This window comes from Pagrus major, chromosome 13, assembly GCF_040436345.1.
Source record: "Pagrus major chromosome 13, Pma_NU_1.0".
NCBI classification, from domain to species: domain Eukaryota; kingdom Metazoa; phylum Chordata; class Actinopteri; order Spariformes; family Sparidae; genus Pagrus; species Pagrus major.
Genome location: NC_133227.1, coordinates 2,990,007 through 3,103,033, shown reverse-complemented (window position 1 = coordinate 3,103,033; position 113,027 = coordinate 2,990,007). Strand labels below are relative to the sequence as shown.

Here is a 113,027-nt window from a genome sequence, read left to right as displayed (position 1 = left end):
ATGTACAGGGTCCAGAATTTTGTGTTGTGCCCCTGAACACAAACATTGTTCCTTATATACCGTAGATAAGAACGTAAGTGGACAATCTAAGTGCTGAAACTGTCAGAGTAGTTCTGTCTCACAGAAGAATGGGACGTGTCAGTAAATGGGAGGGTTATTATGGCTGATTGTGGCGCTAAAGCCTGTTGCCTCTCCACCTGCTAACCTCTAATGGCAGTTTACACAACGTTTACCCACAAGTGTCATAATTTGCTCTAACAACTACAATTATGTCATTTCTTTTTTTAGACAGTGTATTAAATGGGAACATCTCTCATCATAACTTGTATTAGTTGTTGAAGAAAGGATGTAGCTGAATTGTCGCCCAACAAGCATTAAATATCACCCTTAAAGCATAACGCTTCTCCGATTTTGTGTGTGTAAACCGAAAGTAGGGCGAGTGTTTTATCGCTGACAAAAGCAGTAGACATGCGGTTGAATAAAAGCCAGCAACAGGAAAATGGATTTTTGGAAGAACGTTGTCAATGGTCTTGAAAAAGGTCACTTGTGGGTTGAAGTGTCAGCCACTTGTTTGGAAAAGGGTCAGTTTGTAAAATAAAATAAATGTTTAAATAAAAGGAAATAATCTTGAGCACTCAAGTTCTCATGAAATGAAGTCAAGCAAGGCAGCTGCCAATAAAATTCCTTCATAATCACCTCAATTTTGTCTATGTTAACAATTCATCACCACCAAAAGTAAATTCACAGTAGTATACTGTAATAATTTTACAGTGATTGATTAAAATCATAGTAATGTATTGCGTTTTTACTGTAGCAGACACAATTTTACTGTGACAATAAGTTATTTTTCTATGTAAACTTACATTATGATACTGTAATAAACATGATGGAGTTATTGTAAATATATAAATTTACTCTAAATTTAGAATAATATTACCGCAAGGCTTGTTATCCCGCTAGCCTGTTGTTGGCATGTTAGCCTGTTAGCATGTTATCAGCCTTTTAGTATGTTAGCCTGTGTACCTTGTAGAAAAACTACAATATCGTATTGCTAAGTATGGGACTGTACTTTAATAACAGCATTTCTTCTTAATGTACCATTTTATTTTATTTTTTACACTAGCTTCATAATACTTCAATTCAAATTCCCAGAAACTTACTGTAATATTCCAAATAACTATTCGTCATGCTTTGCTAAAATATAATTAAAAAGGAGTCTAGTTTGAGAATTTACTGTGAAAACCTGGTGTTTGGTAACAGTGCACACTTTACTTCTTATTGTTTGGCCATTTCCATCCGGACCGATAATAAAAGAATGGTTTAAAGTCATTTGTCTGCCCTTGTGTGGCTCATACAGCGCCTGAGCCTGCCCTGTTTCTTATTCACAGGATGGAAGCTCTCTGCCTCTAATAATGGATAAACAAACAAGCGCGGCAAGCCCGATGTGTATCACCTCATAATTTAATTACATTTTGATGGAGAGCTCTGCAGGCGTAAGAATAACCAAGCGGGCACGTTGCTGTCAATGTCATGCACTGTTTGGTATATTAGGATGGTGCAGATATTGAGCTGGATTCCATTTCACAAATAATCTAGTGTTTGGTTTGCATTTCAGTACCATCCACATGAACTGTACTTGCTCTTCTAACACTAGTGGAATTTTAATTTTTACTTTTGTGGTTCAGAAATGTCAGACGTGAACAAGAGGACCTGAGAAGTGACGTCCTAAATTGTTCTTTTAAAAAAGAACAAACATTTGGTATGTTAATGATGTCCTCTTGTCATTATTAACAATACGATAGTAGACATTTATGCATAACAACAATAGGCAGCAACAATCTGAATTGCTTTTTATGTATGCGACTCTGTTTGACCTTTGGGCTGTGAATATGACTCCCGCACTGTGCACTGCTGTGAATGGACAATACTGAGCTGCTCTGGCAGGCATGTTTCTGATAAACCAGTGATCTCCCAAAGGCACTTGAAATGAGCCTGACTTCATTTACATGATAGTATTGCCACAGTGTCTCTGTGAGCATGCCGGGGTCAGACGGTGGCATTAGATGGAGGCACGTTGATGTTTGGGAGGGTGGGGGTGAGGGGTGAGGGGCAGGTGCACACCCTGAAGAATACAAATGTAACAGTCCTGTTACCCAGCTCTCTTATCTGAGAAGAGAAGACATGATGAACAGTGCTGTGCAGGGCTCTGGTTTTTGGACAATGCTGCATCACACTGACACACAGGGAGAAGGGAGCTATATGTTCAATTACTGATACACAGTTTTGAATGTAGATTCTTGGTAATTTTTCAGCATGATTGAGTATTTGAGTAATTTCTGTTGCTGAAAATGTCAAAATTATATATTTTTGTTGATGTACCTGCATCTATCACACAGATAATCATAGACCCTTCACATGCATGATGTTGATAGAGTTGTACACACCTGTCATATACCTGAACGTTCGACCAAATATTGTAAATATTGATAAGACAATACGGATAAGCACCATGAATAGAGGCCCATCATTACCATAAACCCCTTCAGCACCTGCAAAGTTGGGGATCTGGATGTTCTTTTGCCATCCAATAGAAAATTTAATTCTGCTTATTTTAGTAAAAAATAATTCTTGCTATGGAGGGGTGTGACATTTTCTGCCAGTGTTTTTTTTTCTCTCCGTACAGATTTGGTGTTTTTCCTCACACAAGTATGACTGATCGAAAAGGTGATGTCATGTACTTCCATTCATAAAGTGGCTATCTTTCCAGGCCAGTGGCAATCAAATCTTGTCAAACTACACACCCACACAGTCCTTGTGAAACAGGCTCTTGAAATAATTCTTTATAAAAATAATAACTAATATGTTTCTTCCCAAATTGTTACTTTTAACTTCAAATCATTTTGACTTTTGTAGTTTAAGACAAATAACAGTCCATAAACTTTGTATGTGAAAAAGGAATAGACCATTTGAAACATGAAAATGACTATTAGTGGTAGGTTTTGGAACAGTTTGACACTGTCTTTGACTAATGACACACTTGTCTTGAGTGCTGACAATGTGGAAATAGGTTAAGAATTTAATAAACATTTTCCAAGATCAAGTTTTAAGGCTATTCTCTTTATCCGACAAGCTTGAAGTTGTGTTCTCACAGTTCTCGGAAAGAGTTTTAAAAAACATCTTTGGGATCATAGTATCTTGTTCAGGTTTGGCTAGACTAAGACTTTTTGCTATTTTTGTAATCAATTGCATTCCATTGCATGCAAGTGGATCAGTGTCACTGGATCTTGAGATGGGAACCAACGCATTACTTCCAGCCTTGCATTGTCTCTATACAAATTGCAGACACAGTCACAGATGAGCAGAAACTTTCACTGACTCCAGAAATTCACAAAAGACACTGTGGCGATACTGGCTGTAAATTCTTTACAGGCCGTCCCCACCTACATAAAAATATAAACAAAAAAACATGTAAAACTAGGGGAATGCCCAATGTGCGCTACTAGGACAATAAACCAATGAATAAATGCCTCTTCTACAAGTCCCAGGGAAATAAAATGGTCAACTGAAGGAGTAGAGGGCTTGGGTTTTAAGGGGTTCCCAAATAAACAAAGTTCCCTCAAGAAAGATGTGGGCAGCCAAGAAAACAAAATAGGGCCTTAGTCATAAGGGAATCAGCCCAAACAAAGAAAAATAGCAAGTCTCCAGCAATTGGACTGCTACAACACATTGTGTAGTTGTGCAAAAGCACACCTCTTGAATCTTATTCTATTCTGTTCTTTAAAATACATGCATTGGATCTTTTTCTTTTGAGAACAGTTGGCATTCTTGGTGAAACATTTATGCCCTCTTTCACCTTCTAATCAAAAATCATTAGACATGCCAACAAGTTTTTTCTCACTTTCCACTCAGGGTTAATTGCATCTTTTGTCAATGTTGTGCTCCATGAGTAATGGCATAAGGGTCTGTGTAAGTGAAATAAAGCTTCCTTTCATCAGCGGTGCTGATGGACTGACGGGGCCCTGTGCTGGGCAGAGGGCGGACAGACACGATCTTGATTAATGAGCCGCACACAAAAGTATCCAGTAATTCTGTCAAAACACTCCAAGCATCTACAACATGCTGATGCATATAAACTGTGATGATGGTTGAGCTAGCTCATTAAACAAAACTTTTGCTATGAACTGGAATCTTAACATTTAAATGGAGTGGACTGCCACGTCATGTTTCCATGGTGTTGATCTCTGCTGAGAGACCGAGAAACAGGTCAGAGAAATCAGCAGGGGGTGTTCCGCAATGACCAGTGTTTTGGTTGAAAAGCCCGTCTTAAACAAACAAAAAGTAGCTGATTCCCACATACACTCCTTGAATCAGTGGGAGCAGCCTGATCTGTTCAGACAGGGCCTCAAATCAATGGTTTTGATGAAAGAAATATGTGTTTTGCTGATGTTCCAGTGCCACTTGCTGGGTTTCCTTAATATTCCTCCATGCAATTTGCAGGTTTGTGTGTGTGAAGACATATGTGATATACCTCCTGTGCACATGCTGGGAGCGAGTGCCGCTGCTCTGCACGTCGTACTTAACGACATAGAGGAGGATCAGAGCTCAGCCAGACTGGGTAACACCCATAAAGAGCAGGGGGCCTTTATGCACTTTCCTGATCCTTCACTCTCTTCCCATTTGCTGTCCCCTCCCCCTGCCATGACAGCATGATTAACCATCAGACGCACAATAGGGGCACATGTCCCCGTAGCCTCGACCAGCTCCCTCAGACCTGTACATCCTAATAAGGATTAGGCAAGAAGTTAACAATGAATGAAGAAGTCCTTCAGGAGCCGCTAATTCTATTCTGCTCTGTGTCACTTTTCATTCCAGGCTATTCACAACCCTGTGTTTGAACATAAGGTATAATCCTCTTATATATCAAAGGTGGACAAATCATATTAATTTAGACATTGCCTCCCCAGGCCCAGGGGCACATTATGTACTCGACACAGAGCCCCAACCTCACCATCTGCTCTGCCCTCCAACCTGCCTCTGACTGACACCCCAATGAACCTTCACTCAGCTCAGTTTTCTCTTTATGTACTTTTCTTCCTTTATATTTGATGTTTTCAGGATTAGAAAAAATTGAAAATAGAATAAATAGAGAAACTCAAAAGTAGACGGTTTCTGAAAACCTGATATTTCACAGAAGTACATTTAACTTTAATTTGCTTCCTTCTCCAATAAATTAATCATTGAATCAATTTTGTTTGTTGTGGTTATACTATCTAGTTAAAAAAAACAACAACTCTATTTTTGGTCTCATAATTTTTATTCCATGCATTGTTCTTCCTTCTCAAAATCTGGCATCTATTTTACCCACAATGCACCTGAGCAGACCATAGAAATTCAGCCGTGTATTGCTATTGGCGGGTAAAGCAGCCTGGAGCTGCTAGCCTTGGATGAGGAGCAAGTTACAGAAATCTGCTAAGCTCACTTCTTTTAAAAACTCCGTACACAGATTTTCAGACTTGTAGTCTTCAGCCCGAACCGACACGTGAAGCTACAGAAAGCGCCATCGTCGTTTTAGCTAACTACCTGTACGTGACGCCGTTAGCAATCCCCTCCCTCCCTACGTCATCACATGTACTCGTAGCAGTGATCGTCAGACACGGCAGCAAACAGGAGGATTCTGCTCTCTGCACGTTCACGAGCAGACAGGACTGCCTCTTTATGGAGTACTCTGTCCTGATTGGATAAGGTGGGCAGGGATACCAGGAACAGTATTTTCTCTTCTACTGAGTTACTGACCAAACTGTGATTACTGTTGGAATAAAGAGCTATGTAACACTTATTTTCATAAAGATATATCTCTTACAGCAGCTTTAACTTACATTCACCTCAAATATAAAATGGTTTTAAAATTTGTTTATTATTCTTTGCGTACACTTTATAATATCCAACATTAATACATAATACAAAAAGTATTACATTGTTAACAGTCAGTTAACTAGAAATCTTCCATACACATTTACAGCCAGTGGGTTCTTCCAAAGAAGTTAGGAAGATAAGAATATGGTCCAAGATCAGAGGAGTGTTAATCATAGAAAGGGAATCAGCCTCTTTGTCCTGTTCTCTTTACTGGCCTTATATCTGCCCACTTGTGCAACCAACTTCATTTCCACTTGAATTTTATCAACCTTCTGCTGCCCTCTCAAGGAGATAGCAGACACACTCTGACATGAATTAGCCCCAGATTGAGTGATACTGCTTCACCCCTGGGAATTCATGTTCAAAGGAGTCCCTGACTTTTCCTCTGTCCTCTTTCCTTTCGCACCGCTGCCTCTGGTTGGTTTTCTCTCCAAGCTTTGCCGATGTCACTCATCTGTCTGGGAGACATCAGCCTCCCCCTTTGTCTGACAGACAGGTGCTCGCAGCGTCTGATGGAGTAATTTGCCACAAATGTGCAAAACATGACTGATCGGAGAAATGTCATCCGAGGTGGTGGAGAATAGTGCAGCTCTGAGGATAGAGAAGAGAGCCCCATTTCCATTCATCACAAGTACTGACAGATGGTCCCAGTTCTCATTTTCCATCTTTCTATACTACGTCCCTCAGCTCGTTTATGTTCTACATCCTCTACCGGTTGATTTATCCTCCACTTGAAGTCAGTGCTTACCGCCACTTGAGAAAACAACTGAAAGTGTTGGACCAATCTTAATTGAGCAATTAGAGATGCAGCTAGATGTAAACAATGAATGTGTGTTGAAAGTGCATTAGCCCTTTTCTCTGCACTTGAGAGATCTTCGTTAAAAAATACTTACATGTGGAATAGACAGCTAAGTGCTGAGTTTCATTGTGACAGTGAGTGGATATTCATTCGCCAGAATAAGATTTTGGCATTGTACATTTCTGCAAACCATGCACACATTCAATTTCTACGTTTCATACCTACATTTATATAACACCTGTTATGTCACGTTAAGATTAAATGTATATGAGCTGTCTTTTATGTCCAAAAGGAGGATGGAATGGCAGTGGCCAAGCTCGAGTCCACTGTTCGAGATGGACTTTCAACATTGTAAGCATGAAACTGAATAATTTCAAGAAGCTGTCAGGACATTTTCCAGCCATTTTAGAGGCAACAAGACCGGATATTTTTGATAAGACAGCAGGACAATTTCCAGACGATTTTATGGAGAGAAAACCAGGTAAGCTATAAAATGATCTTTTCCTTTACCTAACCAGACCATAAGCACAGTGTTATAACAACATAAAATTTAACATTTTAAAGAATAAAGAAGTGTAAAGTTACGATACTGAACAAGTAAAATGCACATTTATGTATGGTGAAGGTTGTTTCACATGTGATGTAATGATCTTCAGTACAAAAGCAGCGGCAATAGTCGAACATCAACTGGAAGGGACAACCAGATGAAATTTTCTCAGGAGCAACTCTGTCACCCTGCCAGCTAAGGAAAACTACATTGCTACCTTTGCTACTGCAAACACTGGTTAATGTTACTGTGGCCCGCAAGCAGATTTAAGCTAACCATTGGCTAACATAAAGAGTTTGGTGTGATTCAGTGCAGAGGGAATGAAGAATGTGTTTATTGTATTCAGTGGGAGAAGTATAGAAATGCCTAAAATGCCACTGCTGAGGGCTATATGGGACTTAAGTGCTTTTATTGCATGTTATTCACATTATTGAAATTACTTAGATGTGTTTACAGTGATTTATGGGGGGGGGGGACTATTCTTGAATGTCCGCCAATGTGCAAAAAAGGGATCTGCTGGTTTGACGGAAGAGTATGCCATTATCAAAATCATGAAAAAAATCTCATTAATATAGAAAATTGATTTTCCCTTCAAATGACTTTTCATTTGTGCCGTCATATCTGATTCTGGACGAGTTGTAGCCACATGTCTCATAGTAGCCAACGGTCTTTGACATGGAGTCAAAGGTCATGAGACACTAACCTGTCTGAAGCAAAGCTCATTGTGATATGATACATCACCTGTCAATGCATTCACACCACCCTGGGAAATTTGACTGTAGCCAACATCAATAGTATTACTGAATGCACGGCAACAAAGATGCAATTTACATGAAGAATAAGTACAATCTCCACAGAGACAATCTTTTTGATGCTTTGTTCACATGATGTAACACTTTGGAGGATCATACCATGCCAATCATGGATTATCTGGGGTTCAAAAAGGAAGAAATTAAATGATGGGTGGTGACAGTATTTGGTTGCAGGCAGGCAGAGGTGTGTGAAATCACAGGACGTACCCAACAGATGTGATGGAATAAAGCAGCCTAATCCTCTAGAGAGGAATCAAATTAAGAAATATTTTAGGGGATTAATAGAAATTAAAATGGAAAGCTTAATCATTCAAACTCCACCGAGGTGAATATGTTGTTTTTGTTCTGTGTTAGTAAGGGAAAGGTTTATGCTTGCTGAATACTATGCTTTAGTATTTTCCTTAATGTAAATATTATTATTATTATTATTATGCAAATATGTTTATGTGGGTGGGTTTTTTTGTACAGTGCACTCTAGATATATGGAGGACTGAAAAAGCCAAAATCAAAAACAAACAAACAAATTAATTTAAAAGAAACAAATAAATATATTGCTTAATAAAATAAATAATATGTAATTATATACACCAAAGAAAAATATGATTAGTTTATAAAAAGTGACATAGATTTTTGTTTTTTCACGTTTTATTTATTATTTTAATTTTATTTTTGATATTTTGTATGTATTATTATTATTGTTGTTGTTGTTGTTGTTGTTGTTGTTGCTGCATATTGATTTATTTGATGAGCCATTTATTTATTTACTTATTTATTTTTGATTGAGACTGTTTCAGTCCTCCGTACAGATATACCCATTAAGGTATTCTCATTTACTCTTAAATGAAGAATACTGTAGGATATTACATGTGATCAAATTACCACAATTATAATACAAACCTTCAGCTCAATCTGATGGGAAACTTACTGGTTTATTCATTCTATTCTTTTATGATTTTTTTTTTTGAATTGTAAAGTATAAAATTAATAAATTCCGTGGTGCCATCATTGGCTTCAAGATCCTTTCAGATTGAGCTCTTCAGAATCACAGAATATGTGTTTATACTTGTGTCAGTAACATTGACAAAAAACAGAACATACAGCAGGTTGAGGTCTCCTCAGAGTACCTGGAGAGACGGAGAGTTAAGCAGCCATGAAGAGGTGATTTGCCTCCTCTCTGTGTGAAGTTGCCCAGGTTCTTGAAGAGAGGATGAAAGAAATCAATACACAACACAACGCTCAGGATCCAACACAAACACCTCCACCTAAGGCCATCTCCCCAAGTCTGCTGTGACCCTGAAATGACCATATTCTGGTATTGTTCCCTCATCTCCATTGAGAGGATAAGACCCACACAGAATTGATTGTGTGTCCACAAACTGGAGATAACCATTGATTTTTTCCTCTTCTTTTCAAAAAACAGGAACACTTTGGCACTGGCAGATATGTCTTCCTTGTCTCCTGAGGTGGGGGTACCCAAAAGCATTCTGGGTAGTGAGGAATGCAGTGATTCGCTTGATCGCCTACCTCATGCTTGAGCAGGAACAGAAAAAGGCATGAATGCCAAAGAGTGGATCAGGCCTGCTCTCAGCCCTGCAATATTCAGAGACCAGCCTCTCTACAGAGACCCATACTTCTCCCCAGGGTTTTGATGCTGATCTTTGACAACTCCTGATGGGACAGTACAGTGTCATGGCTTCTCTTATCTCTCACTATCTCTAGAGAGAGGAGCCAGTAGGTATGCTGCAGATAGGAGAGCTGATCACAGGTCCTGTGATATTATCTGGGGTCAGATGTGAAGAATCAGCGATTCGCACTCCTTCCACTGGTCTCTCCCTTTTCAATTCTCACTCGCCTCTCATGGGGACTGGGAGGTTGCATCTGATCAATGGCTTGCAAATAGCTTTATTGACATGACAAATGAAACATCTGCATTGACGAGAATGTCTGGACAATTAGTTGGCATGGCAATGTAACCGTCGTTGTGCTGTGGAGTAGTGCCACATACAGCCATGACCAACCGGGACTGGAAATCAGTTTCATATGAGATCATGTATTTATTCTATTGTCGCTGGCCAGAGAAAACCTTGTATCTTTAAATTCAATATTTTTAAAATGTTCAGATAAACTGAAAAAGATCTAAAGTTAAAGGAATAGTTTGACATTTTTTGGAAATGGGCTAATTGATTTGCTTTCTTGCTGAGAGTCAGATGAGAAGATTAATACCAATCTCACATCTGTACAATAAAAAATAAACAGCAGCTGGTTAGCTTAGCTTAGCATACGGACTGGAAACTGGGGAAGGAGCTATAGCTCGGCTCTGTCCGCCTATACATGCACCTTTAAAGCTCAACAAAAAGCATCATATCTTGTTTATCCATAAAAATACAAATGAAAATTTGCCGATGCCAATTTGCCATCACAAATGAGTCAAGTACAGCCAAGCTACACCATGCAATGGAAACACGTAAAACATATTGATTAATTTGTTAAATTAAAATGTTTTGACATGTCGGCTGCCTCTGATAATATGTGTGGGTTGTCTTGGCTAAAAAACTGATGTTGTGTTATGCCAAGCTGTTGTAGCCTGCGAGGGCGTATCAGCTCCCAGTTTTGCCCTGTGCCATCTCTTGTAAGTGTTGTATTGGCAGGGAAAAGTGTACACTGGGTGTGGGGTGGGAGTGTGCCAGAAGACTGTATGAGGTTTGAATAAAGAGCAGCAAGGGTGCCAGAGCTGTGTTTGAGATGTGTTTTGTTATGAGCATATGTCTTAGTCAAGAGGCATGAAGCATTGTGCTTGGCAGACACTCAGAGCTGTGATCAGCTCTTCTACTGTGTCAATCCATTAGCACTTCCTCTCCTGTGTGCGCTCCCCTGGCTCTCAACACCCACTGCCCCGCTGATGCTGGCTCTCGAAAGGGTGACCAAATGCGATATGAATATATTATGATGCATATTAGTTCAGATTTGCAAAGCGTACCTGGGCTTTTTGGCCTTCTGCAGTCGACTTTTTCCACACGAGATAATGTTTCACAGCAGATAGTGACGGTTACAAGGTGTGAAGCATACAAGCAGCATATAAAAGTACACTACTTCTTTGATATTATAATGAATGTAGTTTGAAATGTATGTTTCCTCATCTCTGCCTCTCCCTATAGTGTGACCAATTAACTAATTTGAGGAAAAGACTATTTTGTGGCCATAATGCTGTCTAAAGCCCTGGGGCATGCTGGAAGAAAACAGATTAGCTTATTAGCGTTGTCGGGGCTGAATGAAGACTTCTGGCTCTGCCTCAGGCCCTGCTGGCTGTTAAAGCAAATGCAACTCACTGACATCAGCACACAATTATCCAGCTCTTTTTTTTAAATAGAAAGCGTCTAATACCCTCTCCACTTTGGTTTTAATGGATCTATGCACAGGATCCACTAAGATCTGGCTTTCTGGACCGTATTTGTAGAAAGCACTGGAAATGTAAGCACGCACCATCCATCTTAGCTGCAGTACACACCTTGCTGTATACTGTCTCGTTCCAGGGTTGTAAGAATTAGCAGAGAGCTCAGTTAGTTGTCCTCCGGGCCTATATGTGGCCACAAATGAGAACACACAAATACACTACATCCCCTCTTTCTCCCTCTCCCTCTCCGGGGATATTGACCCTGCCGGTTAAGTTCTGCTCGGCTGCGCTCTGCAGAGATGTTGGGACTGTCAGAGGAAATATACGGTCCTTGTCTGGAACCCAGGTGTGCTGAGGAAAAGTGTTAAATTTGGTCATTACTCTTGCAATAGTGCTTTTATGTTTCATTCACAAGGGTCATGTGGGCAGCAGCCACAGCGGGGCTTTGTCGAAGGGGCTGCAGACAGAGACATAGGCGCCGGTTGTCAGGAGGATCATATTAAAACAGCTTCCAATGTCCACGAAGAATGCTGAATGTCAGGCAGATATCTATAGAACCTGCTGCAGGAGTGAAAGACTTGATGAAAATTAAGAACAACAATTAACGCTGGATGTGAAAATATGGTGATAAGATATACATCGAGGCTTTTGAGGCATGTCGGGCAAATCATCTGCTCATGCATTTTGTCTGTGTGTGTTTGCTCGCATGCAGCAACATATGCATGCATGTGTTGATCCATACGTGCCGACTGGGCTGGAGGCAGGGCCGGGGGGGAGGAGACGGCGATTCTAACGGCTTTTTGATGTAGATAAATGGCTTACAGATGGCTCACTCAATATATTCAAATGAGATATAAAAATAGAGGAGGGGCTATCAATACAGGGATGGTTCCAATTGTAGCATCATGTGACTTGAATGCATTGATCAATTTAACCAGAGACATTTTAGGTGACACATATTCAGAACTTATCTTTAAATTCAACTTTACTGTTCTAAAATTCCAACAACCTTATTTTGATTAGAGGTGCAACAAATAATTGATTAAGCAATGAGTTGCAAAACAACTATTGAATTAACCGCCAACTATTGTGATAAATGATTAATCAGTTTGACAATTTTTTTAAGAAGAAAGTCAAAATTATCTGCTTCCAGCTTCTTAAATGTGAATATTTTCTGGTTTCATGACAGTAAACTGAATTCTTTGGGTTGTGGATAAAACAAGACATGTGAGGATGTCATTTTGGGCCTTTTTCACCATTTTCTGACATTTTATGGTTCAAACTACGGAAGAGGATTAGGGCCACCGTAAAAAAAAAAAAAAAAAAGACTTTCAACTTTCTTTCTTTTTTTTAGAACCAGAATTCTATCTGAGATAAAAGTGAGAATTCTGAGGGGGGAAAAAGTCAGAACTTGGCCTTAATCCTCTTTTGTACCAAACAAATAATCAATTAGAAAATGATTGACAGATTAATCGACAATGAAAATAATAATTATTTATGGCCTTAATTCTGATACTTTTGTCAGATCTGATTTCTAAATGGCTGTGATAACATGAGGAAGAGGAAAAACAGTGAATCTGAACATTGGTATCTGTGTTGGTCCTCAGTCTGCTTATTAAATGGAGGAGTGCAGAATCTCTTATTTTGTGCAAATTGTAGCTTCTTAGAAAGTTAGAATTAAATATTTAAAACAGATTAAAGGAGTTGTGTTCATGGTAAAGCTTGTAAAGCTCTTGGTGACTGCAAAAACACAAAGTAAACAACAAAGCTTAATTCCTGCTGTAATTAGGTATTTTGTATTGACAGTTACAATGTAGGAGATCAATACAAAAACATAAACATTCAAATGAATGTAAAACCATCAAACAACAAAGGATAATGCTCGGATATCCACCACTGAAAACAGCCTCTGGTGGTGGTATTACAACTCTCTAAGATCCAGCAGTCTGGACAGTTTATGTCTGAAGAGATAATCCTCTTCATTCAGCCATCTCAGTCTGCAGACAATATCCTGGAGGTACGAGCTGCCAACACATTCCGTACTATAATGTTCGAGCGATATAAATTATATTTACCCACGTCTCACCTTTAACACTGGGCTGGAAGAGAAGCCAGAACGCGATTATGCACATGAAGAATTAATCCGGAGATGAGCACAGGGTAATGTATGGTAATTATCCAACAGGATATTCTTACATAGCGATTAGCATATCTGGGAGGCCAGACAGGGATGGGAGGGCAGTCTGAGAGGAAGGAAAGGACACAGCTGCTGATAAGAAGCCCAGTTTGTTGGTTTGTTTTTTTATGCTGATTGAAAATGGGGATAGTCTGGCTACAGGCATGTGCGCACTCTCCTCTGTCTGTTTCTCTCTATCTTATGTGAACATACACAGCCTCAGATGAGAACGGACACGTGGAGGTACCTGAAAAACACATACACACACTCGCCGTGGAAAGACTCCAATCAGGGAGAAGGGGGATACAATTAAGAAGGGAAACACTGGATTTGAGAAATAAACACTGCTCAGAGCACACAACGGAAGAGGCACTTGTGCACCGAAGCTTTACACATCACAATATAGTAACAAATTATTGGCCGACAGGTGTATGCAAAATAAATTATTTAGTGAAAGACGTCAGTTAATTCACCTCGATGCATAGATTCTTATTCAATCCATGCAATTATGTTTGAACTTGAATTCATACTCCCAACAAATAGGGGGAGTATATAACCTGATTAACTGCTAACCACTGCTGACCATATTCTGTGTATACATCCACGACAGTAGCCACTGTTAGCTTGTTAGCTCAGTAAGCAGTGCAGCTAGCGGGGTTTTCAGGCCCAGGCCTAGCTAGTAATGTCAAGTCAAAACTGCTGTTTCTTCACATTCTGTTGAAAATGTGAGTTAATTTCTGAATTTTTTTCTTACATATTGCACTTTTAAGGATAACAGAGAGGTGGAGTGGCTTTAGCGTGAAGCCGTGCCTCTTCTGGTGTGCCCCATGGTACCTTATTTCAAAAACCTAAGAAAAAAAATTGTACAGTAGTCAGTGTTAGAGACAAATAAATATGTTATCCTGTTTGCATCATGAAGATACTAAAATGCCATTTAGTTTTGTGTGAAACTGCTCAGTGAACCACAGCGAGGTATACAGCACCAACACCAATATGGTCAGGGGGAGCTACTGTAGCTCAGAAATAAAGATTTTCAAAAAGAGTACTCTCCGTTAACATAAAATAAAATAATCTTGAAGCAAATTAAATAACATTGTTTTTAACATTAACGTTATTTGTTGCTGTTTATGCACGCTGTATTCTTCTTTGCAAATTCTGTGATATATTCTGTGCCTTCCAGCAGCTCCTAAATCCCTCTTTTCTAGGTTAGCAGTAGCAGTGTTTATGAATTTTAGTTGACAAAACAAACAGGTTTCAGCTTACATCATCTTCTGTTTTTTTCTGTCTGCCCTGTAACCCCATTGCACAACGTGACCATGAGCCACTGTATCAATTCTGGGTTTGGTATTTAGGTGTAATCAGCCATGTAGGACACCAGCTTGCCAAGAAGCACAGCCCTTTGTGAGACGCCCATCTGTTTAGTGCATTGGGACGAGGCCGGTCCCAGAGAGCTGCTGGAATGAAAGGAAGAGTATGAGAAGGCCCAGCTGAAAAGACAAGGGTGGGCGGCAGCATCAGGACACAGTCTGTCTGCGGCACTCCTGCAGTCCACTCTTATTCTAATGCAGCGTGTATGACTCCCCTGCTTGCATACAACTCAGAGATCAGAGACTGACAGATGCACGAGGGGAAGCAGAATAGGATGTCTGACACCATCTATCCTTTCATGCATGCAGTGTCTGCATCCCCCTCGCTCCCTCTCTGTTAAGCTGTTCGGCTAATATTTTCCCATTGACTCGCCAGTGTACATATTACCCAGCCTTGGTGACCTCTTAGCGGGACATATCTGTGTGAGCGCAGATCGATTCATACAGTGGGCTCCCCCTCCTTTGCTGTCAGCATTCAGTGGATGGGCCGGGCAGAGTGGGAGCAAGTGATAAGCTGCTATAGGCCAGTCAAACCATTCCAGCAAGAGTCGTGACCCTACTGCAATAGGGCTGATTATAGCTCACCCGGGGCTGCCGGCTCTGAGAATCAAGCCTCCACACTCCAGCCTGAAATATATCACCCCTGACTGAGAGCGCAGCAGCCACAAAGGAGATGATAATAACCAGATAGCAAACAATGGGAATGAAAATATTGTGGTTTATCAAATGTGTCTTCTGTTTGAAATAATCTAATTTTGTTTATTTTTTTCTCTCAATTCATTTTCTTCTCATCGTCATAACAATAATGTTACTGTATTATTGTTATCAGGTAACACTTTAGAATAAATATCATAAATGGTACATTTGCAGTTAAATATGCACTTCACAACTTTTTTACAGGCCTATAAACAAACAAAGATAGAGCCCTTGATACATTTTAGATGCATTTAAAGCCAAATGTTTACATTTGTATTTGTGAACATTAGAGCAAAACATTCTTGTATTTTGAGATAAGACGCTAAAACAGACATCTAGATGTCCTACAGTTTGACAACATAAGACTATATATTCAAAACTGTTACTAAAAAAAGTCACCTAATGCACCTTTAATGAAACTTAATTTACGTAATGTACATTAAAAGGTTTCTTGGCTGAACACAAATGCTTTGTGAACCATTTATTAAGCAATTGTAAAGGTTTATAAACATCAGTTACAACTTTGTAATGGCCAGATGTGTCTTTTAGATTAACTTTGTGTAGTTTTACTATTTCTTTATTTTTATTCTAAATAAGTCACTTACATGTCAGAAACTGACAGCTATTGACCATCCTGTGAATTTCAAGCTTTTATTTTAAATGTAGAAATAAAAAAAACACCTGACCACATTTAGAGCCATTTCAGATGTCTTCTGAGCAGCCAAGAGATGTGAGGCAGGTGACCTGCTTGTGAGAGACTTGGCATGTGTTGCGTGGAAATGAGCCCTTTTCCTCTTCTAGTAGGACCATATGCCCCAGAGCTCCAACCACCCCCCGGACCAGCCCCCCCAAACTTGCACACGAGCACGCTCCTTTCTATCAACACAGCCTGCTGTGGCTCCCCCACCCCCGGCCCACTGTGCCTCCCCTCGCAAACACTCTTGATAACTGACAGCAGCTGCGCTGATGAGCACAATGCGTGGGCCAAGGCAGCTCAGCTGGCCTCACTCCCCACTTGACACTGGTTTGACCTCTGGCATGTGAGTTGTCCTCCCCGAAGGCTGCTCTGCCTTTAGCCTGACACTGTGTGTCTCTCTCTCTATCTCCTCTTGCCACACACATCACTCCTGGGGGCAGGACACACACACCCAGGAAAGGGTGCATCCTCGGGTCACGTCGGGTCAATTAAATTCAAATTGAGGATAAATGATTTGTAAATGATGTACAGATGCAGAGCTAATGCACGGAAGAGAGAGGAAACTGTTGAGAATTTAGAAAATATTAATACCAAGTTCCCCATGGAAGCTTCATCAATATTTACTTGTTGACTTTCATCTACTGACTCATAGATAGCCTTGCGCATGAATCCATATTTACCCTCCGTCCACACACTCCCATATGTGCACAAGCAGCAGCGGTGTATCCAGTATGAGAGAGTGAAAGGCTTGTAATAGCTCTCCTCCCCGAGGGACTGATGACACCGAGGAAACCAAACAGAAGCTGATGGTGTGACAGAGCAGAGGATTCGAGTGGGGGGGGCTCATCACTCCCCTTTGCCATTCTGCTCCTTTACAACTTTACAAAATAGCCTTTTAATTTGCTGTAGCGTCTGGGGTGTCTGAATTGTGCCTGCATCAATCACCATCATCACCAGGGCCGCGGGCGCCCGGTCCCTCGGGCCCTCTCACCGAACGGCCCCTCAGGCAGATCACCCTCTGTTGCCTCATACAGGGTAGGTTTTCCCCTTCTGTGTGTCTCCTATTCTTCGTCACACCCAAACAATGTGATGCTGCTTGAACCCTGGCGCCAACTGCAGTTGACGCTATCATTTTACTAGCTCTCGATAATCAAGTATTGTGCATGAAAGTACTAATCGACAGTGATTTTTAATGGTGTTCTGTATCCTAAAAGAAAAGCCCCATGATCAGCAGGATTGATTTCTAGATTGATTTCCACAATAGCTTCCTGATTATACACAAGGGAGTTTTTACATTAGCTTAATATAGACATCTCTCTTATGGCAGACTATAGGATATGCTTTGGGAGAATAGAGTATAATGATGACAGTGCCAGTGGAAACCATCACTGATATCAATTTAGAGGTGTTAAACTGATGAAGATCTGTGCATGTGTGAATGAGACAAATCCCTGATGTGTTTTGGCAGGTCAGTGTAGAGGTGGTCAGTGTGGATTCAAACCTTCAATCTGTGGCTGTCAGCCCTGCATTGATTGTTTTTTACTGCTTTCATAATGTGTGCTTAGACGAGCTACCTCTCTGCTACAGTGTACATTTTGTAACCTCCAAACTTGACGACAATACCTTTTGCTGCTTATGTCAAATCGGTTATAACAACTAATTAAAATTGATGTGATTGATTGAATTGTTTTCCCCAAGCCTTGACTGTATGACTGTTGTCGCTGCTCTTATCCCTGCCAGCTTGGATCCTCACCAGTGTGCTTTCAAGAACCAACAGCTCCAAAGATGATGCCATATCCACTGCCCTCCGCTCAGTCTCCACTCACCTGGAGAATGTTATCTTTAATGTGCTGGAGTCCCAGTTTGTCAAAGCACATCACAAACTGGCACGGTTGGTCCACGACCCAGGACAGGAAGGCTCTGCAGCGGGTAGTTAAAACTGCCCAGAACATCATTGGTGCCCATCTACCAAGCATCACAGACATCCGTAAAGTCAATCAATTACACACACACACACACTCCAATTCACTCCACAAAACGGTCCATGTTGCACAAATGAGCTTAAACTAAATTCCGTTTTGCAACCAGTTTTGTCAAATGACAAACCTTCTATTACCCTTGCAGTTACCTGTGCTATGGCATTTCAGGCTGTTCAAAGACACTAGCTGGATGTTATATGCTAAGCACTGCAAATGTCACGGCACGCTGTTCCACTTCTCAGCTCTAAAAAACATATAAAGCCAAGAAGTCAATTAGGTTCGGGCAGAAAAGGTGCAGGTGGCCATACTTTGGCCAAAGATGGATATTAAATTGTGCTTAACAACAATTACAGATACTAGTCCTTCATCACACATATATCAGTCGGCAATTTAGTCTGATACAAAAGCCCTGCAATAACTTCTACTTCAGAGAGGCATTAAGTCAACTTTCAATTTGAAAGGTGTGGTTTGTTAACAAGGGTAAAATATTAGAAACACCTCTCAGTATTATACAATACAAGAAGTATGAAAGTTTAGGCTTTATGTGTTAGATTAATCCTTTAATTGCTCCCACAAAGAAAATAAAATGCAAATTAATTAGGGGGGGGTATTTCCAAGACTCTTTGGACCCTAACAAAAAACGTAATGAAAAGTAGGAGCCAATTCCTTCTTTCACTGAAACTAAAAGAAAGAGTGAGGCTGAACTTGCGTCAAGTATAATCCTCAGTCTAGTCTTTAGACAGTTATCATGTTTTCACTTTCCTCAGGTGAGACTGGAGACTTCTGTTAGCTGAATTCAGCATGTAGGGACTGTTTGGGTAAAGGCCTTACTGTTTCACAGCAGGGAGCTCTATGAGCTTCCAGATGTATTTGTCATGTCACACTGTGTGTCGCCAGGTATTTTCCTCCTCTCTATAACTTTCTCATTCCGACACTCTCTAATCAGCTTTAATTGGCTTTAATTAGCATCTAGTAATTAATTTTGTTTTCTGCAAATTATTTGTATGAATGGTCCCAGTGGGTGGCCTGTTCATCTCGTTAGGGCCAATTAGCTGCAATTAACAAACACTAATGACATGCTTTTTTCATTCCAAAACAAACAGCGTGCACCCTGCCAGATTCCAGTGCTGCAGAGAGACCTCTTGTGTGTTGGAGTGGTGCAGGGGGGCAGCTCACAGGGCTAGGCTGCTATAATCAACACCTCTAATGAAGAAACACAAACCCAGAAGGAGACACTTATCCACACAGCTCACACTTGGGATACCTCGGAAATCCTTATTTTTCCTCTCTGGTGTGTTCATAGTCACCCAATGTTACATTTGGGTGAATTTGATCTGGTCTTAAGCATTTACTCCTATTTATTCTCAGTAGTCTCACATTTATTGCTTGGCCTCTTAAGAATGTGATATCTATTTATGTTTCTGTGGTTTAATAACTTTGCCCTCATCCAAACACACTTTCCAAACAATAAAAAACGAAAAGATAAATAATTTCCCTCAATATTCAATTGTAGTTCAGAATATGCCTGTTTGTGTGTTTCCATTCCAGAGAAAGGAAACCAGTTAAAGGCAGGTTAAGATTTCTCAAGATAAAGAAAAAATATTACATTAATAAAACTGAATTTGAGTAAACTGTGAAGAAACAGGAGGATTTTCCTTGGGCTGAGTTGTGTTCTACTTTACAGAGCTGTCAGTATTGTTTAATCAAGGCCGTCATTTTGTGTTTAAAAGGGGTGGGGACATAAGGGCTGAGATAATGTCGGGTTGTTGCTCTTTTGAAATGATGCAATTCAAGGACTCTTTATGCACTTTTCAAGGTCAAATTATTTCCAAATAAAGGGTCAATAATTCACAGCTTGATTCTTCTTTTTTGTTTTGTTTTTTAGCAAAGAGTGCTTCAATTACGTACAAATAAGAGTCAGAATTTTTGATTACACATTGCTTATCTCAGGACAGACACTGTAACAGGAGACATTCTCATTTGTCACCATGTTTTTCTATTCTATTCATTTATATACTGTTAGTATCCAAGAGTGCATTGAGATGCTGTCCATGATGCTAAAAAGTGTTCATGACACTCCCTCACCCCACTAAGACAGCTACCTGACCCAGTGCCGTAACTGTCTTCTGTGCAATAACCTTTAATGTTTTTAATCACTTTTTAGGGACACAATTTTAGGGGCTATTTATTTATTATGGACTATTTATTATATACATAATTTTTATATGTGAAGTTATATAAGTTAAGTTTTGTTGTATTTTATTATGCAATGACAATATTGTATCTATCCATCTATCTATCTATCTATCTATCTATCTATCTATCTATCTATCTATCTATCTATCTATCTATCTATCTGTACATCTGTGGTGCATTATGAAAGTTTTTTTTATAATACATGTAAATGAGCCCACTGGTAATTTTGATTGGTATTCAGTAAAAATATCTAAAAGTGTAAATTAAGTTATATTGTCCACTAATTTTGGTCAGTAAGACAATTATTATTGATATTTATATTAATAAGAGAAGTTTAAATGTTTAGTAAAACAATATCTTATCCACCTGTTCTATTTTTGTTTGTTTTATTGATGGACTGATCACTTTTCATTCACGAGTCACAGTTTCAAGAGTAAAATAAAAAAATGGAATGGTTTTCTTTTCTCCACTCTAGAAATCAGCTGTCAAACAAAACAACTAATGGCACTGAATAAAACTTACAGACGTCCAGGTGGTGTGCATTTTGCATGAATGTAAGCTTGTGATGTGGCCTGTCAAAAAAAAAAAAAAAACGTACAATTTTATATTGTGGGGAGTTTGGATATCAGGGACTAGCAGAGCTGGGAGCCTGTATGGGAAAATGCGCTATCTCCTTCCTCAGTGCGCCAACACGGTGCGATAGCATCTATAAGGGACAGCCTATCGCCACAGATTATAACCATTAGTGATTCTTGTCCTTTCAAACCAAATGAGGAATAATGCCGGTGCACAACATTAATCTATGTGAAAAGCTGGTGTTCGGCATGTTCATCTGTCCTCTCCGCATACTGCAGGGACAGGCCTGCTGATAATTTGTCATCTGCCACTGATGCAGTCTTATTCTCCCACACAAGCACGGGAATAATTTATTCATGTGATATCATCATTGACCCACAGCGGGCTTTCCTGGGGAGAGATGTCGGCTGAGAAAAAATAAAAATAAACATTGGGTTAGGTTTGAGGTATTCCTTTGTTTTTTTTATTATTTCTTATTTTTAAGTATAGTATATTCAGGATGACTCTCTCATATCATGATAAATATTGGTTCAGTCCATTTTATTTTCCAATCATCTTTAACTACAATCTGATTTTACATGATGTATTTCTGGCTAAATAAATGTATTTAAAGTTCAGGTGCGTCTTTCCTTGCTCTCTTCTTACTGCGCTCTTCCCAGACTTGCACGCACAAATAGGTATTTTATTTTGAAATGCAGAGGTTTTAAACTATAAGCGAGTCCTGCGCTCACTTTTGCATCTTTTGACACTCATTTTAATTGTTATTGTATTTACCTTTTATTGTATCTACTTTTCTTTACATGATGCTCAAGTCCATGTGTTGGAGTGAAATGAACGAGGCTGCTCATAGGCTTCTCCTGGAGCTGACGTCACGGGTTTCTTAATAGGCAATAGGCTGAGCTTTAAGAGGTGCGCTCATTACAGCGTTTCTCTCAGACTGAGAGCTCATCAGAGGAAAAATGGGACACAAATGACAAGGCTGAGCGCGCTGATAGCATTTCATGGTTATTTTTCTCTACTTTAGACACCACTCAGGATATATCGTACAGCAGTGAGTTGATGTAATAGCCCCTGAAGGGTAGGCTATTTTTTTTCCTCCCCTGTGCTTACCCATAAAATCGCGCACTTCGGATCATCTTGATGGGCCCGCTGTGATCTCCAGTCTGTAATTTTGTTTCAGAAAATGCTGTTTTTTTCCACCTGCCGTTTGGAGCCCTTGTCCAGATGTGGATTGTTGCCCTGTGGAGCGCACGAGCTACATGTAACCTCACGGATGGTGATGTGATTGTTCTGATTCATTTGGATACGTTGGGATTTCCTGGATCATACCCAAGCAAGTCAAACCCCGAGGAGAGAGAAACAAACAGAGCATCTATCCCACCACACACACACACACACACACTCCAGGCTGGGAATAACTCCAGACGATGCTGCACTGTGCCGGCTGTGAGAAGCCTATTCTTGATAGGTTCCTGCTCAAAGTTTTGGACAGACCGTGGCACATCAAATGTGTCCAGTGCTGCGAATGCAAATGCACTTTGACTGAGAAGTGTTTCTCTCGAGAAGGGAAACTCTATTGTAAGAATGACTTCTTTAGGTAAGCATTAAAAAAAAGAAGAAACGTTTGTTGTTCATGACATTTTTTTTAAACGTATAAAATACATGGAATTTGTCAGTTAAAGGTAAGTTTCACAACGAAATGCGAATGCAAAAAAATTAAAATGTTGGGACCTATTTTAGAGCTACTGGATCGTTTTCTGCAGGGGTTCAGTAGTTTTTTGTTTTTGTTTGTGCTTTTTGTTTTCGAGATCCAAATATAAATATGAAAGCTGTGGAAAACTTTATTATGAATTTGTTGAAAACAACAACAACAAACGCCATTTATATATATATGTGTGTGTATAAATATATGTATATATATATATAAGTATCAAAGCTAGAATATAACAACTATAGTATACTAACCCTTATTGCACCTGTGATTCTTTTTTCATATACCATGCTATTATTCTTTACTTTAGGCGAGGTTATATATGTTATTAGAAATCAAGTCTATACAGTCCAAATAATTGTTTGATTTGGTTTACAGTAAACAGCTGCTCCTGATTTCTTTAACCTGTGGTACAAAATAAATAAATAAATAAAATAAAATAAGTGAACCCAACAATCATAGACTTCCCTCTGACTATCTCTCGCTCTCTCTCTCGAACAGGAGGTTTGGGACCAAGTGTGACGGTTGCGCCCAGGGGATTTTACCCAGCGATCTGGTCCGCAGGGCCAAGAGCAAAGTGTTTCACCTGAACTGTTTCACCTGTGTGATGTGCAACAAACAGCTGTCCACCGGAGAGGAGCTGTACATCCTGGACGAGTTCAAGTTCGTCTGTAAAGAGGACTATCAGAACAACAATGGCAAAGACACAATCCTCCTCTCAGGTGATTATTGACAAGTGTTTATTGTTATTATTATTGTTATTGTTATTATTATTATTATTATTATTATTATTATTATTATTATTATTATTATTATTATTATTATTAACATAAGACACATATAACCCTTCTATTTCACAGCCTAGTTCAAATTGGCTTTTAAATTAATATTTACATTGATCCTGTATCCTCAAAGTAGGCTAAGTTATTCAATATATTAATAGTTTATTTCGGACATAAATGCACTTTATTAGAAGGAAAAAAATGCCGCTATTTTTCTCTGTAATTCTGCAGGCATGATTTAGATCCCCAGATCCTCTAAATAATAAGCATTATGTGCTGATATATGTTTTATTCTCTTGGCAGTCACGACGTGCAGCGACCCAAGTCTGTCTCCAGACTCCCAGGACCCGCAGGACGACGGGAAGGACTCAGAAACGGGACATTTATCCGATAAGGACGTGTGCAGCAACGAGAACGACGAGCAGAGCGCCGTCGGGAAGCGACGCGGGCCTCGGACCACCATTAAAGCCAAACAGCTGGAGACCCTGAAGGCGGCGTTCGCGGCCACGCCGAAACCCACCAGACACATCAGGGAGCAGCTGTCACGGGAGACCGGCCTCAGCATGAGAGTCATCCAGGTAAAAAAGGTGGTGGGGGACAAAGGGAAGAATTAAAGGAGGAGTTGACACAGAGAATGTATTTACATCGGACACCCCAGTCCAAAATCTGGGAACAGGTAGGCTAAGACAAGCGCCACGCAAACGTCTTAAATGGCTTTTATGGATGCAGAAAAAAAGCAACTTGTGGCTGAGGGCATTTTCGGACACCCCTTGGGGCTCCTACAGGATGCTGTCCTTAATGTTTTTTTTTTCTTTTTTCTTTTTGTTCAGATAGGATTTCCAAACCAAATGTTCCCATAATCTTTACTCCCATCGCGCTCCTAAAACCTTTAAAAGCAGGAGTCACTTAGCGCTCATGTCCATGGACAGTTTAAAAAAAAAAAAAAAAAAAAAGCTCCCTCGGTGAAATTTCCTGTTGGATTTGACATTGAAATGCATTAAAAGTCTTTTGTGTTTAAGAGGGATGAATATTCTTCAGCTCACATGGCCAACATTTGCTTTTTACGCATTTACAAAATCCTCATTCCAACATCCCAAACACCTATTTAACAGTTAGATAAATATAAATAAATATATACAAATAATTCCAGGCCTCTAGCTCATCTAATTTCAATCTTTAGGATATCGAAATATTACATTTTCCCTCAACCTGGAATTAAGGAATGCTGTGATGGCCCTGCGAGGCACCAGCAGGTGTATGATGGCGTCTTCCTTTGTGGCGTCTGTGCCCTGATTTCCTGCTCGTGTCGTCCATTCTGCTCATCTTGCCGAAATGTCACTTTGTCCTGAAGGTTTGGTTCCAAAATCGGAGGTCCAAAGAGAGACGCATGAAGCAGCTGAGCACTCTGAACGGCCGGAGACATGTGTTCTTCCGCGGCCAGAGGAGGATGAGAGCGCTGGGGGAGAGACTGGAAGCGGAGGAGCTCGGGCACTTCTCTTATTATGGAGGTGAGCTGTGTTGTGGAGATGTGGGATTGATGATTGCCTTGATAGTCAAAAAGCTGATAGTCTTACTGATGAATGAAACCTCCTCAGGTTGATGTGTCATCTGGCTGAGTCTGTTTCTGTCTGTTGATTTGTAGAAAAAAAAGAGGCAAGAACAGACAAATAAATAAACAAATAAATAAATACATTCTCATTGTTTAGATGTTTTCTTTACTTCTGTGCACTAATCCAGATATTTACGTACATACAGACTATCCTGCTGAATACTATGGCTCAGGAGGGAATTACGAGTACTTCCAAGGCCCACCATCATCCCAGGCTCAGACTCCAGCAGACCTGGGCTTCGTGCCCTCCTCCATCCCTGCCGGTACCCCATTAGGAGTCATAGACCACCACCACCCAGGGCACCACTGTCCTGGAGAGATGCAGTGTTTCTCTGACACGGTGTCCCACCACCCTGCGGACTCACCCAGTCCAGAGCCCCATATACCGGGCTCAATGCACAGTGAGATGTGTGGCCCGGGCACACCCTACACCACTGTGTCTCTCAGTGACAACGGATACACCAACCAACTGTCACAACCCTCCTCAGAAATGAGCGAAGGCACTGTCTGGTAATCCAGCCCACACCCAACTACAAGGCACACTTGGATTTTGAAGGCAAATCAATGCTTTTTTTGTTCCTTATTTATTTATTTATTCATTCATATATTTATTTATTTATTTATTTATTTGCTTACACTTCTGTTAAGCTCTATTTAACTATTTATAAATCTCTATATTTGTATGTTGGTATAATTGTTTATTGACTAGCCAATCAATAGATTGTTTTAAATAGTCCATGTGCGTTTGACTCATTAATACATTCACAGTGCTGGGCCTCATTGATCAAGCAATAAACAAACACATTTATATGCTGCAGAAAGTGTTTTTTTCTAGCGTTTACAAAACCTTTTCTGCCACATATTGGACATACGTGTTCAGAAAATGTTAATGTGAAGGTGCATGATGACATTTCAGTGTTTTTTCGCAGCACCCTCCATCCATGAGTTCACGTGTAACACAAGATTTTATCATTCAGTAGCAGATTATGATTGTGATGTTCAATACAGTTGACCAAAAACCTCTCTCAGGACTGTGGAAACATTGTTTTTGTTGATTTTTTTATTTGGGTTTTTATGATTTCATTGCCAACACGTTTGCCTTCAAAAGGATATCTTTATAAATCTGAAAATTTTATATGTAAAATGATTTGAGTTTAACATGACATGAGTCCAGCGGTATATATAGAATAATGGACACCTGTACAGAGCAGTCGACTGTTTACTTAAAGCTCCAGTATTCAGGGGTTTGGATATCAGCATTGTATAAAAACCTCTTGATTCAGATGGACAGACCGTATATCGCAAACAAACCAAACTTTTGTAGCTGTTCTATTCATGTGGTCGCTCACTGTGCTAGTTTGTACTATGTCCTCATTAAAAATACAGAAAATACTAATAAACTGTTGCCAAATGAATGCACAGCAGAACCTTGCACCTTTGGTTGTGAGACGCAGCATTTTTTTTAAGTGTTCACTTCCTTTTCTAATTATCTGAGAGTGTCTCACAAAAAAAAAAAACAAACAGAGTGATTTGCAGCTCAGTCAGCCAGAAAGCCACAAACAGGTTTTGTCTTTATGGGTCAAAATGTCCAATTGGTAGCACTGATGGTCTCATACACTGTCAGCAGCAGCAGCAGCAGCAGCAACAGCAATGTTTATTCATGAGATATACCTGATTGTTTCCGTGAAGTTCATGAGACTGGTGTTTACGACCGTTCACTGTATAATAAAACACAAAGCGATCATTGTTATTTCTTAATCACTTTGGGGAAACATATAACACTAGTCTTTTCAGCATGAGTCATTTCTGATTCTGTACAAGCATAATGAACAGGGGTTTTTTTGTTTTTTTTTAAGGAAAAATACATCTTTTGAAATCATTTTTCACATACCAAAATGAAGTAACACTTGATTAAACATTAGTTATTTTTTATTAGTAAAGTTATTTCACTGGTACCAAACAATGAAATACTTTACAATCCATTTATCAAGCAATTCTTTATTGTTAAGTTGCAACTGATGTTTAACATACTTGTAAATGTACTGTGTAGTTCATGACTGATGCAACTGATAAACCTTTAAAATTGCCTAATAAATGGTTTATAAAGCATTTCATTGCTTGTTAACAGTAAAATACCTATTAACTGAAGTTTTATTAACTATAAAGTTATGATTTATTAATGATGGTTATTATAAAGTGTTACCCAAAATGATTCTGTTAGGGGATCCGTCAAGGAATCAAATATATATATTTACAGAGCAGAGTCATAACTTTCATAAATACTCTCATATGTTACCCTCGTCATGAATTTGGTAAAATCAGTGAGAATACCTAGTTGTCTAAATAAATAAATGCTGACTTACACGTATTTACACCAGATTTACTCCCCAAACAACCTTAGACCAAAAATTACCCTTAGTTTAATTTTACATTTTTACCCTTTTTGGCCCTCTAGCCTTTATACAACAGTTTTGACAACGTGCCTTGTATCTGTGTGTCCAGGGCACTTTGAATGAGAAAGGCACTGCAACTGCATGATGGAGCTATAACTACATGTCATTACAATGACAACTGGCTGTTGTTTAATTTAGCTGACTGTGATTGGTTGTCTCATTGAAAGGAAGATAATTTCATACCTCTCTGTCTTTTTAAAAGATATATTTTGAAACCTCTCTCAGGTTTTACATAGCAAACATAACTGACCTACATAATTACAACTTTTTTTCTTTTCTTTTTTAAATTTTCTTTTTTTTACATATGCTTAATTGCTGTATCATTCAAATATTTTCTATTGTTGCAGATTGCTTTTGATGACGTTTAAATACAATTTCAAGGAGAGGTTTGCAGGCTGTCTGTAAAAAGAGCTGGCTATCTGTCTGCTGCTGCAGCACAGTCGACAGAACTGGAGCTGCTCATTGTGGCGTTACTGACAGCGTTGGCTAATCCAGGCAAAACATCCAGCTGGCAATCAATGAACTCTCAAATCAAGGAGCAATCAGTCAGCATTCTTTTCAGATCACGTTGCAAATGTTAGTGAGCTGTTGACTTTATAAAGTGGCTGATGTCTGCTGAGTACTGTGAGGGAAGAGCACACGACACCAATGAAGTTTAAACTCAGATGTTGCTTGTACACCTGGCAGTCACGCCTGGATTTATTTACCTGTTTTCCTTTTGACTTTCTTCGAAATTAGTTTAGCAAAACATAGCAAACAAAAACAAGACATTTGAGAGATAATGTACTGTATAGGTGTGTGTCTGTGTGCATGTGTGTTTAGGTAATGCAAAGGGCCCTCGTAACCTATTCAGGAATTGTCCATTTGCGGGAAGTTTATTTGCTGGAAGTATTTTAGGAGGTGCAGGTGCAGGGACATATTCGCATATGCAAATAATCCAAATAAGTCAATCTTGTAAAAAACTGAAGTGTTAATTGTAAAGAAGAGGTTGATGACTGGGTGGATATTTAAGTCAGGCCAGGGAAAGGTGAGAGCATTACAAAGGAGGGCAGGACAGACTGAATATCGAACCACTGAGCAGTGAAGCAGGAGGCTGGAGGAGCAGGTCGGAGGAGCTGTTTGGGGGAGGGGCAGGGGAAACAAGGAGGGTCTCAACCCATAAACTACAAGGAAATATAGATGTGATTCTGCAATTCATCCCATAGGTTTCAGTGGGGATATCTTAATGATGCCAACATACATACATATATATATTTGGGACAGTTGGGCATTGTTGTTTTTAGCAAGCATCACTCAAACTCATTTTTGGGGACTATTTTAAACTGTAGATAAGGTGCCTTAGTGAGTATTCAGGCAGTAGTGGCAGAAGAAATAGTCAGATCTTTTAATTAAGTAAAAGAAGCAATACCATGTAAAAATATTATGCTACAAGTAAAAGTCCCAATTTTAAAATTAAAAAAGTAAAAATACGTAGCGTCAGAGTAAATGACCAAAAGTAAAATGACTCATTATCCAGAATGGCCCATTTCAGAATAATATATATCAGTGGATTATAATTAATGCCTCATTAATATGTAAGTATCACTAATGTTGTTGCTGGTAAAGGTGCAGCTAATTTTAACTACTTTAATTCATCATAATTTATTGAATATTAGTTATATTTTGTATCAATCTTAATCTGTAAAAAGTAACCAAATAAAAGTAAAAGGTATAATATTTCTCTCTGTAATGTAGTGTAGAAGAAAAGCATATAACATAAAATGGAGTAAAGCAGAAGTACATCAAAAATGTACTTAAGTACAGTATTTACTTTTGTAAATGTACTTGATTACATTCCACACCTGAGCAGGACAGTGTATCTGGGATCAACTATATTAACTACAGTGGCTGCAATGTTCGAGATGAATGAAAAAGACAACAAGAAAAATATTGATATCATCATTCTGGAAATAAAATGACTTTGTTGAGGGATACATTTGGACTTTCTTAATATAATTTAGTCAGATACAGATTTCTGGGGCCAGCTTCCAGTGGAGGAAAGCTTGAGGCACCTCTACAGATGTTGCTTACTCTAGAGTAAGTCCACATGCCACCATTTCACATACGTTTCATCGACGTTTATCAAAAGCAGATTTTTATTTATTTTTTAACATCCGTGGTTATTTGCACTGTATTCCATTTACTTTCTAACTACTATTTTGGTACCTGCTTCTCGTAATTTTACTGTAAAACGCAGAGGCCATATGATAATCAAACAGAGATGCATAAGATTATTAAATAACTATAGCTCCCATTGGGGGTTTTGAGATCCCATGGCAAAGACTCATGGGAGCTGTAGTCGTTAGATTTAAGGCAGCATTGCAGAAAATGTTACTGTCACAAGTGAAAGTGAGAATGTGACACTGACAAAAAGACATATAATATAAAGGACAGCCACAACTTGAATATATAGCTTCTGTGCTCAAGTTTAATTTACTGTACACAGCTAAAATCTTAGTTACCTTCACTGCTTATCATGACTACTCCTATTTAAATCAACCAGCAACTAACCCCTGATGCATGCATGGTTGGAAAAAGTGCTATTAATTTTTTGTCCTGCATACATTGTTTTAATCTTCTGTTTTAAGTTGTTGTTCAATGAGGATTTTTTTTTTCCCACTGAAGAAAATCCTTGAAAGGTGAAAGGTGCACGAAAATAAGAAAATGACAGAAATAGTCAAATGAGTGATAAAATACATTACATGCAATGACATCAAATGTGTTATTCAAAGTGTGTTGATGGATTAACAAGTATAACAATGGCTAAAATGTACTTAAAAAGGATTTCAAATAAGATATTTACACAAATACAAATATATGTTTAATGTTTCACACTGTGACATATTCTGTTAATTAAAGCGTATGTCTAAAGCCTACAGTGTTTCAATGTTTGGGGATAATGTTATGCTGTTAATCAAACTAATCCTTGTTTATCTGAACAAAATGCTGTGATTAAGGGGGAGATTTGCAAGTCAAACACGAAGCCAGCAAATCAATTTAAATGTAGCTGACAGTCATTATGGCGACTATTGGATAAACCATGCCCAATGATGGTTATTCGTCCTCTGAGGAGAGATCTGCACATAGCTTTGTTTTACTGTAGAACCTATTTAACTGTTTTCAAAAGTAGTAGTAGTTTTGTATATTTTGTATTTTTACATATTAGTAAACCAGACCTGGGATTTTTTTTTCAAACACAGGACAAAAATTCAGCCAGTCCAGCGTTAATCAGCTAACTACCACCAGCCTGACACTTAAGATGGCTGTCTCTCAATGACACTGTTCTCATGTAGAATCATCTCAGTCTGTTGGATCGTTTCCTGAAGAGAAAAAAAAAAATCTTTGTTTACGGTCAGGTTTAAATGTCATTTGTGGCCAATCTGTTTGGTTTGGAACAGTGAGCATAATACATCAAACCTCTTTGTATGAAGACTTTTGGCCTTTCTGTGATGCCTACATCATGATTATAATAGTGTGGAAAAATGTCAGCTATCTCACAGAGTCCATTAGGTCACCACACTAATGGACTTTGCATTGGAAAATAAAAATGACATCCTGTGCCCCATTCTCCGAGGTCACCTTATGAGCTTGAACACCTTAAAACCTGCTCCAAGGCAGATTTCAAACCTGTGAAAAGCAAATCTTGAAGTAAATATCATTCAACGTTACAGTGTGACAAATGTTATAACTGGAATTATATTTTTATTGTAATCTGACAAAGATATCCTTTTCATTTTCTAATCTAAACCTTATTTGAACTTAGATTTGGCCTTTATGTCGTTGCTGTTGCCTTGTAGTCGCTCGCACAATCTGGCCCAAATTCGCTAATTTGACTTTTTCTTCATTTTTTTGCTCACGGCTTGGTAGTCCACTTTCTGCATGAAAATCATTCACACATACAATTTTATAATCAATGCCCACAGTAATAGGATTCCTCTGGCCATGGGCAATTAATACAGTTTTTCCCTTCTTTTTTTTTCCCCTCCTCGCGCTGATCTCAAAGCTACGAGACATTGGCTTCTCCTCATTTACATATTTATTGCATTGGACTCAAATCTGGCGAGTGATTGATGTGGAGCCTGCCTCCTGAATTTTTAGCGGCCCATTATTATGAAAGAGAGGGAGGGGGCTGCGGCACGTCAGTGTACTTTTGATTAAAGTTGAAGAGGACAGAATTGTGAGTGTTCCCCACCTACTTTTCTTTTCCTGCAGTGCTTAATCAGGGAGGCCAAGTGCTTAGAAGATTTCAGCATGTTATAGATATTGACAAGTCATTCGCTCACAAAAGCCAAGGAAGATATGCTCGTTAAGATTTTAATCAGCCTTTCACTTGCTGTTAATTTTTTAGAGTGTGATGACAGTATAATGTGTTTATATTTGACACGTTTTCAGTTATTCTGTGATCTACCCTGACAAGGCTCGGATTCATATTCCCAGTGTTGCCCAGCATAACCTGATGATAACTATAAGATGTTTATCACCACCAATATGTGAAATTAACCCTTTATGATCTTGATCTTGACAAAAGATGTCATAGTGCAAAAAAAAAAAGGATCCAAAGACCGACATGCCTCTGAAATATCATGCCATAAGGAGGCATGAAGAGGTATTTGGTCCCCCGTTGGTTTGACACAATGTTACACATTTCCCCCCACCGAATTCCATCACACCACTTTGTCTGTTGCAATTGCGGTTTATAGGAACCCCGGAGACAAAGACAAGACACAGACACAGCTACTCTCATTTGCAATCAAGCGCGTAATGTTCGAGTATGAAAAAACTCCGCTCTGCAAAATGTATTGTGTGCATATGTGTGTGTAATGGGGTGGACGACCAGGGTGGAGGCTGGGATGGAGGGGGTGGGCTCATCAGCGACAGTAGTCTGGTGTCTGCCAAGTCTACACCTCCTATGTGTTGTACTCAGAGCCATCAGGAAAAATATAACATGAGTTTGATCCAGCGTTTGATCAAGTGTAGCACATGAGAGTGGCCTTTTTTAGTGTTTAAATACCTCAGTTTATTTGGCTATAAGCAGCAAGCTTTTACATCTTTAAGTGTAGGGAATAGCATTTGCTCCAGTGGCTTAATTGAATCTAAACGCCTATAAGAGCTTCATTAAAAGCACATTCACCTAAAATGTAGATCTCCATACAGCCGAAAAAGAAGGCATTTCGGCAGCGCTCTTGCTCTCTGCCACTCCTGGAGGTGGAAAAGCTTCTTGGGAACTTATAGACATCTTTATCAGTCTGATTTAAATGTTGGAAAGCAGTGCTGTCAGATGATAGTACTCCATGCTATGTTGTCAAGCACAGTGATTTCCCCGGTTGGCTGCCTTTGTCCTTCACAGGCAGAGGACACTGGTCACAAATAAACCCATCCACGGTCCCTGTGAGAAGCAGTAAACCAACATTTCCATAGGGAGTTGGCTTTCCACGCTCCACTGATATGCCTGTAATGCATGCATTTTAATGCGGCGCACCCCTCAAAGTGGGCGACTGCTGGACCCATGTTTGCATTCAGCTAAACTCTTTTAGTCAGCAACTCTGTGCATGCTTTAACTTATGATGAGTGTAATGTGCACGTGTGTGTGGCATACTGCACGGTCTTCAGTGTAGGCTAAGACATGAAGCCATCGGTTCGGCTAATCAGTTTTACTTATCCTGACGCGCTACATGGGAACAAAATCCTTCAACATCTGTAAATTTCTACACTTCTATTGAAGACACTCTACAGATGAGTTAAACAGACTTCAATAGAACAGAAAATGGAACAACATTACCCACAATACAACAGAAAATGCTAAATCAAAGAATGCTGAAAGGTGTGATTTGTAAGAAGTGGTCAGAATTCAAAGGTAGCTCCAGAATTACGAGGGGAGGCATCACTGCTAACAGCTGCTCACTACTTTGCTGTAGCTATCTTTGGCTGTAGAAACTAGCAAGTAGCACAGTTAGCCATGGAGCTAAGTAGCCCTATTAGCTGATGGCAGTCGGTCTGGATCGCAAACCTTGGATCAAAGGGGGAGTCAGCACAGGCAATAGGGCTAAGCTCAACCGGGCTCGGCTGCCTCCCAGTGAACACGGCTGGACGCCAGACTGGGACTGAACACAGCCTGATGGATACAGTATGGAGGTGATTTACAGCGGCTCCGATCAGGACTGTGACTGCTAAAAATGACTTTGCTAGCATGTTCATGTTTAGAAGGTTGTTTACCATGCTTACCGTCTCAGGTTAGCATGCTAGTTTGTTAATTGACAGTGAGTGGAGCTGATGGGAATCTCAAGTTCAAACTGCGAGCATGGTTGAAAACTACTTTGACTGAGATATGGTAAGTGACTTTGACTCCTTGCTTTCTCGGCCTTGCCCACTCTTCCAGCATGCCACGTGAACCTGTCACTGATCCCATAATTTCCATGCCAGTCAATGACCTACAGTAATAATTGTGATATATAGCCAAAGACGCAGCACCTTGGTTGCTGACCTTTCCCACAATCCCATACTGGGCAACCTTCACCACCACACGCCACCCCCCCTCCCCTTCTTCCACCAGCCCTTATCAGGCGGGGTGGGGGTATAGGGGGGCGCCCAATCCTCCCCCCACCCCCCCATCCCTGCATCTCGTCGTTGGCTCGATGTACTCGGCTCGCCACACTCCAGTGGCTCCATGAATGTTAATGTTGGGATGGGGATGAAGGAGGGAGGGGGGTGAGGGTGGGGTGGGGTGGCTGCATGGTACAGGGAGCGACTTCACCTGGTCTGCACTGCACAGCTATAAAGAGCTTTCTGCATATTATTGTTCACATTAGCTAAGCTATGTTTCTGTTATATTACAGTGATATCGGTGACAAATCGACTGTCGAGTGCATGAGAACGAATATCAACCTAGTTATTGTCTACTCATCTACAGCGTGATATTGATTTCCTCCTGAGGATGAAAAACAGACATGGGGGGGGGGGGGGGGGGGTTTGCTGCTGGATCTGTTTATTATCAAAATAAAAACTGTGTATGTAAGTCGAGTCAAGATTAGAACATTTTATAAGAATCTGTCTGTCATAAACTCTTAATTTAAGTCTTCTGTCTTCGTTTTTCTTCTCCTGTCTGTGTCTGCCTGTGAATTAGCCCTCCTCTCTGTCGTCCTGGCGTTCAGTTAGTCAGCCGGTGTTTACCGAGCTCTGACAGAATAAGAATGTATGCATTATGAGGCCATGATCACAGGGTGCTGTAATCTTTGACCCTTGTGGCACGTTTCAGACGCAGATTGAAGATTAAGCCTCTCATGCAGCTGGCTGACAGGCTGCCTCCCTGCCCCTGGAGAGATTCACTGCCTGCCCGACTATAACTCTGCAGGCCGGCCTCCCCGCATCAAAGATACGATACATCATTTAGTTTAATTTGTGATCTATAGATGGGAATTGCTTTTCAGAAATACCCTTCATTATTTAAGTCTATCAAACATTATAAATCTTGAAAGCCTTAAAATGCGTGGGGAATTCTCGCTCGGAAGCGCCGCCATCATAAAACTATAAGCAAACAAAGCCAATAGTGTGACAGCAGTGTTTTACTTCCTGCTGGAGGTTCAGCTTGAACCCAGCTCGACTGGGGCTTATGTACTGTTTGACTGAACTATATTGTTGAAGGTACTAATTTAAATGGAAATTGCTGCTTTATAACTTATTACCTTTTGCTTCATCTACTCACTTTTGTGAAGTAAGTGAGTAATGCATTGGACGTGTGAATTTACATTTTGGTTAAAAATCAGGTGCTTTTCACTGCCCACAGAGATTAAATTTGCATAACTGTCTATGTCTACCAATTTTTACAACCACTTTATTCATAATATAACAACTTAGGTTTTTAGGCTTTTACTGAGTTATTTATTTATTAATTTTTTTCCCAGGATCTGGTGAGGTGAGAGTATGGTCAGACAGTTGCGGGTGGTTTTAAATTTAGAATGATAGAGGGCTATCGAGTTACGTCAAGTTATGATTGGATTCGGGGGGCACTGTTGGGCCTTGGCGGAGGTATGCACTCTATTGGGTGTCATTCTAGTTAGAAATGTGTTTAAAATTGATGCACTTCAATTCTTTGAAGGTAAACTAAAAGTATTGCTTATGTGCTGTACAGATTCAAATTGTTTGCTTTTGTAAATTACTTAATTGAACCTAAGCCGCGCTTATAGATATAATATGTAACATTTTTGCATTAAGACCTTTGATATGCATTTTGTTGAGTTACATGAACTTGACAGTTCCAACAATCTGCAAAACCAAAGAAATCCATACATTTGTTCAACAGTGCATTTTATTTGATCACCTGTCGCCATAACTTCAGGATGTGAGTCATAGAGTGAGGAAGGAAGTCGGCGAATGTGCCTTAATATAAATGTTAACAAAAATTGTAAAAATTACCTCGTGCGTGAACTTTTCTGCCTGTCGTGTAGATAGATTTTCATCGGCAGTGGTGGTTGTTTAGTAGCGAGGACAGTAACTCCCACGATCTCACACTACTTATGTCTTTTGTTCTTGCTTTGAGACCCCGTTACATACTGTGCATTTAAAGTAGGCTTAACTTTGGTACAAGCTTTACAGTATCACACGCATGGAAAATGTACTTATCCACACTCATCAATGTATTTCAAAATAGTGCACTTTTAATAAGGAAAACTTCTTTTACTTGTGACAGTATAGTCTACAATTTTATCTTCATTTTGAGATTTGAATATTAGGCTTATGACCCAGAGGTCATCTGTTTCTATGCAAAACGGGCAGGCAAACAGTTTCTCAACTCACAAGACATATTTAAAGCGTCTTAGTGTGACTGGCCTGCGATACATTTTCCAATATGGTTGAAATGTAAAAAGGCAGGCAGGCGGAGATGAGATGAGCTCTTCAGAATCCTCAGCCCGCAGAGAAGGAGAACAGCTGGGGCCTGGCGCTCCCTCTGTGTCACTCTACTCTTTGTCATGGGCAAAAGACTCTTGTTTTCAGGCAGTAATCAGACAGCCCTGGGGCTCTGTAAAGACCCTGTTCCCTTTTCATCTCAACTGTTGCATACACCCTGCTAATTGGAATCCTGCAACTGGGTCACAGGCATTGTCTCTCAAGTGCTGTCAAGTCATTGAGACGCGTGAATGTGGAATTATGGTTGCCTCAGATGCATGATTGAGTCTCCCCTCTGCGCTATCTTAATGCCTCCATTTCAATCTCATCGCAGACACTGATTTTCTCCTTTTTTTCCATTAATATTTCTTGCGGTGCTCGGCTCTGTTTTTGTCACAGCTCTGCCTGAAACCAGCAGTTGGGGGTTAGAAATCAGAAAGTAAAACAGTCTGAATTCTGTAAACGCCAGCTTTGTTTCTTTATTGTAACCTTTAAAGTAGTAGTATTTCTTAAGATCAACAAAAGATGTTGCTGTAGCTACATGCATCTTATTAGAAATCAACATTTGTACATAGAGAAACGACAACATTAGGCTATTTCCTGCAAGTTCAACCAGACAGTCTTGCTCCTTCCACTCCCGTGGCCGAGAAAGAACCTGATTCTGCAGTTTGTCAGTGATTAACAGAAGAATTAGCCAGCCTAGCATGCCACCACAAATGAGCAAAAACCCTCTGGGAGACCAGAGACCAAGCAAGGCACATTTCCAATTATACCGCCAAATGACTCATTTTCTTATTGGGCCTCCTATAATTGTGGTGGGTATTGGGTGCATGCAACTCAATTTGTCTTACATATTTGTTGGTAGGATGGAAAAAGAGTTGATGGAGCCGAGGGGATGATATGAAAGAATTAGAGAAAATAAAAAAAAAAGGGATGAGATAGATCCCTCAATATTTGTTTGATCTGCTTCATCCTCCTTAATACTGTTGAAGTTTAAAAGCCAGGAAGAAAATGCCACTTTAATCATCTGTGGATTGAGGAATGGGAAGACTATCATTTTCGAGTAATCACAAAATGTCTCTCCGGAGGAATGGACTTTGTTCTTACTGCTGAAATTAATGAGGCTTCCAGTGATGTTGTTATCTGTCCCGAGGATCATCAATCTATCAAAATAATTGACAAATTAAATTACGGTAAATTCTTGCAAACTTGAGTTCTGCTTAAACCCCCCTCCCAAAATAGAGATTTTATAAAGTTTTTTAAGAACACACTTCAAACTAAGTTTGGTAATCTTTATTAAATTTGCAGACACATATTAGAGATCATAACTGTAAATTCTTCTCCATCCTCGTGTAGGAAACAACCAGTTACTTATAAAGCAACTGAACTACATGTCAAAACAGGCACATTAAAGGCACAGCACGGACCAGGAAGCGTTTCACATTGCTAGTGTTGCCGTTTCTGCAGAGCATGACACAATAAGCTGTAGGACTGAATTCAACATTACGGTGCCGTTTTCCTATTATTATGTTCTCTGTTCTTTAAAAAAAAAAATCCTTTTATGATACAGTTGTCTCGACTCGCCTGTCTATTGGTAACAAACTCAAGTGAAGAAGTAATTCAAACAGTTTCAAAAAAATTAATAGTAAAAATAAGTAACATTTGATATACATATACAAGTACATACAAGTACAAACTTTAAATATAACAGTTAATGTGGATTACAGTTGAAATTAGACATGTAACATGGAAGTCCAGTGAACAGTAGCCTTTGTTCTCTCACAAACAGACATTTAATGATTTAGCCATCGAATTGTTGTAAATTCAAAAATATTTCTTTAGTTAAAAAAAAAATAAAAACCCCTCGACTTTCCATGATTTGTTCAAGCAAACACAATAGTTGTCAGAAAAAAGACTATTTTTTTAAACAAGCACACCATTTTCCACTCTGTGTGTAGTACCATTATCAAGTCTCATTTAAACCGCTCTCTCATCATGTGCGTAGTACTGCGTGTATCACTCTGTGTATGTTTGTATGGTAGACGCAACAGTTAAAACTGTGCCGGTTTGGTTCTGGGTGCAATGTGAGGCAACAGTAAGCAGTAAAGTGCATCTGAAGCAGCATGTGTGTACTGTGTGAGTGTGAACAGAAGGGACAGCTGTGGTTTTGTTGAGAGGCGAGCTGCCCATTGCTCACTGCAGGGTAACTGTGAAACAGTCGGGGTCTAAAAGGGACCTTGTCCCCGCTCCCTGCTGGGCTCTCCTGTCCAAATCTGTTATAGTGTTCCCCGTCTTTGTTCAGTAACTAAGTGCTCCCTACTTGGGAGTTTAAAACCCCCTTTTCTTGCTGATGCCCCCAGCAATGCGTTGTCATTGTCGTGTTGGTCATCAAAACACTTGCCAACCTTAACAAGCATATGTCACAAACCAAGGTGCATTTTTAAAACGACAAAGTTAAAACTTGAATGTTGCACACTCAAGTTCAACTGGAGGCCGCTGATTATCATGGAAGCATAAACATCCACTTCTGTGTAAACTCCAGACATATTATATTTTAGTCACTAGATATTTTTTAAGTCATTTCTCAATTGCACTTGAATACAAAATACATGGATGTCTAAACACAAGCACACATGTAAGACAATTTACAAATTGTTAGAATTGGTGTCAGTCATCTAAACTCATAGTGAGAATCATAGCCAACGATTCATTAGTAACCTGGCAGCTGCCGAGGGCCCTCACGTTGGCTCCTCTAGCCTCAGATTCCAGCCAGGAGCAGGTGGGGCTAAGCCAGGCTCCTTTGGCTGTGGTTTGCAGCCCGAGCTGTGCCTTCAGCCAGGCGGGGAGGAGAGGCCGCGCTCCCATCTAGGAGGAGGCTGACGTCTCCATAGTGGACAGGATACGCACCACCTCGGTTCTCTGTGTGGCGGAGATGTGCTGGGTCATGTGCACGATGGAATCCATGGCAACCTCTGGATTGGCTTGAACAAGGCTGGGAATAAAGTGGGAAAAAAAGGAAACATCATGAGCCAGATTTCTCTCTTATGTTTGTTGTTGTGGGTAATGATGGGTGACAATTTGTTGAACTTGCATTGTTTAAAATTGTCACCTGCGTATCTGCTTGAGGATGTGATCTCGGCGGATGTACTTGATGTTCTCGTCGATGACAGACCTCGCACCCTCTTCTTCGGCTAGTTGCCTCTCCAACCATGCCACCACCTCTTCATTGTTATCCCACAGATAGGCCTGCATAATGAGGGGAGGGGGCGAGAAGATGAAACATACAATATTTATGGGTGAATAAAGCCTAGAAAACACTTTTTCTTATGGCGTTATGGTTTGAACAAATGTAATTGGGAATTTAAAAGTTCCAGGAACAAATAAAATTTAACATCTTAAGGGATAAAATATATTAAATATCATGAATCATAAAATAAATATCAACAACAATAAAAGATATGGACCGACACAGAATGTGGGCCCGATGTCTTGTTGACTGGACCCGACAGGAAAATTAGTATTCATGAGTGCTGGCATCTCTGATCTTAAACAAAGCCAGGCTGGAGGGCTTAGCAAAGATTTGGGGGCCGAGGGGTTTAATGGGCTCTTGCCTTTTTTATGAACAGTCCTGCTTGAGGTCCGCAAGAACATTTAATGCCCTTATTAATCATTTTTAATCTGTTTGCTTTTAATTAAGAAACAGCGTGTTGCTCTCCTATCTGCACGTGCCAGGGCTGTGATTAATTGTGGCTTAAGACAGCCAGTCCTGATTGGGATAATATATGAGCTAACAAGAAGGCCACTTCTTAGGAGATCTCAAACGCTGGGCAGGCTCATGTCACCCCCGCGGCTGGTCCTCTGAGCCCGAGACTGGGCCGGAAGGAGCAGCGTTTATGTATCTCTGAGGAATGTTTATTTTCATTAACTACCAGTTTATCAGTCCATCTGTATTAAATCATGATGATTTAGGAGGAACGCTTACTGCTTCTTTATCTGGTGCACCTTGTGGAGAAGGAATAGGAGTTTCAGGATAAAAAAGACAGAACCTCCGTAATCATTCCCAGGGGCTAAGAAGGTGTTTACTTGGGTGAATACACTGAAAAGTACTAAACCTAAGAATCCCCCCCCAGATAATTTAATACTGATGCAATCTGTCAAAGACTCGTAATCATTCATTCCAAAAGACTGGCTATGATGACTGTATGAGTAGATAGTGAAATCTGAAAATAAATCAGCAAAAATGACAAGTCTGAGAACATTATCACTGTCTACCGTTATAGCGTGAAACAGATTTTTAAAGGCAGAGGGGGAAAAATAGCTTCTTTCCAGATTTTTGTGTGGTTGTGAACCTGTCTAAGAAATGATGAAAAGGTAAATACTAGCATACTGTGGTGTTCTATATACTTCTTTTGCCCACAGTTAAGCTCTTTGATTTAATAGTGCAAAATGTTTAGAGCAATTACTGTATATGATCATGTTTGCCCCTTAAAAACTACTAAGAACCACAAACTGACCAGTCGAATGAAGTTGTACTGGCAGTCAATAACTGATATGAGGTAAAGCAGTCAATGACATTATATTTACATTTTTGAAGTAAATGTTTAAAATCTGTGTAAGTTAATTAAATTGTATCATCATCAGTAGAATCATCATCTAGGTATGATGCTTTAAATAGATAACTGAGATTACAATTCAGAGTCATTAAAGTCCCTCATTTTAACATCCACTTATCAAACGGAGCTTATGAGGTTGTAATTATGGATTTCTGCATTTTTCCACTCAGAATCCCTGAATATTGAGAGACTATAGAACATAGCCTTGTACGAGGTGGGTTTTACCTTGACGGCCCCTTCGGCCTCGACGAACCAGCGGCGCAGCATTGCCTGGACCTGGCCGTCTGTCAGCTCGCTGTTTGCCGCTTGGATCTTCCTCTTCACCGTCTCCTCCAGCAGCAGACGCCGCAGACGCCAGTAAAAGAAGTTACGGGACGTTTGCCATTCAAGGATATCCTGAGAAAGGCAAAAGGAAAAATTAAGTTTTTTATTTTAAATGTCAACATGTAAGGAATTGCATTTCAATTCATGAATTTAAAAAGGGAATATAAATGATTTTCTGCCAGTCTCAAGCCATACATGGGTTTATTATACTGTATTTGTCTCAAAAGCTTATTACATACTCATAAAATGACTTCCAGGATGTCAAACTATCTGCCTTAATACAAACTACACACAATTTACCCCATTCATTTCTCAACTAGATTTTTCATAAACCTGAGTTAGACCTGGTAATCTTTTTATTTTGTTGTGGATTTCTCTGCTTATGCACACAGGACAAACATGCAGTCTAGTACAGATAGTAAGTGACACTGTGTTAGGGCAGGACGATCGATCAGATTTAAAGTTACAATTTTGGCTACAGACATTTCTGAAAACAAGACAACTGAGAAAATTATTATTGTGGTGCATTCCTTTTTGTGATGATGCTCTCCTTTTGTCTTTTGATTTGTCTTTTAAAGCGGCGCACACCCCTTCCTAAAAGCCAAAACTCACTCTCAGTCAGGCCAGGAATGTTTAGTTCAGCTCACTGCTGTCAAGTGAGCTGTCGTTTGCACAAAACCAGTCTATCCATGCTGCTACGGTACGGTACCAGTGCTCGGAGTGGCCAAAAAGGACGAGAGAGAGAGAGAGAGAGAGAGTCGCATTTCAGCATTCCCTTCTCACATTTATATACACCAAATAAAAATGGCATACTATAGACACTTTTTTATTTATATTATATTATATATTATATTTCAAGTTCAAGGAAAGATATCAGTTCAATAAGTGCATGATGTTTCCAAAGTCATGAATAATCATATGAAACAATAGTGATCTCAATGTTAACCAAAATAATCGTGATGATGATTTTTGCCACAATCAAGCAGCTCTACTGTGTGTACAAAACACCCTGCCTGCCATCCATCTGCCAACGACCCCTCTGGCCATGTGAGTGAGTGTGTGTATCCTTGTATGTGAAAGATGGGACTGGGAAGGTGCAGGATGAGATGGGGCCTGCCCGAGGCTGCTCTGCGCTTTCTAAGGTGATTGACCAGGGTCATCAGAAGATAATTATGAGGACGAGTCTCACAGCCCGGTGAGACCAAACATTATTCACCAGGCAGGTGCGGCGGCAGCTAGACCGATAGTCCCCTGCAGGCTTTTCAGGTTATTCACATACTGCCCGCTCAAACTGCGGCAGGAAAGCATTTTAAAAGTGCTCACCGTTATGACGCCCTTCTCTTGCATGCGACCTGGGGTGTCGTGGAGGTCAGCGAACTGCACAGCCACCTGGTGGTAGATGGGCAGGAGAAACTCCTCACGCTCCTTTAGTTTGGTCTCCAGCTCTTTACGATCAGGGGGGCTCAGCTCAGGGGTTCCTGTTGGATTTTCAAAACAAAACCGTAAAACAAGCTGCAAAATAATTTGCTGAAAACTGACAAAGAAATCAGCATTAATACTATCAGGAAGAGGAAATACTGGTTATGATAGTTAATGCGTGAAAGCTACAAAGTTGGCCCTCCCTTATTGTCCCATTACCATCACATCAGGTTCTACATGAGCATGTAGCTGTGAGTAAACTGAGTTAACAGCATTTAGTTTCAGAGCTCCCCCAAACCCCTGGCTGCTGTTACCAAAGAATGATTTCTGTCAATTCCAATCTGTAAACTCTCAGACCCTCCCCAGTAACCCCCTCCTTCGCACCAGTTCACCCAGCACACACAGCATTGGACCAGAGTTGCTCTGAGCCTGAAGGGAAATCAATAGGCTGCACGAGGAAGACAGGAGAGCCTGTGATTGATCTGAGCAGGCTGTGATTGACACGTCTCCCTGGGGAGAGCGGTGAAGATGATACAATCAACACCAAATAAAGAACGACAGTGAAAGCACACATGCTCCCACCTGATCTATCGCTCCTTTACGAAAATGAGGACAAGGCCGAGGGGGACGAAGACTGCCGTAAAGAGCTATAATTAGAATCGAAATGGAAGACTCACCCAATCTTTCAGCCAAGCTTGTGTAGACCGGATCTACTCTTCTCATGGTTTTCACCAGGTCCTTCCTCCTAAACTTGATCTCCACTGTTCCCTCAGGCTCCAACACTCCACCTCTGAAGAACGTTTAAAGTGAACAATGATGTTTTTTCGATAAAGATGATGCTTAATCGGCCTTTTTTCGTCCAACTCACCGACTGTCTTTGTCAGCGTACATCTCCATGTGACGAGGGTTGATGGTGGGATCTATGACCACCCAGGATCCTCCTCTTAACTCAGCCTGTGGGGGGATATAAACCAACACAGGCTGCCTGTACTCCCTCAGCCCGTCCACGATGTAGGCCCCAAACTTCAACACCTGGTCGTACATATCTAAGAAGCAGAATTTCATATGACATACTGAATGTCTTCAAACACAGATTGACTGATGAGCAGGGAAGGAGACGTACCTTTCATTCCTCCAGAAAAGCCTCTCCAGTTGGCAAATACGATGAGAGGAAGACCCTCTCTGTTCAGGTCCTTAATAGCCTGGGCTGTTTTGAAAGCAGAATCTGGGAACCACACCTGTCCTGCCTGCTGGATGATCTAAATATACAATTCAGAAAATCAGCATCAGTGGCTGGATATCTGTAAATGTCTAAGGCAGTCTAAGTAAATGTATTGAGCGAACCCTTACCTTTGCCTCCGAGTCCAAATTGGCTGGATCGGCCGGGATTGACAGCTCCACCGACCTGGTTTCCACGGCAACAACCCCAGTCGGTATACCCCCCAGTCTGCGGAGAGAGGCCATTCAGTACTGACATCTACAAAATTACCTTGACTACATACACAGGGCGAAGAAATTCATTATTGGCAGTGTGTCATCTGGACTTACCTGGCTCTGCCTACAACCACACTCTGTGCCCAAGGCTGCATGATCTCCATGAAGGAGCCATGGTCAAAGAAACCACTCTGCCAGGAACCCTTTGGAGCTGTATATACAGAGAGGAAGCATGAGCAGTGTGACAGAGAGTGCAAAAAAATAACAAAAAAACAGGGTAACAGGACAGAAAATTGGGTTCATTCTTTCCACAGTGCTTCAAAATCCCCGGTTCTATTCCTCTTGCAGTCCGAGGTTGTGTATTTTTTCCTCAGAATATGTAATCTTGGCAGCAACCATGATGGATGGCTTTATAAAGAGGCTGACTCAGCTCTTTTTCTGCCTGTACACCCTGACAAACATGCCCAGCCTGTGAGGTTACCATTCAATTAAGCCTCGCCACTCATCACTACCAGAGACGTTGACTGGCTTCCAACAGGGTCCCCCAATCTCTTTGCTGTCCCAAGCTGTAATTACACTGATGTGGAACCTGCTCAGTCCTGACCCGCAGTGTAAAACGGGCTGGATCCATTTTGGTGCTATCTCGATCTCGCCTTTAGCAGCATGACGTTAGGTTCCGCAGTTTCTTTCTTAGTTTCTTAATAGTCTTGCTCTAGTAATGAATCATTTGAACCTTTAACCCGGGGGATATCAGGCTGAGATGATAAATCTTTCTACTGTATTTATTTTAAATAATACACTTTATAGCTGCTGATAAAGGATGTTGGATGAAAACAATAAGTAGAGGAAACAAGCAAAAATGAAAGTGTATAAATCACTGTTGTCGTTATAATCAGCATGCTTTATAAAAGGCAAAAAATCTTCTAGCACACCACAGTATTTTGTTGTAGCTATCCCAATGTCCCATTTTTGAAGCAGAGCATGTCTGAAGGGCTGAATGTATGAATGTATGAATGTATGGCTTCTACTAGCAATTGATTTAATTAATCTATTAATCAGATGATAAGTCATTAACTTTACAACATTAATTTCTAACATTTCAAAATGGTGAAAAAAAGGCAGTTACAGTTTCCCAGAGTTCAAGCTGACATCTCAGATTTGCTTGTTATGTTCAGTCAACATTCAGAAATGTAAAGATATGCAATAAAACATGAAAAAAGTGGGAGATCCGAACTAAGAAGCAAATGTTTGGCATTTTTTCTGAATATTAACCATGACTAGACACTCACTCTGGCTGGGACGTCCTGCTAACATCCAGCGAGGATCGTAGGGAGCCTTTGTAGGCACAAACTCCACTAGCCGATCTATGGGATCCTTGGCATTGAGGATAGGCACAGGACTAGCTTTGTTCTGAAGAAAGGAAATGTCTTTTATTTTACAATGACAAAAACACACAGCTCTTAAGTTAATTCATCACACTGATATAGGATGCAACAACAGCTGAGTGTTACCATGGGCATGTAGGATAGCCACTGCAGAAGTGTGAAGACTCCCTCAAAGTCATCACAAACAGTAGAGTGGGTAACACCATTGTTGTGCATGATTTGGATCCCACCAAGTTGGTTGTTAGATGTGTAAACTTCTCTGCCCAGCACCTGTAGCAGGAAAAAGTCAAAGGTGTGGATTTTACATCAAGGAAAAAGAATGACATTTTAATCTGTTTTGGGCATGTATTAGCGAAGTAAACAAGGGTTTTCAGGGTAAAACACAGGAAGTCACTGCGTAAGCACTGCTCTTGAAAACCGGAGCAGCAGTTTTCTGCCCAATTTAATTTACTTTGGATTTACCCTTTAATAGCCTCCTCTCTCTGGCCTCCGATCGAGGCAACAGAGTTAATCCAGTGTTCATGTTGTGCAACCCTGCCCAACAACAGGAGGAACTGTCTCCGGGTTTCTGGTCTGGGGAGCTGTGGATCAATAAGATCGCACACAGACAGACCTGTTGGATTACAGCAGGGACCCGGTATTACATGGCCCCGCTGTCTCGTCAATACAGGTGACCAGAAGCCAGAAATGTCTCCACCACAGCGGTCACAGGTGGGTGGCAGCACCTGCCACTCTTCCTGGGGGAATTTCTAACAGATGGAGTAAATTAACACCCGTCCTCTCTCATCCAAAATTAATTCGACTGGCTTGCATCCCTTTTTGTTGTCATGTGTATCTGTCATTTGTGATAGAGGCTGTTGTGTAAGAGATGGAAGCCACCAAACTACAGTTACCTTCAAAACTGCCCCCATGCCAACCTGAAGTCATAAAATGTCACTCTCAGCCCACCCTATTTTCATAAGCAGCCTAGAACAGGTGGCAGGGCCCTGACATGGCTCCATAAAAATCAGAGAGGAGCTCAATCCCTACCCTCAGCTCTCACCTTTTCAGCCATCATTTACTTTCTTTATTACCATTAATGGTTATGTATCTGGCTACAAATCTAGGGCACTCTCCTAAAGCTGTCAGGAAAGCCCGCGGCCCCAAGAAACATTGCAGTCACCTTGACATACACAAAACCACTGTGCCTCTGGCCATCGCCGGCTTCATTAAGATTCCACAGCAGAGGGGAAAGGAGGGATATCAGAGGAGGAACAGAGGGAGATGGCTGGGAGGAAGAAAATGAGGGGCAAACTGGATGTAACAGCTCACTGGGGTATTTATGCTAGTAGTTACTATCCACTCCCCATGAAAATATGAGAGCTTTCCAGCAGCTAATGAAATGATGATCTCTGGGTGGCAGCCTCCTGCTCTCCATTAAGCTTCAGTTAATAGCCAGGAAACCACATGATAAACGAGCTGGAAAAAAGACCCTATTTCTTGTCTGCGTCGCCAGTTAAATCAGGACAGTTTTAAAATAAACACAATCGATTGTAAACAAAGGAGATATTGCAATATATCACATACACACTGTCAACACTTCAGCAAACATCTAGTATCACAGATAAACAGTGAGGCCATCTAAAACAATTGAGCTACCAGCAAATAGGTATGCCATCATTGTGCCATTTGCATGATTTGTCATGTTGCGATCTGTCATCTAATTTGAAATGGAGTCATCTTAATGCACTGACAAGGACAGAGAATGGAAAGCAAGACAAGAGGAGGTAGTGAAGCGTACAGGCGCACACACACACACACACACACACACACACACACACACACAGACACACACACACACAAATCAACCGAAAGCAGAAAACAATCTGCCTCAGCAAAACTTTTCATTTTGATTAAAAACAAATGATATGGGTGTCCTGCACTGCAGCCTCCGGCATGTCACTCCATTTCTATGCAAATACAACTTCATGGTTTGCTTTCAATTATTCCACTATGAGTGGCAGGCAGGCCTGTGGCTGGGATCGGAGGGGGAATCCTAGTAGAACAGAACGAAGCACAAGGAGGCCTGATTGCTGAGTTGGAACAGCACCAAAAATCATAGTCCTCTTTTCTCGTTTCTTTTCTTTGTTATATAAAACACAATCCATTCTACCTCGTGGTTTTGTATTTTAGAATCTACAGTTTGTTAATTTTTTGTAACAAAAAAAAAAAAAGGAAACGCAGTCGCATGGCTGAATTCCCCATTAAAATGCAGATGCATCAATCGTGTAAATTTAGAGATAATAAGTCATCCAGCACAGTCATCATGATTTCAATTGAAAAAAAAAACAATTTGTGTTGAGCTGACATATTCATTACACTGTAAAGTTGACAAAGTATCCATCGATACTTTGATCATTTTTCAATACCACGTGTTTAATCATGATATGATTTACTTATACGATTGCACTGAAGCAACAAAGCCATTTAAAAAAAAAAAAAAACAGATCTACATTCAGATTTTCAACCCAAGGCTGTACAGATATTAACATTATTATAAATGTGTTTGTATGCGTTTTGTTACTTTTTCTGCACCAGCACTGTGTGCAGGTTATAATTATAACATACTGTATACCTAGGACTCTATTTTTTTTTTCTTTTTGCCTTGGTATCGTAAGAGGTATCGAGTATTGTTTTTTTTTTTAAAAACACGTTTAAATCCTTGTTTAAAATTCTAGCACTGTGACAACCTTATTACACTGCAGATATATTTTACCTTGTTGAGAGCTCCAGCTCCAGTAAGGATAATATGAGAGTTGTCCACTTGAATGGTTCTCTGTCCAAGCCTCACCAGATAGGCCCCAATCCCTATGGCTCTGCATGTGACCTATTAGACAAGACAATCACGTTAAGCCTTCAAATACGTGTTAAGTGCGCAGATGAATCCACTCTTTGTATACAGCAGGTCCATTTTCTTGACAGATCACACAAGTGCACAGCTCAAGGATAAGGAGGCTACGTGTACACATGTGTTTCTTTGTCCACTTCAGCCTTACCAGGTTCATGGTGATGATCTCCTCATAAGCCAGAGAGGATTCTCCAGCAATCATTCCAGACCCTTTCAGATTCTCCACACCCAGCCCTTCATCTTTTCCGATGATGTCAGTGATCTTGTACCTGTATGACAACACATATTCACTCAAAGCCATGCGTGACTCTCCAATAGCCTTTCCTTCCATTGTCACCACTTGCAATTGCATGCACATACTTGACTGACACTACAGCATCTGGCAGACTATTTTATTACATATTAGTGCTTGAGGAAATTGGACATACCTGGATTCTCCCTCATCCTCCACATGTTCGCAATGCACAGAGTTCAAGGCGGAAACCTTCTTGTAATCCTGAGGTGTGAGGTAGAGATACTTGAAACCCTGCAGAGGGGTACAGAAGTGACTGCTTAGTTATGATAGACTGATACAGATGCAGAAGAGTTTCATCTTTTGAGAGGCAAGAAAGAAAAGAAAAGAGAAAGATACAACAGGGGAGTTTCAGAAATTAGATACCATGAGAAAGGAATTTATTAAAACACCAAAAGTTACACAAAATGGTGAAGTGGAAGCCAACAAACACAATGTTATGTGACTGACCTTATAGGGGTCAGCTGGGTCTTGCCAGGCCACGTGGAACATGTGTCTGATCTCCTCTGCCAGCCCGATGCGGGCGCCACTGTTGGCCGCGATGTAGATTCGAGGGATGCCGCTCTCCCGCGCCATCTCCGAGGCTCGCATGAACAGCACGTCTTCCTGAGGCCCGAATGAGCCTATCTTGTGTGTGATGTCATTACTGATGACAATTATCTCACGTCCCGCTGGATATTCTGGCGTGCGCAGGGTCATCCGCCATGCCACCATACCAATCTGGATAAATGGAAAAGAGAGGCACTTTGACACAGTAAATTCTGAATATCTATAAACATTGCTTGATATTTTAGGTAAATAGTCTATTTTAATGATTTTGAGGGGAAATGTGTTTGCTCAAATAGTGAGATCAAGTGTGAAATGTTACATATATCATGTGCCATGTCATACTTTTTCTTTGCTTTGAATAGAATCATTAGACATAAGTATTATCTCTCAGTGCACTTTAAATGATGTAGTTAGCATTGGCACATAATAATCAAGTATTTAACAAGGCTTTAAAAACCAAGTAGAAGAAACACAGAGACACCTACAGTGTAAAAAAGAAATTGCACGTTTTGAAAGAGGGGTGGAGAGATAAAGACAATCTCATGGCAAAATAAATAGTAAGTATTATTTCTAATGTTTTTTTACATGGCTGTTTTCATGTACAAAACTAACCTCGTTGCCCCCTGGCAGTCGGTTCATCTGCACCAGCTGACCTTGGGCGTCAAGAACCAGCTCTGTGAAGGTGAGCAGCTCAGAAGGGAGAGGGCTTTTGGGTAGGTGGGCATAGGCTAGGCTAGAGTGCCACAGCTTTTTCAGAGCCTGGGAGCAGAAATCAAACAGTTATTCCATCAACATAATTAATCCGGTCAGTATTTATAAGCACAACAGTCAACATGTGAGTTATTAGTGTTTGTATTGTACCTGTCTGAACATTTCTGGAAAGTCGTAAACATAGGTGGTGCCCAGAGATTGCGCCTGGAAGCGCTTTGACTGCAGCAGGTCCTTGGTGACGTACGGGGTGTTGATGAGCATGCCGTGCAGCGGACCCTGCTTGTCGCCATATGCTTGGAACATAATCTGAACAAAGAGGGACAGAAAGAGTCAATTTACAGATATAATGACCTCTTCAACAACCTTTCCAGAATATCAAGAGTTTTGAGAATAATGATGATGATGATGATGGGGATATGGATAATGAGCATCTGCCATACACCAAATAATACAGCATGAACTGGTACATATGATGCAAGAATCCCTGTTCTGTACACTTAGATCACACTCAAACACAAGCCAGATGTCAAAGAACAATGTACACAAGAAGCGGTGACAGTCTGGAGAGGACATTCAAGACATGATAAAGCCATCTGACAGACAGGAACATTTACTGGTGACCTATTATGAACGCAGGGGTGTTTTATGAAGGAAATTCAATTCAAAGATTTTTTGGTGAATTTAGCCTGTAACACCCCAAAAAAGCTCAAAAGCATGTCTCCCAAAAGCATTCAACTCCACACAAACACCCACATTGTCTTGCATCTAACTAGACTTTGGCTAAGTGAAATCATAATCAATGATTGCAGGTTTTTTTCTTAATAATATTGAGAATTTTGAAATAGAAACTAAATTCTAAACCTCATGTTCAATATTATGGACAAATCAGCCACACAACAAAAATGAAAAAGAGACATGAAAACGCCATGTAAAATGTGTACCAGGACAATGGGCATTTTTTCTTCATATTTCCATAAATATTTTACCAAAGCCCATTACAGTTATTCAATTCCATTACAACAATGGATGGATGTGATAATGAACAGATGGAGGGATGGCTGGATGGACTAACTTACCTGATCAGCTGAGTGGAGAAAGGATATTACTGAAAGAATTGTCCACCAGGCAAAGGGTGTGACACCATACTGGATCTCTACTCCAACTCAATAAATTTTAAAACCAGAATTTTTATATGCTACTGTATAAAAATGACAACCTTCATCTGAATTTTATCAGAGCGGTTTAAAAATTGCATTAAGGGAGCTGAGGTCTCCAGGATGGAGCTGAAGCCCTTTGCCAGGACAATAAGCAGATGAGATGGAAGATGTATGAGTGCCCCACCTGTCGGTCTTTGGGCCCCACCTGTCCCGTTCGGGAATCAGTGACCTCCTTGTACAGGCTGATGTCCAGGTAGTAGCCTGATTCGTTGGTGAGGAAGAGGCGAATGGGGATTTGCTTTCCTGTTGGAGTCAGGCGGATGTTGATTTTCAGTTCGGCCTGCAGGACACGCAGCTTCCACAGACGGCTACCGTAGCGCATCACCATGGAGCGAACAGACTCCTCAATCTGAAGTTTGTAGAGAAGGATTAGAAAGAAGCAAATGCATTTATAACAATGTGAGCTGTGGTTCTGACATGATATTAGATAAATAAGTGTGTGATACTTTTACAAACCTTCGATGGGTCCATGATGACGGTGGGGACAAAATTGAGGAAGATGTGGTTACAGTCGGTCCGTACAGTGGTGTTGTTGAAAGCCACCTCCAGCTCATCCATGGCTTCAAGCAGCAGACGCTCAGCCTCATTGTGAAGGTATTCAAAAGAGGCCTCCTGGTGAAAAAAACAGAAGAAAAAAAAAGTCAAATATATATTGGGTTTTTATGGCGATTCCTAAAACCTCTGAATTCAACTTAAAAAAAGAGTGCAACGGTTCCTTTTTCAACCGTTGTCTTACCTTTGTGACCAGATCCGAGTGGCGGATAATGGCTCTAACAAAGAAACGGTAATCCGTAACCTCAGTGCCCACTTCCACACGGGCTGCACCCAGGTACAGGTGCATCTTGTGGTTGGCACATGGGATGGCAGTTAGGGCAAAGTTGCGCATGCGGTTGAGCTCCAACTGGAAAGCTAGTGCTGGCTCCAAGTGACGATAGATCCTGTCCTCCTCAAACTATTGAGAAGAAGGCAGGACACAATCACAAACAGGAACACAACAAACAAAATCACAAAACTATAAGAACTTTTTCCGTTAGGCTTTACTGCCATCATCTCCTCCATTAACAGAAGGAGTTCAAATTGGCAATTTCAGGAGCACCGAGTTGATGTAAGAGTAGAAAGATGCCTGTGAGCAACACACTGTATTAAGTCCTTGAAATCATGGGCAATCTCGATCTCAGAAAGCTGCTAATGGCTGTCATTTCTCTTAAATGGGAGACATAATTAAAGAGTTCATTACTTTAATGAGTTTGGGTAGTGTTATTGTAGTGAAACTACCAGGGGTAACAGAGAGGAAGAGCCATCGCTGAGTCTAAGAGTAAAATTTAGCACTGCCAAGGGGATGTGAAGTTGCTTCTTACAACCACAACAACATGGTTCTGAATGGTCTCCAATCCAAAGCAAAGTCTATCAATTTGTTTTATTGTGAAATGTATAGGTGCATGTAACCCTTTATCTTTTCAAAATATACGGCCATTTGTTTTTATAAGCAAAGACCACTGTGTATTTCTACTGTGTATTTCTATTGTGTACTGTGTATTTCCACTGTGTATTTCTGTTGTGTATTTTTACTGTGTACTGTGCTTTTCTACTGTGTATGTCTACTTTGTATTTCTACTGTGTATTTCTGCTGTGTGCTGTGTAATTCTACTGTGTACTGTGTATTTCTACTGTGCATTTCTACTGTGTATTTCTATTGGGTGTTGTCTATTTCTACTGTGTATTTCTAGTCTGTATGTCTACTGTGTATTTCTACTGTGTGCTGTGTGTTTCTACTGTGTATTTCTACTATGTGATGTGTATTTCTACTGTGTGTTGTGTATTTCTACTGTGTGTTGTGTATTTCTACTGTGTATTTCTACTGCGTGCTGTGTTTTTCTTTTGTGTATTTCTACTGTGTGATGTGTATGTCTACTGTGTATTTCTACTGTGTGCTGTGTATTTCTACTGTGTATTTCTACTGCGTGCTGTGTTTTTCTTTTGTGTATTTCTACTGTGTGATGTGTATGTCTACTGTGTATTTCTACTGTGTGATGTGTATGTCTGTGTATTTCTACTGTGTTCTTTGTATATCTACTGTGTATATCTACTGTGTTTTTCTACTGTTTTTCTGTTGTTTATTTTTACTGTGTGCTGTGCATTTCTACTGTGTATTTCTACTGTGTATTTGTACTGTGTGCTGTGTATTTCTACTGTGTACTGTGTGTTTCTATTGTGTATTTCTACTGTGTGCTGTGTGTTTCTTCTGTGTATTTCTGATGTGTGTTTCTGTCTATTTCTACTATGGATGTGTATTTCTACTGTGTATTTCTACTGTGTATGTCTACTGTATATTTCTACTGTGTTCTCTGTATTTATACTGTGTATTTCTACTGTGTGCTGTGTATTTCTACTGTGTATTTCTACTGTGTGCTGTGTGTTTCTACTGTCTATTTCTACTGTTTGATGTGTATTTCTACTGTCTATTTCTACTGTGTACTGTCTATTTCTACTGTCTATTTCTGTGTGCTGTGTATTTCCACTGTGTTTTTCTACTGTGTGCTGTGTATTTCAACTGTGTATTTCTACTGTGTGCTGTGTATTTCTACTGTGTACTGTGTATTTCTACTGTGTATTTCTACTGTGTGCTGTGTGTTTCTTCTGTGTATTTCTACTGTGTACTGTGTGTTTCTACTGTGTATTTCTACTGTGTGTTGTGTATTTCTACTGTGTATTTCTACTGTGTGCTGTGTATTTCTGCTGTGTATTTCTACTGTGTGCTGTGTATTTCTACTGTGTATTTCTATTGTGTACTGTGTATTTCCACTGTGTATTTCTGTTGTGTATTTTTACTGCGTGCTGTGCATTTCTACTGTGTATGTCTACTGTGTATTTGTACTGTGTTCTTTGTATTTCTACTGTGTATTTCTACTGTGTGCTGTGTATTTCTACTGTGTACTTCTACTGTGTACTGTGTATTTCTATTGTTCATTTCTACTGTGTATTTCTACTGCACATTTCTACTGTGTTATGTGTATTTCTACTGCACATTTCTACTGTGTTGTGTATTTCTACTGCACATTTCTACTGTGTTGTGTATTTCTACTGCACATTTCTACTGTGTTATGTGTATTTCGATTGTGTATTTCTACTGTGTGATGCGTATTTCGACTGTGTATTTCTGCTGTGTATTTCTAGTCTATGTCTACTGTGTATTTCTACTGTGTGCTGTGTGTTTCTACTGTGTGCTGTGTATTTCTACTGTGTATTTCTACTGTGTGCTGTGTGTTTCTTTTGTGTATTTCTATTGTGTGCTGTGTGTTTCTTTTGTGTATTTCTACTGTGTGATGTGTATGTCTGTGTATTTCTACTGTGTTCTTTGTATTTCTACTGTGTATTTCTACTGCGTGCTGTGTATTTCCACTGTGTATTTCTACTGTGTGCTGTGTATTTCCACTGTGTATTTCTACTGTGTGCTGTGTATTTCTACTGTGTACTGTGTATTTCTACTGTGTGCTGTGTGTTTCTTTTGTGTATTTCTACTGTGTGATTTGTATTGCGACTGTGTATTTCTACTGCGTGATGTGTATTTCGACTGTATATTTCTACTGCGTGCTGTGTATTTCCACTGTGTATTTCTACTGTGTGCTGTGCATTTCCATTGTGTATTTCTACTGTGTGCTGTGTATTTCTACTGTGTGCTGTGCATTTCCATTGTGTATTTCTACTGTGTGCTGTGCATTTCCATTGTGTATTTCTACTGTGTGCTGTGTATTTCTACTGTGTATTTCTACTGTCTGCTGTGTATTTCCATTGTGTATTTCTACTGTGTGCTGTGCATTTCCATTGTGTATTTCTACTGTGTGCTGTGTATTTCTACTGTGTATTTCTACTGTGTGCTGTGTATTTCCATTGTGTATTTCTACTGTGTGCTGTGTATTTCTACAGTGTACTGTGTATTTCTACTGTGTGCTGTGTATTTCTACTGTGTACTGTGTATTTCTACTGTGTGCTGTGTGTTTCTTTTGTGTATTTCTACTGTGTGATTTGTATTGCGACTGTGTATTTCTACTGCGTGATGTGTATTTCGACTGTATATTTCTACTGCGTGCTGTGTATTTCCACTGTGTATTTCTACTGTGTGCTGTGCATTTCCATTGTGTATTTCTACTGTGTGCTGTGTATTTCTACTGTGTGCTGTGCATTTCCATTGTGTATTTCTACTGTGTGCTGTGCATTTCCATTGTGTATTTCTACTGTGTGCTGTGTATTTCTACTGTGTATTTCTACTGTGTGCTGTGTATTTCCATCGTGTATTTCTACTGCACATTTCTACTGTGTTGTGTATTTTTACTGCACATTTCTACTGTGTTGTGTATTTCTACTGCACATTTCTACTGTGTTATGTGTATTTCGATTGTGTATTTCTACTGTGTGATGCGTATTTCGACTGTGTATTTCTGCTGTGTATTTCTAGTCTATGTCTACTGTGTATTTCTACTGTGTGCTGTGTGTTTCTACTGTGTGCTGTGTATTTCTACTGTGTATTTCTACTGTGTGCTGTGTGTTTCTTTTGTGTATTTCTACTGTGTGCTGTGTGTTTCTTTTGTGTATTTCTACTGTGTGATGTGTATGTCTGTGTATTTCTACTGTGTTCTTTGTATTTCTACTGTGTATTTCTACTGCGTGCTGTGTGTTTCTTTTGTGTATTTCTACTGTGTGCTGTGTGTTTCTTTTGTGTATTTCTACTGTGTGATGTGTATGTCTGTGTATTTCTACTGTGTTCTTTGTATTTCTACTGTGTATTTCTACTGCGTGCTGTGTATTTCCACTGTGTATTTCTACTGTGTGCTGTGTATGTCTGTGTATTTCTACTGTGTTCTTTGTATTTCTACTGTGTATTTCTACTGCGTGCTGTGTGTTTCTTTTGTGTATTTCTACTGTGTGCTGTGTGTTTCTTTTGTGTATTTCTACTGTGTGATGTGTATGTCTGTGTATTTCTACTGTGTTCTTTGTATTTCTACTGTGTATTTCTACTGCGTGCTGTGTGTTTCTTTTGTGTATTTCTACTGTGTGCTGTGTGTTTCTTTTGTGTATTTCTACTGTGTGATGTGTATGTCTGTGTATTTCTACTGTGTTCTTTGTATTTCTACTGTGTATTTCTACTGCGTGCTGTGTATTTCCACTGTGTATTTCTACTGTGTGCTGTGTATTTCCACTGTGTATTTCTACTGTGTGCTGTGTATTTCTACTGTGTACTGTGTATTTCTACTGTGTGCTGTGTGTTTCTTTTGTGTATTTCTACTGTGTGATGTGTATGTCTGTGTATTTCTACTGTGTTCTTTGTATTTCTACTGTGTATTTCTACTGCGTGCTGTGTATTTCCACTGTGTATTTCTACTGTGTGCTGTGTATTTCCACTGTGTATTTCTACTGTGTGCTGTGTATTTCTACTGTGTACTGTGTATTTCTACTGTGTGCTGTGTGTTTCTTTTGTGTATTTCTACTGTGTGATTTGTATTGCGACTGTGTATTTCTACTGCGTGATGTGTATTTCGACTGTATATTTCTACTGCGTGCTGTGTATTTCCACTGTGTATTTCTACTGTGTGCTGTGCATTTCCATTGTGTATTTCTACTGTGTGCTGTGTATTTCTACTGTGTGCTGTGCATTTCCATTGTGTATTTCTACTGTGTGCTGTGCATTTCCATTGTGTATTTCTACTGTGTGCTGTGTATTTCTACTGTGTATTTCTACTGTGTGCTGTGTATTTCCATTGTGTATTTCTACTGTGTGCTGTGCATTTCCATTGTGTATTTCTACTGTGTGCTGTGTATTTCTACTGTGTATTTCTACTGTTTGCTGTGTATTTCCATTGTGTATTTCTACTGTGTGCTGTGTATTTCTACAGTGTACTGTGTATTTCTACTGTGTGCTGTGTATTTCTACTGTGTACTGTGTATTTCTACTGTGTGCTGTGTGTTTCTTTTGTGTATTTCTACTGTGTGATTTGTATTGCGACTGTGTATTTCTACTGCGTGATGTGTATTTCGACTGTATATTTCTACTGCGTGCTGTGTATTTCCACTGTGTATTTCTACTGCGTGCTGTGTATTTCCACTGTGTATTTCTACTGTGTGCTGTGTATTTCTACTGTGTACTGTGTATTTCTACTGTGTACTGTGTATTTCTACTGTGTACTGTGTATTTCTACTGTGTGCTGTGTGTTTCTTTTGTGTATTTCTACTGTGTGATGTGTATTTCGACTGTATATTTCTACTGCGTGATGTGTATTTCGACTGTATATTTCTACTGCGTGCTGTGTATTTCCACTGTGTATTTCTACTGTGTGCTGTGCATTTCCATTGTGTATTTCTACTGTGTACTGTGTGTTTCTATTGTGTATTTCTACTGTGTGCTGTGTGTTTCTTCTGTGTATTTCTGATGTGTGTTTCTGTCTATTTCTACTATGGATGTGTATTTCTACTGTGTATTTCTACTGTGTATGTCTACTGTATATTTCTACTGTGTTCTCTGTATTTATACTGTGTATTTCTACTGTGTGCTGTGTATTTCTACTGTGTATTTCTACTGTGTGCTGTGTGTTTCTACTGTCTATTTCTACTGTTTGATGTGTATTTCTACTGTCTATTTCTACTGTGTACTGTCTATTTCTACTGTCTATTTCTGTGTGCTGTGTATTTCCACTGTGTTTTTCTACTGTGTGCTGTGTATTTCAACTGTGTATTTCTACTGTGTGCTGTGTATTTCTACTGTGTACTGTGTATTTCTACTGTGTATTTCTACTGTGTGCTGTGTGTTTCTTCTGTGTATTTCTACTGTGTACTGTGTGTTTCTACTGTGTATTTCTACTGTGTGTTGTGTATTTCTACTGTGTATTTCTACTGTGTGCTGTGTATTTCTGCTGTGTATTTCTACTGTGTGCTGTGTATTTCTACTGTGTATTTCTATTGTGTACTGTGTATTTCCACTGTGTATTTCTGTTGTGTATTTTTACTGCGTGCTGTGCATTTCTACTGTGTATGTCTACTGTGTATTTGTACTGTGTTCTTTGTATTTCTACTGTGTATTTCTACTGTGTGCTGTGTATTTCTACTGTGTACTTCTACTGTGTACTGTGTATTTCTATTGTTCATTTCTACTGTGTATTTCTACTGCACATTTCTACTGTGTTATGTGTATTTCTACTGCACATTTCTACTGTGTTGTGTATTTCTACTGCACATTTCTACTGTGTTGTGTATTTCTACTGCACATTTCTACTGTGTTATGTGTATTTCGATTGTGTATTTCTACTGTGTGATGCGTATTTCGACTGTGTATTTCTGCTGTGTATTTCTAGTCTATGTCTACTGTGTATTTCTACTGTGTGCTGTGTGTTTCTACTGTGTGCTGTGTATTTCTACTGTGTATTTCTACTGTGTGCTGTGTGTTTCTTTTGTGTATTTCTATTGTGTGCTGTGTGTTTCTTTTGTGTATTTCTACTGTGTGATGTGTATGTCTGTGTATTTCTACTGTGTTCTTTGTATTTCTACTGTGTATTTCTACTGCGTGCTGTGTATTTCCACTGTGTATTTCTACTGTGTGCTGTGTATTTCCACTGTGTATTTCTACTGTGTGCTGTGTATTTCTACTGTGTACTGTGTATTTCTACTGTGTGCTGTGTGTTTCTTTTGTGTATTTCTACTGTGTGATTTGTATTGCGACTGTGTATTTCTACTGCGTGATGTGTATTTCGACTGTATATTTCTACTGCGTGCTGTGTATTTCCACTGTGTATTTCTACTGTGTGCTGTGCATTTCCATTGTGTATTTCTACTGTGTGCTGTGTATTTCTACTGTGTGCTGTGCATTTCCATTGTGTATTTCTACTGTGTGCTGTGCATTTCCATTGTGTATTTCTACTGTGTGCTGTGTATTTCTACTGTGTATTTCTACTGTCTGCTGTGTATTTCCATTGTGTATTTCTACTGTGTGCTGTGCATTTCCATTGTGTATTTCTACTGTGTGCTGTGTATTTCTACTGTGTATTTCTACTGTGTGCTGTGTATTTCCATTGTGTATTTCTACTGTGTGCTGTGTATTTCTACAGTGTACTGTGTATTTCTACTGTGTGCTGTGTATTTCTACTGTGTACTGTGTATTTCTACTGTGTGCTGTGTGTTTCTTTTGTGTATTTCTACTGTGTGATTTGTATTGCGACTGTGTATTTCTACTGCGTGATGTGTATTTCGACTGTATATTTCTACTGCGTGCTGTGTATTTCCACTGTGTATTTCTACTGTGTGCTGTGCATTTCCATTGTGTATTTCTACTGTGTGCTGTGTATTTCTACTGTGTGCTGTGCATTTCCATTGTGTATTTCTACTGTGTGCTGTGCATTTCCATTGTGTATTTCTACTGTGTGCTGTGTATTTCTACTGTGTATTTCTACTGTGTGCTGTGTATTTCCATCGTGTATTTCTACTGCACATTTCTACTGTGTTGTGTATTTTTACTGCACATTTCTACTGTGTTGTGTATTTCTACTGCACATTTCTACTGTGTTATGTGTATTTCGATTGTGTATTTCTACTGTGTGATGCGTATTTCGACTGTGTATTTCTGCTGTGTATTTCTAGTCTATGTCTACTGTGTATTTCTACTGTGTGCTGTGTGTTTCTACTGTGTGCTGTGTATTTCTACTGTGTATTTCTACTGTGTGCTGTGTGTTTCTTTTGTGTATTTCTACTGTGTGCTGTGTGTTTCTTTTGTGTATTTCTACTGTGTGATGTGTATGTCTGTGTATTTCTACTGTGTTCTTTGTATTTCTACTGTGTATTTCTACTGCGTGCTGTGTGTTTCTTTTGTGTATTTCTACTGTGTGCTGTGTGTTTCTTTTGTGTATTTCTACTGTGTGATGTGTATGTCTGTGTATTTCTACTGTGTTCTTTGTATTTCTACTGTGTATTTCTACTGCGTGCTGTGTATTTCCACTGTGTATTTCTACTGTGTGCTGTGTATGTCTGTGTATTTCTACTGTGTTCTTTGTACTTCTACTGTGTATTTCTACTGCGTGCTGTGTGTTTCTTTTGTGTATTTCTACTGTGTGCTGTGTGTTTCTTTTGTGTATTTCTACTGTGTGATGTGTATGTCTGTGTATTTCTACTGTGTTCTTTGTATTTCTACTGTGTATTTCTACTGCGTGCTGTGTGTTTCTTTTGTGTATTTCTACTGTGTGCTGTGTGTTTCTTTTGTGTATTTCTACTGTGTGATGTGTATGTCTGTGTATTTCTACTGTGTTCTTTGTATTTCTACTGTGTATTTCTACTGCGTGCTGTGTATTTCCACTGTGTATTTCTACTGTGTGCTGTGTATTTCCACTGTGTATTTCTACTGTGTGCTGTGTATTTCTACTGTGTACTGTGTATTTCTACTGTATGCTGTGTGTTTCTTTTGTGTATTTCTACTGTGTGATTTGTATTGCGACTGTGTATTTCTACTGCGTGATGTGTATTTCGACTGTATATTTCTACTGCGTGCTGTGTATTTCCACTGTGTATTTCTACTGTGTGCTGTGCATTTCCATTGTGTATTTCTACTGTGTGCTGTGTATTTCTACTGTGTGCTGTGCATTTCCATTGTGTATTTCTACTGTGTGCTGTGCATTTCCATTGTGTATTTCTACTGTGTGCTGTGTATTTCTACTGTGTATTTCTACTGTGTGCTGTGTATTTCCATTGTGTATTTCTACTGTGTGCTGTGCATTTCCATTGTGTATTTCTACTGTGTGCTGTGTATTTCTACTGTGTATTTCTACTGTTTGCTGTGTATTTCCATTGTGTATTTCTACTGTGTGCTGTGTATTTCTACAGTGTACTGTGTATTTCTACTGTGTGCTGTGTATTTCTACTGTGTACTGTGTATTTCTACTGTGTGCTGTGTGTTTCTTTTGTGTATTTCTACTGTGTGATTTGTATTGCGACTGTGTATTTCTACTGCGTGATGTGTATTTCGACTGTATATTTCTACTGCGTGCTGTGTATTTCCACTGTGTATTTCTACTGCGTGCTGTGTATTTCCACTGTGTATTTCTACTGTGTGCTGTGTATTTCTACTGTGTACTGTGTATTTCTACTGTGTACTGTGTATTTCTACTGTGTACTGTGTATTTCTACTGTGTGCTGTGTGTTTCTTTTGTGTATTTCTACTGTGTGATGTGTATTTCGACTGTATATTTCTACTGCGTGATGTGTATTTCGACTGTATATTTCTACTGCGTGCTGTGTATTTCCACTGTGTATTTCTACTGTGTGCTGTGCATTTCCATTGTGTATTTCTACTGTGTACTGTGTGTTTCTATTGTGTATTTCTACTGTGTGCTGTGTGTTTCTTCTGTGTATTTCTGATGTGTGTTTCTGTCTATTTCTACTATGGATGTGTATTTCTACTGTGTATTTCTACTGTGTATGTCTACTGTATATTTCTACTGTGTTCTCTGTATTTATACTGTGTATTTCTACTGTGTGCTGTGTATTTCTACTGTGTATTTCTACTGTGTGCTGTGTGTTTCTACTGTCTATTTCTACTGTTTGATGTGTATTTCTACTGTCTATTTCTACTGTGTACTGTCTATTTCTACTGTCTATTTCTGTGTGCTGTGTATTTCCACTGTGTTTTTCTACTGTGTGCTGTGTATTTCAACTGTGTATTTCTACTGTGTGCTGTGTATTTCTACTGTGTACTGTGTATTTCTACTGTGTATTTCTACTGTGTGCTGTGTGTTTCTTCTGTGTATTTCTACTGTGTACTGTGTGTTTCTACTGTGTATTTCTACTGTGTGTTGTGTATTTCTACTGTGTATTTCTACTGTGTGCTGTGTATTTCTGCTGTGTATTTCTACTGTGTGCTGTGTATTTCTACTGTGTATTTCTATTGTGTACTGTGTATTTCCACTGTGTATTTCTGTTGTGTATTTTTACTGCGTGCTGTGCATTTCTACTGTGTATGTCTACTGTGTATTTGTACTGTGTTCTTTGTATTTCTACTGTGTATTTCTACTGTGTGCTGTGTATTTCTACTGTGTACTTCTACTGTGTACTGTGTATTTCTATTGTTCATTTCTACTGTGTATTTCTACTGCACATTTCTACTGTGTTATGTGTATTTCTACTGCACATTTCTACTGTGTTGTGTATTTCTACTGCACATTTCTACTGTGTTGTGTATTTCTACTGCACATTTCTACTGTGTTATGTGTATTTCGATTGTGTATTTCTACTGTGTGATGCGTATTTCGACTGTGTATTTCTGCTGTGTATTTCTAGTCTATGTCTACTGTGTATTTCTACTGTGTGCTGTGTGTTTCTACTGTGTGCTGTGTGTTTCTTTTGTGTATTTCTACTGTGTGATTTGTATTGCGACTGTGTATTTCTACTGCGTGATGTGTATTTCGACTGTATATTTCTACTGCGTGCTGTGTATTTCCACTGTGTATTTCTACTGTGTGCTGTGCATTTCCATTGTGTATTTCTACTGTGTGCTGTGTATTTCTACTGTGTGCTGTGCATTTCCATTGTGTATTTCTACTGTGTGCTGTGCATTTCCATTGTGTATTTCTACTGTGTGCTGTGTATTTCTACTGTGTATTTCTACTGTGTGCTGTGTATTTCCATTGTGTATTTCTACTGTGTGCTGTGCATTTCCATTGTGTATTTCTACTGTGTGCTGTGTATTTCTACTGTGTATTTCTACTGTTTGCTGTGTATTTCCATTGTGTATTTCTACTGTGTGCTGTGTATTTCTACAGTGTACTGTGTATTTCTACTGTGTGCTGTGTATTTCTACTGTGTACTGTGTATTTCTACTGTGTGCTGTGTGTTTCTTTTGTGTATTTCTACTGTGTGATTTGTATTGCGACTGTGTATTTCTACTGCGTGATGTGTATTTCGACTGTATATTTCTACTGCGTGCTGTGTATTTCCACTGTGTATTTCTACTGCGTGCTGTGTATTTCCACTGTGTATTTCTACTGCGTGCTGTGTATTACACTGTGTATTTCTACTGTGTGCTGTGTATTTCTACTGTGTACTGTGTATTTCTACTGTGTACTGTGTATTTCTACTGTGTACTGTGTATTTCTACTGTGTGCTGTGTGTTTCTTTTGTGTATTTCTACTGTGTGATGTGTATTTCGACTGTATATTTCTACTGCGTGATGTGTATTTCGACTGTATATTTCTACTGCGTGCTGTGTATTTCCACTGTGTATTTCTACTGTGTGCTGTGCATTTCCATTGTGTATTTCTACTGTGTGCTGTGTATTTCTACTGTGTGCTGTGCATTTCCATTGTGTATTTCTACTGTGTGCTGTGCATTTCCATTGTGTATTTCTACTGTGTGCTGTGTATTTCTACTGTGTATTTCTACTGTGTGCTGTGTATTTCCATTGTGTATTTCTACTGTGTGCTGTGCATTTCCATTGTGTATTTCTACTGTGTGCTGTGTATTTCTACTGTGTATTTCTACTGTGTGCTGTGTATTTCCATTGTGTATTTCTACTGTGTGCTGTGTATTTCTACAGTGTACTGTGTATTTCTACTGTGTGCTGTGTATTTATACTGTGTACTGTGTATTTCTACTGTGTGCTGTGTGTTTCTTTTGTGTATTTCTACTGTGTGATTTGTATTGCGACTGTGTATTTCTACTGCGTGATGTGTATTTCGACTGTATATTTCTACTGCGTGCTGTGTATTTCCACTGTGTATTTCTACTGTGTGCTGTGCATTTCCATTGTGTATTTCTACTGTGTGCTGTGTATTTCTACTGTGTGCTGTGCATTTCCATTGTGTATTTCTACTGTGTGCTGTGTATTTCTACTGTGTATTTCTACTGTGTGCTGTGTATTTCCATTGTGTATTTCTACTGTGTGCTGTGCATTTCCATTGTGTATTTCTACTGTGTGCTGTGTATTTCTACTGTGTATTTCTACTGTGTGCTGTGTATTTCCATTGTGTATTTCTACTGTGTGCTGTGTATTTCTACAGTGTACTGTGTATTTCAACTGTGTGATGTGTATTTCGACTGTATATTTCTACTGTGTATTTCTACTGTGTACTGTGTATTTCTACTATTCATTTCTACTGTGTTTTTCTACTGTGTATTTCTGGTGTGTATTTCTACTGTTCATTTCTACCGTGTTTTTCTACAGTGTATTTCTGGTGTGTATTTCTACTGTGTACTGTGTATTTCAACTGTGTGATGTGTATTTTGACTGTATATTTCTACTGTGTACTGTGTATTTCTACTATTCATTTCTACTGTCTTTTTCTACTGTGTATTTCTACTGTGTGATGTGTATTTTGACTGTGTATTGCTACTGTGTGATGTGTATTTCTACTGTGTATTTTTACTGTGTGCTGTGTATTTCTACTGTGTATTTTTACTGTGTTCTTTGTATATCTACTGTGTATTTCTACTGTGTATTCTACTGTGTGCTGTGTGTTTCTACTGTCTATTTCTACTGTGTGATGTGTATTTCTACTGTCTATTTCTACTGTATGAGGTGTATTTCTACTGTGTACTGTGTATTTCGACTGTGTATTTCTACTGTGTACTGTGTATTTCTACTGTTCATTTCTACTGTGTTTTTCTAGTGTGTATTTCTGGTGTGTATTTCTACTGTTCATTTCTACTGTGTATTTCTACTGTGTGATGTGTATTTCTACTGTGTATTGCTACTGTGTTATGTGTATTTCTACTGTGTATTTTTACTGTGTGCTGTGTATTTCTACTGTGTATTTTTACTGTGTTCTTTGTATATCTACTGTGTATTTCTACTGTGTGATGTGTATTTCTACTGTCTATTTCTACTGTATGAGGTGTATTTCTACTGTGTACTGTGTATTTCCACTGTGTATTTCAACTGTGTGATGTGTATTTCGACCGTGTATTTCTACTGTGTACTGTGTATTTCTACTGTTCATTTCTACTGTGTTTTTCTAGTGTGTATTTCTACTGTGTGATGTGTATTTCTACTGTCTATTTCTACTGTATGAGGTGTATTTCTACTGTGTACTGTGTATTTCCACTGTGTATTTCAACTGTGTGATGTGTATTTCGACTGTGTATTTCTACTGTGTACTGTGTATTTCTACTGTTCATTTCTACTGTGTTTTTCTAGTGTGTATTTCTGGTGTGTATTTCTACTGTTCATTTCTACTGTGTATTTCTACTGTGTATTTCTGGTGTGTATTTCTACTGTGTATCTCTACTGTGTATCTCTACTGTGTGCTGCGTGTTTCTACTGTGTATTTCTACTGTGTGCTGTGTGTTTCTACTGTGTATTTTTACTGTGTGCTGTGCATTTCTACTGTGTATTTCCACTGTGTTCTTTGTATTTCTACTGTGTGCTGTGTATTTCTGCTGTCTATTTATGCTGTGTGCTGTGTATTTCTACCGTGTATTTCTACTGTGTACTGTGTATTTCTACTGTGCATTTCTACTGTGTATTTCTATTGGGTGGTGTCCATTTCTACTGTGTATTTCTAGTCTGTACGTCTACTGTGTATTTCTACTGTGTGCTGTGTGTTTCTACTGTGTATTTCTACTGTGTGATGTGTATTTCTACTGTCTATTTCTACTGTGTTAGGTGTATTTCTACTGTGTACTGTGTATTTCCACTGTGTGCTGTGTATTATTACTGTGCAATGTGTATTTATACTGTGTTCTGTGTTTTTATACTGCGTCAGTCAAAAATGTTTTAAAGTGATTTAACCCACCTTGTCTCTGGCGCGGAATGTGAAAAACTTGGGGAATTCTCTCTGTGTGGAAGAAAAAGGGAGACAGAGATAGAAAGAATAAAAAGATATCATCAATGTTTCCATAAAAAATTAAAAAGATGGATCTAAGCATAGCAGTGTTAAAAGGTGCAATTTGTAAGAATTGACCCCTGTCTAATTCATCCTCAAAACAAACAGGGGGCAGCATATCACAAAAGTAACCACTAATTGCTGCTTACTGTAGCTGTTGTTAAGTAGTTAGCTGAGTTAGCCATACAGCTAGAGGTCCGTGCAATGAGCTTGGGCCACGGGGGGAGTGTTTGTGTTTACACCGCAAACAAGCGAGCTTTAGACTGGGATGGGCTAGCTGGTTAGCATGCTAACTTTTATACACATCCCCTTAACATAATGTTTCTTGACAGTCTGTTGATAATTTTTGTCATTTTTTAAAAATGTTTAACCAAAATTCTCACATATTGCACCAGTAAGAATACCAAATAAATTTAAACCTAATCATAGTAGGTGACAACAAGCTATTCTGGGTTTTGCTTAAATTGCTAAACGCGTAAGTATGGCGTGTTATACAGCAATGATCAAGACCTTATTCTACATGCAGTGGGCTGTATGCTCCCATACTGCTGTAATTTAGCTATCAGGAAATCACTGTGTATTCACTCAAACAGCAAGCTCACATAATAATGGTAATGAGCTGTATATATATAGCACCACTCACTATGCTAATGAATAAAACATAGCCTTTTTCAGGGACATTTGATCCTCTGAATAATGCCCGGTAGCCCTGTTTGACGTTATCAGACAAAGTGTCCCACTTGCCAAAACAATGCCAGACCGATTGGAGATGCTCTCATCAGCTCACAGCCTCCGCAATAACAAGATAACTGCCCCGGTGCACACGCAGGAAACCTCCACAGCCATGATTTGACATTACACATAACCTCCACAATGTAGTGAACCGAGGAAAGAAAAGCATTTTAGGGTGAGCAAGCAGGATGGCGCAGACTACTAAAAAACACCACAGGCCACGTAATAACCGTGACACCGGTTAGCATGATTAGCTCTCATCAGAGACTGTGGTGCCATCAAAAGAAAAATCAATGCCTATTGTGAAAATGACAGCGGAGGTGAAAGAAATGGGTATTTCTCGAAATCTAATCCTGCTCTAAATCCCTGTCATTACCGTCATCATCTGAATGCAAGTGGCTGTTCTGATGACAATGGGTCAACCCTGGAAAGATAAATGCTGCCCTGTGTATCACAGCACAATAGACAATATATCAGAAAACAGCAATGATTGGGGGGTCAATTCCTGGTCCTGGGGCTTTATTGACTGCAGCTCCAAAAACAAACGTATATTAAATCAGAATGATGTGTAAGCTTTCTTTAATTTACACACTTCACAATTTGTGAAGTTGCAGGACCCCATGGCTTGTATGAAAAAGATTGAGCAGCCACTGCTTGATATAAAACAAACAAAAAAAAACAAAAACAACGTGATAATATTTCTAGGTGCTGTATCGTAGGCAACTGGACTTGTTTCAGTTTCTTGAAGATCCAGTTGCCCACAATACAGCCCCTAGATTTACCATGACCTGGATGACTGAGAACTTTCATCAACGTGTGGTAATATTAGTACACTGTCAGTTGATGTCATTAATCTAGCTCCTGTGAACTGTCTCCTGTAAAATGTGTTTACAGGTCTTCGGGAGTCCTACTGAATATCTGAAAAGTATTCGAGAGGAAGCTGCAGGTAATCTGATCTGAAACTGCATCCAATGGTGTCACTTAAAGTTGCATTGTGGGTAATGTAGGCGCCTAACTCAGATGCAGGTTAGTTGGAAAGTGCTACTACAGTCTGGAGAAAAGAAGCTCCTGCACACTGCTTTTGCTCAGCCTCACAATTTAAATCAAATTGGAAAAGCTATCAAAATCATGATAATGTGAAATTTTGACTAAACATTTTTTATTACACCTGCTGAACAAGATTTATAGGCCAGGACATCTCTACAGCACTTCATTATAATTCTGTTTTGTTACACATTTTATCTGTATCAAAAAGTTGTAGCTTCTTACAATTTGGATTTTGCGCTTGGCCATATTGTTATTTTAAAAATGCTTTGATAAATTGTGCAGCCCTAAAATAAAGCATATCAAAGAGCCACCTGTTCTCATTTCCTTTCGTCTTCCTCTACTTACATGAAACCTTTGGTCCACCTCACAGTTGACTTGCTTCCTGAAATCCTGTCATCATTAATGCAGCAAAAGCAAGGCATGCAGAAAGAGATACAAAGACAAACACGATGAGAAGCTCAATTTCAAATGCAAATTACTACAATAGTGTTCCATATAAACAGACTACCAGTAATAATGTATTAGTAACTACAAAAAGATAAATGCAGGATAATTCATTTGTACAATTGACACATGCTGTTCAGAACTGCCCAATTGGGGACATGCAGGGTAGCAGATAGTGGAGACAGGTTGTTACAGTTGACTTAGTACAAAGTGACAAAAAGGCCCTCACCTTCTGGGCCACAAGGAAAGTCAGCCTGCGGATTCCGTGTTCAAACAGTAGAGATTTCTGGAACAGGACAAACAAAAACAAAAAAGGTCAGGACACACTTAACTCTCTCGCAGAAATCAAGATAAACAAATGTCTTGCTGTAGACCGCTCTTACATTTGACTGAGTGAACGATCGGAAGCTGGCTGCAAGGCCGTCATCGTCAATGTCGCTGTCGGTCTTTATGGCCACGTTCAAGATATGGATAGGCTCGTCCTGAACACTCTAGATGACAAAGCAAATACACATTTTCATTCTAAGATACGCAGCCATGCAGGTCATTGAGTGTCCTGTGATTATTAGAAGTCTGTTCTCGTCACCTTGTTGTCCTCTTCACCATACAGGACAGGATTACCTCCCTCTGGGAAGGTTGGACTTGGGGGAGGAGAGTCGGAGAAGCAGCTCAACACGTCTGTTATGTTCCTGTAGAGGAGGGATTAAAAAAAAATAAAAATAAAAATCCACACACACACACATTAATCACACCTGCAATATTGTCTCCCCCTACAAATGACAGATATCCAAGGGAAGAAATTTTTTACTACAAGGACTGACCTGGTGAACTCCTGGAAGGAGCGGAAAGACACCATGGCTCCCATACGCTGACAAGGTGGCGTAAAAGATGTGTCGAGCAGGACGTCACTGACGCTGGCTACATGCACCATGCCGTAGTGGTTCAGGTTGGATGAGAATGACATCCTAGGGTACCGGCAAGGCAAGGACAGTTTATTTACAGTATATATCACATTTTATACACAGAGAGAACTCAAGGTGCTTTACAGGTAGAGGAATAAAAGTAAAACATTAAAACAATTTTTACATAAAGAGAGCAATTATAATGGGAATCTGCCATAACCGCTAGAATGATTTTGTGACAATGTCCCACATCCACCTTTAAGAACCTCACAACAGTTTTGATCCCTCAGTTTTAAAGCAGTTTGATACTGGAATATAATACTGTGTATGAAAACACTTAAAATCATCATGTGTTAATTGTAATAGACTCTTTACTATAAGAACTGAATGAGGTTCCAATTTAAAAAAGAACAAGCAAGACCAAAATAACACCATTACATGTGAACAGAGTGAGTGTGGGATTTTTGACAGACCACATGTTAGTCAAATTAAGAAGAAGAGATTCCTTTTACAGGAACTATGAAACATAAAACCACCCGAAAGACCATATAAATATCCAGGGTTCATTTATTTGGGTGTTAGTATTTTGATCGTAAGAAGCTGTCCCAGAGGTTATAAACCCACTGAAAGCACTCGAGAAGTTTAGTGTGCCAAACCTGTCCACAGATTCCGAATCTGGGGCATTTTTCTTCTCAGCATTATCATCCTTAGATTTACTATCTTGTGCTTTAAGGTCCTGGGGTTTAGTTTCCTGTAATTTAGTGTCCGATGCTTTTACATAGTCCAGCAATGGAGCAGACATTTTCCTGGCAGGACAGTCACAGGTTTCAGTTCAGGAGATTTGCACTGGTGTACAACATTTCCCCAAACATGTCACTTTAATTATATTACACCACTTACATCCCATGTTAATCCAAACCTCAAAATACCAGAGTTCATACACACAACAGTTAGGAGTATAAGACTTTTTCACAAGGACACAAACACACGCAAACAGACTCAAAAAATGCTTGACACAGAGGCTGAATGCCAAGGGCCATGCTGCTGTCAGTAAGATTAAGAAACACTGTTTCTCAATCAGACTAAACTCCAGTTGCTATAATCGGTTTCATTTTTGGAAATTTCAAAGCACCAAACAATCTGCTGACTTAATTATAACATGGATTAACATGGATGCTCTGACCGTGCAGCTAGCTATTCTAAAGTCACTAGCGGTCTATGCAATAAAAAGAATGTTTACAATACCTGTTTAGAGTGGGGATGTTCCCTCTGCAATCAAACGACATTGATTACTAAGTGGTTAGTGGCAGGCACCAGGAGAGGAAGACAGTCAAGATGTAGCAATGTGTGTGTGCGTGTATGTGTGTGTGTGTGTGTGTGCGTGTGTGTGTGTGTGTGTGTGTGTGTGTGTATAAACGTGTGTGTCCTTTAATATGATGAATTTATTTTGCATTAATGAATATGTAAATGAATGCAATGAGTGTAAAAAATGGAGGATGAAGTAAATTGAAAATATCTTTCGAGCCATAAACACACATTTCACTTCCTGACTGCTCCCTTTTATAAACATGCATCATGAGATCCTAAGGCCTCCTTGTCCTGAGATATACTCTGAACAAAGACAGAGGATCACTTCACATTCTCATGCCGTGTTTAGTTCACAGTGATGAGCCAAACATTAAGGTTAATTCAGAGACATAAAAAAAAACATGCAATAAAATGTGTGAATGATGGCAATCAAAGGATTTCTGCAACTAACTGCAAAAACAAGCAAAACCCAGCACGGCAAACAAACAACATGCAAATACACTTAAGTGTGCACACATTCACACACAGACAAACTGGTCACTTTCGCACAGGTAGGATGCAGAACACGAGTGCAACAGGAATGCCACATTACTTTCTCTGTGATATCTTTTTTCAAATGCTGAGCATGTACACGACAAATCTTTGAGTTTGTCAATGGTTTCTCTCTATGGAAGAAGAGCGCCCCAATGTTTTTCCAGGACTTACAAGGACAGGCAACTGAAGCTCTTGAAGCTATGAGCTTTGCTGCTAATGACACACACACACGCTTCGAACAAATTCAAAATACCTTCGTCTGCACATGGGGAGCATTTACATTGAGAACAACTGTGACCAATGACACATAGCTGGGAAGGAGGGAGAGGAAAGGTGGCACCATGGAGGAATAAGGACTGTGAAGTAAACTCCACTTTTTCACTGCTGCAATAATTTAAAAACCTATCACCAGCTGCTAAGATATTCATCTTAAAATAATAATGATTTCCAGGCATTGGATTGATATGTTTTGTGTAACCACAGCACACCTCCATTAATGCAACAAACATCTAGACAATTGAGTAATACGGTGGTCTATGAGGGAAAGGGAGATACAAAAAGAGAGTCACCAAATGATGCTCATAATTATTTTAATTTTGTCATAATTAAAACAAAAGTTGCAAGTTCTGCCACTAAGATAAAGCTGTGACCAAATATATGCTGTTGCTGCCAATTTGCTAGCTAAACTGCCACCAAAAAAAAATCAACACTCATGCCTATCATACATCTGATTCCTGTCCACAGTGCCATTTAAAAGACCAGTGTGTAAAATTTAGTGGCATCTAGCGGTGACGTTGCAGATTGCAACCTACTGAACACCCCTCGTCTCACCTTCCCCTACAGTGGCCATTAACAATACAAAAAAAGGAAAAGGGCCTGTGGAAGAGGATGTGCTCCCTCTGTAAATGGCTCATTTTAAAAAAGGTAACTTAAACAGTCTTAGGTGATTATACACTAATGAAAAGATCATTATGAACATTAAATTTAATTACATTTCTGCCCATAAATCCTGCACACTGGACCTTCAAGGGGGGAGCAGCAGCAAAGATGATGCACAGCATGTGAGCTTTGCGGGCATTTTGTGTATGAATTACCTGTTCGGGTGCGATGTGGGAAGCATAAACTGGAACTCTACTACACATGTGTTGTCTCTCAGCTGTCGATGTTGAACGCTGTTCAGCTCATATGCAATGTAAGCTCTGCGAACGTACACCTGCGGTTATTGGAGATAAAGCCACAGAAAACATTAGCTGGATATGTGAATCTTCTGCGTTTCAACAATGAAATTAAGTCGAGTTAAATTGATTTGTTGACTGAGCTTATTATTCCTCTCACCTCAAGAGCAGCCATCCTGACTACCTGATTACTGTGATAGAAGAAGTTGGGCAGAACATCAAAGATCGATGTTTCTGAAAGGATCAGTTTCTAGGTGGGAAAAAAAGAGAATTGGTCATCTTGAACACTTCCTCTAAAAGCCATATTTGCTACTCCTTTATTACCTACCTGCAGGTTCTCAATGCAGAATTGGTGTCCATACATATCAATGGCAGAGAGGAAGATGGACTCAACCTGGTTGTGTCGCAACTCATAAGAGGGGAGGTGGGAAGCAATCAACACCTGAGTAAGGAGGATGAATGAATGAGTTAAAAAGAGTAGATGGTGACATCTGGTGGTGAAAGTCTCTCCATAGTACATGGATTTATCCACATTTTTATGTCTAATCCCCAAGTCTGATGTCAATAAATAGGGCAAATCTGCATGTGAATTAGTGGGGATGAGACACTGTAATCTCATATAGCTCATTGTAATACAAGCTCATGACAGTATCTTGAAAATCCTACTCAAAGCAGCTTTAACCACTTGCAAAGAATTCTGGTTTTCCAGGTCTTATCCATTCTTCTAACAAAGAATTTTTTCCTTGAGTGCTTTTTTTGTTGTCAGTGACAGATTCTCCCCAACCCCTTGATGTTATTTTGAAAGCATGGCTTGCTTATTTAAATGCATTATTGATAGAAACGTGGAATCAGACTCCCCGCTCTTTTGTGGTGGTGGCCTGGGTAGGAGCAGACTGACAGCACAAAAAATAAATGCAGAAAAAAAAAAAACATGTTCAGTGGTGAGAAACGGCTTATCAAGACCTTTGGGGGTTGCTGTGTATTGGTTTCAGTTTTAGTCAAGACTTTGGATGGAATCATTTTAAATATGAGGATGTTTTGTCCTGTGTAAAGCTCTCCTTTAACCTAGCCACGCCTCAGAAGATTGGAGATCATATGTCAGAGAAACCTGCATTCTCCGGGAGAAAACTACCAGGGGAAACCAGGTCTGTCAAATGCTCCTGATTATATAAATCAGGTTTTACATGACAGTTAAGAAATGAGCTTAATGGAATATAAAAGACTGTAGCGCAGTTACTTTAGTGCATTCAAACACACTGAATGTTGATTATAGAATCTTTGCAATGGAACGTAGAACAAAGTTGTCAACAAAAATTAATCCACATCTGACCTGTCGGGCACGCAGTGCCACCTTGGCATTGGTTGTCTTGCTGAGCTGGGTGAGTTCGGTCAAGATGGCCATCAGTTCATCTGTCAGCGTTGGATCACGACCACACAGCTGGTCCTAGACACAGGAGATAACATTACATTACATAACAAACAACATATCTAAAACACCTAAGTTAATAATAGAAAATAATGATCTTTTTTAAATTATATACCACTTCTTAAATCCTAAAGCCCATTTACCTAAAGCTGAGGTGCAACAATTACATAAATCACTAATTACATTACTGGCCTGATAAGAATGACATTACTGTGTTACTTCTCTCCCTGAGGAAGGGATAGGAGTGTTGTAAGCAGGTTATAATAACACATTAACAGTGCTTACACATACATATATTTACATATCCATGTGTAGACACTAGACTTAAGAAGGGCCTCAACGAAAAGCCAGTTCACCCTTAATTAAACTTTTTGTGACTGGATTGAAATATGAATATGGATAAGATGAAGGTGTGAATATGGCAAACAAAAAGAAATCTAATCAAGGCTGTCAAACAGACACTTACAATGAGCATAGTAACCAGCAGGTTCTTCTTGGTGACTTGAGCATGAGAGAAGATGTAGTTGAGCACATTAGCCATGTCTCCTTTGTTTTCCTCACGCAGTGTAAACACACACTTGTCATAGTGTCCTGTTAACAAACCAACACATAGGAGCTTTGTTAAATACTGCACATGGGAACTGCAGTGGCTGAGATACTGAGGAGTTTACTGTGAAAGAGCTCCACCATGTGGACAGAATGAGTAAATGCATTTAAAAAAGGACAGTGAGCCAAAACAACAATACTCTGACATGTGGCAACATGTCACCACAATGAACACTTAAAACCAGTAATTAAGTGTGCTGCTGCCAATGCTCACCATTCTGAAACTGGATCTCTACTTTCAGGTACTGTCTGAGCAAGTCCATCACCACGGCCTTCATGTGACCACGGATGCCACTGCGATACCTTTTGGAGACAAAAAACAGTTTGGTCTGACAATGAAGAACAATGCAGCAGTGTACTCATTGGGCATACAGGCAGAAAGTAGATCCACCAATCTGTGGAACAAGAGATCTAGACTCTAAACAAAACAAATAACTGATGTAAAGAAATCAATCTCAGTGTTACAAATAAGATCATGTCATCCTGAGCTGTTCTGTTCAATTCGTCACTATGGGTCACAGGGTGTAAATCCTTGTGATCAATATGTGATGCTTTGAATTACACTGAGGCAAAGACTATCATACTCACTTCTGTACCAGCTGAACGATGCTTTGTGTGTTCATGAAGAAGACTTCTCGCTCTGACTTCTTGTTGAGAGTAGCAGCGTGGCTGTCCAGGATGTTTGCAATCTAAAAACAAGGGAGATAAATAATACAAGCATTTAACCCCAACAGCAGTGGAGACTCATAAGCAGTTAATCCTACTGACGGCCTCTCAGATAGCCTGCTACTGTTATAATATCCAGACTGAGATCTTAACTGGGTGTGAAAATCATGCTTAAAATTACAGATTCATATCATTAGAGGTGTGGGTTTCCCTAACACTCAGATCAGTGTACTGGCCTGTCTTTGCTCTTCATGAACTACGCGTTAAAATGAAAGTTTAGCAGGTAAATACATAAAAAAACGTTGTTTTATTTTGGAGACAACTGTGAGAAAACATCTTCTCTCATTACAGCCTGAATTATAAAGAATAGATATTAAAATCTCTGAGTGAACCCAACTGCTAAATTTCCAGAGAGAAAGAGCTTGCATTCTTTAACCCGGATAGATATGCGGTCAGATATATATTTTGAAATAATTCGTTTGCACAAGAAACTGCAGACAGTAATTTTCTGGCCAACTGGAAAACTGGCGAGACACTACAGTTTAGAAATTCCACCTTCAAAACTAACAACCATTTTTTGTTATAGCTGGCTTTTATAAATGTTTATTAGATGACTGGATATAACATTAAAAATGAGCTATACATTTTTTAATAACTAATCACTCTGTTCTCTCTGAGAACTGTGGTTACCGTGGAAACAAACCTTTACTATTGCTGGCGAATAACAAAAGAACAGCGAGGTGCTACAAAAGGAGCTTTACAGTTATAAACAGGATACATTTAAGAAGAGTTCTGTGGGCGTAGTTGGCACTGTGTGTGCATGCGTTGGTGCATTACCTGCTGGCTGGGAAACTGGCAGAGCACAGAGGTGATGTTGCTGGCATACTGAGCCATCTCCTTCTTGATGGCCTTTTCAACAGCGGGCGGGATGCGACCTGACACACTCGTCATGATGTCTTGAAGTTCCAACAGTGGCAAAGAGGGATCACGCATGGTTTTCATCAACCTTTCCACCCACTCTTTCAGCTAGGACAGGCACAGCACGAACATCTTTAAGGAGCTGCTCACAGTCAAGAGAGCTGATGTTGTGTAAAGCGAGGTGTGAATGAATTCTTACCTTAGCACTGAAGAAAGGCTCAGGAAGACAGTAGCCATTCATTATGTGAACAAGATGATCCAGTGTGTTGTGGAAGACTCGGTGTAGCTTTTCTCCTCTCAGAGCAACTGCCTGGATAGTAGGCAGGGCCCCTGTGTGCAGCTCTGCCTACAACACAAACATAAATACTTATTAATTCAATTGTGTAGTATAGCAGGAAGTAGCGGCAGGCTACCCCACCTAAGCGCAGACTGAAGAAACCTCTAGTTATCTTGAATGTCCTTCCAAAAAAGTAGTCCAAATGTGTAGCTTACACTCTACCCAGGATTCACTAGTAGTGGACTCCTTCTCCACAATTAAGCCTGCCTTCTGACTTTCTGACATTAGCTTCGCTCAGATGTTTATGTTAACACTTGTTCCCCTCAGATAATTGAGCAATCATCTTTGTTGGCAGCCTCAATTTCCTGCCTCATTGATGACTGAACTTGATGAAGTGACTTGTCACAAACAGAATAAGTAGAGTGCATTTTGAACACGTTACTTTTTAATCAAAGATGGAGCTGAAAGCTGTGACGCATGACCTAACTTGAAATGCAAACTGATAAATATTACATATCGTGGATACTTTTGCTGCAGGGAAATGGGAAATCCTACTTTGCATGCAGCATACACTTGTGTAGATTGCATAAGCCAGACATTCAGTACCTGTTGCACTCTGCTTGGGTCATCCAGCTGCAGCTTGGCGATAACACAGCCAGGCTCCAGTGCTGCTCCAGTCCTCTTCACATAGTGAATACAACCAGACTCTGCAGCTGTAAGGGTCATCACCATCTTCATCACCTGGAATGAGAAGACGTGCAAATTTTACATCTGTACAACTCATCACACAAAAGTAAATCTTAACCGATTCCTTCTTTCTCGTTGACAACAAAGACATAACATAGTGTACCTCTATTTCAGCATAGCACTGGCCAGAAAACACGTGCCCGCCATCCTCGACTGTGTACTGGATAATCTTTCCTGCTGAAGGAGAGCGCAGCAGCGAAGGATCATTCTCCTTTTCAAAAACGCAGGTCTTGTTCCCAATTGTAATGCGATACCTGAAGGGGAAAAAGAGATACTTAAGTAGTTTTACCAGAAACAGAAAACCTTAAGAGCATTAATTTATTTCTGTTAAGTTGTTAACTGAATCCAGATATTTACAGGCAGTGAATTAGTAGCATAAAAATGTGTCATTTAATTATCTTGTAATTCAATTTCATTCTACTCTGTGGTAAAGTTTCATCTAAATTAGCAATGATAATTGTAAAGCTGTGATTCCTCTTACCTGTCAACCTCTTCCTTCATGTAGGTAGTATAGCTGCTTCCATCATAAGACAGCAAAAGACCTCCATCACTGAGCCGATGGACGTCCACCTCAGCAGAGGAGTGGTTCATGATGACCACGTAGGAGTTGGGAGACTGCCGTGTCACTGTCAGGACGTACTTGATACCTTCATAGATCAGCTCCACATCTACAGTGTTGAGCAGTGTGTGAGCTGGCAGCACCTGGCCCCTGGTTGGCGAGTAAAGAGCATCTCATGTTTTCTATTCAAACACTGCTCATAATTTTCCTGTGTACCTACTGCTTGGAGATTAACATTGCATTCTTACCTTTCCAGAGAGTGAAGAAAGTTGGACACACTGTTCCTCAGATTGACATCTGCCACATGAAGAGCCCCGCTCACAATGCCCAGCATTGTATCGGGACGCTCCGCCTGCACAGGACACACACTTTATATTTTAGCATAAATTCAAACTGCATGGTGCGAAGACAAGCACAAGAGCTTACTATTATCTCAACACTTAGATGTAGTGCGGTTTCAGCACATTATAATATGTGTCAGTATGTCAAATATATCTTTTCTCAAATAGCAACTGTGCACACCTGCATCTTCTCTGAGATTAGCCTGTCCAGCCAGCCTGTGTCAATGCTGTTGTGCTGAAAGCTTTCAGTCTCCAGCAGCTTAATGAGGTATTCCACGGTGGTCCTGAAGTCTCCTCTGATAGACAGCTCCTTCAGAGCCACAACCATGTTGCTAGAAAAAGATTAACACAGCAATAATGTGATGTATAAAAACCTTTAAATAATTGTGTTAAAAATATCTCCCATGGTAAATATACTGCAAATTAACATTGGCAATACGTAAATGTTTTTTGAGTGAGCTTAGGGACACAGCTATGTTTTTTTTTCTGTGTGTACTCACGAGATGGCTTCTTCACGATTCTCTCCCCAAGAGAAACAGTGTCCAAACTGGGAGTCAGCAAACTCGTGCAGCCCTCCAGCAGCTGCGACACTGAAGTAGCCCCACACGTTCTTATTGCTGCGGAAATTCAGCTCCTGCACTGTTCCGGAGCTTGGCTTGAAACCCTGCAACAACACCACAACCACATTTCGTCTTCTCATAAACTGAACCAAAAGTTTACAACAATGGCCTTTATTTATAGTAGAAAAGGTACAGAGTGAAACATTTAAAACATAGGCTTATATTATTATATTTTGTGTACCAGGAGAGAGTGAGGCTTACCTCATCAGGATTTTCACTGGTGATACGTGCTGCAATGACATGGCCCCGTGGAGAGGGCGCTGTCGACAGACCCTCAAAGTCAATGGGAGAGTCTCCCCAGGGTTGGACCCCGTAAAGCATCCTGATGTCTTTGATCCTTTGAAGAGGGATACCCATAGCAATCTGACAGAAGATAGTGGCATTAGTACAACGCACACAACAAGTTTATGCTAGGGGAACTGGTAAATAAACAGGGTTAACGGCACGTATATGGATTGTGAATGTATTTGCTTTGAATCAACCACATAAGTTTTCTCCAGCATGCTTATCTGATCTCAGTTTTGATCTCAGACCATCAATAAACACCATCTTGCTGAGTTGTTGCCTGGGAAAAGATAACCTCGTCCTCTGTGCCAGAAAGAGTGGGTCACTACTACGGCAACACCCTCAGCTTGCCTACAAAGCATTCCCAGCAAACACTGTCCTTCAGCTTGACTGCCACTGACCTATTTACACACAATCCTAAACACTGCGGAACGCACCACGTGACCAAGTGCTGCTACAACCACTGGATCTACTACACCGTTACTGCGTGCTGCCTCCTTCTTTTGCAGCCCGTTGCCATGGAGACAAGGGGGCCCGTCTAGTGCTGGGCGGTGAAGCGTGCTAACTTTGTCTGCTACAGGACAGTCCCCGACTTAAACATGCTGGATGTGATGTAACAGAGCGTGCTCTTTCTATCTCTGCAGGCGTGTCTGCGTGAGACTGACCTGCAGTTGGGCGGCAGGCAAATTGACATCGGCCACCATCTCGGTGCAGGGGTGCTCCACCTGCAGACGTGGGTTGAGTTCCAGGAAGTAGAAGCTGCCATCCTGGCTGTAGAGGTACTCCACTGTACCTGCACTGACGTAACCCACCATCTTAGCAAGCTTCACTGCACACTGAAAAGAGAACAAAACATTATATTTATAATAAGGTTCAATTTTGTCCAAGGTTTGATGAATCTGAGTTTACTTAGTTGGCCTGTGATCTCCATGTATTAGCTATAGATAAGTATACACAATGCTAAATGGGTTTTACCCTTTCCATATCCTCAAACACATCAGAGGTGGCGATGGTAGCAGGAGCCTCCTCTATAATTTTCTGGTGCCGTCGCTGCACAGAACAGTCTCGACCAAACAGAGAAATGGCGTTGCCGTACTGATCAGCCAAAATCTGGACCTCTAAGTGGCGGGCATGCTTGGCTAGCTGCATGACGAAAATAGGTGAGCCCGGAACTTCTGCCTGAACCTGGAGAATGAAAGAGAAAGCAAATCAGTAAATGCATACACATACAATATACTGTATGTACACAGCCATTCTGTGTAAAGTCTTACATTATGTTTCAAATGAATTTCCACTGACCTGTCTGAAGAGGTTAGGGAAATCATCAGCACAGTTGACTTTACGGATGCCTTTTCCTCCACCTCCCTCTGAGGCCTTCACCATTACTGGGTAGCCGACCTTCTCTGCAGCCTGGCAACGGAAACACACAGCTTATCAGCATACAAGCAAGTATTCACAATATACTTTAGCACATGAGACATACATTTGGCATTATGAACTGTAAGTTAGATGACGTGCTTACTTTAAGGCCATCCTCTACATCCTGTATACAGCCAAGCTCATATACATCAGTAGGAACGTTGATGATTTTCTTCCTTTGGTTGTTCTCCGTCCATTCTACCGTCAGGCCTGAGAAGACAAAGGGATATACATTCAGCATGCATTCTTTTCTGAAATCTCAGGGATCTGACTTCAAATACAAACATAAAAATAATATACTATAATTTTGAGAAATATTGCTGAAACCAAACATTAGCTGCATGACTTTTAAATATGAAGGAATTCAGGAACCACTGATTGTTTTTTCAGAGTAAAGTGTTTTTTTTTTTTCAAAAGCTGATCATTGACAGCATTAACAGAAGACCATCTTTGGACCCCACTCAAACTATAACCTACCTGTGCCGCTCCAAGGCAGGGTTGGAATGCCCGCTGTCTGAGCTACAATAGACGAGGCAATCTTGTCTCCTAGAGCCCACATAGCCTGACTTGGGGGACCTGAAGAAGAAGTAGGCAAAATAAAAGCATTTTAGTTGAGAATAACTGGTGACTTAAAGGGTCAACAAAGTGATAAATGATAGTAAGAAGCTTAACTTACCCATGAAGGCAATGCCATTCTTGTGAAGCAGCTCTGGGAGTTTGGGGTTCTCTGAGGCATGACCCCACCCAGCCCACACAGCCTGTAAGGAACACGAGACAACAGGTCACAACACTCAGTCGATGATATAATGCTTAGCAACTGTTGGAAAACTACTACTAAGTGTGTGGTGGTACCTGAACTGGTATGCGTTTAGCGATGTCCAGAATAAGCTCCACATTGGCATAGTTGTTGTTGTTAGTCCCTCCTGGCACAGGCACGTAATGATCTGCCATTTTGATGTACTCTGTGAAAGACAAACAGGAGAACCTATTTTTCCCCCAAAATCATCCTGCTGCAGACGCATCTACCATATTCGTCACTGGTGTAGTGTTTTCTGAATCACTGAAGACGTTTAGATGCACAAAGAATGTTGAGATGTTCACATCATGCTAAAACTTACCTGCATTTGCCTTCAGGTCCTCGGGTGTCACCATTACAACAAAGCGGATTGCCCTTTCATTGCGAAACATCTCATAGGCCCAACGTCGGATGGAGCGCATGCATTTGACCGCTGCAATGCCATTGTTGGCGATAAGCACCTGGAGGAGCAAAATAGTTGAGTTACAAATGTTGATTCTGTTAACTATTACTTCACTAATAACAGCTGGTCCGATCATGTAATAGATACTATTGCGTCTACAATATATGCTTAATGACTTTACACTGTGATGGTCATCTTATTTCGTGGCTGTGTGATGCAAACACACAAAAACAAATTTGCTTTGCTTTAGAATTCTCCACTTGTTTGTTACAAAGAGGTCATAAAGATTAATTTCTGAATATGGCATGATTTATTCCAAAGAAGGAGGTGCTACACAAAAATCATCACCTTCTCGATAACTTTGTTGCCACCAAAGCGGGTGACAAACTCAGCAGGAGAAGCCACAGTGAAGTCCCTCTGGAGATCGATACGCCGGCGATCTCTGCCTTGCTTCACCAGGTGCAGCCCCGACATGCTCGGCCTGTTTTAAGAAATAGAAAGAATGCATGTTGTAACACCTCTAGTTATTACAAGAATGAGAGTCTTTGTGCTGCTAGCTGAAAGAATCAGAAAACTTGTAAGTTCTCATTTTCAACTGTGTGTCTTTCGGCAGCAGCCTTAAAGACAGGTTGTGTTTACAACCCAGAAGATAAAACGACACCGATATCAGCTCCCATTGATAAAAGACTGATTCTTCTAAGTAATGGAGGATGTGACTACTGTATCTTATCTTAAACTTTATAGCTTGTAGGTGAGTTACAGCTTCACCTTAATCTATGATAAACAGTAAATGCTATCGAAGACAAGGACAGAAATGATGGGAATGATTTGGGAGTAGGTGTTAGAACAGCAAAAGGGTCAACACTTGTCTTTAAGAAGATAACTCTCTGTTTACAGTATAACAACTGACTGCAGAACATATCATGTTTAACAGGACATGACATGACACACAACAGTCCCCAAACATGTTTACATGCTTGGGCAAGCACCTCCGACAGGATTTGCAGAGCTCTGTGAATCAAGCTCCACCCTATAGGGGAGCCATAAGGGGGAATGGGTGGTACAGGGGGGAGGGATATGACTATCTGCTGGAGGGTGTGGCTGTGCCAGGGCTCGTTTGGCTGGCTGGCTTCTGTGGCCTGATACTGCATTATTGCATCACTGTCGGGGTTTCCAGCACAAGGGAAATTAATTCTTACTGAATGGAGGCTCCGATTTCAATCCAGCTGTGGAGCTGCAAGTTTGTTTTGTCCTATGAGAGGGACAACTAGAGGGGTGGAGGAGGCCGACACCCCCATCCAGCACATCCAGTTTTAAAACGGTCATCCCCAGCTTATTTTAGTTTCCCTTCTCTCACCCTCTTTGTCCTTGTGAAAACGATCACACAAAACCTGAGTGGACATACAACTATTGAGATGGAGAAGTTCCTGATGTCTTCTATAGACAATGCAGTTCTGAAATTGCAAGTTGCTAAAACAATCACAACTTTCCTGACAAGCACCAAAGTCAGCCAGCAGGGAGAAAATACCACTATCTGCATGGTTGGCTGCATAACAAAACAATATCTAGAAAACCATTTTAAACCCCTTTTTTAAAGCCCCTTTCAGTCAACTGGACGGAAAGAAACATGTAATTATGAGGAGGATATTCTGTAGGAAGTTATCTACATCAGCATTACAATCTCTTTTTAATCACAGACCTAAATCTTCTGTGAGGTTTTCGAGGAAAATGTAATTTTCAAGCCCCCCTTTGTGAAAGTGACAGTGAAATGAGAGATCTACGGAGCCCAGTGAAAAAAAACTTGCTGCTGGCAGAGAGACTAAACACTACTGCAAGCTTCAAACAAAGTCCTGCCGGTACTGAATGGCTCCTTTTCAGTGTCGGATTGTGCATATCTGTGCAAACTTTTCCAAACCAACATTCTGCAATCTTTGCCTACTTTCAAGGACCACCTCAGAGACGCAATAGACAGAGAAAGCTTTTAGCTGTGAGCAGCTAGAGAAACAGCATTTTTTTCACATGTGCTGCAAAAAAAAGACTACCCAGGGAAGGAGGAGCGCACAGTCTGAACAGAGTGTACTCAGTTTGGACTCCAGTCCACAAGGATTGCTCCAATAGGAGACGTCTCGTAAGGAAAGCATTTGAGTTAGGAAAATGTTTAAGGTAGTTTCTTAGCAATTACTTAAACAAATTGTTCTACATGGCAAAGAAAGAAAAAGCTTTAGAAAAAAAAACTGTATACACACACATGTAACAAGTATCATAACCACAATATTCAGTGAGAAAAAGTACATGAACCTCTGAAGTCTTGAATCCAACCTGAGATTATGAATGGGGCCATCGATGTGGTCAAACCCCATCTCATAGGTGCTGTCCGAGCTCCCGGAGGATGGTGACAACGACCTGGTCTCCTTCTCCTCCAGCTGCATGTCAGGCTTCCCTTGGATCTCATCCTCCGAGTTCTCCTCCGACACCGATCCCACCATGAAGTGAGAGTGCAGCGCCGCGACAGCTGGGTTCTTCTTAGCAGCACCGTCCTGCTGTGCCATGGCTGGGCGACACGAACAGGCTGCGAAAACTGGCAAGAAACACAACAGTGGCGGCTGCAGTTATAAAGGAGATACAGAGTCCAAATGCCAGGGTACAGTGTGACATGTGATGCTGTTTGTCTTATTGCAAAAGTGGGTAGCATGAACTGTCTTGATAAAGCAACTGATATTGCATCACTTGGACTCGCAGTGGGAGCATCAGTGCAATGTGTGAAGGGTCTGAGAAAGCATCATTATTGAACACAACAAAACAGCTGTACATCAGAACTCCAGAGGGATGAAATAATGGCATTTGCGTGTAATGCTGCTCATGTTTACCAGCCATTATGCAGCCAGAAGCAATTGTTTAAGCCCTGAATGAGTGCATCCAATGTGAAAAGCGTACATACAAACAGCTGCACTCTATAAAACATGTACAAATCTCACCTGCATGTGAGATTCACTTTAAATGTGCCTGCCAATTCAAATAAATACACATAAAACACACTTTTAGCCATTAAATATCAATGAGACAGATGCATGACTACAACTATAGGCTGTACACATTAATTTCAGAGCACATTGTACAGAAACTTACATTACCTGCTCTGGTACGAGATTACTCCTTCACTTTCTCATTCAGTAGCTAGGTTAGCTAACTAACATCACCCTATGGAAACAACAACACGCCATTAGTCTGCCACCGTTTCTTTACGATGCTACAGCTACATTTTTTCTCACACCTGCTCGAGCGTGTACAAAGAGTAGACTCCCAGGTGAGTCACACCTTACCTATCGATAGCTGCTTGCGGGACCAGAAAAACAAGCTGAGCACCGCAGCCAGACACGCCACAAACGTGACCCAGGGGAACATCACCGAATGATACCGAGAACAGCATTTAAGCTAGCCGACCGAAACTACGTACACAAAGTGTATTATTAAAGAAATGACATAGCTGGTGGAGTTATTGGGGTTTTTTTTGTAGGTGAGGCTGGTGTGAAATCAACTCACTAACCCTAGCTGTCAAGTCAAAGCTAGCTTCCTGTAACTCAACAGCAGCCACGGATAAGCTGAGGCGCTGGTGCTAATAAGTTAGCTAGCTCGCCGGCAGCGGCTAACACAACTCTGTGACAGCAGTGATACGGTCCCGCTGACTGTACTGCAGGTGGACTGGTGCTGCAGCGTGGTCGAAAGCTCCTGACAGCCAGTGCAACATAATCTGAGATAAACGTCGAGGACTCACCGGTGGAGATAAACCGGCACGTAATCCTGAAAAAAAAAGTAGAATCCAGCCGATCGATGAATTAACCTTGTCTGTCAGACATGTCTGATTCCAGAGATGATGGGGAGGAGGGAAAAAAAAGGAATCACATCATGATGAGGTCACACAGCTCCAACAGACGCTTTAACAGCAGAGAGTGGGGTGATGTGATGATGCGCAGGCGGGTTACTCCTGGACGTTGACCTCTGACCGCAGCTTCCGCTATAGAAATAGACCCGGTAGAAAAGACTCTGCTTCCAAGATGGCTGCGACAAAATTAAATTAAAATTGTGCATTCCTTTCCAGCTGAGACAACAATTTAAATAACACTCCTTTACTTTTATTTATTATTCCTCAAAAACGGACTTGTGTGTTGTGTTGCAGTATGCGAATACTAAATCAAATTGAAGCTGAAGTATAAAGACAGTTTATTTAATAATAATAATATATAAAAAATATAAACAATACGCCTATCAATTTACACTACTGCAAATTTTTCCTGTCGCTGTACATGCTTAATCAGTAACAGTATGGTCATATTTTTCAGTTACTATCTATATTTCTTTCAAAGACAAAATTTAAGTTCAACACTGAATAAACTGATGATATTAGGTATAGTTTGAAGCATCCCAGCCTTGCGGATGTGATATTGTTTGAGTCTGCAGGCCTGTTGCGAGACCATAGCTTCTAAAATGTATGTCAATCGATAAATACTTAAATAGATCAACAAAGCAACTCTTTGAGATTAAGCATGTTCGGAGAATAAGTGATACATAGGTTCTACTTCTGCTTCACAGAAAGAGCGTCCTGGAGAAATATCTGCTTTATATTTCTGTAGGCCTAATAATATATTACAAGGGGAGTATCTGTGTAATAGGACCATATCACAATACATTTTATATGAGAAATAGCAGCTTTGTTTGTCTTTTATAATGTCTTTTATGATTGTGTTATAGTCTTCATATCCCAATAGGCTGCCTCTATCAGTAAGTACATCTCAAACAAAGTTTTTGGACTTGTTTCTAGACAATACATGCTGATTGTTCCATACTGTACATGACTGAAGAAAAATAGTTTGGGAATCTATGTCACGCAGATCTAGGAGGATTTCATTCACAGAGAACCAATCAGATAACAGAGTGTTTTTTTGTGGGCGGGGTTAGGAGGGTTACAGGAGGGGCGGGTCCCGGAGGAGGAGGTCCCTCTTCCTGCGTGTACAGCATGTGCTGTCTGAAGCAACACAATTCTTCTGCTGTGCCAAAAATATTAAACGTGCAGTGATCTGGTTTAGCACAAGAAGTCCAGACACCAGAAATCAGCCAATGAGCTGCAGATACTGTTAGTGTCAAGTCAGAATACATCTCCTTGTTTTTTGAAGGAAAAGAAGACTCTTGACTTTTGTGTTGTTGTTGTTGTTGTTTGCTTTTTGTTTTAATAAATTTGGGAACCAGTAATGAGATGGCTCTGCTTGCAAAGAAGCATTTGCTGTAGTGCAACCTTTACACAAGTTGTATAATGTTGCGTATTAATTGATTTTTCCAAAATTATTTTTGTTTGTTTTTTACATCTCTTCTCGATCTTTTTTATCTTTCAATTGACAAGAAACTGCTTTACTAAAGGAATACACGCCAAAAATGAGGTATCTTCATGCATTGAAAGTCACTCAGTGGCGCATAAAGCCATAAAAGAATCTTCCATTTTGTGCAGGCCATAGAGCAAAAGCACCAGAGACTACTGCCCTTTGAGTCGGATAACATCCGGTTAGCCTTTAACTAAGCAGATGCTTCCAGGATAAGGTGCATTTTGAGCTGCAAAAATTATTATGACACAAAATCAGAAAAGACCAATCAATGAGTAAATAACTAAAAAGTACATAGGCTCCTTAAAGCATGTGGGCTCAGCGTGGGGATCAAACCAGATCCATGTCACAAACTGTAAACATTTAAATGTAGTGAAATAACCTCTGAATGCCAGAGTTTCCAATCAAAACATTGCGGTCTGTAACTGTAGCCACTTTACTGACATTTAATACTGTTTTTTTAAATGCAGTGTTAGTGCTGCTGTGATCCACTAGATGGCCTCAGAGTCTTTAAGTTCACCATCTGTACATACAGTACATTTTGTACAACAAATCTAATTCATTAGACGAGGCACATTTTATGTTGAAATAGTAGCTTTATTGATTCTACTGTTCAAGATCAGATTTGTATCATTAGACAATTCAAACATACAGTTGTTTGTTTAGGCATGTTTGTCTTTGTGTTAAAGGTCTAGATATTTAGCAGTGATTATGTAACACTACTTAAGTCTGCAACATAATTCATTTTCTGTCAACAATCTATGAACTCTCCTTATACACTGAGAATGACACATCCCCATATTCGTTTTAAACCTTCACATGATTAAATCATTTGTCCTTTGTTCATCACCAGCAGCATGTGTTTACACATGATCTATATAGGTGAATAAGTCACCTTTCCTTTGACATGGACTTTCATCTTTCATATGTTTGGATCCTGGAGCTAATAATACCTAACAGCAAGAGGACTCAGATATACTTTATAAGACATACCGCCATATATATGCAAAGAAAGGGATTAAATGGTGTGTTATTCAAGTAAGAATATTGCATATGATACATGTAATCAGAGATCAGGAGCATTTATTTTTCTTTTTACTCCCTACATTTTAACACAAACATCTGTATCTGTTTTCATGCATGTGATGGGAATTGTCGATTATTTTTATTTTGCGTCATCACAAGACTCATTTCACCCTATGAGTGTATATCACGCACGGAAGACATGCGAAACAACATAAAAATGTTGCTATTTGACATCCTGGGAATGAGACTCAACAATCAGCTATCTCTGTGGTGCGTTTACGAACAGCTCGGACAAATCCGATTCTACCTTCAAGTTTGACAGTCTTTTAGTTAGATTAATATGATGTGAGGTTCAGTTAGCTTTGCACAGAAATGTCCTTCAGAGGGACACTTTTTACTTTCATGGTCTGAGAACATTCAGAGCCTGTACTTTATTACTTCTACTTGTGTAAAGAGGTTTAATCAGTACTTCTACTTTTACAGTCGTTTTTACACAAGTATCTGTACTTGTACTTGGGTAAAGAATGTGTGTACTTTTGCCACCTCCGCATGCAACAAACTTTGCATGAGAATATTTGCATATCTACTTATAAACCAACTCTACAGGTGGTAATGAAGTTTGAATGATTCTATCTGACCTAACTGAGTTGTTATCTATTCAAATGCATTTGCTTAGAAAATTCATAACACAACCGTAAACACCTGCTGTGGGGAGGAAGTCATTCGGATCCGCAAGGTGTGTTGATTTCTCTGGTTCCTTCTCTTTTAGAGACCTCTTTGAGAGTAAAGAAAGTGGTGCATCTACATGAGGAATCTCAGAAAAATCTATCATTAGGGAATATATCGACTATCTAGCGTTAAACTGCAGGTTTTATGCTCGGAGAGCGTGCAGCTACTGTCCCTTGTGCTGAAAGCTTAATTAACCGCCTTCCAATTAAAGTGTTGAAAATCAAATTTCCAATAAAAGGCTGTGTGTTTGTGAGATATTTTACTCATGACTGCGTGTCTGATGAATTCATCCACGCACCTTCCTTTTTGTATCCGCACTCTAACAAAACCCCTCAAGATTACACTCCATGCTTTATTCATGATAACAGGCTTTTGGATGATATCCCTGTTAAGAGCATTATTCATATTGTATGTCTTTTAGCCATCTGTGTTGACATTTTTATCTCGGCACTAACTTCCAGAGGAAATTTGAGAGCACCGATATGCTGAGTATTCCTCCAGCACCCAGAGATGTGTTATTCCTGATGCACCATGGTGCTTTGACACTGTGTCATGTCAGGGATAATGATTAATATACAGACCAGAGAGAGTGAATTGTCTGTCTTGACAGATTCCAGAAACAATAGTAACAATTAACAAAGAACAGAAGGATCGAAGGAGATAAAACCACTAGGAAATGAAATGATAATGGTAAAATCAAATAATATTCATAAATAATACCTAAAACTAACCCATAAGGGAAAATTGGAAAAGCATTTAAAAATATTTAAAATATGACCCACAGATTTAACTTTTTTTAACCCTTAGGTAAAATGTGTTTGCATGAACATATGTCAGCAAATCTCTGTGAAAGTTGTAGTGTGTGGAAAGGTCATTCACTATCCCAAGAAATCTTTCAAAACATTTCATATTGACCGTATTGGTCAATGTGTCCTCTATGTATTCCCAAGAAGTATTTTTTGGCGCAGCTTCAAAAGATCCCGGGGTAGACTGGAGGGATTAGCAACTCAAGTGTGGCTCTGCTGTCACAAGCAGAGATGTTTTGGGAGTTTGCTTCAGCAAGCAGTGAGCTGCACTCATGCATATGAAATGAAGTGCACAGGTTCGCAGACTCACTCATTCACCTTTTATTGCTCAGCCACCATCGCTATGGCCAAGGGCATGGCCGCAGCAGCTGTTGCATGGCACCGCTTTTGGTGTGCAGCAGCGACGCTTCAACGAGCAAACAACAAAATGAAATCAAAAATTTAATTCTTTAGTGCCACATTTTAATTTGCCAGTTTAAAACACTGTAATTGTTTTGGTTCCTGGAGAGAGAGAGAGAGAGAGAGAGAGAGAGAGAGAGAGAGAGAGAGAGAGAGAGGCATAGCAGCAGTGCCAAGATGTAGCTGCCGTTTGGCGCATAGCCACATTTGCCCCACAATGCATTTGATTCTCAGTGCTCTCCCAGGTGACAAGATAGAGTAGTGTGGTTAAAATGGCAGCCGAGGCCAAGGCCCATGCAGTACTCCAACAACAGAAACCAACATGGGGAATTAAGGACATGGCAGAAAGGTTAAATGAATTTAAAGGATTACACCTAACATCCAGATAGATCCTGATACAAATCCCGCTCTTGAATCCAGTCCAACTCTTGAGACATCTATAATACATTTGTGTCTAGACGTTAATATTTGATGGTCTGCAACATAAAATAATCACAAATGGTTTGTGATGAGCCTTATTTGTATAGCGTTATCAAGGATTTGCCTTCATTTAGTGCAAGGCTATAAATAACAGCAGGCAATCACCAATTCTGGACTCTAAGAGCAGTGTGGAACACAGCAGGTCATCAAGTTTTTATGATTTTTTTTTTTCAAGTGCGAAGGTTTTGTGATATCTAACTTGTTTTGGGTATTTATTGTGCAATGTAACATCAACCATATTATTTCCATATTTTATAAACAGTGCGATAACTGCATGACATGTGAAACGTCTTTATTTAAATTGTTAAAAAGAACACGCAAAAACAATTGACCTGAATAATTTGGCAGTCAACCAGCCGGATTTAAGACATTTTTTTGTGTGTGCTGGTAAGAAAAAATAATCCTGAGTTTTCCCTCCACGGCGGCTTTGGTACATCAACGAAATGCAAAACTGTGAATAGGTGATATATTACTTCCTTACACCTCAGTGACAGGTTTAACAGTGATTATTTACAGTATTCAGTTTCAAAAGGCTTTAATCAGACATATTTTATATGTGTATTAAATGACAAAATATTTATATAATTATTCGGAATGAAGCAATAAAAAGTGTGTTTATTCATTTTTAAAGGTGCAATATGTAAGATAGTTGTCAAATGCTTAAACTTTGGATTGGTGGGTCAGGCCAAGACCGAAGAATGAGACTCAACAATCAACTCTCCAGAATTGCTTATTGCACCTTTAAAACACATTATTGTCCTTCAGCCCTGCCGCCAGGATAAAATGTTGGCAGTGAAAGCAACATTATGTAACTTTTTTACCTTAAAATAACAGCTTCAGAATCATTTTGATGGCACAGTGTCTTGTAATACGGTGAATGGTGTCTCTGTCTCAGCCTCTCCGCCCCCCATCACTTGTTTCTGCACTGTGTAGCTTCAGTGAGAGGGAAGGATCACAGCATTACATACATGTTTACTTCAATGTACAAGTTTTCAACACAAAACACTGTTATGATGAAATTGTTACAGAGCTGGGATTTGTATTTACGACAGTGGTGTTCAGCTCAGACACTGTGGGGGGCGCCAAATCGCACAAAATGCCAATTTCTACATAATGTTGCTTTAATGTTTCTGCAAACCACTCATATCTATGCATTTCATAGGCTAAGTGCTATACAGACATTTCTACAAAACTTCTCACATCACATTTACATCACATGTTTATGACCTGACTTTTATACCAGGAGGTGGAGGTGATGGTGGTGGAGCCACAGGTGAGAAGTCTGCAAAGCCAGAGACCGCCGTTCGAGACTGTGTTTCAACAATTGTAAGTGTGAAATCACTGGATATTTTTTAAGGGGACCTCGTGACAATTTCCAGCAGTGTTTGTGGTGACAAAAGCAGGAAGTAGGGACAACTCAAGCCATATTTGTGGCGACCAAAACAGGTATTTTAAGCCAAAACATGATCTTGCCCTAACCCTAACCAAGTGGTTTTTGTGCCCTAAACTTAACCCGAGCATAAACACAGTTTTGGCACAAGATAAAATAGAAAATTAAAGGTAAAGAAATGTTAAGTTGCTACTTACTGCCAACATTGATTCTGGTGATTGGGTTGATAGCGCACTCCACTTTGGGCATTGAGTTTTGCATAGTTTGTTTCCCCCCCCAAGGAGTTCCAAAGAGCATTTTTCATTTGAATTGTTTCCCATTAATATAGTCTTTTTACAAATTAAAAGGCACCCTGATGTCTAGGTTTAAACTGGGCTAAATTCGGTTGAAGAAGTCAAAGTTTTTTGGGCATCTAGGTGACATATAAACATTGTTTCATAAGCGTTGAAATGACTTTATAACACTGAATTATAGTGAATATAATTAAGCCCAAATCACCATGGCAGGTTTATAATTACATGTTAAATAGCAGCAACACATACAGTTTCTGACATTTATTTTAGGTGAAAATTACGTGCAACATCATTAACTCGTGTGTTCATGAACCGGTGTCCCTCATGTGAAAAAAAAATATAGGAGAGTCTACTGTGGAGAAAGTGGTTTATCAAGTCCTCTCATCAGATTATGTATGTTTTGCAGTTCATTTGTGGCGCTCTTAACAGTGTTTTTTGGTGGTGCAGTCTTCTGCTTGGCCTTGGTTTGGTGACTGTGATTGTCAGACACTGGACTTGACTCTCTGCTCCCTGATTTAGACAGCTCAGAGTTTGAACTGCCAGGCGATCTGGCTGTAAGCAGGTTTTGGCTCGAGGTGACAGAGGTGGGGATAAGATAAGGGTTGTATCGCAACCAAGGCCGAGGGCTGCGGAAACAGTTGTTCCTGGCCAGCGTGGAGGTTACAGAGCAGGTAGGTAGAGCAGCTGGTGCTGCCACGTAGCGGTATGGATAGGAGAACGAGCCTCCAAAAGGTGACAGTGAGATTCCCTGTGCAAAAAACAAACAAAAAAATTTGTTAATTTTGTCAGTAAAGCATGAATTTTCTGATCTTGCTACATTTTCACTTCTTATAAAATAAAAATATAACTTTAGGCTGTCAAATATTACACACTGTAACATCTGACTTAAATCAAGGAAACTGATTACCTCAAAATTACAAAGTAGACTGATAATTTTAAGTTGTTAAAACTTTTTAGCTCATACAACTTAAATTTAGTAGTCTGTTTTATTTTTTAACTGCTTCCTGACTTTTTCAAAGTAGAGTCAACTTTTAAAATTTGCAGTGTTGGTATTTAAGGTAAGATACAATGTCATGCATGTCACTGTGATCTGATGTAGTTTAAAGTGATTTTATATTGAAATTCCAAGGTGTTAATACATGGCATCAATAATGGTCAAGCAAAGAGAGTATCTGACACTTTACTCGACAGTGCTGACCTGCCTGATGCAAAGGTCTTTTAGCGACACATACTGGGTTATTCTGAGGTAGCATTATCCATTTCTCATATTTAAAGTGTTTTTTTAAACAGTAATCGTTTTTTAGAGAAAATAGCAAGGAATTGATTGGCCAGTTTTCACTCTTTAAATAGTATGGCACAGATAACTGTATGGAAGCCAAGAGAATGCCAAGACTACACCAGTTTACAGTGACAAACCATGTCCTTTTGTGTCCCTTCATCGCAGGTGTCATGTCAGTGACCGTCAAAAGTCAGAATAATAAGCAGAGTTTTGTTCTTTGATCATTTTGCAACCCCCTAAGATTCATCTCTTGAGCCCCTGCTCATGTAAATGTCATGTCATTTAAGCCTTGATGTAGATTTGCACATTGTAACATCTGTCGATTCAAATCTGTTTTCACCAGAAGTTCAGCCCAACTTCTTATGTGAGTTTTACTTCAAATCCCTCAAACTTCAAACCAGCCTCCCATCTGACACCCTCAGAGCCCCTACCATACTGGCAAACTGGATTTCCCTTTCTTAAATCAACACTGTAATCTTTCTCAGTCTGGGTTCTCCTTGTTATGCAGTTTGGGACTATAAAGAAAATTATCTCTAAGAGAATCGTCTCTCCACTAAATGATATTTCATGCAGTGCAATTTAAAAGGTCTGGTAAACCACATCATAAAAAGTTGTTTTCATTTTTTTCCATAATCTCGGACATTTTCTGCTGCCACCCCAATAAATTAGATTTTAGGGTTGTTCTGGATAATCCACAGACCTCACTGTAAACAGTTTTCACTGGGAGTGCTTTAATGGTGCAATGTGTAAGAATTTAGTTGAAGACAAAATTAACAGAATGTGATCAAATAACAGTTTTGACACTATGGCGTCTATGAGATATCTACAAAATAGCATGCTAATCAGCTAGCCCCAGCGCAGTGCTCTGAGCTCCCAGTCCAGACCATGATCTTAGTAGCTGATGGCAGCTACCATGGACCTATTACTACTGGACACAGCCCTTGAGGCGGAGCCCCATTCATTCCTATGAAAGCTGCTCATTGGTGCATGAAGCCAAAAGCGCTCAACTTCCTGCCGGGGCTCTTCCGCATAGCTTCCGCTAATACTATTAGCAGAATAATATTTTTCTGAAAAAACAAGACATTCAATGTAATTTTGAAGTGCCCTTAGAGTCTTGGTAAATGTTTCTGTGATAAAATACGCTCTTGAATGTGTCTATGAATGCACCTTTTAAGTAGCCAACCACCTCAGCTTACAATAGCTGGTCACTAAGTGTGTTATAATATTAGATTAAAGTGCAAACCTGAGATGCCAGCATGTGCTGTGACAGGTGAAATATGAAGGGAGACGGAGGGGGGATGCTCTGAGAAGAAAGGCCTCCGTTTTCTTGGTTATTTACTCCAGGCAAAGAAGAAAACAGATGCCCCACACCCGCGGTGGAAAAAGCCTCTGGCTTCGCTGACAACTGTCCAGGATGAAACAACAACGGAGCCCCGAGCTTAAGAAACTGTTGGCTGGCTGCACTCGAGAAATCCAAAGTCTGAAGATGACCAGCGCTGAGGGATGATGAGCTCTGCAACACCTGAGGCAGGACCCCATCTTTCATTTCGCTCGAGTGCTTTCTTGAAGAATCGATCTCCAGAGAGCACGTATCATCAGACGTTCTAGAAGTTGTTCTTTCTTTTGTTGCGTCCTGATTGTCGTTGCTCTTATTGAGAGCAGACTTGTTCCACAGTGTCTCCTCGCTCCTCTGACTCAAAGTAGATGTATGTTCAGTCCTGGAAGACCCGGCTTCAGCAGAGTCCTCATCTTGGAGATCGTTATCTGAATCACTTCCAATATTGTTCTCATCTGTGGGAAAAATAATAACATTCATTAAATGTCTTTGTAGTTAAAAGTAAGAAGAGCATATGTCTGCCTTGTTAGTACTGTATATTATTAGAACACAATTGGGACAGGCAGTATAGACTCTTGAGAGAGAGATGACTTAGTGCAAACATCCTGAGGCATGAACTAGACAGTGTACGAGTGTGACTAACCCCAAGGCGCCAGAAACTAACAGTTGACTCATTAAGGCAAACTATTTTTGCTTTGACAAATTGAGTCAGACAGTGAATCGAGGTCGGGGGCTGCATCTGAACAACTTCACTACGTGTTCACATCACTGCCATCCAAGCGCTCGAGTGGTTAAGATGCATTTCCTCTCCGTGGTTTAAACCCAGCCAGAGACATTTCATACTCCTCTCTTTCTCCCCGTACTTCCTGTCTCCGTCGACTGTCCAATAACAGCAAAAGTGCAAAAACAAAGTCAATGACTCAATCAGGTCACCACATGTTTTTATCATCTCATTAGAAAAAGTTATTCTCGACCTTAAAAAAATGATAAAACTATATTATTAATATATTATTATAGCTCAAATTCTCATATATTACGTATATTTCGCAGCTTTAACCTTTAACCACAAACCTTATTTCACAGCATGTAACCGAAAACCCATTCAGAAAATTCTGTGACTTCGAGACGAGGGAACTGGGAGTTCAAAAATGTCCTTACTCACAAAGACATTTTGACATGTCACAGTAGGAAAGCAGGCATAAATAATAAAATTAACCATGGCTTAATTCGGTTAAGCTGCTCTGGGTTCAGGGTCCGGATATTGTTCATGCTGGCTCACAGTCACACTGTCATGAGTAACTAATATTATCAGTAACACCTGTTACTTTCTAACTATGTTGCAATGAAAAAAAGGCCTATTATGTTAACTTGTGCAATCTCATACAATAATACTGGAGAGTCCTACTGAAAATCACATGGCTGCTAAATGACATATCAGACTGTAAGTTAACCCACCTTGACAGGTTGGTGTGGACATCAGAGGGCTGCTCACCAGCTCCCGAGGGGAATAAAACGGATCACTGGTACTGGGTTGCTCACATGAGTCATCAGAATCGGCACAGTCCCGGTCCGCTTTGCTTTGGTTCTCTTGCAGTGAAGAAATGGTGAACTGCTTATTCCTGCGGATCAGGAATAGAGATGAGGTTAACATATGTACCCATAAAGGCATGTCCCGTAAAGGAAAAGTTCATCCAACAATGGTCATTCAGTCATTATCTGCTCATCCTCGTGCTGATGGAAAGTCAGGTGAAGTTTTAGTAATCAACGACACATTTCTGGAGCTTAACAGCAACATTGCGTTGCAACATTCTCCTAACAACTGAAGTAGATGGGGACTTGTTTTAAAAAATAAAATACAAATGAAAGACAAAGAAAACATTAAATGGCTCCATACAGCTCATCCGGCATAATCTAAGTCTCCAGAAGTGAGATACCAAAATTGAATTGAAAAGACATTACTGACGGCCATTTTAAAGCCAAGATTTTCACTGTAGCTGCTACGCTAAAAACGTTAGCCCATATTCTGTCTAAAGTGGGCGCACAAGCTCGACCGTGCATCAAGGGTGTAAATAAAGTCTTTTCGAATCGAATCTCTGGGCTTCTGGAGACTTGAATTACATCGAAGGAGCTCTATGGAGCCATTTCATGTCTTTTTGGTTAGTCCTCATCTACTTCAGTTGTTTAGGAGAACGCTGCAACACTGTCCAGAAATGTTTTTTGGACTTCAAAACTTAGCCTGACTTTCCATCAGCATGGGGTGAGTAGATAACAACTGAATTTTACTCATCCTTTAAGATTATGATAGATTCTTGGCAAAAAGAATACCTCTTCTCTCGCCTCCCATTTCCAGTGTCTCTGAATCCTTTGGCAAAGGGGTTATTGTCGATCTTTAGCTGGGTAATCTTTTGAGAAACAGAAAAATCATTAAGTTAGTGATAGCAGAGACACAGCTCCATGCACAGTGACAGGACCAGGTTTAAGAGCATCTTTTTCAGGCCTTATGACCCTTAAAGTCGTATAATCTAAAAAGTCTATAATGCACCCAGTCAGACATGCGACTAGATTAGTTCTTGTGTGTGCGTGTGGTGGGGGATTGGAGAGGGTGAGGGTTACCTTTTCATTCTGATACGCAGTGACAGCGATGAACTCCGTCTCCGGAAAGACGTAAGTCCTGAAGGTGCTGTATGGAAGCTTCATTATGTCGTTGGCTCGCACAATATGAAACCTGGGCTGGTACTTATGCATTGAATTCAAAATTGTCTGGAAAAAATAAAAAGACCAGAGAAAGTCTCAGATGAAAGTCTCTGTAAATTCATATTGACATGTTCTGGTCATTACAACACTGTGAAAGAAAATGCCACTTCAAAAATAAGTTTGAAAAATTGTCTTTCTTGAAAAACAAGAGTCCTGTCTTACTGATATGGCACTTTCTAGTTGAGTGTGTCTCATATTGAGTGTACTGAGAGGATTTTAACCAGAAATTTCACAAATGTGCTTGGTAGGAAGTTTTTGCAGTGAAGTGCAGTTTAAAAATGGATTATCAACAACCTTCTCTTGTATGCCACAACAATTCAAATTTCTACTCACAAATCCGTGCTTATCCGAGATATTATTGGTGAGCTTGAGCTTATGGAAAGCCACAGGCTTGCTCATCCACTGCTCCCCTTTGGACGGGCTGTCCGGGTGGATGTACATGCGCTTGGGCATCTCCGGGTCAGCCTTCCCTGCCACCATCCAGCGGGAGTTGTGGAACTTGTAGCGGCACTCGTCGACAGCGACAATGTCCATCAGCAGGATGTACTTGGCTGTTTCATCCAGGCCATCTACCCGAACTTTGAAAGGTGGGAACATCCTCCTGTAGCAAACAATTGACTTACTGTTAGAAATTTTTATTTTTTTGAAGCATTTTTTCATAATGTAAAAGTGGGAATGTAACATTTTATAACCAGGCAAGGCTTTAACTGGACCCCTAGAATCAGGTAAAGGGCCCTGGTGGCCCCCAACCTAAATTTAAGGACTGATGTTTTGGCTTCTTAAAAATCCCAAACAAATGAAGATGACTTGACACCTTTTCATTCACTGAAATGTGAATCAATGAACATAATGAGCATCATTTTCGGCCTATAGGCCACACCGTTTGTACCGTTGACACTCCAAAATGACTCATACACGGGTATTATTTGTCTTCTCTACAGGACAGCTAAAAATGCGATCCCATAACACAAAAATAACATATCAATAAAAGCACTTTCATTAGTTCACGTACCTTCCTGATTTTGTAATAACCATCTCAGTTCCCCTTTTGTGAAATTCACTCCACAAATTCTGCGAGTCCAGTGTGACTTTCGGCTCATCACCCGGCCCTTCCTCCGGCTGCAGGCTCTTCAAGGACCGCGGCGGGTGATGCTGCTGGCGCCCCAGAGCTGCGTGCAGCCCCGCGTCACTGTGCTCCGACAGAGGCTCGGACAGAGAGGAGAGGTCCGGGAGAGTCAGCGCGGGGAAGAACGACGGCTGAGCGGCGGCGAAGAAGGCTGATAGGGGCAAGGCGGCTGGTCGGTGAGCTTGGAAAGGTTGGTAAGCCATGGCAGCCGCTGTGTCAACTGGATCTCTCATCGGGACATCCGATCTGACAGGTCGATATTATGAAGTCTTGGCGCACGGGCGTCTGCATCCAAACTGCAACTTTTTAAGAGTTTTGAAGCATGGCAAAGAGATCTGAAAAAGAGGGGATGTAGATTCCCACAAGTCTGCAGGCGAGGATGGTCCTCAATGAAGATAGATCCTCCGTGGAGAGCGCAAGGAGTGTGAGGACAGAGACAGGCAGAGAGATGGTGTTTACGCAGTCTGTCCTCTCCGGCACATGCTACACTAACGAGCCAAATTACTTAGAAGCTACTTCACTGCGTACTACGGAGCGCTGGGCGTGGTTTCACACAGGGATTTTAATGTTACCGTGTGCGTAAAAACGCATTCACAAGTAGCGCAGCCTGAATGAATAACAAACTCGTTATAGTAATAACAATAATATGAATAAAAATGAAAATAATTATATATTTTTTGTCCATTTCTTGCTGTTACAGGTGATGATTATCGTGCCATTTTTCCTCAAATGGCATTCAATGGTGACTTTGATTGTCCTGCTGCGTCCCTGAGAATCCACATATCCGCACGTCACCCAGGTTTGTGATTAAGTGGGGATGCATGAATCTGTTAATTAAGGCGGACTTGGCGCCGGTTTGCTGGCGTCCCACAAAGAGGCAGCTCTCTCCTGTCACTTCACATTTAGGCAACCCTCCAAATCCTCAAGTTGCCTGCTCCAGTTTTCTTCCCGCTGGAGCCTGCAGTGAAGTCTGCGCCGCTTTGGCTTTTGTGAGGCGAGGGGAGAACCTGAGTTAAGGACGGACATGACTCAAATCCAAGGAGCCAAATAAAAGCAGCACTTGACTGATGAAAAGCCTGGAGTCATGACAAGAAGTGAATAGGCCGATGGAGCTTTTTCCACTGCACTTTTTTTTAATTTACAAAGGTAGTTCTTTATAGTCCTCGTTGCTGTATACAGAAGCGTTAAACTGACTTGGGGGGTGAAACGTGCACGGGTTCTCAATAATTCATCCATCAGTTGGAGTTGTCGTGTTGTCGGAAAAAAGACCATTTTAAACTCAGATGAACTTCAGATTTTCTTGGCACCCTTGCAATCGCCTTAAAATTAAAAACAAGTATTTCATTTGCATTCAGCAGGTTCACTGATGGCTCGACCAATATTGCAAGACTCTAACATAAAAAACATGTTTCTGTTTCAGCCACCATGGTGTGATCTATGGCTGTAGTTTGCACATTGTTAACAGTGGGTAGTGGGAAAGCATCCCCTGGAAAGTCAGACGGTTCTGAAGATAATATGACATCAATATAAGCATGACGTCTGCAGAGTTTACCACCAGTGTGTCCGGTCGTTAAGTCCCATAACGAGGTGATGAGGAAAGCTAAGTCTTTCATTTGAACATTTGTACAATCACTGTTTGTTGTCCAAGTGAAGCAGAGAATTCCTTCACCCGAAGAATACAGAGTTTGACTTTGACCACCGATGTGACCAATGGTTCAGTACAGTTCATACTATTGTATTGTACTGTAGAGATGCAAAATGGCACGATAGGATCACAGGTTTCCTTAACTGACTGACTTCTTGCTGCGCCTGTCTTGCTGAAATTATGAAAAACAATTTTAAAAAAGATATATAAAAAAAAAAAATAGGGATCCGACATATTTAAAGAGCATTTTACCTCAGAAAAATAAAGCAGCCTGGTACCGTCATTATAATATTTTTAATTTAATATTTATGTATTATAATGTTTCTCCCCGTCAAATAATCCCACACTTTCATTCATTTTCGTTTTTTACATCCTATTTTATGTGGGATTTGTAATCAAAACATGCTTTCTCATTGATAGAATGCAACTAAGTGCATTTATTCAAGTACTGTACTTAAGTACAATTTTGAGGTACTTACACTTAACATGAGTAATTACATTTTCTGCTAAGTTATACTTCCACTCCACTACAGTTTGGAGGCTAATCTGAAACTTTTTAACTTCACTAGATTTATTTTTTATAACTTTAGTGACTGGTTACTTTGCTTTTAAATTCATTTATTTTATCTGCAATCAGATAAAAAAAAACGATTCTCAATAATGATAGTATGTAGCCTATAACTTACTTTTACTTAAGTACTTTACTCGTACTTTTGATACTTAAAGGTGCACTATGTAGTTTTGGCTAAGACATTTTAATCAGAAGAGAAACATTTTCATTGACTGATTTTTTTTATGCCTAAACAAACTAAATAAACAAACTCTCTTTCTTTTCATGACTGAATAAACTGAATTAACAAACCTTAAAGGACAACACAGTTTCATACTGTTTTACTTTGTTTATATTTTCTGCTTTCTAGCTTCAAACAGTGTTCTGGGGTCCTTATTTTCCTCTGAGAACAGTTTCTCTATTCCAGTTTGAAAAAAAAAAATATTTCTGAGTTTGTATTATTACCTTATTAATATTGTAAATATTGAAATTCTGTGTTTGAATTCTTTCTTTCTTCTCCAAAACTAAAACATAGTGTCCCTTTAAGTACATTTAATATCAGATACTGAAAGACTTTGACTCGAGTACTATTCGTATGACTGACTTTCACTTTTACCAAAGTAATATTTTAACGCAATATCTTTACTTTTGGGTACTTTTTACAACACTGCTCTTTCTTTCAGTGACACACATATCAAAACTGTTGCATAAGCAGGCAGAGGTTAGTTCAAATCATAATATTTCCTTTCTTTTTTTTTTTTTTTGGTCATGTAAAATCATTTTTGCTTGTTTTCTTAGTCAGATAAAGTTTGTGAACATGTATTTGTACACAATTGCACACACAATAGACTAATAAGTAGACTTGAAATTAATAATAATGAAAAAAATAGTTTTTTAATAGTTTTCCTCTTTGCTGTGTCAATGGCTGGACTACTAAAATGACTAAAAGCTGAACTGGAGTGCTGTTTGACAGTTACAAGGCAGGGAAGGCTCCAGATAGGAAGTGATCTCACAGGTCCCACAAATGATGAATGGCTCCCAAGATAGTGAAGGGTAATAACTTGTAATCAAAGCCATAAGACGAGTTCGGAGAAGCATGATGAAGGGAGGACATCATTCTTCATTCCTTTCTGTATTTATTCAAAGAAATGGCGTGCATGAGGTTGCCTGTCTAACACAGCCATTGACAACACTGTGCAAAAAGTTTGGGGTTGAAAAAAGGGAGTGGCGGCGGTCTGCTTTTCCTCACTCACCGCTACTGTGAGGGATGGTCTGTGTGCCACCATTCCTCCAGCCGACGCCATGAGAGAAGCACCAGAAACAGGAAGGAAGGAGGCAATCAATCTGAGTGATGGTGCATGAATTTCACCTCTCTGGTCACAGTCCACACCTGGGACAAATTCAGAAGAATGTTAGGCCACTGAGGGTTCCTGGCAAGTCATCCAAAGGGCAAGCCTGTAAAGTACGAATCACATCTGAAGGTTGGAGAGCACTCTTAAATGACAAACGGGAGGAGGAGGACGGGAAGATAACTTAAGTGTGGACTCAAGGCTGAGCAGAGAGGTCTGAGGACCGGTCACCTCAAGTGTTGTCTGGGCTCGGTGGTGTCTTGCTTTAATCATGACATCACACTGGTAACATAATAGATACAACACATGGGTCTGTTTATCCTGGCTGACTGTGATCCAGACACAGGGATTTATGGCTATAAAGGGAGGGAGCTGCTTTTCCACAAAAAGCTTTATTTATGTGTTCAATTATACAAATCTCTGCCTCCTTTTATTTTTCATTACAACATACAGTGTATGTGTTGTGAGAGAGTGGAATGTGATTGGAGCTCATTATTACAAAGGGGTTAAGATGACGAACCCTAAGGAGCTGAAGCCATTCTTCTTTGTCTGTCTGCCCGTTTCTTTACGTTTTCGGCCATAACTCAAGAAGTCAGTCGGGGTTAAACTCAGCTGACACGTTTGGATGCAGCTGCAAGTCTTCTGCAACACAGCATGAGAGATCAACTGCTTCAGGTTAGTGTTTGACGTGTTTACTCAAGATTTGAAGCAGCACCCGCTTACCACAGTCGGTTGGCTCGCTTAGCCTCTAAGCTTTTGAACAGTTTGCTGCCCGTTGTGCAAATTGGGTTGCAAGCCATTCACAGTTAATGCCTGAACGAAGGCACCGTTTTACTGTCGATTCATCGACCCACAGACATCAGGAGACTCTTGGTTTCTTCCCTAGTGATGCTCTGCCAGACTCGTACTGCAGCCATCTTTAATTAGCTGATAGCGTACAATCTGTTAACAGGTTAAAATAAAATGTGAAACTGTGATAATGCTTGAATTAGACACATCATCCAGTGGGTACAGATACAAAACAAGCAGAGAGGCTGAAGCCAAAATCTCAGTTAGACCTACTTGATAACGTAGATGGCTTTCATGCCATAGGGTATTCAAAACTTAGATAGCTTGGTTTCATACACAGCTGATCCATTAGTTTACACATGCACACACATTCTGTACAGCCATGTACATATTTACCCTTTGTTCAGCACTGAAAGCCCCCAGCCTATTTGAAGCAGAGTGTTATCAGGCCTGTCTGAAGTCTTTCACAGACTGGTTGATATTACTCTCGGTTGACCTCCATCCTTACAAGCATCACTTTAGCTATACTTACTTAGCTCAATGGTAGAACGAAAGAGGAGATGAATGATACAGTAAGAGCAGAAAGGAAGCTTAGAAAATGGGTAGGCGAGGTGTTGCTGCGTTACAGAGATGCTTTCTTCACTCACTTCTTATCTGTGTGTTATACTGAAGCTCAGAGGAAACAGTCAGAGGGACCTTGGAGAGAGTAGGTTTGTGCATATACACGATACATACATTAAGCATAGGCATGTGTGCTTATGTGTATTTAGCATCTCTGCTGTTTTCCTCCATCGTCTGTTACTGTAGCCAGAATACCTACGAGACCTGTAATGAATGAAACAAATGATTGTTGACACTGTTTTAGAGAAGATTTTTATTGCCAAACCTGGCAGTAAAACCACCTTTGTAGTGTATTCCCTGTCGTCAAACTAGCCTCCGTCTTCTTGGGGGCTGTGTTGTTCCAGCCCGGTATGGCCGTGTTCATTGAGAGCTGCCAGTCAGTCTTAGTTACTTTAAACGGCAAGCAATATCCGTGACAAGTCCCTCCATAGCTGCCTGTCTTAACAGTAAACATGTAACTATGCTAAATCATAAAGCACTCCACTCGCCGTTTCATCAAGAGTTTAAAGCAGCATTATGTGACTTTTTTACCTTAAAGTAACAGTTTCAAAGTCAAGTTGGCCAGACATAAAATTGTTATGACATATTGGGTTTTGTTTGTAGTTAGCACCTACATTACATCTGACAAATTGTTACAGACCTGGGATTTGTATTTACGACAGTGGTGTTGCACTCAGAAACTGTGGGGGGCGCCAAATCGCACAAAATGCTAATTTCTACATAATGTTGCTAAGTAAGATTGTATTTATTGCAGGACTATTGTACTGCATTGCATCCCACTAAACAGGTGTCATATGTTTCCAGTCGCTGAAGGAAACATGAGCCATTCATAATTTTCCCTTATCAGACATTACATCATTTTGTTGTAAGAGGAAAAGATAGCTGTGAACTTACGAGCTGAGGAAGAGAGAAAAAAGAGCCATATCTGAACCTTGTGAATGGCTTGTGTGTTTATTCACTGACCTCTGAGAGAGAGAGAGAGAGACGCATTGTCTGCGAGATAAATGTAATGTTGTAGTAATGAATTTTGGGTTGCATTAATCCACTTGTGGTGGTGTTTCAAGCTCAGACTCCGAGCGTCTGGGAATCCAACCTAATCTAATGACAGAGAGTCAGAGACACAACTAATCATAAAGAGACGGCCAAGTCATTGTTCTCGCTGCAGGGACTATAAATATACAGGCCAAAATTTAATCAGGGCCTAATTGACACGCTGTAAGAGACGCCAGTCAATTCTAACCATCTTAAAGCCTCGTGAATCCCCAATGCAAAGTGGCACCAGCTACATGACGTCCAGCGGTCTTTGAAAAAAAGCAGCTTCTGTTCCCTTAATGGAATTAGGAAATATTTTTGCTGCCTAAATGAATTACACATTCGACTGGCAGACAGACTTCTTACTTTGGAAATAATGCTTAATATAGTTGACTCCCTGTTAAGGCACTGCCACACCACTATGACTTTGTTTGTTTAGATTTATTGGATTTACAGGAAGATGTGTTTCGCTACTAATTCATTTTGCAGGCTCTCAGAAGGACTAGCATCTGAAGACTATGTGTGTGGATCTCAATTTGAAAGCTTCCAGCATACATGTTTTTAATTACCATTAAAGATGACAGGGCTTTCTCACTTTTTTGCTCAATGAAATGCAATAAAACTAACTAAGGATAGTATTTGTTACACTGGTTTAAACCTTTATCCTGTGGGATGCTGCAGCTCTCTTTGCCTTGCTGCATTAGATTTGCTTTTAAATCATTTACTCCTTGTCTTTCTAAGCCTGCCACTCCTGTGCATTTTCTGGTCTCCAAAAGTGGCACAAATCCCACCAGAGAGACAAAGACAACCAGCAGATGGCTTTTGTAGAACTGCCTTTTACTTCATCTCTACCCCCGCCTCACCTAAAAGTCTTTATGAAGCATCATCTTTCAGTTCATTTGTAACTCCAAGTAGCAGTACGAGGACCTTAAGTGTTCACTGTGCATAACGCTTTCTGTGTGCTTTTTTTTTCTTTCTGAAGCAGAAGGGACCTTTCATAGAAAAATAAGCCTGCCTCCATGCCTGAGGGCATCTGACAGCGGTGGATGGGACCTGAGGGGACGGGAGGGCTCCACAATACTCAATATTACATGACAGTCGGTGCAGCGGCGTGGCACCGCAGCTCACTTTACAGAGAAACAATTTCAGAGAGTCTCAGATTATTCTGTGCATATTTGCAACATTAAAGGGGCATGTAGTTTTGGAGAAGAAATTAAAACTCAGAGTTTTTAACATTTACAATAATAAAGAGGGAATAATACAAACTCAGAAATATTTATTTTTTCGATAATTGAATAAACAAGCTGTTCTCAGAGGAGAACAAGGTCCCCAGAACACTGTTTGAAGCTAGAAAGGTGGCAGGGTCCGCCAAATATAAACAAAGTAAAACAGTATGAAACGGTGTTGTCCTTTAAGGTCAGTTTGTTTATTCAGTGTATTCAGTCATGAAAACAAAGAGAGTTGTTTAGGCATAAAAAGATCATTTATTCATTAATTCTCTTCTGATTAACAGTTTCTTCCCCAAAAACACCTTTAGTGCACCTTCCTGGTGACTTACAGTAATACGTACAATTCTTAGTGGAAGTACAACAAAATTCTTTTCAGTAATTCACTGATTATCTTTGCATTGTTACAGCTGAGATGTCATCGAGTGAGTGTTACAGTGAAGAACTGCTGAATGCAATAAAATGAATGTTCACACTGTTACTGCATGGACAAAGAAGCTACCAACCTTTAGTGAAACCAGTGATTTATTTGTGGTGTTTATTTAAAGTTGCTGTTGTTGGAGGTGGTCTAGATTTTATTTATGCTGGCTACTACAAATATGTCATACTTTAAGCTGCACTAACCAACACTTTTATAATGAGGATGAAAGGATCAAATGACTACATAATGTTAGAGGGGTCACAAAGAATTATCAACAGATGCGGCTGTCTCCCACAGGTCTAAGGAGCATTTTAGTGTCTTTAAGCATATTGTTTTGGTTTTACAGACGTAACTTTACTGTTCTCGTTCACTCTCAACGCTGTCATCAACCTTCTCTCCAGCAGGGGGGGGGGGGGGGGGGGGGGAGGAGAGAATCAGCATCCACTCTAAATGACATCAGACGTGATGCCCACATGGGCAGTGATGTGTATGGAATGCTGCAGCTGGACCCACATCTCATGTGGATGGCCACAAAACATATTTGACCAGTGTTATGATACGGATGGGTCCAAGGCAGGTTACAAGTCACAAAACACATCACTTGACCTGCGTCATACGCTCGTCTGCTGTCTGAAAGTGATATTCATTTAGCTTGTAAGCATGATGACATTTACTAGGGAGAACAAAACACAAAGTAAAGGAGAAGCTGGGGCTGCCTTGAGGGTCATAAATCAAGGTACTGGACAAGCTGAAATTTTGACCTGATGGTGTCCTGAAACATGAGTAATTCCTCAAAGGGATTCTGTATGACATTTCATGGTACTCTATCTTTTAGTTGTGGAGACAGTTTCGATGGCACTGGAGGAAATGTCAGGGGATCACCAAAGTCTTTAGAACTCATCTTCCATGTACCATGGCTGCTGGTATGAAATTTGGTGGCAATGCTTCCAGTATTTGTTGGGGAGTCAAAGTGGGGGAGCTACCAACCAATCTAACCAACACCACCCATACAGCTATATATAGTTAAAATAATGACAATTTCTATTTTTTTCATAATATCTCACCGTTTCAACCTGGACCCAGGCCTCTTTGGGTCACTTGTTGCCCTCTCTCTCTCCTGCTTTCTCTCGCATCTTACAGATACCTGTGACCGCACAAGCAAACCATGTAGGTAAAGTGTAAGCAAGCTTTAGCCCAAATGAGTATAATGAATTGGTTAGTTGTGCTGAAGAGATTTGGGATGGCACCCCACTGCTTGAGCCTTGTTCTTGGAAAAGAGCTTTTCTTTCATTGAATTAAATTTTTTATGAGACAAAGTTGATTTGCTCGCCTCCCACTTCAAAGTCGATTAAACTATTTACGTCATTGCAGCTTTTTGCCAGGTAGCCGACTGTACACCAAAGATGGTGGAGGCATGTTGGTGATATATTCTCTGATGTACAAATCCTATCTGAGTGGTTAATTTCCAACCATTTTCAAGACATTTTATTTCATAGCCTTTGCCAACATTTTTTTTTTTATAGCTTTAGCATTTTTATAGCCTTAAATGACAGTGCTTATGTGGAGGTATTTCCATCAGTCCCATCAGAGGCTAATCCAAGCTAATCTCAATGGGTCACGAGAATGGGGCTGCATTGATGCAAGCATTAAACCACTGTGAGATAGAGAGAGCTGAGCCTTGATTTACCAAAGCAACTAAATCCATCTTAGATACAGTAAGATACAGACACAGACACACAAAGTTGAAAAGTGCCTGAGCAGCTGGTCTATCACTGGATGAAGATCTCAGTGAACTGAGAGGACGTCAGAGTTTTATTGCTGTCCACAAGGAATTTGTGGTTATGTAGATTGTGAGTAAATGTATTGTCCCTGGCCTTAAAGAAACTGATATGATTTTCTTGTTTTCTTGTTTTTGTTTTAGAGTGAATTAAGTATCGCATCAGATGATCTGTGTCTTTTCAGACCGGGTATCTGTCCCAGGGTGACCCTTCTTAACTGTGCTCCACAATTCAGGCTGCATCTGTGCTCTGAGGATTCACCATCGGTGACCCAGGAATACCCCAAACAAGCTTATCTTATTACACAAGGGTTTAGGCTGAGGCACCAAAAATACTTGGTTAGGTTTAGGAAAAGATCATACTTTTCAGTCTCATAACTCGGGTAACGTTGGTGATGTAAGTACAAAGAATATTTATTTATGTATGTTAACTTACTTGCGGTACATTTTGGTGTGAACCCTGACTGACGTTATGTGATCCTGGAGCAAAGAATGGATAGGAAGCTCAAGAGTGTCATTGCAAAATGTGAATCATCCAATGTGCAGTGATTTTAGTGAGCTGAGGAGCTCTTTTAGTGACAGCCTTGTTATGCCGAGGTCAGGTGCTCTTCTGAGAGATTCAGGAAGTCTTTTGTACCGGCTGAAGGGAAGTTTTTTAATGAACATTCTAAGTGCTGTATCATCACACTGGACGTGTTTCAGTTTGTTGAAGACGTTTCACCTCTCATCCAAGAGGCTTCTTCAGTTCTAACTAACTGGAGGGGAGTTGCAGGCTTTTAAACTCTGTGCGGGAGTGTCCTTACAGAGTCGTTAAGGTCTCGTGTGAACCCTGAGCTTCAGAGTCATTAGGGCCACCTGTGAGTCGTTGACTCAACTGGCCTTCATGTGGGATGTTAGGGCTAGGTGAGCCCAGGTGTGAATGGTTGTTAAGCTGTCTGGGGAGTGAACTCGGTACAGCATTGTAGGTGGGTGATAAGTAATGTCATAGGCCACCTCCTCTGTTCTGTTTGAAGTGAACCGGGATATGATATATATCACTGAAGATCCTCCTGAGTTTCTCAGATATTCCCCGATAAACCTAACAAGTATTTAATGAACATTGTTCCTGACTGTAACTGTTCGGCTCGCGTAATGTGGCCCAGGCATGAGGTGGTGAACCTTATTCCTTACGTCATGTTAGCATTGTCACTGTTAGCAATAATTTATGTGGCATTCGCTCAAAGCTCCGCTGTAAAGCCTCTTCACTGATTGAAATATATTTTTTGGGATTCTATTTGATATTTTGTGTGTTTATGTTGTATTTAGGCCTATTTCAGCTTAATACACAATCCTAATATACAAGCAGCGACAAATGTATTACTGTTGTCTCAGTTCAGCAGTGGCAAACCTAATTTTCACATGAAAGCCTCATAATACACATGTACACCATCTATTGTCCTTGTCAACTGGTATTATCTAACAGTGTGCCAAGATCGTCTGTGAAGGCATGGTGGCATCCAACTGCATCCAGTCACACCCTGCCATCGACTCTTGGGCTACTCTGCAAAAGGCCATGCCAATGTCAATGGCTTAATAGTCTTGGAGTTGTGTGTGTTTGTCTATGTGTGTTGTTTGGCTCTGTACAGCTGGAGCTGCTTCCCTTTACAGGGGATTGTGTTGAGTATGTAAAAGTGTTGGTGTTAAAAGCAGCAGACACACTGGCAGTGACGGAGGAGCCATTGGACAGCTCCCAGGCTCCGGCACGTCCTCCTGCCTTCACTCTCACCTCAATTCAAACTGAAAAGACAACACGTTCTCGCAATACAAATTCAGCAACTTGAGGGCTGCCTCCATCGCCAGCAGGGAATTAGGAATGAGATGAGTCAACTGTTTCTTTTCGCTTCTCCTCCAATGTGGTTTTTGCATCTGTGAGCATCTGTGTGTTTGTGCACGTATCCAGATTTGGCACGGACGCAATAACGAAAACAGGAAAGGACAAACAGCAGCAGCACAGAGGATCGGACAATCCTGACTTGTTGTTCCTTTGTACATTTACTTAACTTTTACGAATTGGTAAATAGACTGTACTTATTTTTAGCGCTTTTCTAGTCTTACGGGCCACTCAAAGCACTTTACAGCACAAGTCAGTATAACCATTTCATTCACCATTTAGATTTGTGATGCAATTTGCATTTTGACATTTTTGTAATAGACAGTTTCTTTCAACAAATATTCAGAATTCCGTCTATATTCCCTTTATAGCTCAAAGTGGTAGGTACCCCTGTGTGGGCATCTCAAGGGCACATACTGTTCTGGTTCATGCTGTTGTAGCAGCGCAAAGATTAAAAAGGCTGGGGCAAGTTGAATCAAAGGTTTTTGGTTGTATTTGCAACGACCTGCTGTCATTTTCATGAAATTTTATTTATTTATTTTATGCGTAATGTCACAGAGACAGAGACTGCAGATTTATCAACAAATCTGTCCTGCTGCCTACACACGCCTGCAGAGATTTAATGAACTATAGACGGTTTTCATACAAAATAATGCATCCAGTGTGGGTGTAGCAGAGAAAAGGTGGCAGCTCATCAATTTCCCTCTCGCCACCAGCCTGGTATGCCACCGCCCTTGCTCCACACCTCTGCCTTCTTGTCTCAGCTGTTCTGTGCCAGTCTCCTCATCTTTAACCTTTAGCCCAGGTGGTTGGTCCCACCCGTCGAACCATGCCATTGGTCCCTTGTGCCATTCTCAGAAAACCAATTGGTGGTCGCCAGTGCCTGTTACAAAATCAAGAGATCGACCAGGTGCAGGTTATCAGGCAATCAAATGAGTTAAGGGGAGTGCAGGCATCAAGCAGTGACAGGAAGCGCAGACACAAACCAAGTTGCAACAATAAAAGCATGCAATAAAACAAATAAACTCGTGCAAATAAAAACACAGCACACAACAATATAACATACTTAAAAACAGTCACCTCTGCCCTTTGACATGTCGATGGTCAGCTGAATGTGTGAAGGAGTGTGACAACAACAGTTCTGAGAAGGAGTATGTCAACTCTCGTGACTTCTTGTAGCATATTATTTATTCTGACACACAAGACATGACAAGATTGAGGTCTTCACACTCTTCACTCAAGTCAAGGGGATTACTAATGATCGCTTCACAAACTGCAGTGAGCAGAGCGCTGGGTGTCAAGCTCTGGCAGGTTAACACCTCTCACCTGTGGTTCCCAGTGATGACCCTCTATGGCGTTATAATCCAGGCTTTGGAGGTTTGATCAGAGTAAGAGTCTTATAAGATACTGGAGGTCAGATGGACGTCTGAAAGCAATGATGGCCCGAAAGGACACATTAGCAGAGGATTAAACACAGTCTTTGGCCGGGTTACATATGGTGACAAAACAGCTTTAAAACAAAGAATAGTGCTCCCTCACACACCATAAACTTCTCAGCAGGTCGACAGATAGCTAATCACCGTGTCACTCAATTTCTCACGAAATCACCCAACGTCTGACAGCTGAAGACTACACCCTACTTGAAGCTTCAGTCAGGGTTTTTCAAACATTTTAATGGATTTTCCCCAAATTCTGCAAGCATCTTGGCTTTTATTCTATCACGTAAATGAAAAATAGTAACCATATTTACAAATATAACAAACTTTAATGTGTCATCCTAGTTTTTGCCTCAATCCACCAAAAAACAAAACATACAATATGTGTGTGATCAAATGTTCTCCCAGACACTGGTAATTTGTCTTAAAACTATACATAAACTTGGACATGTCAGTGTCAACCTGCCCCTTATGTGTGTGAGGTGAAGTACCCAGAAAGAACCACAGGACTTACAGACAGCTAAGAATCTTAACCTCAACAAACCTCTAAATCCAGCTCCAAAATGAGAACAAACAATCTTGAGTCACATCTCTCACTCAATAAAGAAACACACACAATAGTAGTCTAAAAATGTCCAGATGCAAAGAACAGTGTTGACTTTTCCCCCAGCGCACATTTTGGCTTGCTGCAGGGGAAATGGAATGCAGCCATTGTTGGTGTTGTTAATTACAAGGGCTATCAATCGACTCAAATATTTAATTGCGATTAATCGCATGATTGTCCATAGTTAACTCGCGATTTATTGCAAATTTATTGCACATTTATTATCCGTTCTAAATGTACTTTAACGTGATATATTATCAAAACAATCCAAATCAATGACAAATACTGTCCAGAATATTCGCCAGACTAACCTCAAAGGTACTGCAAGCTCAAAAAAGATGCTGAAAGCATAACATGGCAAACTCAAGCACACCAAGCAACAACAAATGGGCATATTGACCTGAATGTAACATTCCTTTGTAATACTAAAGCTGAACTTGCCATTCAAAAGACCCTTTTCTTTATCCATTTCTGCTCAAGGAGGTTTGTTTCTGCTTGCCATCCACAACAGTACTGCCGCATCACCTTCTGATTTCCTAAAATATGGGGCAGGCCGAGGGTCATAACCTGTGTGCGTCAAAAACATTAAAGGCGTCAAGAGGAATTTGCGTTAATGCATTATTGTTATGTTAACTTTGACAACAGTATTAATTACACCTTTGTGTTTAAGAGGTCAAAATGTCTGCTGTTAGGAAGCACAGTGTGGATGCTTACTTTGAATGGATGAGGTCAACACTAAATAGAGGAATTACATGTAAAAATGTTAAATGTACTGAAGTAGTATCCACTATTGACTGAATTAGTCCATTTCTTTGAGTTCAGCCAAAGTCCGTCTGACAATAACGTGATCGGGGGCTTTATTTGTTGTACTATGGCACCTGAGTGCGTTGACACATGGCTCAGAATTAAATGGATTTAGTGATCAGAAGGCAAACCCAAGCAGTTGATCAGTCGTTCCTGGAAAAAGAATGCCCAGTGAGCCTGGACTGTAGCCACTTGGAGCCATCTGAATCTTGCTTTTTGTGTGTCTTAGTCCCATGAAGTCAAAATCAAAACTTAAATGTTATTATGATACATGTTTTGCGTATCGTCCTCCCTCTGCTCTGCCGCAACTCTGTTGCTTTACAGATAGCATTATTTGTTGCTAAAGTAACTACTAACTAATGCTACTGCTAACCAGCAGCCTCCCAGTAAACACCTCTGGACAGGGCTGTA

The 113,027-nt window shown here is 40.1% G+C and overlaps 3 protein-coding genes across 10 annotated transcripts; 1 reads left to right on the top strand and 2 right to left on the bottom strand.

The window, feature by feature from the left end:
* Positions 1-22,576: 22,576 nt before the first annotated feature.
* Positions 22,577-25,765, top strand: LOC141007634 (LIM/homeobox protein Lhx1-like). Its single transcript, XM_073480008.1, has 5 exons — positions 22,577-22,746; positions 23,362-23,582; positions 23,946-24,220; positions 24,994-25,150; positions 25,398-25,765. The coding sequence occupies exons 1-5, from the start codon at positions 22,577-22,579 to the stop codon at positions 25,763-25,765; spliced, it is 1,191 nt and encodes a 396-aa protein (XP_073336109.1).
* A 12,136-nt stretch (positions 25,766-37,901) lies between these two features.
* On the bottom strand, positions 37,902-85,412 carry acaca (acetyl-CoA carboxylase alpha). 8 transcript variants are annotated; one of them, XM_073479661.1, is made up of 55 exons: positions 85,278-85,412; positions 83,804-84,083; positions 81,854-81,986; positions 81,425-81,563; positions 81,159-81,268; positions 80,983-81,064; positions 80,784-80,882; positions 80,410-80,516; positions 80,187-80,297; positions 79,863-80,072; positions 79,553-79,723; positions 78,804-78,965; positions 78,483-78,646; positions 78,164-78,314; positions 77,890-77,993; positions 77,564-77,791; positions 77,186-77,336; positions 76,942-77,076; positions 76,258-76,404; positions 75,978-76,166; positions 75,063-75,163; positions 74,689-74,777; positions 74,335-74,459; positions 73,773-73,886; positions 72,771-72,884; positions 72,603-72,692; positions 72,362-72,480; positions 70,671-70,694; positions 70,082-70,231; positions 69,345-69,488; positions 69,110-69,212; positions 68,907-69,014; positions 68,753-68,809; positions 68,425-68,469; positions 66,211-66,252; positions 52,191-52,406; positions 51,911-52,066; positions 51,579-51,803; positions 50,388-50,543; positions 50,139-50,285; positions 49,428-49,697; positions 49,114-49,211; positions 48,834-48,954; positions 48,554-48,664; positions 45,925-46,068; positions 45,703-45,823; positions 44,528-44,624; positions 44,330-44,426; positions 44,103-44,238; positions 43,848-44,025; positions 43,657-43,769; positions 42,884-43,038; positions 41,462-41,632; positions 39,733-39,869; positions 37,902-39,615 (listed from the first exon to the last, which is right to left on the bottom strand). In XM_073479661.1, the coding sequence occupies exons 2-55, from the start codon at positions 84,052-84,054 to the stop codon at positions 39,489-39,491; spliced, it is 7,245 nt and encodes a 2,414-aa protein (XP_073335762.1). In that variant the 5' UTR covers positions 84,055-84,083; positions 85,278-85,412; the 3' UTR covers positions 37,902-39,488. The 8 variants fall into 8 exon arrangements, with proteins under 8 accessions (XP_073335762.1, XP_073335763.1, XP_073335764.1 ...); XM_073479662.1 differs by having other exon boundaries at positions 83,825-84,083; XM_073479663.1 differs by lacking the exon at positions 68,425-68,469.
* Positions 85,413-92,320: 6,908 nt separating this feature from the next.
* Positions 92,321-98,725, bottom strand: LOC141007251 (T-box transcription factor TBX2b-like). Its single transcript, XM_073479600.1, has 7 exons — positions 98,379-98,725; positions 97,700-97,967; positions 97,226-97,372; positions 96,938-97,014; positions 96,068-96,231; positions 94,520-95,067; positions 92,321-92,745 (listed from the first exon to the last, which is right to left on the bottom strand). The coding sequence occupies exons 1-7, from the start codon at positions 98,723-98,725 to the stop codon at positions 92,347-92,349; spliced, it is 1,950 nt and encodes a 649-aa protein (XP_073335701.1). The 3' UTR covers positions 92,321-92,346.
* Positions 98,726-113,027: the final 14,302 nt, after the last annotated feature.

Bases quoted from the DNA above. Each gene is read 5' to 3' on its own strand.
- LOC141007634 (XM_073480008.1), top strand. From the start codon at position 22,577: ATGCTGCACTGTGCCGGCTGTGAGAAGCCTATTCTTGATAGGTTCCTG. The intron at 22,747-23,361 runs GTAAGCATTAAA...TCTCTCGAACAG, and splicing joins TGTAAGAATGACTTCTTTAG to GAGGTTTGGGACCAAGTGTG. The intron at 25,151-25,397 runs GTGAGCTGTGTT...ACGTACATACAG, and splicing joins GCACTTCTCTTATTATGGAG to ACTATCCTGCTGAATACTAT.
- acaca (XM_073479661.1), bottom strand. From the start codon at position 84,054: ATGGCACAGCAGGACGGTGCTGCTAAGAAGAACCCAGCTGTCGCGGCG. The intron at 77,337-77,563 runs GTAAGAGGAATC...TTTCCCCTTCAG, and splicing joins ATGAAGGAAGAGGTTGACAG to GTATCGCATTACAATTGGGA. The intron at 72,885-73,772 runs GTCAGATGTGGA...CTCCTTACTCAG, and splicing joins TGGCACTGCGTGCCCGACAG to GTGTTGATTGCTTCCCACCT.
- LOC141007251 (XM_073479600.1), bottom strand. From the start codon at position 98,725: ATGAGAGATCCAGTTGACACAGCGGCTGCCATGGCTTACCAACCTTTC. The intron at 96,232-96,937 runs GTATTCTTTTTG...CCTGATCCGCAG, and splicing joins AATGGGAGGCGAGAGAAGAG to GAATAAGCAGTTCACCATTT. The intron at 95,068-96,067 runs GTGGGTTAACTT...TTTTTCCCACAG, and splicing joins GTCCACACCAACCTGTCAAG to ATGAGAACAATATTGGAAGT.